Raw genomic sequence first — 124,619 nt, 5'->3', positions numbered from 1 at the left:
GGAGTGCTCTTGTTGTGAGCTGTAAGGACCTGTGAGTCGGCTCTATGGTGAAGTTTCCCGGATGTTCGTTGTAGCGGTGCTGCTTGTATTACCGCTTTGACCTTCCAGGACCTGTGTGGCGTACCACGTGGTTTGCTGGGCGGTCAGGTGATCTGTATTACCAGGCAAGGTTTTCAAACTTCTTAAGCGCAACTGGCTTATTTCGTACTTATGTGGATATACAATTGTAGGTTCTTCTTCTTAATGGTCCCTCACTGTCATTTACCAAACGCGTTTCGGGGTAAAGAGACCCCTTCCTCAGTGGCTTGACAGTGGAGGTGTAGTGACCCATTTTATATAGTGTCCATAATTGGCAGAAATGGGTTGGGACATGGATTAAACCATGGGTTGGACTAGTGAGGGACATCATGAAGACCAGGGAATTGGATCCAGATATTGAAACCAATCCTTTTATCATAACTAATCTGTGTTCGATGTATTTATAATTCTAGAGTCTCAATATAAGTAAATTTGCCATTCAATTTAGCATTTCATGCGGTGTATTTCACTTTAATACATATATACTGCTTAAATTAAATAAAATAGATAAAATCCAGAAAAAGCGCATGTGCGGTTTTTGTGCGGTTTTGATGCTTTTTTTTTCAGGAAAGATGCTAAAATGGATCCCAGCATAAAACTGGATACTTGAATCAAGTTAAAAATACATTATATACATATAGAATTTCACACATATAAAATTTCAGGATTAAAATAGGGTTCTTACATCAATATACATACATATTTTCATACCATTTTAATCCTGAAATTTTATATGTTTGAACCCTATTTTAATCCTGAAATTTTATATGTGTGAAATTCTATATGTGTATAATGTATTTTTAACTTGATTCAAGTATCCAGTTTTATGCTGGGATCCATTTTAGCATCTTTCCCGAAAAAACGCATCAAAAACGCACAAAAACCGCACATGCGTTTTTTCTGGATTTTATCTATTTTATTCAATTTAAGCAGTATATATGTATTAAAGTGAAATACACCGCATGAAATGCTAAATTGAATGGCAAATTTACTTATATTGAGACTCTAGAATTATAAATACATCGAACACAGATTAGTTATGATAAAAGGATTGGTTTCAATATCTGGATCCAATTCCCTGGTCTTCATGATGTCCCTCACTAGTCCAACCCATGGTTTAATCCATGTCCCAACCCATTTCTGCCAATTATGGACACTATATAAAATGGGTCACTACACCTCCACTGTCAAGCCACTGAGGAAGGGGTCTTTTTACCCCGAAACGCGTTTGGTAAATAACAGTGAGGGACCATTAAGAAGAAGAACCTACAATTGTATATCCACATAAGTACGGAATAAGCCAGTTGCGCTTAAGAAGTTTGAAAACCCCGCCTGGTAATACAGATCACCTGACCGCCCAGCAAACCACGTGGGACGCCACACAGGTCCTGGAAGGTCAAAGCGGTAATACAAGCAGCACCGCTACAACGAACATCCGGGGAACTTCACCATAGAGCCGACTCACAGGTCCTTACAGCTCACAACAAGAGCACTCCATTTGGAAATTCGGCATACAAGCGGACCAGCTACAGGAGCGGTAAAGTACCGTATATAAATATGGATACATTGAACTCTGTGATTTACCAATTATAACCGTTTTTGGACTATAGAACGTGCAGCTAATTGGGAATAGCAATAACCTCTGAAACTATACCAGTGTCTTTGCAAATAGCCCTTCAGAGACTTCAGCGTTATTGAACTATATGTCTACACCTAATGACCTCTTAGTGCGGTGCCAATTTTACACTGTTTTTTATTAACTGTTTTTTATGAAATTTTTTATGAAATGTTTTATGTGTAATATTGTAATGTGGTTATTTTCAAACCTATAAAATTTATGTGGATACTCATATCGTGTGTTTGCCTAATATTCGAGTGACCCCCAATCCAAATTTTACAATTATCTCTTTACACCAGCATTTGGGAGTGCTGTGGGGTAGTGCACCATTCCAGAAGTGGAACAGTGAGAGAGCCACCATTTCTTTTCCATTTTTTGATTTCTAGGTATCTTTAAATAACCAGTCAACAAGACAAAAAACTGAAAGCTGAACAAAAAAATGAGGCAAAGGATGTGACCGCTGCATTACATGTGCAAATGAGTTATTTTCACATATATAAATTGTAACGGATCTCCTGGCACCCCGACTGGGTACCTCCGTTGATGGATGCTCCTAGTGCTTCCCGAGGACTCCAAGCACTCCACTTGACACCGTAAGCACTGCCGACCCTATGAACCGCCGCAGCTTGGTTGGTATCTCACCGTCTTCTACCCATCCTGGACCTACGACAAGGCTTCCAGGTTCCAGTGGTTACACCTCTCTTCCTTCAGAGAGTGATGCAGGGACAGGAACAGCTCTTACAAGAGCTAGGGATTATACTCTGGAGAGTATAATGATTATAGCAATTCCCAGAGTGTAGTTCCAGTCCCCCAAACATAGAACAGGCAACTTTAATGGGGCAACATGTCACCCTTTTATGCAGGTCATCCAGAAAGGGACACTCCCATGGGGGACCTTGTGGAAGACTGAGACAGTTTCTTACATAATCAATCACATGCAGTTACAGTCCCTTTGTAGAATAATGAGCCGGGGGGGGGGGGGGGGGGTTGTTGGTAGATTACTCTACCGAACTAATAAAACCTAACATGGCCTATAATACTCCACACATAAATCAGGGTTAATAGTTCCTTGTGACCCCAAGAGACTGGGGGAGGGGGATCTCCATAGTTCTGGGTCCATAGTCCCAACAGCCCCAGTGACGGTTCAGTCCGTCACATTTCTCCCCTCCCAACAGTAGACTAACCAGGTACCATACCCCCAACTGGTCTGGACCTGTGTTAGTCGGACAAGATGAATCCAGAACCTCCTCCAACTGGTCCTCTTGACTCTGCTGCAGGAGAGGGATGCCCCCCATACCATCTCCTGGGTAACCACACTGCCACTGGGGAGAGAGGTCGGCAACTTCTTCTCTCCGGAACGCCCTCTGCCGCTGGGGAGATCGACCGATTGTCTCCTCTCCCTGAAACGCTGCTGATTAGGGGTAGCGACCATCTCCACTCCCAGTGATGCTTGCTGCTGAGATGAGGGACCGACAGTCTCCTCTCTCTGAGACACAGACTGCCACTGGGGAGAGAGACCGGTTGTTTCTTCTCCCTTTATGACACACTGCCGCTGGGGATCTGGGTCAGCATCCCTGCAGGGCCAGTAGAGAAACCTTGGTCCCATCTCCACCTGCCGACTGTGGGTCCTCCCATAGTGCTTGGTATGCGTCATCCAGCCAGGTCTCCTGCCACCAGGGTCTCGCGCTCCGACACCCACCCCTTCAGGGCTGCTCTCCCAGTAGAGGCATTCGCAGCTTCAACAGCAACCTCTGCTCCTCACTGGGGAGACTCTCGCCCTGCCGACGCTGCACGTCCTCCAGGGCCTCGTGCCATACGCCTTTCCGGACTGCATCCCTGTAATCTGGGTGATCCTCCTCTTCATCATGGAACACTGTCCAAGAACTAGCTGATTCCATGTTGCTGTCGCAAGGGGAGCTGTACGAGTACTAGCGTTGCCCTAATTATAAATCCACAAATGGTGTCTCCACGCTGCTTCTCCTCGCACTAGGACCCCATCCCACTGCTGCCACCACTGTAACGGATCTCCTGGCACCCCTACTGGGTACCTCTGTTGATGGTTGCTCCTAGTGCTTCCCAAGGGCTCCAAGCACTTCGCTCGACACCGTAAGCACTGCCGACTCCACGACTGCCGTAGTTTGGTTGGGATCTCGTCGTCTTCTACCCACCCTGGACCTACGACAAGGTTTCCAGGTTCCAGTGGGTGACCCTCTCTTCCTTCATAAAGCGATGCAGGAGAGTATAATGATTATCGCAATCCCCAGAGTGTAGTTCTCCAATCCCCCAAACATGAGCCTAGACATCATGAAGGGTAGAACAGGACACTTTAATGGGGCAACATGTCAGCCTGAGACTGAGACAGTTTTTACATAAACCAATCACATGCAGTTACAGGCAGAAAACACACACATGTGATACAATTATTCAACACAATGGGATAACGTAATCACTCACAGGCAGAAACTACCCATTTTTCTCTTTGTAGAATAATGAGCCGGGGGGAGGGGAAGGGCCTCCATAGTTCTGAGGCCATAGTCCATGTGAAGGAGGCTAGCCCTCGGGCCTCTCCAGGAGCCCCAGTGACGGTTCAGTCCGTCAAAGTCTCCATTCTCTTTAATATTTTCTCACCCCTCTCAGATATGGTATTACATACCGGCATTTCCAATTCCTCCTTTTCTTTGTCATCAAGGTTGGAGGCACTGAGGATACTGGGGTCCTTATCAGACTCTTCATCTTCTGGCATTCCCTCTAGAGGGTCACCCAGGATATTGTTCCCCATTCGTGTAGGCTCTAGGAGAGCCATCTCACATATCAGCCACATTACCTGGTTCCGCAGAACCATCTTCCATCTTCTCTGCCTCGGCCGGCACCACGGCGCCACCATCTCCAGACCCATTCTTAACAGGCTCTGGCTTAGACTTCTTGGTATCTTTTAGAGGACTCTCCTCTTCAGGTTTCTAATTTTCCTTTGATTGAGCCAACCTGTCATCTCGAGAAGCTCTTGACTCTAACTTTTTAAGTTTAGTCCTCATTTCTTCCACCTGCTGATCGAGAGCACACTTAGGCCTCTTTCACACGGGCATCACGGATTTTGGCCGGTTAAGATGCGGGTGCGTCGTGGGAAAATGTGCGATTTTTCCACGCGAGTGCAAAACATTTTAATGAGTTTTGCGCGCGCGTGAGAAAAATCGGCATGTTTGGTACCCAAACCCGAAGCCGGACTTCTTCACAGAAGTTCGGGTTTGGGTTAGGTGTTGTGTAGATTTTATTATTTTCCCTTATAACATGGTTATAAGGGAAAATAATAGCATTCTTAATTCAGAATGCTAAGTAAAATAGTGATGGAGGGGTTAAAAAAAATATATAGAATTTAACTCTCCTTAATCCACTTGTTCACGCACCCCGGCTTCTCTTCTTTATTCTTCTTTGAGGAAAAGGACCTGTGGTGACGCCACTGCGCTCATCACATGGTCCGTCACATGATCCATCACCATGGTCCCCATCCCCATCATCGTCTCCTAGCAACCATGCGTGAAAATGGCACCGCATCCGCACTTGCTTGCGGATGCTTGCGATTTTCACGCAGCCCCATTCACTTATACGGGGCCTGCGTTGCGTGAAAAACGCACAAAATAGAGCATGCTGCGATTTTCACGCAACGCACAAGTGATGCTCATCACCGCATTGCACCCGCGCGGAAATCTCGCCCGTGTGAAAGAGCCCTTAGACTTCTCCAGCTCATAGACGTTCTTCCCGACGTCATCCTTTGAGCTCATGAGATCTTTTATCTCTGCTCTGTTGCCTGTTCAGCCTCTCAAATTCATCTCGTTCCTCAAGTGCTTCTTCAAGGGCTCTAGCCAAGGAGAGGGCCTTGGTCTCCTTTTCTCGAGCATCAGTCTCCACTCGGTCACATTCTTCGGCATACCGGGCCGAGGTGTTTTTCTCTTCAGCCAGGAGCTGATCAAACTTCTTCTGTTTCCTCTCCAACTTAGACATACTTTGTCTCTGGTGGTCCAGGTCCACCATCCGATCATGCAACTCTTGATCAAGTTGAGCAATCCTGGCTTCTAAATGTCTTTTCTCCTTCAAGAGAGCAGATTTTCCGGAGATGCTGTTTAAGACCTCATCAGCCAGCTCATCTCTTTCCTGCTCAGCATGACGTCTGGATCGCTCAGAAGCTGCAAGTTCCTCTTGAAGTTGGAGAATTTCCGCTTTTATTTGTGACTCTAGATCCTTTAGTTCATTCAATTCTTTCAGAGTATTCTCCTTTGACTCTTCTGGAGCTTTCTCCAGTTGCTCTGCGAGAACAACTAGCCCCTTCTCTAGTATATCTAGGGACTGTGTGGAGCGGGCGAAAACATCTTCAAGTTTGCAGCCATACTGACCTGACAGGCCCAGCTGGTAGTGAGTCTCTCCCAGCAGTCGGTCATGCTCTTCTACATGCTCTTTTTGGTTGGTCAGATCTGCCAGGAAGTCTTCCACTGCCTGGGTATAATCCTCAGACCCTATGCTGACGTCTCCCCACTTATCTCTTGTCACGTCTGGTATAACTGTCGTCTGGTCGCTACTAGCAACTACCTTAATTTTGCAAGACCTTGACATGGTAGCTTCCCTCTCTGAGTTGCTATCGGTCATAGCACATACGTTATATATACTACTCGGGTAATTTTCAATCCTGACCTTTAGGGGCACCGATGAGCCAAACCCCACATTGGACAACTCCCCCGCAACCATAGAATCCCGTGAAGACTGCCTATCCACCTCTGGTACGTGTGGTACACCATCTAGCACTGCCACACTTTCCTGCATGTTCATCACAGTAGGTTCGCTCCCCTCTGTGCTCACAACATCAACCAATATTTCTTCATCATACACATTTTTACCTACAGGGGGAATTTCTCCTCTGATAACCTGCAAGAGAAAAGGCATGTCATCATCATCACCATCATTATCATCTATTTCACATGACATAACATTTTCATTATGCATTTCTGCAAACTCTGCACAATCACTTGGCACCTTGTCGGCACCACTGTTTCTAAAGGTCACTTCACTTAAAGGTACAAGTTCTGCAGGAGTTTCATCACTGACTGCAAAAGTGTTTTCCTTTCCCCACAACTTCCAAAACAAGGGGAAATCACGGCCCAAAATGACATCCTGCTTGAACGTATTTGCAACTCCAAAGTTATAAGTCTCAGTTCCCACTGGAGTCTCACACTCAGTGAGAGCCACCGGATAGTCCTTACTATCCGCATGATTGTCCCGCACATAGTCCCCAGCTACCAAGCTGGCATGTACCAGGCTCACCTGGCATCTTGCATCCAACAACGCTTGGACTTAACTGCCATTCACCACAATGTTGCACATTTTCGGTGCAGTCTCTAGTCCCGGTGTCTCAACACCTCCCGGCCCAGTAGGTAGCTGTCACTTTATCTGCTATACAATCATTAACAGGAACAGTCTTACCCATTGACGTCACGAGTTCGTCAGTCCCAGACAATGAAGGAGCTCCAGGAACATCTCCCCGAGGTCACCATCCTTCTCCTGGACACTAGGAACCTCCCGCCTTTGACTCCTGGTCACCTGACTCCTGGCCATAGGACAATCAGGTGCACACTTTTTGACTTGACGGCATCTCCAGCAGCACTCTCTCTGCTGCCGGACAGCTGCAGCCGTGGTCGGTTGCTTCCAGCCTACTCTTGAGAGCCACACCGCTCTCCATCTCACTCTCTTCCCATCGGTTGCACAAACTTATTTTGCTCTCCGTATACGGGCCGTTTTCTGCGCTCCGCATACAGTCTGTATACGGAACCATTCATTTCAATGGGTCCGCAAAAGATGCGGACAGCAGTCTGTATGCTGTCCGCATCCGTTGTCCGTTCCGTGACCCCGCAAAATTATGAGTTCTGACCTATTCTTAACACCGCTTGTTCCTACACCTTTATAACATTAAAACTTAGCTTTTATTTTAATTTACTATTACTAGTCAGTCATTTAGAAAAGTGATTTTAAAACTTTAGCTGATCACTCAGTTTACTCTATCCAAATAGTGGATGTTCCTACTAGTATAACTAGGATGGATACATAGTTTCCCTACTGGCTGCGCGCTGCCAGTATATCAGCGGATACAAAGTCTCAAATTCTTCTCATACTATCCATTCTAGTCAGGTATTCGTATACATGAGTATCGGTAACTGAGTGCTTGCTATATTAAAACTATTGCACGACGCTGCCCCCCGACATGTTTCGCCGTGTACCGGCATCTTCAGGGGTTAGGGCAGTGTATGAGCGCGCTCGTTTATCGGCAGCTTATATAGCTTCTGTTAACATGTCATCAGTGTGGTCGAAACCCTATTTCATCCAATCGGAACATATATCCATGGGAGCCTCCAATATCATTGGTAATAGTGGAGTGTTTCCCCTCTTTCGTCATTTTATTACCTATTCGGTCCTCTTCTATTCGTCAGGAGTCTGTGTATGTCATCACTAGTGGCCGCGCATGCGCTAGAACTTAATCTACTAAGTTACTTTTGTTCTCTTTTGTAGCGCTTGTCTTGGGACTTAGTCTCCATCTCTTGTTGATTTCTAGAGTTGAGCGAACACCTGGATGTTCGGGTTCAAGAAGTTCGGCCGAACTTCCCGGAAATTTTCGGGTTCAGGATCTGAACTCGACCCGAACTTCGCCCCGAACCCGAACCCCATTGAAGTCAATGGGGACCCAAACTTTTCGGCACTAAAAAGGCTGTAAAATAGCCCAGGAAAGGGCTAGAGGGCTGCAAAAGGCAGCAAAATGTAGGTAAATCCCCTGCAAACAAATGTGGATAGGGAAATGAATTAAAATAAGAATAAAATAAATTAAAATTAACTAATATCAATTGGAGAGAGGTCTCATGGCAGAGAATCAGGCTTCATGTCATAGCAGAGAATCAGGCTTCACGTCACCCACCACTGGAACAGGCCATTGTCAGATATTTAGGCCCCGGCACCCAGACAGAGAAGAGAGGTCCCATAGCAGAGAATCAGGCTTCATGTCATAGCAGAGAATCAGGCTTCAAGTCATAGCAGAGAATCAGGCTTCATGTCATAGCAGAGAATCAGGCTTCATGTCATAGCAGAGAATCAGGCTTCATGTCACCCAACACTGGAACAGGCCACTGTCACACATTTAGGCACGCAGACAGAGGAGAGGTTCATTCAACTTTGGGTTGCCCCGCCATATAATGGTAAAATGAAAATAAAAAAAGGACTGAATGAGGAAGTGCCCTGGAGTACAATAATATATGGTTAAGGGGAGGTAGTTATAAATGTCTAATCTGCACAAGGGATGGACAGGTCCTGTGGGATCCATGCTTGGTTCATTTTTATGAACGTCAGCTTGTCCACATTGGCTGTAGACAGGCGGCTGCGTTTGTCTGTAATGACGCCCCCTGCCGTGCTGAATACACGTTCAGACAAAACGCTGGCCGCCGGGCAGGCCAGCACCTCCAAGGCATAAAAGGCTAGCTCTGGCCACGTGGACAATTTGGAGACCCAGAAGTTGAATGGGGCCGAACCATCAGTCAGTACGTGGAGGGGTGTACTGTTCCACCATGTTAGTGAAATGTTGCCTCCTGCTAACACGTTCCGTATCAGGTGGTGGTGCAGTTAGCTGTGGCATGGTGACAAAACTTTTCCACATCTCTGCCATGCTAACCCTTCCCTCAGTGGAGCTGGCCGTGACACAGCTGCGTTGGCGACCTCTTGCTGATCCTCTGCCTTCGCCTTGGGCTTCCACTTGTTCCCCTGTGACATTTGGGAGTGCTCTCAGTAGCGCGTCTACCAACGTGCGCTTGTACTCGCGCATCTTCCTATCACGCTCCAGTGCAGGAAGTAAGGTGGGCACATTGTCTTTGTACCGGGGATCCAGCAGGGTGGCAACCCAGTAGTCCGCACACATTAAAATGTGGGCAACTCTGCTGTCGTTGCGCAGGCACTGCAGCATGTAGTCGCTCATGTGTGCCAGGCTGCCCAGAGGTAAGGACAAGCTGTCCTCTGTGGGAGGCGTATCGTCATCGTCCTGCGTTTCCCCCCAGCCACGCACCAGTGATGGGCCCGAGCTGCGTTGGGTGCCACCCCGCTGTGAACATGCTTCATCCTCATCCTCCTCCACCTCCTCCTCCTCCTCATCCTCGTCCTCCTCGTCCTCCAGTAGTGGGCCCTGGCTGGCCACATTTGTACCTGGCCTCTGCTGTTGCAAAAAACCTCCCTCTGAGTCACTTCGAAGAGACTGGCCTGAAAGTGCTAAAAATGACCCCTCTTCCTCCTCCTCCTCGGCAGGTGCCAACATTCCTCCAGAGGAAGAGGCCGAGGCGGCGGCAGCAGCAGAAGAGGTAGCAGGGGGAGCCTGAGTGAGTTCCTTGTTTTTAAGGTGTTTACTCCACTGCAGTTCATGCTTTGCATGCAGGTGCCTGGTCATGCAGGTTGTGCTAAGGTTCAGAACGTTAATGCCTCGCTTCAGGCTCTGATGGCACAGCATGCAAACCACTCGGGTCTTGTCGTCAGCACATTGTTTGAAGAACTGCCACGCCAGGGAACTCCTTGAAGCTGCCTTTGGGGTGCTCGGTCCCAGATGGCGGTGGCCAGTAGCAGATGGACTCTCTTGGCGGCGGGTGTTCTGCTTTTGCCCACTGCTCCCTCTTTTGCTACGCTGTTGGCTCGCTCTCACCACTGCCTCTTCCTCCGAATTCTGAAAGTCAGTGGCACAACCTTCATTCCATGTGGGGTCTAGGACCTCATCGTCCCCTGCATCGTCTTCCACCCAGTCTTCCTCCCTGACCTCCTGTTCAGTCTGCACACTGCAGAAAGACGCAGCAGTTGGCACCTGTGTTTCGTCATCATCAGAGACGTGCTGAGGTGGTATTCCCATGTCCTCATCATCAGGAAACATAAGTGGTTGTGCGTCAGTGCATTCTATGTCTTCCACCGCTGGGGAAGGGCTAGGTGGATGCCCTTGGGAAACCCTGCCAGCAGAGTCTTCAAACAGCATAAGAGACTGCTGCATAACTTGAGGCTCAGACAGTTTCCCTGATATGCATGGGGGTGATGTGACAGACTGATGGGCTTGGTTTTCATGCGCCATCTGTGCGCTTTCTGCAGAAGACTGGGTGGGAGATAATGTGAATGTGCTGGATCCACTGTCGGACACCCAATTGACTAATGCCTGTACCTGCTCAGGCCTTACCATCCTTAGAACGGCATTGGGCCCCACCAAATATCACTGTATATTCTGGCTGCTACTGGGACCTGAGGTAGTTGGTTCACTAGGACGTGTGGCTGTGGCAGAACGGCCACGTCCTCTCCCAGCACCAGAGGGTCCACTAACACCACCACGACCATGTCCGCGTCCCTTACTAGATGTTTTCCTCATTGTTACCGTTCACCACAATAAGAAAAAAATTATTTGGCCCAATGTATTGAATTCAAATTCAGGCCTTTTTTTACAGGCACCTAACACTATCTGGCTATCTATTTAGGTACCGTATTACACTAATACAGGCACAGCAGTAACGACAGATTTAGCTGAATATAAATTTTAGGCCTAGTATTTAGGCCCTGGATGACAGGTATCCCTTTTACGGACAGAATTAGACTTGGAAATGCACGGTAGCGTGTGAAGTTATTGAGGATGACCCTATCCGCACCTTCAATCTAATATACCCTTTTATGATAGATTTAACCTTGGCCTGATACAGCAGAAACCACTAATTTAGGGAATTGCTAAGTTGGGAATTGTATTCAACCCAGAACAAAAACTGTGCTTCGGCAGACAGCAGACAGTATTACAATTGGCTAGCCACAGCTGAAACACCAGATTTAGGGTACTGCTATTTTGGCAATTGTATTTTACCCCTCAATAAAATAGCAAGCACAGCCAAGCCCCTGATGTAGGATATAGCAAAAAAAAACAACACACTATTAATGGTTAAAAATGGACTTGGTGGCAGCTTGTGCTGGCGCACCACAAGACACAAAATGGCCGCCGATCACCCCAGAAAAAAGTGACTGAAAAACGCTCTGGGCAGCCTTAAAACAGTGAGCAATTGAATAGCAGAGGTTGTATGATACACAGCTGTATATCGATCACTTCAGTAAATAAATCCCTGCCTAATCTCGCCCTAAAAGCAGCAGCTGCATCCTATCCCTACACTGATCAGAGCAGAGTGACGTGCGGCGCTACGTGACTCCAGCTTAAATAAAGGCTGGGTCACATGCTGCACTGGCCAATCACAGCCATGCCAATAGTAGGCATGGCTGTGATGGCCTCTTGGGGCAAGTAGTATGACGTTTGTTGATTGGCTGCTTTGCAGCCTTTCAAAAAGCGCCAAGAAAGCGCCGAACACCAAACCCGAACCCAGACTTTTACGAAAATGTTCGGGTTCGGGTCCGTGTCACGGACACCCCAAAATTCGGTACGAACCGGAACTATACAGTTCGGGTTCGCTCATCCCTATTGATTTCACAATGTGCATGTCTTGAGACTTAGTCTCATTTGTCACATTTCTTCTCTATTGCGCATGTCTTACAACTTAGTCCCCAGCTCTTCATTACTTTATATTGCGCATGTCTTGGTACTTAGTCTCTTTTTTTTGACATTTCTGATCTATGGCGCATGTCTAGAGACATAGGGCCAGATTTATCATTAGCTCAGGTCAGAATAATGGAGTGAAAAAGTCCCAAAAAAGTCCCAAACGCTAAAACTGCGCACAAATTTGCGACTTTTTTCTGCTCTGCACTATGCTCGCCAGTTTTCTGAAAGTGGGTGTGTTTTCTTATGTAAATTAATCTCTAGACAGATTTACTATTGGGACTATTTAAAAAAGTCGCAAAAAATACCCAATTTCACTCCAGTGAGGACCATGCTTATCTTATGAGACTTTTTAATAGAACATGCGACTTTTTCATAAAAACGTGCGACTTTTTCGTAAAGATGTGCGACTTTTGTAAAGCTGCTTACTGACGGATAAACTGCTACCGTCAAACCACATTTATTACAGTCTTAAAGGGCCGATCATAAATCTGACTTGGCTAAAACTGACTTTAGCCATATGTTAAAGTGGAGTGAGCTGTCAGAGTCATGATAAATCTGGCCCTTAGTCTACAGCTGTTCTTCCTATCAATTGCGCATGTCCTAAGACTTAGGGCCAGATTTATCATTAGCTCAGGTCAGAATAATGGAGTGAAAAAGTCCCAAAAAAAGTCCCAAACGCTAAAACTGCGCACAAATTTGCGACTTTTTTCTGCTCTGCACTATGCTCGCCAGTTTTCTGAAAGTGGGCGTGTTTTCTTATGTAAATGAATCTCTAGTCAGATTTCCTATTGGGACTATTTAAAAAGTCGCAAAAAAGTCGCAATTTCACTCCAGTGAGGACCATGCTTATCTTATGAGACTTTTCAATAGAACATGCGACTTTTTCATAAAAACGTGCGACTTTTTCGTAAAGATGTGCGACTTTTGTAAAGCTGCTTACTGACGGATAAACTGCTACCGTCAAACCACATTTATTACAGTCTTAAAGGGCCGATCATAAATCTGACTTGGCTAAAATTGACTTTAGCCATATGCTAAAGTGGAGTGAGCCGTCAGAGTAATGATAAATCTGGCCCTATGTCTCTAGACATGCGCAATAGATATATCTATCTAAAAGAAATAGACTAAGTCCCAAAACATGCGCAAAATGGATATAAATAAGATTAATTGGAACTAAGTCTCAAGACATGTGCAACAGTCAGTAAAAAGAGCCGGAGATTAAGTCCTTAGAATATGCACTATAATAAAGAACTGGTCTCAAGATATGTGCAATTGATAGGAAGAAGAGATATAGACTAAGCCTCATGACGTGCACTAAACATTAAAAATGAGACTAAGTCCCAAAATATGCGCAATTTTATATACCCTAAAAGATGAAGCCTAGGTCCCAAGATATGCACAATGACAGTTACAGTAGGAGAACTGGAACTAAGTCCAGTGACGTTGCAAGGGGGGTGCGCACCGCACCGGGTGACACCAGCAGGGTCGGCATTTACGAGTCATTTGTATGGCCGTCCTCAGGAGAGTGAAAGATTTGTCTGGGATTCGAACCCACGACCTTCTGTATCAGAGGCAAAGCATTTACCCACACAGCCATAAAAGCTGCATTGCCACTGACTAAAAAATATGAGACTTCTACTGTTATAGCTGGCTAAGTGTACATCTATACACATGACAGCTGCCCCAACACACCCAGCACTACTATATCTCTATATGACAGCTGTCCCAGCATACTCAGCTTTGCTATATCTCTATATATGATAGCTGCCCCAGCACACCCAGCTCTGCTACATCTAATACACGTGACAGCTGCACCAGCACACTCAGCTCTACTATATCTCTATATATGACAGCTGCCCCAGCAAACCCAGCTCTGCTACATCTATGCACATGACAGCTGCCCAAACACACCCAGCGCTGCTACATCTATACACATGACAGCTGCCCCAGCACACTCAGCTCTGCTATATCTCTATATATCTATCTACTGTATAGCAATACTTAGAAATATATAGATGTAGCAGAGCTGGGTGTGCTGGGGCAGCTGTCATATATAGAGATATATTAGAGCTGAGTGTGCTGGTGCAGCTGTCATGTGTATTAGATGTAGCAGAGCTGGGTGTGCTGGGGCAGCTATCATATAGAGAGATATAGCAGAGCTGGGTGTGTTAGGGTAGCTGTCATGTGTATAGATGTACACTTAGCCAGCTATAACAATAGAAGTCTCATATTTTTTCAGTCAGTAGCAAGGCAGCTCTTATGGCTGTGTGGGTAAGTGCTTTGCCTCTGATACAGAAGGTCGTGGGTTTGAACTTTTCTGAAATACAGGCTAAATTAGAATACACAAGCACTGACTTAGCAGTCATGGACATACAGGGCGGGACACAGGAAGAGGCTGCATCGCATCGCTGACATGGAGGTAAGTAGAAGTGTGTTTTTTTTTTAATACCCGACTGTTACTGCCATGGGGGGAGCGGGAGGCACTTGATACTGGCACATGGGGGGAGGGGGGTTGGCACCTGATACTGGTAGATGGGGGGGGGGAGGGGGGTTGGCATCTGATACTGGCACATATGGTGGGGGCGGGAGATGGCACTATGATACTGGGACATGGGGGGGAAGAGAGAGGCACTTGATACTGGCACATGGGGGGGTTTGGCACTATAATACTGGCACATGGGGGATGGGAAGGAGAGAGGCACTTGATACTGGCACATTGGGCGGTAGAGATGGCACTATGATACAGGCACATGGGGGGAAGGAGAGAGGCACTTGATACTGGCACATGGGGGGGAGGGGAGAGGCACTTGATACTGGCACTTTTGGTGGGGGGAGATGGCATGGCACTATGATACTGGGACATGGGGGGGAGAGGAGAGAGGCACTTGATACTGGCACTTTTGGGGGGGGGAGGCACTTTATACTGGCACTTTTGGGGGGGGAGATGGCACTATGATACTGGGACATGGGGGCGAGGAGAGAGGCACTTGATACTGGCACGTGGGGGGGGGTTGGCACTTGATACTGGCACATGGGTGGGTTTGGCTCTATGATACTGGGACATGTGGGGGGGAGAGAGGCACTTGATACTGGCACATGATGGGGGGGCATCTATGGGGACACTTACTGGCACATTATTGGGGCGCATTATGGGGACACTAGGCCGGCAGCCTATCAGAGGCCGGACACTGAGGGCATCTACTGGGGCACTATATATGGGGCATTTTATACTGGTACATTATGGGGGGCACTAGCAGGAAGGGGGAGAGGAGCACTATGGGGGAATTTACTGGGGGCACTATATTGGGGTATTTTATACTGGGACATTATGGGGGCACTATGGGGACATTAGCTCAACTGGGGGCATTACAAGGGGGTATTTTTTGCACTGTCACATTAAAAGGAGAATTATTTCTACTGGGGGGGGGGCATTATGGTGGGCTTTATTACTCCCCTATGGTATGACCCCCTAGTAGCAGCAACCTCCCCGCTCTGCTATTCCTCTGCCCCTTCTCCAAATCCTTATTATGAAATCTTTCTCATTAGGATAAAACACATCAGCTCCACCGAGCCCGCGGCCAAAGTGTTGAAGTGGTGTCCGAGATCCCCAAGGGCCAAGCAAAGTAATTGTAAGTTTTCATGTGGAATATGTTTGTTATACACATATAGCATACACTGTGCCACACAATATGCAGTATACAGCTACACTGTGTAGTCTGTTCTATAAGCACCATTGTTTTGTGGCGGCGGACAGAAAATAATCTGGAAGTGCCCCTCCCGAGACCAGGCTCTGACTGCTAGGGGAGGTCTGCTGAGCTAACGGATGCCCCCTATGGCAGTAGCACCACCATAGCCCCCATATATGGCTAAAAAATTATTGCTTCGGGGAGGGGGGATCGGGGTGACACCATTTTCTACTTCACCGGGTGACACCAGCCCTAGCAACACCACTGACTAAGTCATTAGACATGAGCAATAGTTAACAACTTGAGCTGGAGACTAAGTCCTTAGATATTTACTATTAAAAGTACAGAAAGAAATAAGATTAAGTCTTAGGACATGCGCAATTGATAGGAAGAACAGCTGTAGACTAAGTCTCTAGACATGCGCCATAGATCAGAAATGTGAAAAAAAGAGACTAAGTCCCAAGACATGCGCAATATAAAGTAATGAAGAGCTAGGGACTAAGTTGCAAGACATGCGCAATAGAGAAGAAATGGGACAAATGAGACTAAGTCTCAAGACATGCGCATTGTGAAATCAACAAGAGATGGAGACTAAGTCCCAAGACAAGCGCTACCGAGAACAAAAGTAACTTAGTAGATTAAGTTCTAGCGCATGTGCGGCCACTAGTGATGACATACACAGACTCCTGACGAATAGAAGAGGACCGAATAGGTAATAAAATGACGAAAGAGGGGAAACACTCCACTATTACCAATGATATTGGAGGCTCCCATAGATATATGTTCTGATTGGATGAAATAGGGTTTCGGCCCCACTGATGACATGTTAACAGAAGCTATATAAGCTGCCGATAAACGAGCGCGCCCATACACTGCCCTAATACCTGGAGACGCCGATACACGGCGAAACATGTCGGGGGGCAGTGTCGCTCAATAGTTTTAATATAGTAAGCACTCAGTTATAGATACTCATGTATACGAATACCTGACTAGAATGGATAGTATGAGAAGAATTTGAGACTTTGTATTCGCTGATATACTGGCAGCGCGCAGCCAGTAGGGAAACTATGTATCCATCCTAGCTATGAGACAATAGTAGGAACATCCACTATCTGGACAGAGTAAACTGAGTGATCAGCTAAAGTTTTAAAATCACTTTTCTAAATGACTGACTAGTAATAGTAAATTAAAATAAAAGCTAAGTTTTAATGTTATAAAGGTGTAGGAACAAGCGGTGTTAAAATTAGTCCTCACGGACACTAGTAGTAGTAGTAATACAAAAAGTATAAACATTGCATCCTCCATCATAAGGGAAAAATATCAGTAATTTTCTGTCCTATTCTTGTCCATTTTGCGGACAAGAATAGGCATTTCTATAATAGGTCTCCTGTTCTGTTCTGCAAATTGCGGAATGCACACGGGGGCGCCATCCGTGTTTTGTGGATCCGCAATTTGCGGACTGGACAAAAACGGCACGGTCGTGTGAACGAGCCCTTACACAGAGGTATTTTTGGTAAAGATTTTGAGGCAGATTTTCCTGCAAGTTTAGTCAGATAAAGCCAGAAATGTATTCAAAAGGAATCGGAAATAGAAAGATAGGACTTGGATTTCTCCTATCTGTGATAGTATACCAGCAAAAAATGTAATGGAGCAAAATAATTTACAATAAACATTTTGTAGATATACAAATGTATTTATTGTATTTTTAAATTTTTTTTGTCATGACAAAATAAATTATATTTTTACAGTTATACAATGTACTGATATCAGTGGCAACTCTAGGAACAATATATAGGGGAGGGGGGGGCACATAAGATACCACAGTCAAAAATGTGGGGGCACTAATAATTTTCACCACTTAATCTTACTACTGAAAAAAACGAAATAAGTATATATAAATAAGATTACTAAATACAAGAGTATTGCAGTATGCAGGGATACCTGATGTTTCCTGATTTTAAATCCCCAAGCCGCATTCTTTTCTGCCTCTGCAGGCCCTGCTAGGCTAAAATACACAGGCAGCCAATGGCAGTGCTACCCTCTCCCTCCCAGCCAATAGCAGCGGTGGTGGGCGGGGAGGGGAATCACTTGGCTGCCGACTGCCGAGGAGACCGTAGTGTAGCAGGTGGGCAGCATGGGCAGTACTTTCAGTTTGACAAAACTGACAGATCGCCGCTGTACTAGTGTTTTAACAGTGTTTTAAAGAGGAATCAGCGGGCAGTGGCGTAGCGTGGGTTGCCAGCACCTGGGGAAGCCAAGTATTGCGCCCCCACCTGTGGCCACACCCCTTTTACAGATAATGTAGTAGATGTCACTTGCAATCCTATGTAACACCACAGATAACACAATGATAACTCTTTCAGTACAGATAATGTAGTAGATGGGTGTGAGGCCCCAGAATTCAGAACACACACAGTGTGACCTGAAGTCTGGGGCCGGGCTGAGGTAGTGTGGGCCAAATTCTATATACCCCCTCCCCCCCTACCCTACAGTGAAACAGATATTGCGGTTCTGGTGACTATAGTGTCCCTTAATACAAAGAAAAAATAGAATCAGCACAAAAGTGTCAAATAAAATGGCTGTATTATTATAAAAAAATATTAAAAAGCACAACTTCTGACACAAATATATAGTTTTTTGCAGATCACTTTATTTTTATTATTTACAATGTGCAGATAGTACTGTACTACTAACCCCTCCATCCAGTCAAACGTCACACCACAGATAACACAGTGATAACTCTCTGAGTACAGATAATGTAGTAGATGGGTGTGAGGCCCAGGGCAGTGGCCTGGTAAGGACGGCGGAGGGGGGGTGCAGCAGGCCATGGGCGGGTGGCAGATGGAGGGGGGAACAACAGACTGCCAGCAGGATTCGGGGAGGGAGGAGCTTCCTGGCTGTAGCCTGCTGTTGTCTATTGTATAAATGTAATGTAGGCAGTGCAGCCAGGACAGGCCCTCCCCTCTCCATGTGATGTGTAGAGCCGGTCTCCTTTACACGGATCTACACACCTTAAATATCACGCAGCTCCTCCTCCACTCCACATTTGGCGCCTTCAGGACTAGTAGGGAGGAAGTGAAGCTGCAACAGCTCCTGCCACGGAGCTACATGGTGGGTAGTGTGTGAAACAGAACTGAATGGTGAGTCCAGTCACAGGGAGGGAAGAAGAAGAATTTGAGTACAGTAGCTTTATGTTGGGGCCCTGAGTATTGAATATAATTTCAGCTGTACAGTGTTTGTTGGAAGTTGCCTATTATATGTAGGAGGGGCTTATAACAATAGGAGGGCCAAAAATGCTGCGCACCACGTTTTATTTTTATTTTTTGCTCAAACCCCCCTAGACAAAATTGGCTGAGATCTGTGATTGCATGCAGCTCAAACTAGCTACAGGGGTATGGGGATCCTGAACCCATATACATATGTAATATTCCCCATATCATTTGATTGTCCCAATATCATCCTATGTGTCATCAGTTTCTAGGAATGACACATGAGAATGGAAATACAAGTTCACCTATGTACTGATTTATAATTGTCCGAGGTATCACATCTGGAATTGGTACTATTTTTCAGTGTTTCCCCCCTGATGGCAGGCAATTCTTGCCCATGTAAACATACCCACTACAGCGGCCAGCATAGGAGATCAGGCAGGATGGATCAACAGTACGTTTCACCTCCCTTCTTGGTGACGTCACCGCCTGCCGATGAAGCTCCGCCCAGTGGGAGTGGCGATCTTGTTATGAGATCGGCGGCCAAGCGGCCGCGAGACGGCCGCAAACAAGTGCCGGAGGCTGTGTCTCTTTAGAGCTGCACGCGCGCAAACAGAAGCGTGCAGCGTTCTTCTATGAGTAAGCATAGTGCTAGTTTCTGAAACAAAATAAACTGCACGAATGCTTACTGTACTCTGCTCCTGAAGACATGTCACTGCTGATACAGTGACATAGAAACGCGTCGAGCAGACGCATGATTAGGCAGGGACAGTCCTTCTATGAGATAGTGATGGGATATTAGAGATATAGAACAGCAGGGTTGTAAGCAGAGCTTAAAACAAAAAGCTCTCACCCGCTTTTTATCTATCCCTTTCACTATCATCCATACTCACTAACTTGATATATACACTGTTGCAACTTGTGAATATAAGTTGCTAATAATGTTACAGCTGGTGTCTTGGATACATTCTCAGCAGATCCAGCGCACCTAGTGAGTAGTACCAGTGTGTCTGGTTATTCATCAGGAGATACACAGATTATAATATCCTGATAATTCCAGACTTACACGTTTTGGAAGCGTGGAAACAGTGGTTGCACCCATACAATTGTGGGGTGAGCCATTTTTCCAAGCTTAGCCTGATGAATTTCCTTGTGGTAGGTTCGCCACGATTTTTAATATATATTTAATAAAGTTTCCTTTAAGCGTCTATTCAGGCAGTCAAACACACGTATCGTATATACACGCAAAAATTATTCCTTAGTCATATCTCAAACCCCCCTAGACAAAATTTCTGGGTGCTCCCCTGCCCCCAATCATGTGCCAGTAACAAATGCCCCCATAGATGCCCCCATAGTTTCACCCAATAATGTGCCAGTAAGAAGTGCCCCCCAATCATGTGCCAGTTACAAGGGCCCACATAGATGCCCCCATAGTTCCACCCAATAATGTGCCAGTAAGAAGTGCCCCCATAGATGCCCCCATGGTGCCCCCCAATAATGTGCCAGTAAGAAATGCCCCCATAGATGCCCCCCAATCATGTGCCAGTAACAATTGCCCACATAGATGCCCCCATAGTGCCACCCAATAATGTGCCAGTAAGAAGTGCCCCTATAGATTCCCCACAATCATGTGCCAGTTAGAAGTGCCCACATAGATGCCCCCAATCATGTGCCAGTAAGAAGTGCCCACACAGGTGCCTCCATAGTGCCACCCAATAATGTGCCAGTAAGAAGTGCCACCCCATAGATGCCCCCTCAGTGCTCCTCTACTGTACTGTACTGTACCAATTATATATTTTTTAACTCACATACTTACCTCCATCAGGTTGGCAGCGATGCGATGCAGGCCTCTTCTGGCCTGTGTCCAGCGCTGTATGGCTCAGGCGGCGCGATGACGTCATTGTGCCGCCTGCATCGGCCTCTGATAGGCTGCAGGCCAAGTGCCTGCAGCCTATCAGAGGAACGGGGAAGGGAGACGCCTCTCCCCTGCCCCGCAGCACAGCTATCTGTATTGCTGTCCTGTGGAAGCGCTCATCTTCCTGTGCCCTGCTGCTGCCCCCCACTTGTCACCATGGCCGCGCCACCTGAGCATCACTGTGCCTAAATGGTGCTGCGGCCCTACCAGCGCCCACCTGCCCCCCCACACTACGCCACTGGCCAGTGGGGCTCAAGAGGCAGCTGCCTTGGGCACCCCAGGAGCAACTGGGCCCGGGGTAGCTTCCCCTTTTGCCGCGTGTTAAAAAGACGGCCCTGTGGACATTGCATACATTGCTACGAAATATACAGGAGAATACAGCAGCACATACCTCTTATATCCATTGACATCTCCTGTCATGTAGACTTTCCTCAATGTCTTCCTTCGGAGATTAGACCGCCATGACACCTTCTTTCAGCCGTGTCTCGTCTCTGCAGAGTTTCACAGATTTTTTTTTTAGATTCCTCACTTTACTATCATCCTCCCCTTCTTGGTGCCTAAACGCTGTCATCCTGCTGCTACCTTCAATACTGAACTAGTTCCACTCAAATAGTCCCCCATAATAATATGCTCCAAAACTGTCCTTAATGGTAATAGTGTTCCCTACAGCAGGGTTCCTCAACTCCAGTCCTCAGGGACCCCCTGCCGGTCATGTGCTCAGGATTTCCTGAGTATTGAGCAGATGATACAATTAATGACAGTGCATCAGGACTTACCAAATGGTATTCATTCTGTGGGATACTCTCAAATCATGACTGGCAGGTGGGCCCTGAGGACTGGAGTTGAGGAACACTGCCCCACAGTACCTCCAATAGTATCCCCATTAATATGTGATCAATAATAATGCCCCCAGCAGTAACAAGACCCCTCTATAAGATACCCCTATAACAGCATGCAGTAGCAATAAAGTCCCCGATACTGTCTGCAGTAGTTATAATACCTCTTATAGGGGTTCAAGTATTTATAAAGACCCGCTGCAGTGCCCCATGTAGTTACAATGACTCTCTGTAGTGCCACTAGATAAAAGACCTAACCTCCCCCCATAGTGCCCATATGTATACTGCCCTCTGTATTATTTTAATATATAATGGTCCTTCTGTATTACTGTAATAATTATGGCCCCCTCTGTATTATTATTGTAATAATGGCCCCCATCCTTTCCATATATGATTGCCTCCTTTGTATAATGTCCTCCACCCCATAGTACCCCCATTCCATGGCCCCATCCTTTCCATATATGATTGCCTCCTTTTATAATGTCCCCCACCCCCATAGTGCCCCCAGTCCATGGCCCCCAACCTTTCCATATATGATTGCCTCTTTATATAATGTCCCCCACCCCCATAGTGCCCCCAGTCCATGGCCTGCCTATTAAAACAATAAATAAATACTTACCTCTCTTCCTTACTCCATCACCACTTCTGGCCTGTCTTCAAGCGTCTCGGCGCAGGCAGTCACGAACACATCACCGTTACCTCCTGGTCCGCGTCATCACGTCATCTTGCGAAACCCAGCACAGGAGGTCCCGGTGAGGTAATCGCAATCTCCTGCACCGCTCTACTGCCTCATAGGCTTCAGGTCACTAGCCTGAAACCTATGAGACTGAACGGAGGGGACGGGAGACATAAGCTCCCATGGCCCACATTGAAATTCCTGCTGCCTGGCGACCCCTGCAATTTTGCGTCCCGGGACACGCGCGGGGGGGGGAGAGGGGGGGGAGGAATAACCTAGGGAAGGGGCAATTGCCCCTCCTTGCCCCCCTGTAGCGACGCCTATGACTGATATGATCTATAGATATCTGCAAAGAAAAAAAGGGGTCAGTCAGCACATCCCAATGGAACCTGTTGTCCCTGAATTTTATGGTGGCCGTTATGGCACATAACAGGTAGAATTTAGTGTTAGGTTCCCGTCTTACAGCGATCGCCTTGACGTTTGTCAGACCGGCCCGATAAATTTTGTACAACATGTATTTACCAAGAATCTCAAATGCACTAAGTAAGCGTAGCATTAGCATCGGAATACTTTCTTGTACTTTATTTGGTTTGCATAGTGCTTTTGCGCTGTATTTTTTTCTTCTATCTATAGATATAAGTACATTATACATTCAAGGAATACTAGTGAGGTTTTTAGTCTGAGAAAATCCTCCCATTTACCACAGTAATGTCTTTGGCTTAACTACCAAGGTTTCTGTCTCCCATAAGGTAGGTCCTGGCTTCAAGACGTGGCAGCAAATGATCAGCTGAAATTTTTAAATACACAGAGTGTTATGCAAGCGGGTGTGGAACCACTGCGCCACTGACTGTGTATACTCTGGAGGGGCGTAACTAAGCCACTACCTGGTCTTCACTAGAGCCTCTGATGGTGAGGATAGGCTTGGGCCGTTAGGGTAGTTGCCACGGGGCTACTCCAGAGCATTTCCCAAGTCAGTGGCAGCTGACCAGGGGGTCAGAGTACTCAATGCAAGCACCCAGGGGACTTGCGTGGCCAGGAGGTTCCGGATCTGGACAGGCAGCAATCAAGCAAAGACAGTAAGCGAAGTCCGAGGTCAGAGGCAGGAGGTAAACAAACAAAGTCCATAAACGAGATCCGAGGTCAGAAGCAGGCGGCAAACAGGCAAAGTTCATAAACGAAGTCCAAGGTCAGAGGCAGGTGGCAAACAGGCAAAGTCCAGGAGTTCAATAAGCAAGGTCCGGTACACAGCAAAGCAGACGAGAGAGACACCTTAGCATATGGCGATAGACTTGCTAAAACAATGATGTTGCTCAGGCATCTTCCTGTAGTAGGAAGCGCCTTTAAATACCTGCTTTAATCCAGCCATAGGCTAGTGAGACAGAGGGCGTGTATGTGCTGCCTCATAGGTGAAGAGAGGCAAGCAAGCTCAAAACACCAGTGCAAGTCTCCAGCAGGAAGAAAACTCTGGCATGGAACACAAATAGTATAGTTAAGCTACCTGCTGCCCGCGTTTGTCCGCAAGGCGCGCTGGAGGGAAAGAGGGAGCTCGGTGCCCCTGCCTGCAGTTAGGGGCAGCAGCGCCAGCACAGACCGCTGGGATAACCAGGCCCCCTCTCCTCAGGCCTGGTCCTGGACAAGAATTTTTTCAGAAGGTGCGTTGAAGTTTTCTCTAGGTTCCCAAGATCTTTCCTCAGGGCCAATCCACAAGAAACAGGGTTTTCCCTCTACTCTTCTTCATATCCAGAATAGCTTTTACCTCATAGACGTTCTTATCACTGACCGCAACAGGAGCTGAGACAGGTTTCTTGAAAAAACGATTCAGGGTGACAGGCTTCAGCAGGAAGACGTGTAAGGAATTCGGTACCCGGAGAGAGGCCGGAAGCTTAACCCCTTAGGGACCGGGCTAATTTTCAGCTTAAGAACCAGGCCATTTTTTGCAAATCTGACCAGTGTCACTTTATGTGTGAATAACTTTAAAACGGTTTTACTTATCCAGGCCATTCGGAGATTGTTTTTTCGTCATATATTGTACTTCATGACACTGGTAAAATGGAGTTTAAAAAAAATCATTTTTATTTATAAACAAAAAAATAATTTACCAAAAATTAGCAAATTTCCAAGTTTCAATTTCTCTACTTCTATAATACATAGTAATACCTCCAAAAATAGTTATTAATTTACATTCCCCATATGTCTACTTCATGTTTGGATCATTTTGGGAATGCCATTTTATTTTTTTGGGGACGTTACAAGGCTTAGAAGTTTAGAGGCAAATCTTGAAATTTTTCAGAAATTTTCCAAAACCCACTTTTTAAGGACCAGTTCATCTCTGAAGTCACTTTGTGAGGCTTAAATAATAGAAACCACCCACAAATGACCCCATTTTGGAAACTACACCCCTCAAGGTATTCAAAACTGATTTTACAAACTTTGATTGTACGGACTCGGATAGAGCCCTTCCATCGACAGATGACACCACAGAGCACATGATCAGAACCACCACAATAGAAACAAAGTCCTTTGGCACAGCGGTGATCACGTTCCTGTTCAGTCAGCCTAACTCGGTCGACCTGCGTGGGCTCAGAAACTGCAGACAACATGGAAGGCAGAGAGTTAGGAGCTTGCTGAAAATAGGACGCCGGGCAAAATGGTCTCCCCTCACGTGCCACTTCTCTGGAACATTCCTGGAACCGTAAATCAATTAGAGTAGCCAGGGAGATGAGGTCATCCAAGCTGGAAGGAACATCCCGTCTGGCCAGCTCGTCTTTAATTCTCCCACAGAGGCCCTCCTAAAGGCTGGGTTCACACGGACGTTGCGGGAAAATATGCGGGTGTGTTGCGGGAACCCGCGATTTTTCCGCGCGAGTGCAAAACATTGTAATGAGTTTTGCACTCGCGTGAGAAAAATCGCGCATGTTTGGTACCCAAACTTCTTCACAGAAGTTCGGGCTTGGGATCGGTGTTCTGTAGATTGTATTATTTCCCCTTATAACATAGTTATAAGGGAAAATAATAGCATTCTGAATACAGAATGCATAGTAAACTAGCGCTGCAGGGGTTAAAATAATAATAATAATAATTTAACTCACCTTAGTCCACTTGATCGCGTAGCCCGGCATCTCCTTCTGTCTCCTTTCCTGACCTGTGGTGAGCATTAATTACAGGTAAAGGACCTTTGGTGACGTCACACCGGTCATCACATGATCCATCACCATGGTAAAAGATCATGTGATGGATCATGTGATGACCGGAGTGACGTCACCAAAGGTCCTTTACCTGTAATCAATGCTCACCACAGGTCCTGTTCAGCAAAGGAGACAGAAGGAGATGCCGGGCCGCGATCAAGTGGACTAAGGTGAGTTAAATTTTTATTTTATTTTTTTAACCCCTCCAGCGCTGTTTTACTATGCATTCTGTATTCAGAATGCTATTATTTTCCCTTATAATCATGTTATAAGGGAAAATAATAATGATCGGGTCTCCATCCCGATCGTCTCCTAGCAACCGTGCGTGAAAATCGCACCGCATCCGCACTTGCTTGCGGATGCTTGCGATTTTCACGCAGCCCCATTCACTTCTATGGGGCCTGCGTTGCGTGAAAAACGCAGAATATAGAGCATGCTGCGATTTTCACGCAACGCACAAGTGATGCGTGAAAATCACCGCTCATGTGAACAACCTCATAGAAATGAATGGGTCGGTATTCAGTGCGGGTGCAATGCGTTCAACTCACGCATCCGCGCGGAATACTCGCCCGTGTGAAAGGGGCCAAAAGGTAGCCACAAGTGCCTCATTATTCCAGCCAAGTTCAGAGGCTAGCGTACGGAACTGGACTGCATACCAACTAGGTAGAGGAGGGGTACATCACACCAAAAAATGTAACTGACAAATTATTTTATTTTAAACCTGTCTACAAGGTATAGCAGTGGTACATCACACCCAAAAATTGGTGAATTTCACCGAAAAATGTAACTGACTATTTATTTATTTTTTTAACCTGTCTACTAGGTATAGCAGTGGTACATCACACCCAAAAATTGGTGAATTTCACCAGAATATATAACTGACAATTTTTTTATTTTTTTTTACCGGTCTACTAGGTATAGCAGTGGTACTATACACACCAAAATTGGTGAATTTCACCCAAAAATGTTAATGACAATTTTTTTTTTTGTTTAACCTGTCTACTAGGTATAGCAGTGGTACTATACACCCCGAAATGTGTTAATTTCACCAGAATATGTAACTGACAATTTTTTCATTTTTTTTAAACTGGCCTACTAGTATAGCAGTGGTACTATACACCTAAAAATTGGTTAATTTCACCCGAAAATGTAAATGACAATTTTTTTTTTTTTTTAACCGGCCTACTAGGTATAGCAGTGGTACTATACATCCCAGAATTGGTGAATTTCAACCGAAAATCTAAATTACTTTATTTTTTAAACCTGTCTACTTGGTATAGCAGTGGTACTATACACCCAAAAATTGCTGAATTTCACCAGAAAATGTAGTGAAATTATATAAAATAAAATACGTACAAATAAAAAAAAATTAGATTTATGAAGTGGAGTTCCATATGGAGTAAGAGTTTGAGGAGGCGGTGGACGTAGCGGTGTAGGTGGAAGCGGCAGTGGATGAGGACGAGGTAGCCAACACTGGTTTTTGGTTTTAATTTTATTTTTTTAAATTAGGGTACACTCTAAAAGAGTGTGAAATATTCAAAATACAAGAATGAGCAATTGCGCTGCAGTATAACAATGGCTAGTTAGTGCAGGTATACATGACTATTCTGCACAAGGTACGGACAAGTCCTGTTGCATCCATGCCTGGTTTATTTTAATGAACGTGAGCTTGTCCACATTGGCTGTGGACAGACGGCTGTGCTTGTCTGTGATGACGCCCCCTGCCGTGCTAAACACACGTTCAGATAATACACTGGCTACAGGGCAGGCCAGCACCTCCAAGGCGTAAAGGGCAAATTCAGGCCATGTGCCCAATTTGGAGACCCAGAAGTTGAAGGGGGCAGACCCGTCATTCAGTACATGTAGGCGTGTGCACACATACTACTCCACCATGTTGGTGAAATGCTGCCTCCTGCTAAGACTGCCGGTATTCAGGGAAACATGGGAAGGGGAAAATACCTTTAATCACCTCTGGCCCCTTTACCCAACCTTGACCCATAACAAACAACCCAGACAACTGTATCATTTTTATTGCTGGATGGTGATCGGCCACAGCTTCTTTATTAAAGCGGCAAACCTTAATAAACCATAATATCAGAGCAGTATGCCAAACGCTGGGCTCCCAGCGGGCAAGTTAAACCGTAATCATCAGAGCAATATGCCCACCGTTGGACTCCCAGCAGGCAAGTTAAACCGTAATCATCAGAGCAGTATGCCCACAGCTGGACTCCCAGCGGGCAAGCACGCCATCTGCTCCCACCATATCTCCGCTGTACTCAAATGCCGCCAGCTGTGACTTCATAAACTCAACCAGAATTTGCAGCTCTCCAAAGCCAAAATCATCGGAGCGATATCCAAACTGCTGGACTCCCAGCGGGGGATCTGAAGAAATAGAAAAACAACACAGAATAACCAAGTATCCATAACTGATCATAACCGCGCACCTCGACCCGCCTCTCAATGATAACCGCAAAAAGGGAGGGAGGGAGGGACAATCTTTGCTTCCACTTGCAAGAGGAAGTGCTGGACAGGGGGAGGGGTATATGTACCTTCAGGATTCCAGCACCGCCCCCATCCTGTCTAAGGAGGTTCCACCAGAGAATTAACCCCTTAACGGCCGTCCTAATCCACCACTACTTAAACCTTACATGACGGGGCCAGCTCCCAGATGACCTAAAGGGGGGAATGGGGGGGAGGAGGACCATCAGTCCCTAAGCACCCTCCCTATACAGTCGGGCGCTTGCCAGACTGCTGGTATTCAGGGAAACATGGGAAGGGGAAAATACCTTTAATCACCTCTGGCCCCTTTACCCAACCTTGACTCATAACAAACAACCCAGACAACTGTATCATTTTTATTGCTGGATGGTGATCGGCCACAGCTTCTTTATTACAGCGGCAAACCTTAATAAACCATAATATCAGAGCAGTATGCCAAACGCTGGGCTCCCAGCGGGCAAGTTAAACCGTAATCATCAGAGCGATATGCCCACCGCTGAACTCCCAGCAGGCAAGTTAAACCGTAATCATCAGAGCAGTATGCCCACAGCTGGACTCCCAGCGGGCAAGCACGCCATCTGCTCCCACCATATCACCGCTGTACTCAAATGCCGCCATGGAGGAGACCCGTTCTCCAAACGGGGCTCCGACCACCACCCAGCGGAACAGGGTCTGTTTAAAACCTTCTTACAGGCCGGAAAAGGAATTACCGACTAACATACAAAACGCCAACATGTACCATCAAAAACCAATGCCAATAAGAAAACCGGTTGATGAAAACGGGGGATAGAAACCCGTGAGGAGAACATAGCCCAACCCCCATATAAATACTAGTCAAACCACCATGAAGGACAGTGTACAGTTCTGGTGTCCCGTAAACAAGCAGACATACCGGAGCTGGAGAGGGTTCAGAAGAAAGAATGGAAGGGGTTTTGAACCCATGAACACTACATCACAAGCAAGTGTCTTACCACTGAGCTATAGCTTTAGACACAAGGCAACACAACTCCCATAAATCTACCCACAGGACTGAGCCACTAAAAGAGGAGATCCCCTGCGTCCGGGAGAAAGAAGGTTAGAGAGGTCGTTGATCCAGCTGTAAGCACTACACTATATAGCTGAAACATCTGAAACGGTGACAAACCACCACCCCATGATCTATACCTTTGTATTGTATCCCTAACGCATTCCCAATATAGCCCAGACACAACCCACCTGGGAGATATCACCAACCTCCCAAAAAATGACCGAGATAAACGTACGTAAGAACCATGAGGTCCAAAACTACGGAATAGGCCAGGGAATTATCTCAGCTGGGTCTCCAGCATCACCGCACCCCTGGCACAACTCTATACCAACCACCTGGAATCCCGGATCCCGTTTAAGAAACTTCGACCTCTCGACAACCAAAAACGCCCACCGGGCCGAGGTCCTCTCTCCGAACCCACGGAAGATATCCGAAAGGCCAACCAGCAAACGGCCGAACTCCACGACCTGAAAGAAAAAACAATTAGCCTGAGCAGCCACCACATAGAGGATCGATCATATAACTAGCCACAGAATACCTATGTATTAAATTAGTTATATATTTCCATTTTCCTTATTTATTTATTTTTTGAAATGTAAAACCACAGAGGAAAAACCACGCTGAGGAAAAACCATAATAAAGTCATAACCGAATAACCAACTAACCGCCGGATCGAAACCGGGCGGAAGAGGAGGTACACACCACCTAGATTCACTGGATCGTAATGTATAGACGGGCAATAAGCCCAATAAAACAATTACCCCATAAAAACCAGGGATAAAACCAAACGCTGTGCGGCCTAGAATGAAGAGACAAACACCTTGGATGAAATATCAATAAGTCAAAACAAAGGCTGAAGGAGACGAAACATGACTTACCAAAGTAAATACTCACTTATTACAACCGCATCGCCTGCCGTAAATTGGAACGATGCATGAAAATTATATTTTGGAGGGTCAGCATGCCGGCCTGTGAAGGCCCTAAGAGGACCAATCAGTGTGTCTGATCCGCTCCAAAACCGATAAGAACGGGGATATGACAGGCTGCAGATAAAAGTGAAATTCCATGAATTGTGTTTGCATCTTTTTAAAGCTCTACCCTGAGCGAGAAATGAACGGACCCAGATATCCGCTTACGTCTTAACTTCAAATTATACCTGAGACCCGGATCCTGCAATATACACCCAAATAGAGACAACGGAGCCACGTACAAACCCTGCAACCGCTGCGCCCAATACCGTCGAGCCGAACAACACAGCTGCACTAGAATAAGGCCTCCTGTACCGCACACATCGCGGGTATCCCCCTTGGATTCGTCCCTACTGAAACCCACCGAACTGCAACTCCTGTAACACTGGACATGAGGCAATTGAAATACAAACAAGCAAAAATTTGTAAGGGAGTCTGAACTCACAGCTACTACATCATAGCACAGAGCTTAGAAAATAGTAAATATACAAAGTTATCTCTATTAATGAATGTTTCTGCCAGGATTCAAACACCACCCTGGTATACCAGAAGCAAGTATGGCAACCACTACACAAGATGGATATCTTTTCTTGCCTTTTTTTTTTTTTGGGCACCTGTATATATGAATAAAACCATGTCATATATGACAGTATTGAAAGCACAAATAGAACAGATTAAATGATTATTATTATTATTATTATTTTTTATTTTTTTAAAACACCCGGCATAGTGCCAAAGGTAGGAGCCCAAAAGGAAGTACTACTTTACACAGGAAAGAAACCAAATATACTATGTTCATTATATTATTACGTAATATGCGAAATACCACGGCATATTATGTCATCCCTTGTATATCTATATCATACTCTATTTTATTTTAATTTTTTTATTTTATTATTATCATTTTATTTAATTATTATATATATATATATATATATATATATATATATATATATATATATATTATTTTTTTATATATACCCATCTACCGGGAATGAAACAATGGGAGCAATACTCAAGGAGGGTCACTTATACCAATGGCTAAAGAAGTACCTAGCCATAATACAGCTAAAATAAAACCCTTTGTATCGTGGGGTAACAAATCACCGAAATTGAACCCCCGCCGACAGTAAAAGCCTTACACACCACAGTATAGAATAACTCACCGTATATAAAAAGTAAAACCGCTGGTGAACTTCCGTGAAAACAAGTAAACATTTTATTTATTTATCTATTCATTTTTTTTTTTTTTGAGGCTGAAAGCAGTTTGAACTAAGAAAGCCTGGATGTTTGAGCTACCAGCTTGTCCTAAGCAATTACCCACACAGAAGAGCTGCCTAGAGTACAAACATACGGCGACACTATATATCACAAAATGAAACCCATAGCGTACCATCTATAGAATGAGCATATAGTGTACGAGATACAAGGCAATGAACAAATTTTTACTATATTTTATTTAAATAATTTTTTTTTTTTTTTTACTGTATTGCTATATACTGTATTGCTATAAAGTAGCAGGCTAAAAGGAACATAAGAGTTATAAACCGAAAAACGTTGCACATGAAATTACGTAACGCTGATCTAAAATAATGACTCGGGGAAGGTTTTTTTTTTTTTTTTTAGTGTGCACGCATACAAGAGTGTGCATCGGTACTCACCAGGCGTAGTGTAATCAGGGACGGCGCCACCGAAGTAGCAGGTACAGGAACTGCAACCCAAAGGGCCACTACAGTGACCAGGCTGAATGGATGGTAGGCACCTGCCTCTTACGGTTTTGAATGCAACATCAGACCAGACACCTCAGACGCACCCGACATACCATCAGAAGACGACGGTGAGCGCCGCCTGGAGGAACTGGGGCGCCTTCTTCCACCAAAAGCGGCGAAGGGCCCGGCGCTTGCGGGACCAACTTTGGCCTTGACGTCTGACACCTGCGAAGGAGGAAAAAACACAAAGCAACCCCTGCTCCTGGGGTTGGGAGAGGAGGGAGGGAGATACAAACAGGCAAAAACTGAGACCCATAGTGCCCCATGGTTTAGGAGGGCACTAATTAATAAACCGGGGCACTGGTAATCCGCTGTACAGACAATATAAAATATGTGGCACAGTAGGTGGCAGCAGAGCTACATCATGCATTTTGAATGGAAAGGGAGAAGCTACACGGTAACTGCCTGACATAAGGGGTCCCGCCCAAAAAGACCGGGCCCAGGGTGTGTGGGGGGGGGGGGTGAAAAACCCATTTGGCTACAGTAAGGGGCGGTGCTAGGGCCACAGTGGTGCTGGAGCCGGTCCTTGGTGCCTAGGGGGCCACATAAAAAGCTGTTCATGTATACAGAACCCCCATGAGTACCGCTAGTGGGAGGGAAAGGGGTAGGGGGGGGCAGTATGGGATGCTCAGGTGTTGGGGGTGAAAAAATTCCCTATGCCCCCACCACCGATCATAATAATCAGCCAAAGGCGCCGTGAGGGGCTAAAAGGGGGGGGGGGCAGGGGCACGGTGCGGCGCTGCGAGACCCTACAGGTCGATCAATAGAGGGACGCAGGTCAGACTAGGGATGCAATGTAGAGGGGTGGAGGGGATGGGGGCTGCCGTGCGGATCGCAGGTCCCTCGCTTAGGCGGTGAGGCTGCTCGCACAGTGCGGCAGCTCCTGGCCATGCCTGCCAAATGTAGCGGAGAGGGGGGGGCGGGAGTTACTGCCGGCACCATTGCTTAAGCGCCGGGGCTGCTCGCATGATGCGGCAGCTCCCGGCAAGTTCAGTAAAATGGAGAGAGCAGGGAGCTGGGAGGGGCGGGGGTTACCGCCGGCCCCATTGCTTAAGTGCCGGGGCTGCACGCATGATGCGGCAGCTCCCGGCCAGAACCGTGAATAAGAGCAGGGCCAACCCTCACCCTCCACATGCAAACTCGCCAGGAGCCTTGAGGCTGCAACTCCCGCGGAAACTTGGAGTGGACAGAGCAAAGAGGGAGCATACCTCTACAATCTTTGCTTCCACTTGCAAGAGGAAGTGCTGGACAGGGGGAGGGGTATATGTAACTTCAGGATTCCAGCACCGCCCCCATCCTGTCTAAGGAGGTTCCACCAGAGAATTAACCCCTTAACGGCAGTCCTAATCCACCACTACTTAAACCTTACATGACGGGGCCAGCTCCCAGATGACCTAAAGGGGGGAATAGGGGGAGGAGGACCATCAGTCCCTAAGCACCCTCCCTATACAGTCGGGCGCTTGCCAGACGTTCCATATCAGCTGGTGGTGATGGTTGCTGTGGCGTGCTGACAAAGCTTTTCCACATTTCGGCCATGCTAACCCTGCCTTCTGAGGTGCTGGCGGTGCCCAAGCTGCGTTGGCGACCTCTTCCTCGTCCTCTGCCTTCGCCTTGTGCTTCCACTGTGCCCCCGCTGTCAGGTGGGAATGCCACCAGCAGCACGTCTACCAGCGTGCGCTTGTACTCGCGCATCTTACGATCACGCTCCAGTGACGGAATTAAGGGCGGTACGTTGTCCTTGTAACAGGAATCCAGCAGCGTGGCCACTGAGTAATCAGCACAAGTTAGAATGTGGGCAACTCGGCGGTTGTTGCGGAGACACTGCAGCATGTAATCGCTCATGTGTGCAAGGCTGCCCAGAGGCAACGAAAAGCTGTCCTCTGTGGGAGGTGTATTGTCTGTGTCCTCTGAATCCGCCCAGCCACGCACCAGTGATGGCCATGAGCTGGTCTGGGTGCCACCCTGCTGTGAACATGGTTCCTCCTCCTCCATCTCCTCCTCATCCTCCAGCTTGTCATCCTCCAGAACTGTGCCCTGGCTGGACAATTGTGTACCTTGGGTTTGTGGGTGCAGGAACCCACCCTCGGAGCCACTTGGGAATGACTGGCCGGAAACCCTACGAAATGATCCCTCTTCCTCCTCCTCCTCCTCCTGTGCCACATCCTCTTCCATCATCGCCAGGAGCGGTTTTTCAAGGAGGCATAGAAGTCGGATAGTAACGCTGAGAACGGCGTTATCGGCACTGGCCATGTTGGTGGAGTACTCGAAACAGCGCAACAAGGAACACAGGTCTCGCATGGAGGCCCAGTCATTGGTGGTGAAGTCGTGCTGTTCCGCCGAGCGACTCACCCGTGTGTGCTGCAGCTGAAACTCCACTATCGCCGGCTGCTGCTCGCACAGTCTGGCCAGCATGTGCAAGGTGGAGTTCCACCTTGTGGGCACGTCGCATATGAGGCAGTGAGCGGGAAGGCCGAAGTTACGCTGCAGCGCTGAAAGGCGACCAGCAGCAGGGTGAGAACGCCGAAAGCGCGCACAGACGGCACACACTTTATGCAGCAGCTCTGACATATCAGGGCAATTTTTAAGGAATCTCTGCACCACCAAATTCAGCACATGCGCCAGGCAAGGGATGTGCGTCAAACCGGCTAGTCCCAGAGCTGCTACGAGATTTCGCCATTTATCGCACACCACCAGGCCGGGCTTGAGGCTCACTGGCACCAACCACTTATCGGTCTGTTGTTCAAGGCCCATCCACAGCTCCTGCGCGGTGTGGGGTTTATCCCCCAAACAGATATGTTTTAAAACTGCCTGCTGGAGGCTTCCGGTTCCGGCGCCGACATGACTGGTCGCGTGTGAGAGAAGCTCCGTCCCTGCAGCGCAGCGACTACATCCTCCCAGTCAAACCAACTGCCTATTACTCACCGGCAGCTGGGACAATCTACTTCCAAGTATACCGGGCGGTCTATGGACCGTTATCTAATCTTCATGGGGAGTAAATCGAAGAAAAATCTGGCCAAACCAGAAAAGGCGCCAACTGAATCTAAAATGGCGACTCGCCAGAACGAACTTACGGCTCCTACCTTGCCGATCGATCCACCTCAGCAGTCTTCAGTTCCCACAGAGGAAGAAGATTTTCCCTCAGTGGATTACAAACAGTTAGCGCTGGAGGTAGCGGCTCGGATATTGCCTGACCTACAAGAAGCGCTCTCTTCTACAGTGTCGCAGTCTCTTGCGGCATTACAAGCAGAGGTCACGCAGCATGGGACCCGCCTGACAGAGCTAGAGTCCAGGGTGTCGGACATAGAATCTGATAATGAAATGCTCAAAAACCAACTAACCCAGGTGGTGTCTGAAAATACAAAGTTGTGGAGCAAGGTAGATGATCTGGAAAATCGCTCCAGAAGGAGCAACCTCCGTTTGGTGGGTCTGTCTGAGAACATACCGGCGCGGGAGCTCATCGCCATCTGTGAGTCCGAATTGCCTGAGGTGCTGGGTATAGGGGTCAAATGCAAAGTGGAAAGAGCCCATCGGGTGGGCCTGGGTACACAACCAGACGACAGCGCTAGACCCCGAGGGGCACGCCCGAATCAAGTACGAGGAAACAGACCTCGCCAAGTTATAGTTAAATATCTGGACTATACCGATAAGACCGCCATACTTCGGGCCTATAAACAACAAGGCGGTAGTGTGCAGCTACGAGGACAACGTGTGCTTATCTTTGGGGACTTTTCTGCAGATGTCACCAGGCGCCGAAGAGCATTTGCTCCTCTCTGTTCCGCTTTATTCAAAGCCCAGATCCGCTTCTCTTTATTGTACCTGGCACTTCTAAGGGTGCAACGGCCAGACAGGAATGTGGAAACCTTTGATTCGCCAATAGAAGCAAGTCGTCGTTTAAAGATTGCCTCGATGGAACGAACCCCATTACCAGCGATCACCTACCGAAGCAGCACAGACAGTGCATCGGAATTACCTGAGATGGCGACACCGAGAGTCTCGAATGATGCCTCGGGCTCATCTACTTGGGAATGGCGCACCCCAGCAGCTATCCCGAAAGAAGCTGGATGAGGGACATATCGCTATCACTAGGAAAAGATGAGTAGCAATAATTCACGTGTTCCTGCTAGTGTCCTGAGCAGTTATTTTGTTCAAGCTCAATATGCCTCCTGCATAGGACGTTCCGCCAGAACTCAATTTACCATCACTAATGGCGATTATTATTGTTGTTTTTTGGTTGTTAACATTAATGTGGCTACATGGTTATCTATGTAAGGAGTCGCTGTGCGAGAGAGGAGGAGGGATGCGATTTATTATCGTTTTATAATGAGTTGTGCACGCATGACCAGAGTGTTGAGAAGAAGTGAAGCCTTGAACACTAGGTGTAGGGGTGAAAGCCCTTTGATTAAAGAGGACCTTTCATCAGCATCAAGTATGTAAACAGAATATACATACATGGAGAGCGGCGCCCAGGGATCCCCCTGCACTTACTATTATCCCCGGGCGCCTCTCCGTTCTCCGGTTACAGGCTCCGGTAAAGTCATAGTTAGGCTCCACCCATTTGAGCCTGCCGGCGTCTCTTTCTCCTATGTTGTAGCGCTGGCCAATCGCAGCGCTCAGCTCATAGCATGGCTAAGAGCTGAGCGCTGCGATTGGCCAGCGCTAAAGTATAGGAGAAGGAGACCGCGGCAGGCTCAAATGGGTGGAGCCTAACTATGACTTTACCGGAGCCTGTAACCGGAGAACGGAGCGGCGCCCGGGGATAATAGTAAGTGCAGGGGGATCCCTGGGCGCCGCTCTCCATGTATGTATATTCAGTTTACATACTTGATGCTGATGAAACGTCCTCTTTAAATCTATGATTAGATTATTAAGTTTTAGCATATGTTGGGTTAGGCAGGTTGATGGGGGGGTGAGGGTGGGATGGGTTTTGGGGCACGGGTTATCTCTCTCAACACTACTTCTCAAGGTTCCTTCTCGGAATTGCCCTCATGGCTAACACTTTAAAAATAATAACTTGGAAGGTAAAAGGTTTCCGATCTCCTCACAAACGTATTATGGTTTTAACCACCTCCCGTCTGCCCATTGACTATAAACGTCCAGGAGGTGGATCTCTATTTCTGAAAGCACGTTTTAAAACGTCCTGCAGCTTTCCCCCCTGTGCTCTGCCCCTGTACATAGAAACTCCGTGACTAAGCTCCCTCCTGACAGCCAAGAACATGGAGCTTTACCCTGGGACCTTTTTTGCTTGTCTCCAGGCTTTTGATCGCTCTGACAAGCAATCAGAGCGATCACAAATGCATCTACCATCTCCCTCTTATTACTGCCAGTCAGAGAGGGAGATCGGTATTTAAAGTAGGCATCGCGATCGTAATTCTTAACTGTAAGCCCTGGAGACCGATCAGCATGGTCCCCAGGGCATGTGAGCGCTGTAATTTCCAGTTACAGCGCTCTGAAATGCTTGTACCGTCTCCCTCTCTGTAGCGCTGGCAGGAGAGGGAGATCGGTACATTCACACCCCACCAGCGATCCCCCAGCAGCTGTTTACACTGGAGACAAATCAGCAGCATTGTTTCCAGAGCATGTGTTGTGAGCGCTGTAATCTGCAGTTACAGCGCTCAGAAAGGCTTGTACTGTCTCCCTCTCATTAGTGCTAGCAGGAGAGAGAGATCGGAACATTTACACTCACCCAGCAGCTGTTTTCACTGGAGTCTAATCAGCATGATCTCCAGGACATGTGACTGTCTGAGCCAGGAGAGTGCAGGAGCTGTCAGGTCTTTCAGAGACCTTGATCAGCCCTGCACTGAGGCTGTACAGCTCTGTATTGTGCTGTACAGCCTGTCTGGGGGTGCATTTCTCCTGTAACTGGGGCTACTATGTCAGCCCCAGTTATAGGAGAAATCAACAGTGAAAAAAAAAAAAAAAAGTGAAGTTAAATGTCCCCCAGAGGTCTTGTATGACCTTATGGGGGACGCAAAGTGTAAAATAAAAGAAAGAAAAATAAAATGTAAAAAAAAAAAAAAATATTTAGTTTTCACATGTAAAAAAAAAATTCCCCAAGTAAGGAATAAAAAAAATAATAAAAAAATAGAAAAAATTAAATAAAATAGACATATTTGGTATTGCCGCGTCCGTGACGGTCGGCTCTATAAATATATCACATAATAGACCCAGTCCAATAATCACCATAAAAAATAAAAATAAATAACTGTCAAAAAAAGCCATTTTTGTCACCTTACATCACAAAAAGTACTCACGACATCTGTGTCATATGGAAATAGTTTTACTAGAACCAGATAAGGTTATAACAATTATACATTCACTATTAGGAGGGCACTAATTAATAAACCGGGGCACTGGTAATCCGCTGTACAGACAATATAAAATATGTGGCACAGTAGGTGGCAGCAGAGCTACATCATGCATTTTGAATGGAAAGGGAGAAGCTACACGGTAACTGCCTGACATAAGGGGTCCCGCCCAAAAAAAAAGACCGGGCCCAGGGTGTGTGTGGGGGGGGGGGGTCAAAAACCCATTTGGCTACAGTAAGGGGCGGTGCTAGGGCCACAGTGGTGCTGGAGCCGGTCCTTGGTGCCTAGGGGGCCACATAAAAAGCTGTTCATGTATACAGAACCCCCATGAGTACCGCTAGTGGGAGGGAAAGGGGTAGGGGGGGGCAGTATGGGATGCTCAGGTGTTGGGGGTGAAAAAATTCCCTATGCCCCCACCACCGATCATAATAATCAGCCAAAGGCGCCGTGAGGGGCTAAAAGGGGGGGGGGCAGGGGCACGGTGCGGCGCTGCGAGACCCTACAGGTCGATCAATAGAGGGACGCAGGTCAGACTAGGGATGCAATGTAGAGGGGTGGAGGGGATGGGGGCTGCCGTGCGGATCGCAGGTCCCTCGCTTAGGCGGTGAGGCTGCTCGCACAGTGCGGCAGCTCCTGGCCATGCCTGCCAAATGTAGCGGAGAGGGGGGGGGCGGGAGTTACTGCCGGCACCATTGCTTAAGCGCCGGGGCTGCTCGCATGATGCGGCAGCTCCCGGCAAGTTCAGTAAAATGGAGAGAGCAGGGAGCTGGGAGGGGCGGGGGTTACCGCCGGCCCCATTGCTTAAGGCTGCAACTCCCGCGGAAACTTGGAGTGGACAGAGCAAAGAGGGAGCATACCTCTACAATCTTTGCTTCCACTTGCAAGAGGAAGTGCTGGACAGGGGGAGGGGTATATGTAACTTCAGGATTCCAGCACCGCCCCCATCCTGTCTAAGGAGGTTCCACCAGAGAATTAACCCCTTAACGGCAGTCCTAATCCACCACTACTTAAACCTTACATGACGGGGCCAGCTCCCAGATGACCTAAAGGGGGGAATAGGGGGAGGAGGACCATCAGTCCCTAAGCACCCTCCCTATACAGTCGGGCGCTTGCCAGACGTTCCATATCAGCTGGTGGTGATGGTTGCTGTGGCGTGCTGACAAAGCTTTTCCACATTTCGGCCATGCTAACCCTGCCTTCTGAGGTGCTGGCGGTGCCCAAGCTGCGTTGGCGACCTCTTCCTCGTCCTCTGCCTTCGCCTTGTGCTTCCACTGTGCCCCCGCTGTCAGGTGGGAATGCCACCAGCAGCACGTCTACCAGCGTGCGCTTGTACTCGCGCATCTTACGATCACGCTCCAGTGACGGAATTAAGGGCGGTACGTTGTCCTTGTAACAGGAATCCAGCAGCGTGGCCACTGAGTAATCAGCACAAGTTAGAATGTGGGCAACTCGGCGGTTGTTGCGGAGACACTGCAGCATGTAATCGCTCATGTGTGCAAGGCTGCCCAGAGGCAACGAAAAGCTGTCCTCTGTGGGAGGTGTATTGTCTGTGTCCTCTGTATCCCCCCAGCCACGCACCAGTGATGGCCATGAGCTGGTCTGGGTGCCACCCTGCTGTGAACATGGTTCCTCCTCCTCCATCTCCTCCTCATCCTCCAGCTTGTCATCCTCCAGAACTGTGCCCTGGCTGGACAATTGTGTACCTTGGGTTTGTGGGTGCAGGAACCCACCCTCGGAGCCACTTGGGAATGACTGGCCGGAAACCCTACGAAATGATCCCTCTTCCTCCTCCTCCTCCTCCTGTGCCACATCCTCTTCCATCATCGCCAGGAGCGGTTTTTCAAGGAGGCATAGAAGTCGGATAGTAACGCTGAGAACGGCGTTATCGGCACTGGCCATGTTGGTGGAGTACTCGAAACAGCGCAACAAGGAACACAGGTCTCGCATGGAGGCCCAGTCATTGGTGGTGAAGTCGTGCTGTTCCGCCGAGCGACTCACCCGTGTGTGCTGCAGCTGAAACTCCACTATCGCCGGCTGCTGCTCGCACAGTCTGGCCAGCATGTGCAAGGTGGAGTTCCACCTTGTGGGCACGTCGCATATGAGGCAGTGAGCGGGAAGGCCGAAGTTACGCTGCAGCGCTGAAAGGCGACCAGCAGCAGGGTGAGAACGCCGAAAGCGCGCACAGACGGCACACACTTTATGCAGCAGCTCTGACATATCAGGGCAATTTTTAAGGAATCTCTGCACCACCAAATTCAGCACATGCGCCAGGCAAGGGATGTGCGTCAAACCGGCTAGTCCCAGAGCTGCTACGAGATTTCGCCATTTATCGCACACCACCAGGCCGGGCTTGAGGCTCACTGGCACCAACCACTTATCGGTCTGTTGTTCAAGGCCCATCCACAGCTCCTGCGCGGTGTGGGGTTTATCCCCCAAACAGATATGTTTTAAAACTGCCTGCTGGAGGCTTCCGGTTCCGGCGCCGACATGACTGGTCGCGTGTGAGAGAAGCTCCGTCCCTGCAGCGCAGCGACTACATCCTCCCAGTCAAACCAACTGCCTATTACTCACCGGCAGCTGGGACAATCTACTTCCAAGTATACCGGGCGGTCTATGGACCGTTATCTAATCTTCATGGGGAGTAAATCGAAGAAAAATCTGGCCAAACCAGAAAAGGCGCCAACTGAATCTAAAATGGCGACTCGCCAGAACGAACTTACGGCTCCTACCTTGCCGATCGATCCACCTCAGCAGTCTTCAGTTCCCACAGAGGAAGAAGATTTTCCCTCAGTGGATTACAAACAGTTAGCGCTGGAGGTAGCGGCTCGGATATTGCCTGACCTACAAGAAGCGCTCTCTTCTACAGTGTCGCAGTCTCTTGCGGCATTACAAGCAGAGGTCACGCAGCATGGGACCCGCCTGACAGAGCTAGAGTCCAGGGTGTCGGACATAGAATCTGATAATGAAGTGCTCAAAAACCAACTAACCCAGGTGGTGTCTGAAAATACAAAGTTGTGGAGCAAGGTAGATGATCTGAAAAATCGCTCCAGAAGGAGCAACCTCCGTTTGGTGGGTCTGTCTGAGAACATACCGGCGCGGGAGCTCATCGCCATCTGTGAGTCCGAATTGCCTGAGGTGCTGGGTATAGGGGTCAAATGCAAAGTGGAAAGAGCCCATCGGGTGGGCCTGGGTACACAACCAGACGACAGCGCTAGACCCCGAGGGGCACGCCCGAATCAAGTACGAGGAAACAGACCTCGCCAAGTTATAGTTAATTATCTGGACTATACCGATAAGACCGCCATACTTCGGGCCTATAAACAACAAGGCGGTAGTGTGCAGCTACGAGGACAACGTGTGCTTATCTTTGGGGACTTTTCTGCAGATGTCACCAGGCGCCGAAGAGCATTTGCTCCTCTCTGTTCCGCTTTATTCAAAGCCCAGATCCGCTTCTCTTTATTGTACCTGGCACTTCTAAGGGTGCAACGGCCAGACAGGAATGTGGAAACCTTTGATTCGCCAATAGAAGCAAGTCGTCGTTTAAAGATTGCCTCGATGGAACGAACCCCATTACCAGCGATCACCTACCGAAGCAGCACAGACAGTGCATCGGAATTACCTGAGATGGCGACACCGAGAGTCTCGAATGATGCCTCGGGCTCATCTACTTGGGAATGGCGCACCCCAGCAGCTATCCCGAAAGAAGCTGGATGAGGGACATATCGCTATCACTAGGAAAAGATGAGTAGCAATAATTCACGTGTTCCTGCTAGTGTCCTGAGCAGTTATTTTGTTCAAGCTCAATATGCCTCCTGCATAGGACGTTCCGCCAGAACTCAATTTACCATCACTAATGGCGATTATTATTGTTGTTTTTTGGTTGTTAACATTAATGTGGCTACATGGTTATCTATGTAAGGAGTCGCTGTGCGAGAGAGGAGGAGGGATGCGATTTATTATCGTTTTATAATGAGTTGTGCACGCGTGACCAGAGTGTTGAGAAGAAGTGAAGCCTTGAACACTATGTGTAGGGGTGAAAGCCCTTTGATTAAAGAGGACCTTTCATCAGCATCAAGTATGTAAACAGAATATACATACATGGAGAGCGGCGCCCAGGGATCCCCCTGCACTTACTATTATCCCCGGGCGCCTCTCCGTTCTCCGGTTACAGGCTCCGGTAAAGTCATAGTTAGGCTCCACCCATTTGAGCCTGCCGGCGTCTCTTTCTCCTATGTTGTAGCGCTGGCCAATCGCAGCGCTCAGCTCATAGCATGGCTAAGAGCTGAGCGCTGCGATTGGCCAGCGCTAAAGTATAGGAGAAGGAGACCGCGGCAGGCTCAAATGGGTGGAGCCTAACTATGACTTTACCGGAGCCTGTAACCGGAGAACGGAGCGGCGCCCGGGGATAATAGTAAGTGCAGGGGGATCCCTGGGCGCCGCTCTCCATGTATGTATATTCAGTTTACATACTTGATGCTGATGAAACGTCCTCTTTAAATCTATGATTAGATTATTAAGTTTTAGCATATTGAAAATATGTATTTGTGGATAGCTCACCCCCTATCTCAGTATGGTCAAGGTGCTCTAGTCAAAGACTGATCGCCCAATCAGTCAAAGTGAGGAAAAAATTGGAATGGTAAAGACTGGCACTCAATATGTGGGTCACAACATCAGCTTTTAATATTAAAATATGTATAAAAGTGAATACATGATAAATAATAATATATAAAATATCCCCCTAAAAATTCAATAAAATTGCCACTTGTCTAATGGTCCTAAATGAATGACATGTGCAATTAATTCAAATTGGAAAGTCCATAATACAAAGATTTCAATCTGGGACAATGTTCCTTTAAATATCGACAGTCAACGTCCGGACAGTATTGACTTCTTTTGAGTCTATGATAACATGCAATCCGCCAGTTGTGGCGTTCAATCTTTCCTCACCGTAGTGGGATGTGTGCGGTGGTCACAGGCTGTGGAGAGATGTTGCTTACCGGTGTCTGCAGCTTACCGGCCCTCTCGTTCACCTGCTTTCCACACCGCGCTGCTGTGCTTACTTCCGGCGTCCTCGCACTCTGTTCTAGGTCACGTGTTCCTACAGAGATATCGCGGGACTTCGTTATTCTGTTCCGGTATCTGATGTGCTCATGCTCATAGCAAGATGAGAGAAATGGAGCGCTCCAAATTTGAAAAGTCAGTCAAATAGTCTTTCTCATGTCCGGATTAGCATTTGCAACAGGGATTTCCACGCCAGACGCGTTTCGAGGACTTCACTCCCCTTCCTTCCTTTTAACGGCTTGTCTCCAGTATGAGCGAACACCGTATATATTAGTTCCTGCAGGAGGGTCCACTCAAAACCACTGAGGAAGGGGTGTAGACGCCCCGAAACGCGTCTGGTAAAGGAGAAGGAAAAGCGCCCACCTAATACACCGGATTCCCCCCCCTATGGATTGCATGGCCATGCATGAATGAATTTCCAGCAAAGCCAAGTACAGACACAGCCTCAGCGTACATTGCTGTTCAGAATCCTACCTGTTGGATCTCGCGATACTGTGACGTCACCCGCCTGAAACTTGCGGCGGAAGACGCTCAGACGGCCGGCACCGCTCGCCTCGAGGAGACGCCACACAGCGAGACACATCAATAAGGAACCAGGTAGGAACTGAAAAATTATAAGTCTGGGACTTTGCCTCTACTGTCCTGATAGGAGTGGACCCTCCTGCAGGAACTAATATATACGGTGTTCGCTCATACTGGAGACAAGCCGTTAAAAAGTGCCCCATATGAGGAACTCTTAGGACGTTTTTCATCCATCCCACTCACAGATACTGACACTATTGCCTTAAGTGTCACGGAGTGCGGCCACGGAATTTGCTACCCCGACTACAGTTGTGTTAATCAAATTGGTACCATATTATAGTTATTTTATGTTTATTGCATTTTATTGTGAATGTATTTTAATAGTGAATGTATAATTGTTATAACCTTATCTGGTTCTAGTAAAACTATTTCCATATGACACAGATGTCGTGAGTGCTCGCTCTCTCTTTTTTATCTCAAGCTTTTATTATCTTTGGGATCGGGCGCCCAATTTTGAGCTAGTAGCACCCACCGTAGCTATTAGGTGTGAGCCACCCACCTACATATATACAATCACAAAAAGTGCAACACCAAGTGATCAAAAAGGCGTATGTCCCACAAACTGGTACCAATAAAACCGTCACCTCATCCCACAAAAAATGAGCCCCTACATAAGAAAATCTCTCAAAAAATAAAAAAAAACTATAGCTCTTAGAACATGGAGACACTAAAACATCATTTTTTTTGTTTCAAAAATGCTATTATTGTGTTAAAGTGAAATAAATAAAAAAAAGTATACATATTAGGTATTGCCGCGTCCGTAAAAACCAGCTCTATAAAAATATCACATGAACTAAACCCTCGGGTGAACACCGTAAAAATAAAAAAATAAAAACTGTGTCAAAACAAGCAATTTTTGTCACCTTACATCACAAAAAGTGCAACACCAAGTGATCAAAAAGGCATATGTCCCACAAAATGGTACCAATAAAACCGTCACCTCATCCCGCAAAAAATGAGCCCCTACATAAGAAAATCTCTCAAAAAATAAAAAAACTATAGCTCTCAGAACATGGACACATTAAAACATAATTTTTTTGTTTCAAAAAGGCTATTATTTTCAAGCACTGGCTCAAACCTCAACTGCCATCAATGACAGAGGTTCTTAACCATGCTAAGCTTTGCCTGGATATGGAGAGAATTGAAGCGGAACAAATGGGAGAGCGATTTAAAAACTATTTTTTCAAGATATGGGAGTCTTTTATAGGAGTGGTATATTCAGATAGGGACATGCGCACTTTAATGACCCCATTCATTCTTTCAGAGTGGTACTTGAAGAAAAAATTAAACCAAACTCTGGGGAGACTTCAGATTGATTGAAAGCAATGTTGGTGCATTAGAGAAGTAGAGAGAGAGGGAAAGGGGGGGGGGGGGAAGGGAGGGGGTAGAATGTTTTCCCAGTCAGGGAGGAAGGGTGGTGGGAGGGTAGGGGAATTGTTTTGTATTGTTTATGAATATCTTGCATACACTTTGATTGAACGATTTGTATTTGTATTATACAATTGTCTTGATGAAAATAATTTGGAAACTTAATAAAAATTATATAAAAAAAAAAAAACTGCCTGCTGTCGTTTACTCCTGGCTGTGCTGAAGTTGGTGGTGAAGGTGTTACGCTGACCGGATGAGGAGCCGGTAGAGGAGGAGGAAGCAGAGTAGGAGGAGGAAGCAAAAGGAGGAAAACTGAAACCCAGCCGCCACTGCATTTACCCAGTGTGCTGTTATGGAGATATAACGTCCCTGACCGTGCTTACTGGTCCACATATCCGTAGTGAGGTGCACCTTGCCACAGATGGCATTGCGCAGTGCACACCTGATTTTGTCCCCTACTTGGTTGTGCAGGGAAGGGATGGCTCTCCTGGAAAAGTAGTGGCGGCTGGGCACGACGTACTGTGGGACAGCCACCGCCATAAGGCCTTTAAAACTATCTGTTTCCACCAGACGGAATGACAGCATTTCAAAGGCCAGTAATTTAGAAATGCTGGCATTCAGTACTAGGGATCGCGGCTGGGTAGGGGGGTACTTCCTCTTCCTCTCCAGCGTTTGGGAGATGGAGAGCTGAATGCTTGCGTGGGACATTGTGGAGATGCTTGGTGACCCAGGTGTTGGTGTTGCTGGCAGATCCTCTGTTTGCGGGGTGGCAGGTGGCACTGTCACTCCAGCGGTGGATGAAGAGGCAGAGACTGCAGCAGAAGAGGAAGCACGAGAAGCCAGAGACCTTTCTTGGTTTTTGAGGTGTCTACTCCACTGCAGCTCGTGCTTTGCACTTAAATGCCTGGTCATGCAGGTTGTGCTCAGGTTGAAAACTTTTATGCCTCGCTTCAGGCTATGATAGCACAGCGTGCAAACCACTCGTGTCTTGTCGTCAGCACATTGTCTGAAGAACTGCCACTCCAGGGAACTCATTGAAGCTGGTTTTGGTGTGCTCGGTCCCTTGCTGCAGTGGGCAGTAGCAGGCGTACTGTCTAGAGGACGGCCGCTCCGCTTTTGCACCCTGCTTCCTCTTCTGCTATGCTGGTGGCTCTGTGCGACCACCGCCTCTTCCTTTGAACTACATAGGTCACTCGCATGACATTGATTCCATGTGGGGTCGAGGACCTCATCGTCCTCCACATCATCTTCCACCCAGTCTTCACCCTTGCCTTCCTTGTCGGTCTGCACACTTTCGAAAGCCCCAGCAGTTGGAATCCGAGACGTGCTGCGATGGTCCTCCCATGTACTCATCTTGAAAAATAAGTGGTTGGGCATCGGTGCACTCAATCTCTTCGACTTCTGGGGCAGGGATAGGTGGATGGCCCTGGGAAACCCTGCTAACATAGTCATCAAAAAGCAGAAGAGACTGCTGCATGACTTGGGGCTCAGACTGCTTGGCTGATTTGCAAGGGGGTGAGGTGAAAGACTGATGGACATCGGCTGCAGGTGCCAACTGTGGTCTTTCAGCAGGAGACTGGGTGGGAGACAATGTGAAGGAACTGGATCCACTGTCAGCAACCCAATCTACTATCGCCTATACTTGTTCAGGCCTCACCATTCATAGAGCCGCATTAGGCCCCACCAAATACAGCTGAAGGTTCTGTCGCCTACTCGCACCTGAGAAAGGGGTTTCCCTTGTGCGTGTAGCTGGCACAGATCGACCACGTCCTCTCCCTGCAACAGGAGCTCCACCAGCAGCACCACGACCTGGGCCACGTCCCTTATTTGACGCTCTCCTCATATTTCTCGAATTTAGGATCTTGCCCTAAATGGGTGTTTAATTAATAGTAGAATAGAACGACAGTATGTACAGGGTGCATCTCATACGCCCTGAACCAGACTAGGCCTTCTTTTAATTTTGTTTCGCCAAAATGGCTGTATTTCAAATATCTGAATAGAACCCCTGTATTTAAAGGGTGTATCTCACAATGACATATGCAGCAAAGGCTGAAAAATAAACTTTTTTTGCCCAAACGGGTGTTTGTTTAATAACTGAATATGGCAGCATTATATAACCCTGGAATTTCAAACGTCTTGATGCTGCAAGGCCTGAAATATTGTGTATTTTGCCCCACAAAGGATGTTTTATTAATAGAAGAATATAAGCCCTGTATATACAAGGTGTATCTCACACGGCCTGATCCACACTAGGCCGCAATTAAACATTTGTGCACAAAATGGCGGTATTTCAAATATCTGAATAGTACCTCTGTATTTAAAGGGTGTATCTCACAATGACATATGCAGCAAAGGCTGCCAAATAAACTTTTTTTGCCCAAACGGGTGTTTGTTTAATAACTGAATATGGCAGCAGTATATAACCCTGGAATTTCAAACGTCTTGATGCTGTAAGGCCTTAAAAATTTGTGTATTTTGCCCCAAATAGGGTGTTTTATTAATAGAAGAATATAAGCCCTGTATATACACAGTGTATCTCACATGGCCTGACCCACACTAGGACTCAATTAAAGATTTGTGCACAAAATGGCGGTATTTCAAATATATGAATAGAACCTGTCACGAGTTGGAGGTCCCAGGAGAGACCTCCGCGTCGTCAAGCAAAAACATACAGCAAAACGGTACAGTCACAACAGAGTTTATTGCACAAACAGAATCCAAGGAGGGAAACACAGGGAAATTGAGAGCTCTATGTACCGTCCGCACATTGGGAGGAAAACCCCCACTGCGCCACTGTCTAGTAATACTCCAGAGGGGCGTGACTAAGAAACTCCTGGTATTCACTAGGGCCCCAGATGGTAGGGTTAGGCTTTGCCGCAGGGAGTTGCCAGGGTTACTTAGCAATATTAGAAGCATCATATTTACCTGCTGTGCTGTCTGTGACCGGCCAGGAGCTTCTCCTACTGGTAAGTGACAGGTCTGTGTGGCGCATTGCTTAATGATCTGTCACTTACCAGTAGGAGGAGCTCCCGGCCGGTCACAGACAGCGCAGCAGGTAAGTATGATGCTTCTAATATTGCTAAGTATTAGGGGGGGGAGAGGGGAGGCCGCACACTGGCCATCAATGATATTAATACAATAGAGGGGGGGGCGGGGGGGGCGCACACTGGCCACCAATGATAATACAATAAAGGGAGGGAAGGGGGGCCGGGGGGGCCGCACACTGGCTACCAATGATAATACAATAAAGGGAGGGAGGGGGGGCCGGGGGGGCCGCACACTGTGCCACCAATTATATTAATACAATAGAGGGAGGGGGGGCCGGGGGGGCCGCACACTGACTACCAATGATAATACAATAAAGGGAGGGAGGGGGAGCCGGGGGGGGCGCACACTGTGCCACCAATGATATTAATACAATAGAGGGAGGGGGGGCCGGGGGGGGCGCACACTGTGTCACCAATGATATTAATACAATAGAGGGAGGGGGGGCCGGGGGGGCCGCACACTGGCTACCAATGATAATACAATAAAGGGAGGGAGGGGGAGCCGGGGGGGCCGCACACTGTGCGACCAATGATATTAAAACAATAGAGGGAGGGGGGCCGGGGGGCCGCACTGGCCACCAATGAAATTAAAACTGGGGAGGGGGGTGTGCCCCCTGCTGCCTGGCAGCCCCTGATCTCTTACAGGGGGCTATGATACGCACAATTAACCCCTTCAGGTGCAGCACTTGAGGGGTTAATTGTGCGTATCCCAGCCCCACGTAAGAGATCGGGTGCTGCCAGGCAGCAGGGGGCAGTCATGTACACAGTTCTTAGTATATTCTAACTAGAAGCGTCCCCATCACTATGTGAACGCCTCTGTGTTAGAATATACTGTCGGATTTGAGTTTTCACGAAGTGAAAACTCAGCTCTGAAAAAGCTTTTATGCAGACGGATCTTCGGATCCGTCTGTATGAAAGTAGCCTACGGACACGGATCACGGACACGGATGCCAATCTTGTGTGCATCCGTGTTTTTTCACGGACCCATTGACTTGAATGGGTCCGTGAACCGTTGTCCGTCAAAAAAATAGGACAGGTCATATTTTTTTGACGGACAGGATACACGGATCACGGAGGCGGATGACGAACGGTGAATTTTCTGAGTTTTCAACGGATCCATTGAAAGTCAATGGGTCCGCAGAAAATCACGAAAAACGGAACGGCCACGGGTGCACACAACGGTCGTGTGCATGAGGCCTTATATACAGGTTCCATGGGTGCAGCAGAGAGGCCACACCCATGGAGCAGACAGATTAACTCCAGATAGGAACACAGGGGAGTTAACCCATAATGAACCACAAGCAACACACAGGAACGGAGCTGCAGCGAGAGCATAGACAGAAGGTCACAGCCAGAGGTAACGACTGTGACAGAACCCCTGTATTTAAAGGGTGTATCTCACAATGACATCTGCAGCAAAGGCTGCCAAATAAACATTTTTTGCCCAAACGGGTGTTTGTTTAATAACTGAATATGGCAGCAGTATATAACCCTGGAATTTCAAACGTCATGATGCTGTAAGGCCTGAAAAATTGTGTCTTTTGCCCCAAAAAGGGTGTTTTATTAATAGAAGAATATAAGCCCTGTATATACAGGGTGTATCTCACACGGCCTGACCCAAACTAGGCCGCAATTAAAGATTTGTGCACAAAATGGCGGTATTTCAAATATCTGAATAGAACCTCTATATTTAAAGGGTGTATCTCACAATGACATATGCAGCAAAGACTGCCAAATAAACCTTTTTTTGCCCAAACAGGTGTTTGTTTAATAACTGAATATGGCAACAGTTGTCACGGCGGACAAGATCTCAGATACACAGACAACCATATACACAAGTGTCTAGGCTAGATGCTGGGGAAAGGTCACCTCCTAGCACATCCCTGACTTCTCTCCCTATGCTGCTAAGCCCACATTCAGACCTTGATGGTAGGAATGATGTGTCCTCGTGCCTGGACTGCAAACACCCTAGAATCCCTGAGATGGTGAAAGGGGAGAAGGGGCAGAAGACACACAAATAGCCTAGACCGCAAACAACACAAACAGAAACCAAACTTATCTGAGCTGGAACAGACAATCCTTCCTTCCTTGAATCCAAGGCCAGACTGAATTCTATAACCCGCATGGCCCTCTGGGAGTGAAGGCAATTTAAGCCAATGACCCCACCCAGAGCACCTGAAGGAAGGCGGATCCAGCATGATTCCAAAACAAACAAAAGGTTAGACACGTGCTGCCAATCTGACAGACCTCCGCACACCATCCGAGTAGGGCATGACAGTACCCCCCCTTCTACGGGTGACCTCCGGGCACCCCGGACGAACCTTATCCGGGTGGGCTCTGTGAAAAGCCCTAACCAGTTGGCTGGCGTTGACCTCCAGTGCCGGAACCCACATCCTCTCCTCGGGACCGTATCCCCTCCAGTGTACCAGGTACTGAAGGGAACCCCGAAGAACTCTAGAGTCAAGAATCCTGGAGATCTCGAACTCTAAATTTCTATCGACCAGAACAGGAGGAGGGGGCAATGGCGATGGTTCAACTGGTCTCACATATTTTTTCAATAAAGATCTATGGAACACATCATGGATCCTCCAAGTCTGCAGAAAATCTAGTCGAAATGCTACTGGATTGATCAGCGCAGATATTTTGTACGGGCCGATAAATCTTGGACCCAGTTTCCAAGATGGCACTCTCAATTTAATATTTTTAGTGGACAACCACACCAGATCACCCACACACAGGTCCGGACCAGTCACACGTCTCCTATCAGCCATTCGCTTATATCTCTCACCCATTGTCTCCAAATTCCCTTGTATCCTCCGCCAGATAGAGGATAAGGTAGAAGAAAACCTTTCCTCCTCTGGCATCCCAGAGGAACTAGTCCCAGAAAAGGTACCAAACTGAGGATGAAAACCATATGCGCCAAAAAATGTCTACGGTTATTCAAAGCAAACTCCGCTAAGGGCAGGAATGAGGACCAGTCCTCCTGATTCTCCGCCACAAAGCACCTCAAGTAGGTCTCCAGGTTCTGATTAGTACGCTCCGTCTGTCCATTTGACTGCGGATGAAAAGCCGAAGAGAACGAAAGTTGAATGCCAAGCCGAGAGCAGAACGCCCTCCAGAACCTGGAGACAAACTGCGTGCCCCTATCAGAAACCACATCCGAAGGAATACCATGCAATCTCACGATATTGTCAACAAAAATTTGCGCAAGAGTCTTGGCATTAGGCAGACTAGTTAACAATATAAAATGAGTCATCTTGCTAAAACGATCAACTACCACCAAAATTACTGTTTTCCCCGAGGAACTTGGCAGATCCGTAATAAAGTCCATGGACAAGTGCGTCCAAGGACGAGACGGAATAGATAAAGGAAGGAGTGAACCAGCCAGCCGAGTATGAGCAACCTTAGATCGTGCACAGGTCTCACAAGCTGCCACGTAATCCTCAATGCTCCTACGTAACCCGGGCCACCAGAACCTCCGGGACACAAGGTCACAGGTGGACTTACCACCAGGATGTCCGGCAAGGACAGTATCGTGATGTTCCTTGAAAACCTTGTATCGCAGTTCTTCGGGAACAAACAACCTCCCTGGGGGACAGGAACCAGGAGCCCCCTCCTGGGCTCCCAACACCTCCATCTCCAATTCGGGATACAGAGCGGAAACCACAACCCCGTCAGCCAAAATCGGAGCAGGATCCTCTGAATCACCTCCCCCAGGAAAACTGAGAGACAACACATCTGCCTTGATGTTTTTGACCCCCGGACGAAAAGTAACAACAAAATTTCACCTGGTAAAAAACAGTGACCATCTGGCCTGTCTAGAGTTCAGACGCTTGGCAGATTGCAGGTAAGCCAAATTCTTATGAGCCGTATAAACAGTAACGGGGTGAGAAGCCCCCTCCAACCAGTGACGCCATTCCTCAAAGGCCAACTTTATAGCCAGCAACTCTCTATCTCTCACATCATAGTTCCTCTCGGCGACTGAGAGCTTCTTGGAAAAGAAAGCACACGGGACCCATTTGCCAGGAGAAGAACCCTGCGACAGCACCGCTCCCACCCCCACTTCTGATGCATCCACCTCCACCACGAATGGTTGAGACACATTGGGCTGCACCAGAATGGGAGCAGACGCAAAACACTCCTTAATAGTCGAAAAGGCCTGCAATGCCTCCTCCCACCAAACAGAGACGTCAGTGCCCTCCTTTGTCATATCAGTCAGAGGTTTAACAATGGTGGAATAGTTTAGAATAAATTTTCTATAATAGTTAGTAAACCCCAAAAACCGCATCAAAGCTTTCTGATTCTCTGGTTGGTCCCATTCCAGAACCGCCCGGACCTTTTCAGGGTCCATACGAAAACCAAAGTCGGAAAGCAGATATCCCAAAAACGGAAGCTCCTGCACAGAAAACACACATTTTTCCAATTTGGCATATAACTTATTCTCCTGAAGGATCGTCAAAACCTGTCTCACATGATCTTGATGGGTCTTCAGATCAGGAGAGTAAATTAAAATGTCATCCAAGTAAACTACCACGAACCTCCACACCAAGTGATGAAAAATGTCATTGACGAATCGCTGAAATACCGCTGGCGCGTTCGTCAACCCAAAAGGCATAACCAGATTCTCAAAATGACCCTCGTGCGTACTGAAGGCCGTCTTCCACTCATCCCCTTTCTTGATTCTGATCAGATTGTAGGCCCCTCTCAAATCCAACTTGGAGAACACCCTGGCACCAACAATCTGATCAAAAGGAAGGGGACACGGATCACGGACCGTAATACGGTTCAATTCCCGAAAATCCAAACACGGTCTCAGTGATCCATCCTTTTTCTTGACAAAGAAAAAACCTACTGCCACCGGAGACTTAGATGGCCTAATATGACCTTTTGCCAAACTCTCGGCGATATACTATCGCATGACCTCTCTTTCAGGTTGGGAAAGATTGTAAAGGCGAGACTTTGTCAACTTAGCTCCTGGGATGAGATTAACTGGACAATCATAGTCACAATGAGGGGGCAATTCCTGGGTCCCACCCTCCGAAAAGACATGGGCAAAGTCTGAGAGATATTGAGGTAGAACCGCAGTGGACACCCCAGAGATAGATGTGCCAAGACAATTCTCTGAACAAAATTCTCCCCAACCAATAATTTGTCTTGCTTGCCAATCAATAATTGGATTATGTTTTGTCAACCACGGTAAACCTAGGACTATAGGAGCAGGCAAATCCCTCATGACAAAACAAGATATAAACTCTACATGTGACTCACCCACCCTCAACTGAATACCATGTGCAATATGAGTGAGACTCCTTTGAGAAAGAGGTGAAGAATCTATTGCAAACACCGGAATCTCCCTTTCTAAAGTGCACGTACTTAGACCCAGATTTTGAAGAAAAAGAAAGTCAATAAGGTTTAACCCAACACCACAGTCAATGAATACCTCAACATAAAATTTTCTTGAGTCTATCGCCACCATAGCTGGAAGGAGAAAACGAGAATTACAGTGAGCTTGCATACCTGCTTGTTCCACTACTCCATTCACGCTACCAAGAGTCAGGACGTTTTTTTTTTCTTTCATATCATCATGCAGTTTAACAAAAGGACAAGCAAAAACAAAATGGTCACTTTTTCCACAGTAGTAACATAGTTTATGTAATCTCCTAAAGTTTTTCCTACCAGAACGAAAAGATATCTGACCCAACTGCATGGGTTCCTCTCCTACCCCAGAGCTATAAGTAATATCACCCTGGGCAGCAGGTGAGACGAAACCACACGCAAAAGGGATCCCTTGCACGGAGGGACCCTTACACCTCACTCTGATACGTCTATCCAACCGTATAGCCAAAGACATAGCATTCTCTAGGGTATCCGGGTACTCATGAAAAGCCAGGGCATCTTTCAACCTCTCAGATAACCCCTGACAAAACTGACTACGTAACGCAGGGTCGTTCCACCCTGGCTCTGTATCCCATCTCCTAAACTCTACGCAGTAAACCTCTGCAGTATGTTCACCCTGTAATAAGTTAAGCAATTTAGATTCTGCCATCGAGACCAGATCTGGGTCATCGCAAATCAATCCCAGGGCTTTGAAAAATTCCTCCACCGACCGGAGGGCCAGAGAACCGGGCGGCAGAGAGAAAGCCCAGAATTGCGTGTCCCCTTTAAGCAGAGACATGATGATACCAACCCTCTGACTTTCATCACCTGACGAAAATGGACGCAGTGGAAAATACAATTTGCATGACTCTTGAAAGCGGATAAAATCATCCGCACCCACTGTAAATTTCTCGGGAAGAGCGACTTTAGGCTCCCCACCAATTTGACCTGCACCTGATGCAAGAACACTCTGAAACTGTGTGACCGAACTACGCAGATCCGCAACCTCTAGGGATAATCCCTGCATGCGGTCAACCAGTGCATCAATTGACGCCATCACAAAACCGCTAGGTAATGGCAGTCACAGTATGGCGGGTTATAATGTCACGGCGGACAGGATCTCAGATACACAGACAACCAAATACACAAGTGTCTAGGCTAGATGCTGGGAAAAGGTCACCTCCTAGCACATCCCTGACTTCTCTCCCTATGCTGCTAAGCCCACATTCAGACCTTGATGGTAGGAATGATGTGTCCTCGTGCCTGGACTGCAAACACCCTAGAATCCCTGAGATGGTGAAAGGGGAGAAGGGGCAGAAGACACACAAATAGCCTAGACCGCAAACAACACAAACAGAAACCAAACTTATCTGAGCTGGAACAGACAATCCTTCCTTCCTTGAATCCAAGGCCAGACTGAATTCTATAACCCGCACGGCCCTCTGGGGGTGAAGGCAATTTAAGCCAATGACCCCAACCAGAGCACCTAAAGGAAGGCGGATCCAGCATGATTCCAAAACAAACAAAAGGTTAGACACGTGCTGCCAATCTGACAGACCTCCGCACACCGTCCGAGCAGGGCATGACAGCAGTATATAACCCTTGAATTTCACACGTGCTGATGCTCCAAGGGCTGTAAAATGGTGTATTTTGCTCAAAAAGTGTGTTTTTAAAAACCCAGAAAATGATGGCTGTATTTCTAGCTTAAATTGCACACTGACTAATCCAGATGTTGTATATTGCCAAAAAAGTGTTTTTTTTACTAACAGAATATGAAAGCTGTATATAACGTTTGAATTTCACATGTCCAGATGCAGCTAAGGATGTAAAATAGTGTATTTTGCAAAAAAAGGTCATTTTAAAAAACCCAGAAAATTATGCCTGTATTTCTAGCTAAAATTGCACACTGACTAATCCTGCAAATGCACCAGATGTTGTATATTGCCAAAAAAGGGTGATTTTTTTTACATCCAGATTATTAGTGCAGTATTTCAAGCTTGGATTAGAATGTCACAAAAGCTCAGATGCAGTGCTGGTGCACTGAGCTTGCATAAAATGGCCGCCGCCGCAGCCCACCTAAGTAACAAACGGATAAAAGTTGTTTTTTTTTGGTCAATGGGCTCAGGGCAGGGAAAAAAGATTGTGCCCTGCACCCACACAACTAATTGTATGTAGATCGCTGAGTTAGATTCTCTCCTATTCTCTCCCAGAAATCACCAGTCCAGCAGCATCCTCTCCCTACACTTGTAACAGCAGAGTGACGTGCAGCGCTACGTGACTCAAGCTTATATAGAGGCTGGGTCACATGCTGCACTGGCCAATCAAAGCCATGCCATTAGTGAGCATGGCTGTGATGGCTTCTAAGGTCAGACAGTTAAACGCTTGTTGATTGGCTGCTCTGCAGCCTTTCAAAAAGCGCAGAGAAATCGCAGAACAACGAACCCGAACTTTTACTGAAATGCTCGGGTTCGGGTCCGGGGTCCAAAAATCTTAAAGTTCGGGTTCGCTCAACCCTAGTAGTAACCCAACATTACACTTTGAATGGAGGTGTGCTTCCTGTTTCATTCAAAGTGCTAGTTCCAGTGCAGGTTTTTTTGCCACTCTCCATTGCAAAGGGTGGAATTTGCTGGGGAGAACTGCAGCATAAATTGACATGCTGCAGATTTACAATTTGCACCACAGGTCAGTTTACGCTATGATTTTTGTATGTAGCGTGGGGATAAAATTTCTTAAAATCTCATTCACTTTGCTGGTAATGTTCGACACTGCAAAAATCTGTGATGGCAAATCCGTAGCCATTCCGTCATGTGTGAACCCAGCCTAAATGTGGAATCTGTGCTACACTGTGGACTGACCGCTGCATTTACAGCAGATGCAGTATGTTTTTACATCTACTATGCAGCGTATGCTGTAACTGCTGCAGTCAGTCCACGGTGTAGCACATATTCCACAGTCAGACTGGTTGTCAAAGGTTGACCTTTGAAATTTTGCTGCATATTCGCACAACAGTAGCAGGTCCACATGTGGATTCAAAGGGTCCAATTTCTGTGCAGCTTACCTCCCACAGTTTCTGTATGGAAACAGTGTCAAATATGTTCTGAACTGTGGTATTTGGTTCTACTGGGGCAGTATATTGTTCTGTACTGTGATATTTGGTTCTGCTGAGGCAGTATTTTGTGCATTACTATGTTATTCTGTTGGCCCCACGTACTTGTGTTGGCCACTTTTAGTTTTTTTCAGGACCACGTAAAATTCCTAGTCCTTTATCTGGTCAAAGTTATTTTAGAAAGGAAGGGGGCAGCTGATGACTCTAGAACAAGGCATTTTTGTTTGATAAGATACATTATAAAGTTTCTTATACTTGCTTGTACTATTGATTTATGCAGAGTTGTGTGAAAAGGTAGTGAATCTTTAAGTCTTATTCAGATTTTTCCTTTATGACATGCATTGAAGGTGACAAATACTGCTAGTTTTTGTTTCATAAATGTTTATTGTTGCTCTTTTTAACATATATAGTAGACAAATGCTATTGCTCTATATTATTTAAAAAGACAATCTTGAACAATTTGTAGTAATTCTACCATTGGTTCACCTGGACATGTTTTCAGTTTTGATTGTTCACTTGGAAATTCAATATTATCAAACTTTCCATGCTTCCCAGGCTTTTCATATTTTTGAGGTTGGTGGACAATGGTAGGATGTGGTACACAGTCTCTCTTAGCAGATAGATAGTAAAGCTCAACTGAACCTTTTGATCTTTTTTCAAAAGGTTTTTTATCAGAATGTTCTTCAGATGAGCTGCCATCCTTAGATGCGGTATGATTGTGGTGATCATGATGATGATGGTAAGGATGGTCATGATGGTGAGGATGGTCATGATGGTGAGAATGATTATGATGGTGAGGATAATGATGATGGTGATCATGTCGGCAACGATGATGTTTATGACCCCTGTGGAGTGGGCATCGCCCATGCTCACAATTGCCAGGTGCCTCTTTGCCTTTTCCTGACTCCCCAGCATCTTTTTGCATTTCTTCTGCTGCATCTACGCCTGGGACTGTGTTCTTTTCTTCTCCTTGTTTATTATTTAATCTAACTGGTCCATGACCACAAAGCTGATGTCTATGATCATCATAGTCTTTATCAACCTGAAAAGAAAAATCATATTCAGGCTTTTGTTTATTAAAAAAACTATATTTATTATACTAAACAAATAGATAAAATCAATTTAAAGGGATTTTCCGCGAGTTTAATATAGATGGCTTATCCTAAGGAAAGGTCATCATTATGTGATCAGTGGTGGTTCAACTCCTGGCACCCTTGCCGATCAGAACCCCCTTTAGTAATTTTCTAGTTTTAATCCATTATAGATAAATTGCTGTATAATAAAAAGTCATGGGAAACTAAAATATTTTGGGGTCATTTATCAAACTGGTGTAAAGTAGAACTGGCTTAGTTGTGCATAGCAACCAATCAGATTCCACATATCATTTTCCAAAGGAGCTGTCAAAAATTATAGATGGAATCTGATTGGTTGCTATGGGTAACTAAGCCTGTTCTACTTTACATCAGTTTGATAAATTACCGCATTTGTCTACCAATTCCTTACAATTTAAAAACCATCTAGTTGTTGTCAGTGAATGGAAACATTCTCATTGACATCTTGAGGCAAAAATCTGCTAAGATCATGTCCAACTGACATAGGTGCACAGCTTATTAGGCTAGGTCTACACGACGACATTTGTCACGCGACATTTTGTTGCACTAATGTCGCGCGACAATTTTTATAATGGCAGTCTATGGTGTCGCACTGCAACATGCAACATGCTGCGACTGCAACGCAACAGTCGCAGAAAATCCATTTGAGATGGATTTTTCTGCGACTGTTGCGTCGTAGTCGCAGCATGTTGCATGTTGCAGTGCGACACCATAGACTGCCATTATAAAAATTGTTGCGCGACATTGGTTCAACAAAATGTTGCGCTACAAATGTTGCAGTGTAGTTGTGCCCTATCTGTCGCACGACAAATGTCGTCGTGTAGACCTAGCCTTAAAGTTTGAGAACTCTCTTCTAACAGTCTCTGACCCTGAGTCAGAACAGGACAAGTTTTCAGCCTCTGTTTGTGAACGAGTAACTGACAACAATCAGGGTTCTTAAAAAGGTACGTAATTCAAAGACAAGGTTTGTTAGAAACTTACATAACTTTACATTATACTGTGATTAGGCTACTTTCACACGTTGTTAATTCCGGTATTGAGATCCGGCAGAGGATCTCAATAGGTGAATTAAACGTATCCATTTTGATTTTGCACATCATGATGCATCCTTTCTGTTAAGCTTTATTCACACGTCAGTGTTTGGTCAGTGATTTCCATCAGTGATTGTGAACCAAAACCAGGAGTGGAGCCTCCACAGACATAAGGTATAAGGGAAAGATCTGCTCCTGTTCTGTGTTTAGAGCCGCACCTGGCTTTGGCTCACAATCACTGATGGAAATCACTGACCGAACACTGACGTGTGAATGAGGCATTAGGATGTGGTTGTGTGAAATCAAATGGAAAAATATGGATCCGTCACTAAATATATTAAAAGTCAATGGGTGACGGATCCGGTTTTTAGACCAAAAAAACACGGATCTGTCACCATTGACTTTCATTGTTTTCAGTGCTGGATCCATTTTTTTCCATTTTTTATGACCGGACACAAAACTGCATTTTGCAGCGGTTTTGTGTCCGGTCACAAAACAGAATGCTGCCTGAACAGAAGAGATCGCGATGCATACTGAACAGATCTCTTTCTATTCAGAATGCATGAGGACTAAACAGAATTTTTTTTTTTCGTGGTATTGAGATCCTCTGCCATATCTCAATACTGGAAAACAACAACGCAAGTGTGAAAGTAGCCTAAGGCCTCTTTCACACTTGAGTTGTCCGGATCCGGCGTGCACTCCACTTGCCGGAATTACACTCCGGATCCGGAAAAACGCAAGTGTACTGAAAGCATTTGAAGACGGAGCCGTCCTCAAAATGCTTTCAGTGTTACTATGGCAGCCAGGACGCTATTAAAGTCCTGGTTGCCATAGTAGGAGTGGGGGAGCGGTATACTTACAGTCCGTGCGGCTCCCGGGGCGCTCCAGAATGACGTCAGAGCGCCCCATGTGCATGGATGACGTGCCATGCGATCACGTGATCCATGCGCTTGGGGCGCCCTGACGTCACTCTGGAGCGCCCGGGGAGCCGCACGGACGGTAAGTATACTGCTCCCCGCTCCCCACTACACTTTACCATGGCTGCCAGGACTTTAGCGTCCTTGCAGCCATGGTAACCATTCAGAAAAAGCTAAACGTCGGATCCGGAAATGCGCCGAAACGACGTTTAGCTTAAGGCCGGATCCGGATCAATGCCTTTCAATGGGCATTAATTCCGGATCCGGCCTTGCGGCAAGTCTTCAGGATTTTTGGCCGGAGCAAAAAGCGCAGCATGCTGCGGTATTTTCTCCGGCCAAAAAACGTTCTGTTCCGGAACTGAAGACATCCTGATGCATCCTGAACGGATTTCTCTCCATTCAGAATGCATTAGGATAAAACTGATCAGGATTCTTCCGGCATAGAGCGCCGACGACGGAACTCTATGCCGGAAGAAAAGAACGCAGGTGTGAAAGAGCCCTTACACCAATCGTTAGGCCTATTACACACAGTTTTTCTTTTCAGCATTTGAAAACACATAGTCATATAAACTCCTCATTACACCAAGAGTTTGAGATGTTTTATGGTGTTTTCATTTTGCTATGGAGACAAAAAACAGAAAAAACACTATACTCAGACATGCTGCTTTTGATAAAAACATTAGTCAGCAAGGGTGTAGCTCAGAAAATGAAGCCAATAGCACTGTGAAACACTGTGAAAGTGGCCTAATGCTATATTCACATGCTACGGATTTGTTACACATATTTCTGAGATTAAACGTCATTCCCCTATCCCCTGGATATGACAGAATAGGGGATAGCTAACTGATTTGTAGGGTTCCAACAGCTGGGACCACCTCTGATCCCAATGGAGTGCCACTCCATTCATTCTATGGACTTTCTGGGACTGTCAGAGACAGCCGAGCAGCTCCATAGAGAATGAATGGAGTGGCTGGGAGCATTTAGGTTATTTTCTCATGAATTACAAAATTTGGAAATAAAACAAAAGTATGGCACTCTCTGCTTCTAGGGAAGACACCATACTGCAGCATACAGAAGGCTTATGAATCCCATAATGTAAGGCATAATGCTGCCATATAACACACAACTTTACTATGTGCATTGAATCCGCCAATACCATGAGATGTCAGTTGCAATTGCTAATTTTGACTGACCCTTGTTTGAAATATCAGCAAGAGCAATCGTTTGGCCAATCACTTACCATTGGCCCAGGAAGTCATTTTTTTCTTTAGAAATCGACTCTTTAGTCTGGCACATTGGTGATTGGATCATTCGCATGAACAATTCCACTGACGAGTCATTGGCGGCTATGATCGCTGTCTCATGTGTATGCAAGTGTATTTCTCTACTATTCTGAGTGAAAGGCTTCCCGAGTAAAAAAAACAACAACACATGTCTAGTTCAAAATGTGACTGATTATCAATTTGAAGCATGTACTCAGCTTACCCTTGGGTTGTAGATGTCACAGGACACGTAATACTTTTCTTGCCTTTCAGGTGTGTGGTAAACACCTCCTGTGCAGAAACCAACATGCTGTGGAAAGGGAACACCTCAGTTATGTCTGCTGTTTATTACTTTGGTATTTGCAGCTAACAATCTCTTTTTTTGTCTTATAACTCTACTATCTGACAAACATACCATGCTGAAACCTATAGCAGACTGACACCCATATGTTGGTGCGGTCAAATAATAATTTTTTTCCCCAGAAGCCATAAATTCACGGTGATGTTTAGAGGGAACCTGTCATGTTAAACATGGTGTCTGAGCTGAAGGCATCATGTTATAGAGCAGGAGAAGCTGAGCAGATTGACATGTAGTTTTATGGGAAAATATTCAGTATAACTTGTTAGGCTACATGCACACGGCCATTTTTAGCACCAGTGATAGTCTATGGGGCTATTCACATGGCCGTTTTTTTTTTTTAACAGCCAGTGAATAGCGTCCGTCCAAAAATAGGACATGTTCTATTTTTTGCCGTTTTCACGGCCAGATGGACCACATTGAAATCAATGGGACTGTTTTTAACGGCTAATTGACAGGAATGTACCCGTCTAACGGCCGTTAAAAACGGGTACACAGGCCATTTAGGGGTTAAAAAAACGAAACCTCACCTCATCCACTTGCTCGCGGTGCGGCAGTCTCTTCTCTCTTCATTGAGCAGGACCTACAGAAGGACCTGCGATCTGCGTGGTGACGTAACCATTTGGGAGAGCGCAATGACGGACATGAAAAACTGATGCAAAACGGACATTAAAAACGGACACACAGCCAGAAAATGGATGCACACACTGATGCAAAATGGCCATGAAAAACTGTGTCAGTTTTTTTGTTGTGTGCATGAGGCCTAATTCAGTCATATAAATTCCAGTTCATTCTGAGCTTTGAAGTCTAGGAGGTGGTCCTATCAGTGTATCGGTATACACAGTCATAGAGGGAAGGCTGGCAATCATTTCAATACATTTCTATTGCACAAGCCCTTAAATGGGTTCTCCGTGAATTCATAAAATAAATTTATTGAAAATACTTAAATATTACTTGTCCTAATCACACAGGAGTACAAGTTACTTCACAACACTGAGCTAAATAACTGCCTCAGCCTCCTCTCTGCTGATAAGATCTTCTGCTGAATCTCTGCAGGAATGGAGTTCGTGAGGAGATATGAAGTACAGAGAGGATGCTAGTATAGTGTAGTATATATTGAGGGTAGTTGCCTCTTTTAGATTGAGCACTACCCCTCATCTGCCTGGGGCTTCTGAGCAGAGTATATATGTAGCTGGTTCCTACACTGCCCTGAATATTGTAGGCTTAGTCAAGCCCAGGATAGGCAGTTCTGTTAGTGTTAGGGACACATCTGCAGAAGCCACCTTGACACCTGGTAGATGGGCCCTACACACGTTTGATCAAAAATGTGCGCAAAGAGCTTGTATTTTTTTTTTTTTCATTTATAGTAGGTATAATGCCACTATTTCCTAGTTTTATTGTTTGTACAGAGAGGATGGACAGGACAGACTGTGGTAATGTGGGTCTGTGGTAACAGAGACTGCATACAAGTGCTGCTGCTCATTAGTCACATCCCCACCCTCCTCTCTGTACTTCATGTCTCCTCATGAACTCCAATCCTACAGAGATTTAGCTGTAGATCTCATCAGCTGTATTCAGGATTATGACAAGTAGGAGAGGAGGATGAGGCAGCTCTTTACCTTAGTGTTGGGAAGTAACTTGTCCACCTGTGCGACAGGTTTTGTGTGCACTAATAGGACGGTGGCCATGTTATTTCCCCCGATGATTGCTCCCTAGAGAAAATGAGTCATTGTAACTAATGAAATGTATTTAGGAATATACTTATAATATAGTAATATTAAAGTATTTTTAGTAATTTTATTTTATGAATACCCATAGAATCCCTTTCCACTTTCCTGAGTGGTGGTTAAAGGCAGCCAGAACATTCTCACCTAAGTGTTATTTGGACTTAATAATGGAATGACGTTCAAATTTTGAGGCACACTTTCACTTGTGTGTGAATAAACTCTAAAGGGGGTCATTTAGGAACAAATATATGGCACTTTTGGCATATATCTGTCACAGATTGCGTTGCAAAGGTTATTTGTTCTGCAATCTGCGACTTTTTCCCCTTTTTCACTGCTCACGACAGGTCTAAAAAAGGGGGCATGGCGTGGGCGGGTAAAAGGGCGGACCAGCTGGCCCGTCTCATTTATCATTTTCTACGTCTGTTTTAATGTAGAAAATGGTCTGACTTCCGGTTCCGGCGCCGACATGTGAAGGCGGCAGGCACAAGAGCTCCGATGCAGTTGAATCACATATAGTTGCAAACTGCCTGTATTCCGTCGGAATTCGAGTGCTTACCGTTTCTGAACCAGCGACTACAACGTATGGATCGATTCCTGACTAATATGGGCAAGAAAGGGAAAGGAAAAGCAGTTTCTCCCTCGCGGTCTGAGGACCGAGCTGACGCAATAATGGCGCCTAAGGTACCTGAAGAGGGCGAAGCGGGCGAGCGGACGGGACACCCAAATGCTCTATCACAAATTGATTACAAGGCCCTTGCAGTCGAGGTGGCTACGTTGCTGGCACCTGATATGAGGGAAACCTTAGCCGCATCAGTCACCAATGTCATGCGGCAGCTACAAGAGGCAGTTCAACAGCATGAAACTCGGCTGGATGAAGCTGAGGGCCGCATCCAAGTATTGGAAGATACCGCAGAGTCTATTTTAACAAAATTACAGGCAGCGGTGGCTGATAACAAGCGCCTATGGGAGAAGATTGAAGATCTAGAAAATAGATCCCGGCGCAACAACCTACGGTTAGTGGGCCTTAAAGAATCTATTCCCCAAGGAGATCTACTTACCATCTGTGAGCAGGAGTTACCTCAGGCCTTGGGGATAACTGGGAGCTGTAAGGTGGAGCGGGCACACAGAGTGGGTCCTCCTCGTCCCAGCATGGAGAACCAGCCAAGCAGCCCAAGGCAGGTGATCACGCGGTACCTGGACTATTCCATCAAAGAGGCCATCTTCAAGGCTTATAAAGCTCGCAAAGAACCGGTTATACTGAGAGGCATGAAGATTCTTTTGTTTGGAGACTACTCCGCTGAAGTCACCAAAAAGCGTAAAGCTTTTTCCCCACTGTGCACCCAGTTGCATCGAGGAGGAGTTAGATTTGCTCTAACCTTTCCGGCCACCTTAAGAGTGTTCAAATTGGACGGCTCCAGCAAAACCTTCACCTCACCGGAGAAAGCGGCAGCTGAACTTGAGGGTAAAATGGGCCCGGTGACGAGAGGCCAACGGAACATTCTGAAGGGTGTGCAAGACGATTTGGCACAGACTTCGGATCAACAGGAGGAATCCCGTCCCAAGAGACTGCGCTGAACGCTGGATACTGAGCTGTAAAGTATTGTTGTTGTCAGTTATAGTCTAAAGACGTTCTCTCCTGATAAAGGAGCTGGCGGTGATATGACTGATGTACACGCAGGAGGGGTGGGAGTAGTCAGTCCTGTCTAGGTATTAATTTTCTGCTTTATACTTTATTTTAATTTCAACTGTTTTGGGAGTGAAGGAGCTTTAGCGTAATAACACATGAGGAAAAAAGTGAAGGTCATAAGAGCTAAAATGTGGGCACTAGGTAGATTTGTAGTGCACTATGCTCTAGAGATGTTGTTTAAGTTGGGGGGGCGGGGGGTTGGTTTTAATGAGGGATTTATGTTGGTCACATGCGTATGCCTGTCTCAATGTTCTCTGTTTTCTCCCGCTATACAATGGTAAAACTAGTATCATGGAACGTCAAAGGACTACGTTCCCCACAAAAGCGTAACATGATCTTGAAACGTTTAAAACACCTTGGAGCCGATATAGCCATGCTTCAAGAAACCCATCTCACAGAAAATGATTTTAAACGTATGGAAAAAACCTGGGTGGGAAGAGTCATAGGCTCTCCTGCAGTGCACCATAAGGCAGGGGTAATGTTCCTAATGCATAAGAATCTGAAATATGAGGTCTTAGGAACTGATTCAGACGACTCAGGGCGTTGGTGCATGGTGCACTTGAAACTCAACTCAGAAGAAATTGAGTTGCATAACGTATATGGCCCCAATGCTGAGAACAAGATCTTTTTTGCTAAACTGGGAAGCAGAATAAATAGAGGCCTGGGGCTTAAACAGATAGTCGGAGGGGACTTGAATACAGTGCTCAACACTTTGGAGGATAGGAAACGCACGGTTAGAGGGTCAATTCCCACTCAAACGCATGTTCATGACACAGTGCTTGAACCTTTCTTGAGAGATACGGCCTTAGTTGATGCCTGGAGAGCGGCCAATCCTGACGACAGAGATTTCACCTTTTATTCATCTCCTCATGAATCTTGGTCCAGAATCGATTACCTTTTGATTTCGGAGTCTCTGAGGTCAAGAGTGGTGGATTCAAAAATACATGACATGGTGATTTCGGACCATAGCCCGATATCTATAATATTGTCTGAAATCCACCCAAGGGGCCAAGATATCATTTGGAGATTCCCGGCTTTCCTATATAATGACGAAAATTTCAGGGAGATTCTTAGAGGTTGGTATTTAGAGTATAGAGGAGATAATATAGCTAGTCTTGAAAATCCGTCTTTGTTTTGGGACGCAGCAAAAGCTGTCCTTAGAGGTAGGATAATAACTTATGCCAGAGGATTAAAAAAAAAAATCTCAGATCGCCTTAAGGAACTTAGTTCTTCCCTACGGAGTGCATATACAAACTACCAGGTCAATATGACCCCGCGGAACAAGGAGTCTTGGATTCTTGCTAAAAGGGAGTTTGAACTCTGGTATGAAAGGAAAATGAAGTGTGACTTATCTAACTTGGAGAATAAATATTTTAGGGGAGGAAACAAGTCCGGTAGAATGCTGGCCAATCTTATCAAAAATTCCGGATCCCGGAATCACATCATGAAAATAGCTGATACGAGAGGTAAATTACATAACAAACCAGAGGAAATAGTCTCTATCTTAGGAGCTTTTTACAAGAAGCTATATGGTGATCCAGGTCCTAAGTCCCGGTTGTCTTCCTTTCTTTCTAAATGTATTAACCTACCTGCCCTCTCCTCGGCCCAACTGGATATATTGAACGCCCCTGTATCTGAGGAGGAAATCTGTATAGCCATCAAAGGACTAGGTCTGCATAAAGCCCCGGGTCCTGATGGGTTTACGGGGGAGTTCTATAAGATGTTAGGAGACGAACTAAAAGAGCCTCTGGCTGCGGTATTTAACGGTATGCTGGGGGGTGCCCTTTTGTCTTCAGCTGATAACTTGGCGTATATTAAACTAATACCAAAGCCGGGAAAGGATGCAACGGACCCCTCATCATACCGTCCGATATCCTTAATCAATGTGGACTTGAAACTAGTGGCGAGGATTATAGCAGACAGACTCTCTTCATATATACCGGGGTTAGTGTCACCATCCCAGGCGGGCTTTGTCAAGGGTAGGGCAGCTGTTTCCAATATCAGAAAGGTGCTGACGTTACTGGATGTGGTTCAGTGGAACACCTGTCCTTCTCCGTGTCCGGCGCTTTTTGCGATCGACGCGGAGAAGGCATTTGACAGTGTAAGGTGGGATTGGATGGACGAGATACTAGACAGGATGGGCTTCGGTGGTCCAGTTAAAACCTTTATTTCAGCGCTTTATACTTCCCCTAAAGCGAGGATTGCAATTCCGGGCTTTCTGTCTCCTTCGTTTCCGTTATGCAGGGGGACACGTCAGGGGTGTCCGCTTTCCCCGTTGCTATTTAATCTCACTTTGGAACCCTTAGCTCGTCTGTTAGAGGGGGGGGAGGTCTTTAGGGGGATCAAGGTGGGACAGAAGGAAGTATTTTCATCACTTTTTGCTGATGATGTTCTCCTGTTCATGGCCAACCCCTCTGAGGACATGGAAAATGTTATCCGTCTCCTGGACTCCTTTGAACTGGTGTCTGGATTTAAAATAAACCGGGATAAATGTGTTCTGTTGCCACTAAAACCAGGGACGGCCGGAAGTAGGTTTCCCAGTGTATGCGAGGGTATCAGGGTTAGCGATTCCCAAATCACCTATCTAGGTATTAAAATAGGAAGATCTCCTTCTTCACTCTATGGTCTGAACTATCTCCCCTTGTTCAAAAAAATTAAATCGGATCTCAACAGGTGGCAGAGCCTCCCTTTATCCTTGTCTGGAAGGTGTCAGCTACTGAAGATGGTATGTTTCCCTAAATTACTCTATCCTTTACAAACGATACCAGTACTTCTGAAACATTCGGATGTGCGTGACTTGCAGTCTGTTTTTACGAGATTCATATGGGCAGGTAAAAGACCTCGTATAGCCTTAACCAAGTTAATGTTACCTAGGGAATTGGGCGGCCTTAATCTACCAAACATTAGACTGTACAATTTGGCATGTCTTATCAGACATGGTCTAGATTGGGTGCACGAGACTAGCCATTTTTCTAACTATGATCTGGAGACGCAGATGTCTCGCCCTTGGCCCTTAGTAAATTTACTACACTCTAGGAGGCAGGTTCTACCCCAAATTTTGAAGCACTCTTTGATAATCCGAGATACCATGGTTGCTTGGAAAGAGGCCCGCAAACTATCCAAAAAACCTTATCTAGCCTCTAGAGCAGGGGTGGGCAATTATTTTTTCGATGGGGCCACATGAGAAACTGAAAATATTTTGGAGGGCCGGGCCAAAAGGCTAAACTCAATACTGCATAAAATCAATTGTATTTCTTTATAAAAAGCAGTAAATATCATTGTTGGACAACTGGTACGAGTACTTGTTATAGTTAAACAATGAAAAAGTGAGGTTGCCTTACAAGAAAAAAATGTAAATTTATTAAACAAAATTTCCCAAAACAATGAACATTTTTCACTATTTGTGACTCATATTAGTGAAAGCCATTGTCCCCCTGTGAATCCAGCCATTGTCCCCTGTGAATCCAGCCATTGTCCCCCTGTGAATCCAGCCATTGTCCCCCTGTGAATCCAGCCATTGTCCCCCTGTGAATCCAGCCATTGTCCCCCTGTGAATCCAGCCATTGTCCCCCTGTGAATCCAGCCATTGTCCCCCTGTGAATCCAGCCATTGTCCCCCTGTGAATCCAGCAATTGTCCCACTGTGAATCCAGCCATTGTCCCCATGTGAATCCAGCCATTGTCCCCTGTGAATCCAGCCATTGTCCCCCTGTGAATCCAGCCATTGTCCAATGTGAATCCAGCCATTGTCCCCTGTGAATCCAGCCATTGTCCCCTGTGAATCCAGCCATTGTCCCCCTGTGAATCCAGCCATTGTCCCCCTGTGAATCCAGCCATTGTCCCCCTGTGAATCCAGCAATTGTCCCACTGTGAATCCAGCCATTGTCCCCATGTGAATCCAGCCATTGTCCCCTGTGAATCCAGCCATTGTCCCCCTGTGAATCCAGCCATTGTCCCCCTGTGAATCCAGCCATTGTCCCCGTGTGAATCCAGCCATTGTCCCCCTGTGAATCCAGCCATTGTCCCCCTGTGAATCCAGCCATTGTCCCCCTGTGAATCCAGCAATTGTCCCACTGTGAATCCAGCCATTGTCCCCATGTGAATCCAGCCATTGTCCCCTGTGAATCCAGCCATTGTCCCCCTGTGAATCCAGCCATTGTCCCCCTGTGAATCCAGCCATTGTCCCCCTGTGAATCCAGCCATTGTCCCCCTGTGAATCCAGCAATTGTCCCACTGTGAATCCAGCCATTGTCCCCATGTGAATCCAGCCATTGTCCCCTGTGAATCCAGCCATTGTCCCCCTGTGAATCCAGCCATTGTCCCCCTGTGAATCCAGCCATTGTCCCCCTGTGAATCCAGCCATTGTCCCCCTGTAACATAGTAACATAGTACATAAGGCCGAAAAAAGACATTTGTCCATCCAGTTCGGCCTGTCATCCTACAAGTTGATCCAGAGGAAGGCAAAAAAACCCTGTTAGGTAGAAGCCAATTTTCCTCACTTTAGGGGAATAAAAAATTCCTTCCCGACTCCAATCAGGCAATCAGAATAACTCCCTGGATCAACGACCCCTCTCTAGTAGCTATAGCCTGTAATATTATTACACTCCAGAAATACATCCAGGCCCCTCTTGAATTCCTTTATTGTACTCACCATCACCACCTCCTCAGGCAGAGAGTTCCATAGTCTCACTGCTCTTACCGTAAAGAACCCTTTTCTATGTTTGTGTACAAACCTTCTTTCCTCCAAACGCAGAGGATGTCCCCTCGTCACAGTCACAGTCCTGGGGATAAATAGATGATGGGATAGATCTCTGTACTGCCCCCTGATATATTTATACATAGTAATTAGATCTCCCCTCAGTCGTCTTTTTTCTAACGTGAATAACCCTAATTTTGATAATCTTTCAGGGTACTGTAGTTGCCCCATTCCAGTTATTACTTTAGTTGCCCTCCTCTGGACCCTCTCCAGCTCTGCTATGTCTGCCTTGTTTACAGGAGCCCAGAACTGTACACAGTACTCCATGTGTGGTCTGACCAGTGATTTGTAAAGTAGTAGGAATATGTTCTCATCACGGGCATCTATGCCCCTTTTGATGCAACCCATTATCTTATTGGCCTTGGCAGCCGCTGCCTGACACTGTTTTTTGCAGCTTAGTTTGCTGTTTATTAAAATTCCTAGATCCTTTTCCATGTCAGTGTTACCGAGTGTTTTACCATTTAGTATGTACGGGTGACTTGCATTATTCCTTCCCATGTGCATAACTTTACATTTCTCAGTGTTAAACCTCATCTGCCACTTATCTGCCCAAGCCTCCAATCTATCCAGATCCCTCTGTAGTAGTATACTGTCCTCATCAGTGTAAATTACTTTACACAGTTTAGTGTCATCTGCGAAAATTGATATTTTACTATGCAAGCCTTCTACAAGATCATTAATAAATATATTGAAGAGAATAGGGCCCAATACTGACCCCTGAGGTACTCCACTAGTGACAGTGACCCAATCTGAGTATGTACCGTTAATAACCACCCTCTGTTTTCTATCATTGAGCCAGTTACTTACCCACTTACAGACGTTTTCTCCGAGTCCGAGCATTCTCATTTTATATACTAACCTTTTATGAGGTACAGTGTCAAATGCTTTGGAGAAGTCCAGATACACGACATCCATTGATTCGCTGCTGTCAAGTCTAGTACTTACCTCCTCATAGAAACTGATTAAATTAGTTTGACATGACCGATCCCTCACGAAGCCATGCTGATATGGCGTTATTTGCTTACTTCCCATAAGATGCTCTAACATAGCATCTCTCAGAAAACCTTCAAACAGTTTACCCACAACAGATGTTAAACTTACCGGCCTATAGTTTCCAGGCTCTGTTTTTGGACCCTTTTTGAATATTGGCACCACATTTGCCATGCGCGAATCCTGTGGGACATTCCCTGTCAGTACAGAGTCCGCAAATATCAGAAATAAGGGTCTGGCTATGACATTACTTAATTCCCTTAGGATACGGGGGTGTATGCCATCCGGTCCTGGCGATTTGTCTATTTTGATTTTTTTAAGTCGCTGTTGTACTTCTTCCTGGGTCAGACAGGACACTTTTAATGGCGAATTTATTTCAGCATTCAGCATTTCATCTGACAGTTTATTTTCCTCAGTGAATACATTGGAGAAAAAAATATTTAACAGCTTTGCTTTCTCCTCGTCGCTCTCTGCGACTCCCCCCTCATTACTCTTTAAAGGGCCGACACCTTCAGATTTATACTTTTTAACATTTATATAATTGAAGAACATTTTAGGGTTAGTTTTACTCTGTTTGGCAATTAATCTCTCGGTCTCTAGTTTGGCCGCTTTTATTTGTTTTTTACATGTTCTGTTTTTTTCCTTATAGTTTTTCAGTGCTTCCGTGCTACCCTCCTGTTTTAGGGTTTTATATGCTTTCTTTTTGTCATTTATTGCTTTCTTTACAGTTCTGTTTATCCACATTGGTTTCTTTTTGTTCCTTAACCTTTTATTCCCATACGGTATGTACCTCTCACAATGAGATTTTAGGATGTTTTTAAAGATATCCCATTTTTTGGCTGTATTTTTATTTTTGAGGACTTTGTCCCAGTTAGTTAGGCCTATGGCCTCTCTTAGTTGGCTAAATTTAGCTTTTTTGAAGTTTGGTATTTTTGTTTCTCCCTGTAGAAACGCTCTTTTGAAAGATAATTGGAAGGTTATTACTTTATGGTCACTATTTCCCAGGTGTCCCCCAACCTGCACGTCTGTTGTTCTGTCAGGTCTATTGGTTAATATTAAGTCCAGTATGGCCGTCCCTCTAGTCGGGTCCTGAACCAGTTGGGAGAGATAATGGTCTTTGGTTATTGCCAAGAATCTGTTTCCTTTATGAGATATACAAGTTTCAGTTTCCCAGTCTATATCTGGGTAGTTGAAGTCCCCCATAATAACCACCTCATTATGATTTGCCGCCTTGTCTATCTCGTTTAGTAGTAGATTTTCTGTGGACTCTGGTATATTAGGTGGTTTATAGTAGACTCCTATTAGTAATTTATTGTTGTTTTTAGCTCCATGTATCTCTACCCACAGTGACTCCACATGTTCATGTCCCTCACTTATATCTTCACGGAGTGTGGGCTTTAGACAAGATTTTACATAAAGGCAGACCCCTCCACCTCTCCGGTTTTGACGATCCTTTCTGAAAAGACTGTAACCTTGTACATTAACTGCCCAGTCATAGCTATCATCCAGCCATGTCTCAGTTATTCCCACTATGTCATAGTCCTCCTCACACATCACTAATTCCAGTTCACCAGTTTTATTAGTCAGACTTCTGGCATTAGTATACATACATATGAGAGGTTTATCCAGCCATTGTCCCCCTGTGAATCCAGCCATTGTCCCCCTGTGAATCCAGCCATTGTCCCCCTGTGAATCCAGCCATTGTCCCCCTGTGAATCCAGCAATTGTCCCACTGTGAATCCAGCCATTGTCCCCATGTGAATCCAGCCATTGTCCCCTGTGAATCCAGCCATTGTCCCCCTGTGAATCCAGCCATTGTCCCCCTGTGAATCCAGCAATTGTCCCCCTGTGAATCCAGCCATTGTCCCCCTGTGTACAGAACACCCCCCCGGCCCCCCCATCATATACAGAACACCCCCCCCCCCCCCTTACAATAGTACACACCCCTCCCCCCCCCCCTTGCCTTTAGAAACGTAATGCTCAGAGATGATCAGCCATGTGTTAGTCACACTGACTACACACAGCACAGGGGGAGGCGGCCGCAGCTTCATGCTTGTCGGCTCTGTGACTGTCAGTGTCAGACAGTCACAGCCGATACTATGAGAGCCGCGGGCGCTGCGCTGTTACAGAGAAGGGAATAATTGCGGCCGGCCGGGTCCCGGGTACGGCTCGCACGAGGCACCCCCCCCCTGCTGTGTCTTACCTAGACAGTACTGCCGCTGACGCTGCCTCCCTGCCACCGCGCCATGCCACACGCAGCACGCCGAGTCGGAAGTCCTCTTCATTCGCGGAGGAGGGGTATCGTTGCTTGGCACGCCTCTGGCTCCGCCCGGGGGCCGGATTAAAAGGTCCGCCGGGCCGTATACGGCCCGCGGGCCGTAGTTTGCCCAGGTCTGCTCTAGAGTAATGGGTGTTTGGCAGCATCCCGAGTTTCCGCAAGGAGTGACGAATAAGATGTTTCAGGTTTGGAGGGATAGGGGCATTAAAACTTTTTTTGACCTTCTTCAAGTTAGAGATAAAAGATATCTTACCTTTCCAGAACTCTGCCAAAAATATAATCTAGATAAACATCATATGTTACCCTTTCAGCAAGTTCATTTGTTCTGCAGAGATAGGCTAAGAGATGTAACAAGCGAATGCACAGGGGCCGCTTTAATTTTCTCCTTGGGAGCGGACAAGTCCAGGCTCTCTATATCTCATATATACAAAGTGCTAAGGGAAACAGGCAACAAAGCCTCAGCCCAGTTTCTTTTTAAAAAATGGGAAAAGAGGCTAGGTATCTCAGTCACTTCCGAAAAAATCCTCCAGGGTTGGATCAGAGTGTGTAGGGCTGTGCCTTGCGAGGTATGGAGGGAGTCGCACTTGTGTTTAATGCACTCGGCCATATATGCTTTTGCTTTCCCTAAGCAACCCAATAAGACAGATTTTCTTACTGCATGTCCGAAATGTGGGGAGATCAAAGCGGATCTAGCTCATTGTATATGGTTATGTCCTCGGGTGCAGGCCTTCTGGAGTCAGGTCAGGAGCTGGCTTGGGAGAATTTGGAAGACGGACCTGAACCTAACACCTGAAACTATGCTATTTCACGATTTTGAGTCCTCTCGAAGTCCTACCCCTTTGATAGTGGATGTAGCTTTGTTGGTCTCACTGCGTTGCCTTCTTCAGAAGTGGCTGAAGCCTGAGATACCAGAGACCCAAGAGGTTAAGTCTCAGTTGACGCGTTTAATGTACATTGATAAACTTGACACAGAATCTAACAAAGATAAGAAAACTAAGGGGTTTTTCAAAAAATGGAAAACCCTTATTACAAATAACTTCAAACAAGAGGTCATCAGAGAGATTATGCTGTCATTTCAATATACAGAGTGGTACAACCTGGAGGCCCTCAAAGGCACCTTGGGGAAACTAGCCATTTGATTGATTCGACTTGAGTATACAAGGTCCTATAGTAATTGTCAAAGGTCCTGAGGGGAAACATTAGTAATCTGTTGGAATTATGGGGGGGTGGGCATGCGCTGATTTGACCGAGTTGTTTGGGGGAGGGGGGTGGGAGTGGGGTTCTGGGTACTGTATTAAAATTGTAAACGGGTATTGTCACTCTACTCATGTAACTGAAAAGTCTGTAAACTATGTATTTTGGCAACACCAATAAAAAATTATTTTCAAAAAAGAAAATGGTCTAAATGTACACCAGCAAGGGAGCTGGCTTAGATTTAGACAAGTATAAAGTCTGCCTACGTTATGAACCGCCATTGCAGAAGGGACAACGGCCCAGCATCTAAATCGCCAGTCTTCATAAACGTCCCCCTAAGTTTCGTTTAACCCTGAATGGTTTTAGAGAGTCATCCTTCCCTTCACATTGGTTGCATGTGTGTAAGGATAAGCTAAACAGCCATCTGCAGCCTGGCTCAGACAGGCTACGTCTACCTGCGGCAGCCAATGGTCACATGAACAATTTGACGATGGTTCATTTGGCCTTCATCATCAATTCCCTCCTTCACCAGCTACATAAATTGCTTATAAACCAGACCAATTCAGATTGTAGTGGAGAACTTCCAAACCCAAACCAGATTCCTGCACCTTCTCTTCCTAAACAAGTTAACTGCTATAGACATCTTTTTATGATTTCATTTTACTCATTGGTCTTTATTAAAATTTGTCAGCAGTTTTAACGATACATGCGGTCAAACATCATTTGAGACTATCTTTCCTGAGTTCTGTCAGGTGATATAACAGCTCATGTAGAGGGCTTATTGTGATCTCCTGACCTCATAAACACTCTACAGTATAAGCCATATTCTTATTAGTTTGCTAAGAGTTTAGCTAGAATGAGTGTTTATGAGTTCAGAACATCACAGATAAGACCTTTACATAAGCCATTAGCTGACCGTTTTTCATTCATAATTTTTTTTATTAGTTTTAGCAATAGTATAGCGGACTTTGTGTGTGTGCAAAATACAAACGTACACACATTTTTTTCCTTTTTGCTTTCATAAAAAATTTAAAAATATAGGTATTCATTTTAGCTACATTTAGTAATATTTATAAAAAAAAAATTAAAAACCCCAAAAGCTTAAAATGTCCAAATTTCCCCAAGATGAAAAGCTTAAAGGGTCATTGTGACTACAGCCAAGCCTTACAGAAACCCATTATTCATAATTACCCAAAGTACCACCACCCAATATATAATTTAATCTTGTGCTGACTGGTATCTCGATCACGAATCCCCATGTCCGTGTTTTGGCCTAGTTATACGCTACTGCGTGTTGGTTTCTCACCCTATATAACCCTGTTAACGGACCGGGCTTATATCAAACGAGAAGCTGGTGGCAGTCTTCCCGGGCGGAGTAAGCACTGTTTCACTGGGGCAGTGAAAAGGGTCCCTCAGCTTGTTGCCTCTCTGTGTCCATGTGGACAGGAGGAGTCTGTGAACATTGTACCAAGCTGACCTTACCTGCTCCTCAGGGACGGCGTAACGTCATGCCTTGGTAACCAGTATACCGTATCTCACTGGCAGGGCCGGTACAAGGCAGGGGCCGAAGGAGCGGGTGCCCTGGGCGCTACCATTTGCGGACAGGAGGGGGGCGCAGGTGAAGTGCCAGCAGCAGTGGCGTCGCCAGGGGGGGGCCAGAGGGGGCCACGGCCCCCCCTACATCATGCTGTGCCCCCCCATGTGCCCCCCAACTAAAATGACCCCCCCCCCCAAGTGAGCAGCCGCCGCCGGGCACAGGGAGATGAGCGCTTCCATTGCGCTCATCTCCATTGTAAACTGTCTGTGCCAGCGGAGGTGCAGGGGAGGGAGAGGCGTGTCCCTTCCCTTTCCTCTGATAGGCTGCAGGCAGGCACCGAAGTGGAGGAGAGGCCCCGCCCCCTAATTACTCCTGTTTACCTTTCTAAAGCTAAAGGACCTTTGATGATGTCATCACAGGTCCTGTAAGGGAACTGCACAGTGTAAAGTGTAGTTCCCAGGTTAGAACAGTGCATCTGCCAGGACCTGTGATGACATCATCTTCAACATCACAGGTCCTGCAGAATCTAGCAAAGGAACTGCACCAAAAATGGTGTAGTTCCTAGGTTTCAAAGGTACATCTGCCAGGACCTGTGATGACATCATCACAGGTCCTTCAACCCCTAACAGCAAGTATTAAAAGTTCACAAGCAGCTCTGTATTGATCCATACAGACTGGAATGGAGAGGTAAGAGGAGGTCCTCCACTTTTCATCATTTACCCCCCCCCCCCTCCATGCCCTGTTTTTACTCATTGCTCACTCATGTATACTACTTCAGACAGTTACCACTACCTCATGTACCTCACAGTGACTATAATGCATAACTGACCACATATTTCTATAAACACTGCATCTACAGTATTATACCTTCTATGTGTCACATCAATACACTGCTCTGTATATATATATATATATATATATATATACACACACATACATGCACACACACTGCATATATTACACAGTATTATACATGCAATATGTACAGATATATAGTATATACCGCAGTGCACTGATATGTGAGGTATGAGGTATAATAGATGCTGTGTGTACAGATATCAGTACACTTCTGTATATACTATATATGTGAGGTACGAGGTATAATAGATGCAGTGTGTACAGATATATAGTATATACAGCAGTGTACTGATATGTGAGGTACGAGGTGTCAATACACTGCTGTATTTACTATATACCTGTACACACTGCATCTATTATACCTCGTACCTCACATATTACACTACTGTATATACTGTATACACTGCATATATTATACCCCGTACCTCACATATCAGTACACTGCTGTATATACTATATACCTGTACACACTGCATCTATTATACCCTGTACCTCACATATCAGAACACTAGGGAATATACTATATACCTGTACACACTGCATCTATTATACCGCGTACCTCACATAACTGTACACTGCTGTATATAAAATACATCTGCATCTATTATACCTCTTTTGTGTGCCAGGGCTGTTTTGTAATCCCATTCCGGCCCTGATGGCATAAATTATAAAACGCAGCAGCAAGAATAGTTCATGGAACAAAGGGAGGGGCTATAAAAGGGGAATGGGGGCCCAATTTAGATTCCTGCTATGGGGCCCAGTGATTTTTATGTACGCCCCTGGCTGCAGGCACTAGGCCGGCAGCCTATCAGAGGCCGGCGCAATGACGTCATCGTGCCGCCTGAGCCTTACATTACAGCGTGGGACACAGGAAGAGGCTGCATCGCATCGCTGACACTTAGGTAAGTATAAGTGTTTTTTTTTTGTTTTTTTTTACAATAGTGTTACTGGCACATTGGGGGGGCTTATTACAAAACTGGCACATGATGATGGGGGGGACTTTATACTGGCACATGATGATGGGGGGGAACTTTATAGTGTCTGTGACTTTCAAAGTCCCACAGTCCTTTGTTCTATTGCTTTAAGTATATTCTTGTTTTGAAACAACATTGATTCTTTCTTAAAAACGGGGGGGGGGGGGGGGGGGGGGCGCAGTTTGCCATCTTCGCCCTGGGCACCAAATGGCCTTGTCCCAGCCCTGCTCACTGGCTCTACGTATTTGACGTCCTGGCTGCAGCAAGGTGCGGCATTCGTCACATAATGAATCGCCCGGCCATGATGCCACTGGGGAATGGCCTAGACCTTCTGCAAGGAAGTTTTCCTGCAAGATCCGTGTTGTCTGAATGGAGGTGTGAAATTGTACGCAAGTGGCCTGCTTGTCCAGGACCTCCTGTGGAGTTCTGACCTCTGCTATCTGGCTGCGCTTTGAAGCAGGGCCCCCTTGTGGAGTTTGACTTCCTCTGCCCACTCCTGGAGCATATGGCAGGAATGAAATCATACTCCATATTCCTCACAGTCATCATAAAAAAGTAATTTTAAAGGAGCTTCTAATGTTTTGGCACGGTACAACATCTGCAGTATAGTGCCATAGAACCAGCACTGAACAAGCACTGTGTCTACAGATAGGAAACAAGATGCTGCATCCTGTTCTGGCCCTAGCGATTATGTGACCGCCGGGCCCAGAGACTGCAGGAGCTGCCAGGCCTTCCTAGACCTCAATCGGCTCTGCAGCAAATCTGTACTGTGCCACTGCACAACCTCAACCCTAGTTACAGGAGAAATCAACAGTAAAAAAAATAATAAAAAAAATGTTAGGTCTTGTATGACCTTATGGGGGACACAAAGTGTAAAAAAAAAAATGTTTATAAAAATTACATTTTCAGGTGTAAAAAAGTGCCCTTTTCCCGTAATCAAGTTATTTAAAAATTTTAAATTTTTAAAAAAAAATTGACATATTTGGTATTGCAAAATTATGCTGAAACAGCTATTTTTAGTCACCTCACTTCCCAAAAAACATATCAAACGATCAAAAAGTCATATGTACCCCAAAATGGTACCAATGAAAACGTAAAAAAAGAGCCCTCACACAAGACCATTGTAATATAAAAAAAAATATGGCTCTAAGAATTTTTTTTTCAAAAGTACTCTTATTGTGTAAAATAAAAAAATAGACATATTTGTTATCGCCACGTCCATATGAACCATCTGGGGACAAAGCAGCTTTTTTTGTGCCCTTGGCCTCCCAAAAACATAATATCAAGTCAGCAAAAAGTCTTATGTACCCCCAAATAGTACCAATAAAAATACAGTCTGTCCTGCAAATGGCAAGTCCTTAGACATCTATATTGACAGAAAAATAAAAATGTTATGGATGTTAGCATATGGTGATGCAAAATACTAAATATTTTTAATAAAAAGTGATTTTATTATGCAAAATAGTAAAACATGAAAAAAACTATACACCTTTGGCATCGCCATAATCATATCAACCTGCAGAATAAAGTTATCATATCATATGTATCACATAGTGAACCTCATAAAAAATAAAAGTAATAAATAAAAGTAAAAAACATTGACAACATTAAATTTTTTGCCCACTTCACCTCCCAAAAAATGAGATAAAAAAAAAGATCAGGAAGCCAAATGTACCCCAAAATAGTGCCAATAAAAACAACAGCTTGTCCAGCCAAAATAAGCACCCACACAGCTCAGTCAACAAAATAATAAAAAACATATGGCTCTTAAAAAACATTTAAGCAATTTCATTTCATGCGGCTCCTTCCCTTCTGAACCCTGGCATATCCCCAAACTGCAGTTTTAGACCACATATCGGGTGTTTCTGTATTCAGTAGAAAATGGGATGCAAATTGTGGAGTGATTTTCTCCTGTTATCCCTTGTGAAAAAGAAAGTTTGGGCCCATTTTCTTATAAAAATAATGTATTTTTTTTAATTTTCACAGAGTTTTAAAAATTCTATGAAGCGCTTGTTGGGTCAAAGTACTTACTACGCCCCTTAAAAATTCCTTGGGTGGTGTAGTTTCCAAAATGTGGTCACTTTTTGGGGGTTCCCACTTTATGGGTACCTCAGAGTCAACATGGTTTGGGTAACATGACACCCAAAGACCATTCCAGCACAATCTGCAATCCAAAAACCATATGGCACTCCTTGGCTTCTGAGTACTGTTATGTGCCCATATAACAGTTTATGACCAGATATGGAATGTTTCTGTAAACTACAGAATCAGGGTAATAAATGTTGAGGTTTGTTTTTCTGTTAACCCTTGATGTGTTGCAGGAATAAATGGATTATCTGCAAAAATAAGGGAAATTAGAAAATTTCACCTCCATTTTACTTTAATTCCTGTGGAGTAACAATTCTAAATTTGTTTTGAATCACTTGAGGGGTGTAGTTCATTTATGGGTGGTTTCTATTATGTAAGCTCCCCAAAGTGACTTCAAAACTGAATTGATTTTGGAAATTTTCTTGAGAATTAAAAATATTGCTTCTAAAATTCTAAGGCCCCTTGCAGACGAGTGTGCCGGATTCAGAACATGCTGCGATTTTCACGCAACGCACAAGTGATGCATGAAAAACATCGCTCGTGTACACAGCCCCATTGAAATGAATGGGTCAGGATTCAGTGCGGGTGCAATGTGTTCACGTCACACATTTCACCCGGGCGGAAAACTCGCCCGTGAAAAAGGGGCCTAAGCCTCCTAAAGTTGTAAAGAAAATTAAAAAAACCATTACCAAAATGATGATAACATAAAGTAGACATATGATGAATTTTAAAGAGGACCTTTCACCGATCCTGACATTGTGAACTAAGTATCATGACATACAGCGGCGCCCAGGGATCTCACTGCACTTACTATTATCCCTGGGCGCCGCTCCGTTCTCCCATTATGTCCTCCGGTCTTGGTTATAGTAGGCGGAGTCTGCCCTTGTTCTGCCGGCGTCTCCCTCTCCTAGGCTGTAGCGCTGGCCAATCGCAGCGCAGAGCTCACAGCCTGGGAGGGTTTTTTCCGCTGCATAGTGTTTCCTATGAAGCCCCTGTCTGTACCAGTGCTCCATCTCAACAGGAATCTAGTAAATTTCTCATAGACTCCAATGCTAATGCGTTAAAGTCTATGACAATAGCAATCTAATGACTACTTGTTATATTTATCTATGGGAACTATAAAAAAGTGTAAAAAAAATAACGTTTTTAACATAAAAAAATGAAAAAAATATAAAAATTCAAATCACCTCAATTTCCCCAAAATAAAAAAAAGCACATCATGGGTATCACCACGTGTGAAAACACCCATACTATAAAAATATTTTCCCCATATGGCAAACTGCGAAACGGAATAAAAAGTGGCCAATTCAGTTTTAGGGGTTAGAATATTTGGTGATGAAAAAATAAAACATATTTTTTTCCAAGGTATTTACTATTTTACCAGTATCAAAATGCAAGAAAAACACCGGGTTCATTCTGACCTGCAGAATGAAAGTAACTGTGTTTTATCACACATCGAACGTTGTAAATAAAAACCCTGTAAAACTGTGGTAGAATAGCTTTTTTTTTTCCAGAGGATAGGTCATCAGTAAAAAAATTCTCTGAAAACACTTTTAAATCTCACCGATCAGGTGCGTGTCATGATTCATTTGGAGTCTTTCATTTATTAGAGACAACAAGAAAAGAATGAATGGTGATGTGGTAATTTGTACCAACCCCTTTCAGTATGTCTAATGCCCCCTCATGTGGAGAACATAGACAGCACAGAACCGTGATTTACTGACATGTGAACAAGCCCTTACAGTATTTTGTGATAGTACATTAGTAAAATATAAAGCTGCAAATATATAAAGGATCAAAAGAATATGAAATAATACAACTTACTGCATCCTTGTCTGCACGGAACACGCAATCATCAAGATTTACATCAGCTTGTGTTTTCAAACACTCAGTTTCCTTTATGATGAATTCAAAGAAAAACAATTGTCCAAACTTATACTAGAAAAGAAAAAAAATGACTACATTATATAAAAAGCAGTCATAATGGAGTTGTCCTTTATTCTTTATTGTCTATTGTGTTTTTGTTTTCTTTATATTGAGCAGTTAGCTATATGTATGTATGTATTTATGTTCAACGCTGTTTCTTTCACATATACTGTTATGGATTTACTGTATCATACTAGTAAGAAATGGTCCATTGACAGTTCTACTATCATCTCTCTTTTTCTATACCAAGCTGGTAAGGAAACTAAAGATACAACCAGAGCACTCGCCATCATTTTTATAATTGGGAATGCTTCTGGTTTCAATCTAAGGCTAGTTATACACTAGCATAGCCAAATACTGCAAGCACCAGTTTTTGTTGGGCAGAATGCTAGCACTAGTAACATAGTATATAAGGACGAAAAAATAAATTTGTCCATCCAGTTCGGCCTGTCATCCTGCAAGTTGATCCAGAGGAAGGCAAAAAAAAAACTGTGAGGTAGAAGCCAATTTTCCCTACTTAAAGAGGATCTTTCACCGATTATGACAATGTGAACTAAGTATACAGACATGGAGAGCGGCGCCCGGGGATCTCACTGCACTTACTATTATCCCTGGGTGCCGCTCCGTTCTCCCCCCGTTATGCCCTCCGGTATCTTTGCTCACTAAGTTATAGTAGGCGGAGATTTCAGTCACTAAGTTATGGTAGGCGGAGTCTGCCCTTGTTCTGCCGTAGCGCTGGCCAATCGCATTGCAGAGCTCACAGCCTGGGAGAAAATAACCTCCCAGGCTGTGAGCTCTGTGCTACGTTTGGCCAGCGCTACAGCAGAACAAGGGCAGACTCCGCCTACCATAACTTTGTGACCGGAGATACCGGAGGGCATAGCGGGAGAACAGAGCGGCGCCCAGGGATAATAGTAAGTGCAGTGAGATCCCCAGGCGCCGCTCTCCATGTCTGTATACTTAGATCACATTGTCATAATCGGTGAAAGGTCCTCTTTAAGGGGAAAAAAATTCCTTCCCGACTCCAATCAGGCAACCAGACTAACTCCCTGGATCAACGACCCCTCTCTAGTAGCTATAGCCTGTAATATTATTACACTCCAGAAATTCATCCAAGCCCCTCTTGAACTCTTTTAGTGAACTCACCATCACTACCTCCTCAGGCAGAGAGTTCCATAGTCTCACTGCTCTTACCGTAAAGAATCCTCTTCTATGTTTGTGTACAAACCTTCTTTCCTCCAGACGCAGAGGATGTCCCCTCGTCACAGTTACAGTCCTGGGGATAAATAGATGATGGGAGAGATCTCTGTACTGACCCCTGATATATTTATACATAGTAATTAGATCTCCCCTCAGTCGTCTTTTTTCTAAAGTGAATACCCCAATGTTGATAATCTTTCAGGGTACTGTAGTCCCCCCATTCCAGTTATTACTTTAGTTACCCTCCTCTGAACCCTCTCCAGCTCTGCTATGTCTGCCTTGTTCACAGGAGACCATAACTATACACAGTACTCCATGTGTGGTCTGACTAGTGATTTGTAAAGTGGTAGGACTATGTTCTCATCACGGGTATCTATGCCCCTTTTAATGCAATCAATTATCTAATTGGCATTGGCAGCAGCTGCCTGACACGGTTTTTTACAGCTTAGTTTGCTGTTCACTAAAATTCCTAGGTCCTTTTCCATGTCAGTGTTACCGAGTGTTTTACCATTTAGTATGTACGGGTGACTTGCATTATTCCTTTCCATGTGCATAACCTTACATTTGTCAGTGTTAAACCTCATCTGCCACTACTCTGCCCAAGCCTCCGGTCTATCCAGATCCATCTGTAGCAGTATACTGTCCTCTTTCGTGTCAATTACTTTGCACAGTTTAGTGTCATCTGCAAAAATTGATATTTTACTGTGCAAGCCTTCTACAAGATCATTAATAAATACACTGCTCAAAAAAATAAAGGGAACACTTAAACAACACAATGTAACTCCAAGTCAATCACACTTCTGTGAAATCAAACTGTCCACTTAGGAAGCAACACTGAGTGACAATCAATTTCACATGCTGTTGTGCAAATGGAATAGACAACAGGTGGAAATTATAGGCAATTAGCAAGACACCCCCAATAAAGGAGTGGTTCTGCAGGTGGTGACCACAGACCATTTCTCAGTTCCTATGCTTCCTGGCTGATGTTATGGTTACTTTTGAATGCTGGTGGTGCTTTCAGTCTAGTGGTAGCATGAGACGGAGTCTACAACCCACACAAGTGGCTCAGGTAGTGCAGCTTATCCAGGATGGCACATCAATGCGAGCTGTGGCAAGAAGGTTTGCTGTGTCTGTCAGCGTAGTGTCCAGAGCATGAAGGCGCTACCACGAGACAGGCCAGTACATCAGGAGACGTAGAGGAGGCCATAGGACGGCAACAACCCAGCAGCAGGATCGCTACCTCCGCCTTTGTGCAAGGAGGAACAGGAGGAGCACTGCCAGAGCCCTGCAAAATGACCTCCAGCAGGCCACAAATGTGCATGTGTCTGCTCAAACGGTCAGAAACAGACTCCGTGAGGGTGATATGAGGGCCCGACGTCCACAGGTGGGGGTTGTGCTTACAGCCCAACACCGTGCAGGATGTTTGGCATTTGCCAGAGAACACCAAGATTGGCAAATTCGCCACTGGCGCCCTGTGCTCTTCACAGATGAAAGCAGGTTCACACTGAGCACATGTGACAGACGTGACAGAGTCTTGAGACGCCGTGGAGAACGTTCTGCTTCCTGCAACATCCTCTAGCATGACCGGTTTGGCATTGGGTCAGTAATGGTGTGGGGTGGCATTTCTTTGGAGGGCCGCACAGCCCTCCATGTGCTCGCCAGAGGTAGCCTGACTGCCATTAGGTACCAAGATGAGATCCTCAGAACCCTTGTGAGACCATATGCTGGTGCAGTTGGCCCTGGGTTCCTCCTAATGCAAGACAATGCTAGACCTCATGTGGCTGGAGTGTGTCAGCAGTTCCTGCAAGACGAAGGCATTGATGCTATGGACTGGCCCGCCCGTTCCCCAGACCTGAATCCAATTGAGCACATCTGGGACATCATGTCTCGCTCTATCCACCAACATCACGTTGCACCACAGACTGTCCAGGAGTTGGCAGATGCTTTAGTCCAGGTCTGGGGGGAGATCCCTCAGGAGACCGTCCGCCACCTCATCAGGAGCATGCACAGGCGTTGTAGGGAGGTCATACAGGCACGTGGAGGCCACACACACTACTGAGCCTCATTTTGACTTGTTTTAAGGACATTACATCAAAGTTGGATCAGCCAATTTCCGTTTTTTTTTTGTGTGATTTTGTTGTCATCACATTCAACTATGTAAAGAACAAAGTATTTCAGAAGAATATTTAATTAATTCAGATCTAGGATGTGTTATTTTTGTGTTCCCTTTATTATTTTGAGCAGTGTATATTGAAGAGAATAGGGCCCTGTACTGACCCCTGAGGTACTCCGCTAGTGACAGTGACCCAATCTGAGTGTGTACCATTAATAACCACCCTCTGTTTTCTATCACTGAGCCAGTTACTTACCCAGATACAGACATTTTCTCCCAGTCCGAGCATTCTCATTTTATATACTAACCTTTTATGTGGTACAGTGTCAAATGCTTTGGAGAAGTCAAGATATACGACATCCATTGATTCGCCGTGGTCAAGTCTAGAACTTACCTCCTCATAGAAACTGATTAAATTAGTTTGACATGACCGATCCCTCATGAAGCCATGCTAATATGGTGTTATTTTTTTATTTTCATTGAGGTTTTCCAAGATAGCATCTCTTAGAAAACATTGGCCTATAGTTTCCGGGCTCTGTTTTTGGACCCTTTTTGAATATTGCCACTATATTTGCTATGCGCCAATCCTGTGGAACATTTCCTGTCACTACTGCTGGAAAATGACGGAATTCCCGTTGGGTCCCATTATAGTCAATGGGTTTTTGACTCCAGCCTTTTCCAGCTATGCTGGATGCAATGAACTGTGGCAGGCAATTCTTCTGCTGAAACAGCCTGCCGGAAGATTTGGGAAAATAGCCTAAGTAGATCAAAAATTCTGTGCGGATAATTTTATATCTTAATAGGGGACTTAAGGTTTCCAATACAGATGTCCAAATCAGTAAGCTGCTCCTGAGCTGTAGAAATCTATGTTCTATAAGCAACTCCCAGTGACTGTAGGTAGACATATTTATGTCTTTAGGCAGTGTGTTATTAAAAAATGTTGACATTATTTTGTTAAACATTTATTTTCAGAATTTTTCATGATTTTTGTTTAAAAATATCTAAACATGCAGTTTTCACACTGGCCACTAGGCCTAATGTCGAGACTTCCTCTTCTTAATACAGGTAACTTTTCAGTAGCCGTTGCGTTATCATCACAGGCAGGATTAGAATGACATATCACCTTAGTATAGATAACACAGGATCCACCATTCACAACAAGTGAGATCACAGCTTATCACATTCCTGTCACAGTCACATGCCTAGAAAATTCTCCCATAGAAGTCAATGAGAGCAGCTCTAGTCTATTTGTGTCTGTGGCCCATGTGGCTGTTCTCAAACAGGAAGTCTTGACATATTTTATGCCTTGTAGCCAGTGTGAAAACTGCAGTTTTTTAGGAATATTTTAAAATATATATAGGGACATGGAAAAAATGTTTTACCAAAAATTCTAAATAAATACGTTTAACATAAAAACTTGATTTGGCCATGTAAAGGGAACCAAGGGATTTGGAGCACTGGTAGAAGTCAGGGGCCTTGTAAAACCCCCCAAGCCTGCACTTAACCTGCATATTAAATGCTGCTTCTGGCAGAACCATTAAGATCACAATCCCCTGCAATACAGTAGTATTGCAGTGTATTGTACAAGCAATCTATCACGACCGGCGTACCGATCACATACGTGACGCAAAGGGAGGGAAAAGGGAAGGCCCTGTCCAAGCGAGAGGGAAAGGTGGTGACCTCTAACTCACCTTGAGGCTGGCACCTGGCTGCCCTGACGTCCCTAGACGGGTTTCTCACCCGTACGCCGATCGCGTGCCTAAACCCTGGCTTTCCCTAAGATGATCCCTAAGTAGTGAATAGGGCGGTGGGAACACTAGTCCACACCATTAACACTAAAGGGAAACACCAAGGAGAGGACAGACAATACAGACAAAACATATAATCCCAGGTGGGCGACAACAGCATACAACAAAAACCCAACAGGGATCCGGAGGGTAACGTTCTGGAACAACAACCAGGAATAACAGCTACACAGCTTCAGTGGGTCAGTATAGAAGTCCAGGCAGGAAGCTCTATATCTGGCAACCAGAGAAGTGGGAGAGGGGAATATAAGGAGGTTGGGAGTGCTGGACAAGAAACAGCTGAGGAGAAGAAGCTACGGATCCCTGAGTGAGACAAAAAGGATTGCAAGGCAAACCCAGAAAGCTACCATTAAGTAACAGCGCGATCTTTAGACATAGAGCGCGCAGCCACCCGCTGCGACTTCCTGACCCCGGGTATAACGGAGTCAGATGTGGCTCTTGACACCCTCGTGACACAATCAGAATATGCCAACACAAAGCATTACTTTTAAAGTAGTGATATATACCAAAAACTATTGAATGTATATTATTATCACTGTTATTACTGTAAACATACTGACCAGAAGATTAAATAGCATCTGTCTGCAGATTTGTGCCTTTCAAACTGGCTGACCTGTTCCATGTGCACTTGGCAGCTGAAGGCATCTCTATTGGTCCCATGTCCCATATGTGCCCGCATTCCTGAGAAAAATGATGTTTCAAAATATGCAAATGAGCCTCTAGGAGCAATGGGGGCATTGCCATTACACCTAGAGGCTCTGCTCTCTCTGTAACTGTCATGTCTTCTTGTCATGGTCTTACCTGCTTGCTGCTCTCCTTCGTTTGACATGTGCTGGCGGCCATCTTGGTTTCTGGGTTTCTTGTAGCCTTCCACCCTGCGGCTCCTCCTTCCCCTGGGAGGAGCTGGATGCCTAGCTCATATATATAGGAGGTCTGTGGCTTCAGTTCCTTGCTTGGTCCTCTTGTGTTCACATGCTTATAAGACTGCTGCTGCTTCTGGTTCCTGATCCTGGCTTCGTCTGACTACCCTGCTGGTTCCTGATCCTGGCTTCGTCTGACTACCCTGCTGGTTCCTGATCCTGGCTTCGTCTGACTACCCTGCTGGTTCCTGATCCTGGCTTCGTCTGACTACCCTTCTGGTTCCTGACCTCTGGCTTCGCAAAGACTCTGCTCGGTTTCACCATCCGTTTGGACTTTTGCTTTACAGCTTTATTTTCAATAAAGCCTTCTTATTTTTCACTTATCTCTTGTTGTACGTCTGGTTCATGGTTCCGTGACATTAGGACCAAGCCATGAATTCTGACGGTACAGGGCCATCCTCGCTACCCACGCTGGTTGCCAGACTTGATCAGCAGGATCACCTGTTGGGTCGGTTCGCTGTGGCGTTGCAAACCCTGCTTGAACGCACGGCTCATTTCGCTCCCGTTGCCGATGGGTCGGTTGTCGCTCCTGGGCTCGCTCCTACTGCCGCTCCGGTTGTTGCGCCAGAGTCTACCCCGACACCTGTTGTTGCGCCTGCGGTGTTTCGGGGTATGACCGGTTCTGCCCCTCTTCCACAGCGCTTTGGGGGAGAGCCAACTCAGTGCCGAGGTTTCCTTAACCAGGTGGGCATTTATTTCGAGTTGCTGCCACATGCCTTTCCTACTGAGAGATCAAAGGTGGGCTTCTTGATCTCGCTGCTCTCGGACAAGGCCTTGGCCTGGGCCAGCCCTTTATGGGAGAACAACAATCCGGTGGTTGCCGAGTTTTCCGGTTTTGTTGCTTCTCTTCGGAAGGTATTCGATGTGCCGGCTCGTGCTGCCTCTGCTGCGAAGCTCCTTATGTCCATCAGACAGGGTTCACGATCCGTAGCTGAATACGCCATTGAGTTTCGTACCCTGGCAGCAGAGGTGGGCTGGAATAATGAGGCTCTGGTCGCTGCTTTCTCTCATGGTCTCTCGGATGCCTTGAAGGATGAGGTTGCAGCTAAGGACCTACCAGTTGAGCTCGAGACTCTTATTTCTTTCCTGATTTTGATTGACACCAGACTCAGGGAGAGACCTTCCTTTAAGGAGAACCTGCGGAGGTCTTCTAACAGATTGGTGCCTACGTTTGCTGTCCCACCCGTGCCTCCCTCTCCTCCCACGCCTCCTGGGGATGACTTGTCTGGGGGTGAACCCATGCAGCTGGGGTTTGCTCGCCTGTCCGAGGGGGAGAGGGCACTCCGGAGACGCGAGGGCTGATGCATGTACTGTGGTCTCGGTGGGCATTTTCGGTTGGCATGTCCGAACCGTCCGGGAAACGCTCGTACCCTGAGATCCTGTCGGGGGCAGATCTTGGGTGGAGTCTCCTCGTCCCCGGTTTCCCGTGTTGACAAACCACTGATCACTGTTGTCCTCTCCTGGGTCGGGGGCTCGGTGACGAACCAGGCGTTGGTGGACTCTGGTGCTGGTGGTTTGTTCATTGATAGTGTGTTCGCTGCCGCCAATTCCATTCCTCTGCAGGCTCGAGGTTCCCCACTGGCTCTTGAGGCGATAGACGGCAGACCCCTTCTGCCGCCACACGTGACTCATGAGACCCTTCCAGTGGGGATAGCCATTGGTGCCGTTCACAGAGAGTCGGTCTGCCTCCAGGTTATTTCGTCTCCACACTACTCGGTGGTCTTGGGGTACCCCTGGCTCCAGAAGCATAATCCGACTTTCGATTGGAGATCGGTCGAGATCCTCTCGTGGTCACCGCAGTGTGGGGCTAGTTGCATCCATGGGTCTGTCAAGTTGCTGTGTACTTCCTCGGACTCTCTGTTGCCTCCTGAATACGAGGAGTACCGGGATGTATTCGATAAGGTGCGCGCGGTTGCCCTACCTCCGCACCGCCCATACGATTGTGCCATAGAGTTACAATCTGGTGCCGTTCCTCCTCGTGGCAAAGTCTATCCACTGTCGGTAGCGGAGAATGAGGCCATGGAGGAGTACGTGAGGGAGGCGCTTTCACGCGGACACATTCGCAAATCTTCGTCCCCGGCAGGGGCTGGATTTTTCTTTGTGAAAAAGAAGGGCGGTGAGTTGAGGCCTTGCATCGATTACAGGGGTCTCAATCGCATCACGATCAAGAACGCTTACCCGATACCCTTGATTTCCGAGCTGTTCGATCGCCTTAAAGGGGCCACGGTCTTTACCAAACTCGACCTGAGGGCGGCATATAACCTGGTAAGGATCAAGGCGGGCGATGAGTGGAAGACCGCGTTTAACACCAGGACCGGTCATTACGAATCCTTGGTTATGCCCTTTGGGTTGTGCAATGCGCCCGCAGTCTTTCAGGAATTCATCAACGATGTTTTCCGTGACCTGTTGCAGCAGTGTGTGGTAGTCTATTTGGATGACATCTTGGTATATTCTGAATCCATGGAGGCCCACATTCTGGATGTCAGACGAGTGTTGCAACGGTTACGACAGAACACGCTGTTCGGTAAGCTTGAGAAATGCGAATTTCACCGATCCCAGGTAACCTTCTGAGGTTACATCATTTCCGCTGAGGGGTTCTCCATGGATCCTGAGAAGGTTTCGGCTGTCTTACAGTGGCCCCAGCCCAGTGGTCTTCGTTCCCTGCAGCGCTTTTTGGGCTTCGCCAATTATTATCGGAAGTTCATCAGGGACTTTTCCATGCTGGCCAAGCCTCTCACGGATCTGACCAGGAAGGGCAGTAATTCCCAGGTCTGGCCGCTCGAGGCCATCCGAGCTTTTGAGGCCCTAAAGTCCGCCTTTGTGTCGGCTCCGATTCTGTCGCATCCCAACCCTGGGTTGCCCTTTGTCCTCGAGGTGGACGCGTCTGAGACGGGAGTAGGCGCCCTTCTGTCTCAGCGTAGAACACCAGAGGGTCCTCTGCTTCCTTGTGGGTTTTACTCCCGGAAACTGTCTTCCGCGGAGTGCAACTATCAGATTGGTGACAGGGAGTTATTGGCCATCGTGCAGGCCCTTAAAGAATGGAGGCACTTGCTCGAGGGTTCGGTGGTTCCGGTTCTCATCCTGACGGACCACAAGAATCTGACCTACCTTTCTGAGGCCAAGAGATTGACACCACGTCAGGCCAGATGGGCTCTGTTCTTGTCTCGTTTTAATTACGTGGTCTCCTACCTACCCGGTTCCAAGAACATCAGGGCGGATGCCTTATCACGGCAGTACTCCGAGCTGTCCAGGGAGGAGTCGATTCCGACTTCGGTCATACCTCCGAATCAGATCCTGGCCGCCATTCGCACCAGCCTGACCTCTCCCCTGGGTGAGCAGATTTTGGCGGCTCAATCTGGTGCTCCCTCTGGGAGACCCAACGGCAGATGTTTTGTGCCTGAGGAGTTGCGCACTCGGTTGTTGCGAACCTACCATAACTCCAAGACCGCGGGGCATCCTGGAAAGAATCAGCTGTCCTGGGCTGTTTCACGTCTGTTCTGGTGGCCTTCCCTACGTTCCGACATCGCCGCATATGTAGCGGCATGCTCCGTTTGTGCCCAGAGTAAGTCCCCTCGGCACCTTCCGTTGGGCCTTCTGCAACCCATAGCCACCGGGGAGCGCCCATGGTCACACCTGGGGATGGATTTCATTGTGGACCTCCCTGCATCCCGAGGCCATACGGTCATTCTCATGATTGTGGATCGGTTTTCCAAAATGTGCCACTGTGTTCCTCTCAAGAAGTTACCCTCTGCACAAGAGTTGGCCACGATTTTTGCCAGGGAGGTCTTCCGGTTGCACGGTTTGCCTAAGGAGATTGTGTCGGATCGGGGGAGTCAGTTTGTGTCCAGGTTCTGGCGCGCCTTTTGCTCCCAGTTGGGGATTCATCTCTCCTTCTCCTCGGCCTACCACCCTCAGTCCAATGGGGCCGCAGAACGATCCAATCAGGCCTTGGAGCAATTCCTTCGTTGCTATGTCTCCGATCACCAAGACAATTGGGTTGACCTCCTGCCTTGGGCTGAGTTTGCCAGGAACACGGCGGTGAACTCTTCCTCTGGGACGTCTCCCTTCATGGCCAATTATGGGTTTCAACCTGCCGTGTTACCGGAGGTATTCTCTCCCCAGGATATTCCGGCTGTGGAGGATCACCTTTCCGTCCTACGTGCTTCTTGGGTACAGATCCAGAAGTCCCTTGAGGTCTCTGCGCAGCGCCAGAGACTCCAGGCTGATCGCAGACGAGCGCCTGCTCCTTCCTACCAGGTCGGAGACCGTGTATGGTTGTCCACCCGCAACCTCAACCTTCGAGTGCCCACTCCCAAGCTGGCGCCTCGCTTTGTTGGTCCCTTCCGAGTGCTTCGCAGGGTAAACCCGGTAGCCTATGCCCTTGCGCTTCCTCCTGGCATGCGGATCTCCAACGTGTTTCATGTCTCCCTGTTGAAGCCACTGGTGTGTAATCGTTTCACTTCCTCGGTTCCTCGGCCTCGTCCGGTCCAAGTGGGCAATCGTGAGGAATATGAGGTGAGCAATATCCTGGACTCACGCCTGGTCCGCGGTCGGTTGCAGTTTTTGGTCCATTGGCGTGGTTATGGTCCAGAGGAGCGTTCCTGGGTTCCCTCCGCAGATGTCCATGCTCCTGCCTTGCTCCGAGCCTTCCACGCACGCTTCCCTCAGAAACCGTTTTGTGCTCCGCGGAGGAGGGGCCCTTGAGGGGGAGGTACTGTCATGGTCTTACCTGCTTGCTGCTCTCCTTCGTTTGACATGTGCTGGCGGCCATCTTGGTTTCTGGGTTTCTTGTAGCCTTCCACCCTGCGGCTCCTCCTTCCCCTGGGAGGAGCTGGATGCCTAGGTCTGTGGCTTCAGTTCCTTGCTTGGTCCTCTTGTGTTCACATGCTTCTAAGACTGCTGCTGCTTCTGGTTCCTGATCCTGGCTTCGTCTGACTACCCTGCTGGTTCCTGATCCTGGCTTCGTCTGACTACCCTGCTGGTTCCTGATCCTGGCTTCGTCTGACTACCCTGCTGGTTCCTGATCCTGGCTTCGTCTGACTACCCTTCTGGTTCCTGACCTCTGGCTTCGCAAAGACTCTGCTCGGTTTCACCATCCGTTTGGACTTTTGCTTTACAGCTTTATTTTCAATAAAGCCTTCTTATTTTTCACTTATCTCTTGTTGTACGTCTGGTTCATGGTTCCGTGACACTTCTGCACTTTGATTGACAGGACCAGGCAGTGTAAACGTCATCATGCCTGGCCCTGCCAATCAAAGTGCAGAGGGCATGAAAGTTGCAGAGAGAGCAGTGACTCTAGGTGTAACGGCAACACTCCTGTTGGTCCTAGAGGCCCATTTGCATATATTTAAACATCATTTTTCTCAGGAATGCGGGCACATATGAACATGGGACCAACACAGATGCCTTCAGCTGCCAAGCGTTCATCAAGAGATCAGTCAGTGTCATAGGTACAAATCTGCTGACAGATGCCTTTTAAGGTTATCAAGTCCTTTTTACCATATAGTGAATGCTGCCGAAAAGAAAAAAGAAAACCCAAAAAAGAATGCTGCAATTGTGTTTTTTTTCTATTTCACCTGACTTATGTAAAAATACCACAAAAAAAAAACCACAATGTACTATATGGAATATTAAACAGTAAAAAATACAATTCATAAAAAACTCAAAAGATAAAAAACATAAAGATAAAACCAATTAGGGTTTTTGGAAGGCAGGGAAAGAAAAACTTGGCTTGGTCCAAGAGTTTAACTTGTATTATAGTGCATATAGCAATGTGTCCCGTGCTCATATGATCTTATGACTCGTGTTTCGGAGGGCATACGGTCATGTGCAAGGACCCTAAAGGATCTTTGCAGAGAGCAATTATTACCTTATTATTTACTGTGCAGCAATGTTGGTCCTTGCAGTATTTGCACAGGGGTGAGCCGTGTACACTGAAGTGTGGGCCCATGCAGTATGTTCGCCCTACGCATATCCTGCATGAATGATTGACGTTACAGTGTACACAGTACCCTCCACATGACTTGCACCCTAAGGCCCTTCATATCTGTGCCTTCTAGACACTGGCTGGAGACTGGCTTGTGCAGCTTTATGTGCAGTATATCGTTTTTCTAAAAGATGGCTGGACTATTGTACTTCTAGCTCCTCATAGATTGTAAGCTCTTGTGATCGGGGCTTTCACTGCTGTTAGACTTTTTTATTAGTTGTGTCACAATGTAATGCCTGATCTGGTTTTTCAATTGATTGTGTCAGAAATAGACAAGGCTGCATGCAAGTAAGGAGCTTCCATGCATAGCTGCATCTTACCTGTGTTCTCACTCTTTCAATTACAGCCACTTTGAAATGATGCGTCTTATTGCTGTCTTCATTAAACTGCTGGGTGACGAGATTAGCCTTTCTTTTTATGTGTGGGGTGATCTTGTCCATTAGAAAGGGGCTGCTTGGGGAAATATGACCAACTGCCCTAGAAGGAACTGATAATAAAAGGGTCATTGAATAAGCAGATTGATTTGACAGGAGCAGCCGACGTCCTACATTATACGTTGCTCTTACCTGTGCCAAGGGTGCAATTATAATTCAAGAGACTCTGACTTCTCGATGGCTTGGATATGAAAGTGATGACTTTACAGTGACCATATACCTGGAGCATACAAGTATAGAGCTTTTAAAGTATTCTTTTTTCTATGCATATTTTTAGAGATGAGTTTACAACAATGGAGAAGCTCGGTGTTTACACAGAGAGTTGGCAAGAAAAAAATCAATGTTGATATATGGAAGGTTATGCACCTGGACTGAGGAAACAACATGTACAGTTTTGTATTAAAGAGGACCTGTCACCCCTCCTGACGTGCCTATTTTCATAGCTACATGTATTCCCTATGTAATAACAATTCTGGAACATCTCTTCTTATGGCTCTATGTTGTGCCGTTCCTTTATTATTTCTATTAGAAGTTATGAATGAATAGCCAGCAGTCTGCAGTAAGGGTACAGAGGGGAGGTAACCAGTTGGGGGGGGGGGGGGTGTACCTGCACAGACTCACTCTATCCAATCAGTGCTTCCATTTTCAGACTGTGCAGGTACACCCCCCAACTGGTAACACCCCTCTGTACCCTTACTGAAGGCTAATAGCAATTTATTCATAACTTCTAGTAGAAATATTAAAAGAACGGCACAACATAGAGCCATAAGAATAGATGTTCCAGAATTGGTATTACATGGGGAATGCAAGTAGCTATTAAAACAGGCACGTCAGGAGGGGTGACAGGTCCTATTTAAAATTAAATGATACTTTACTGAGTAAAACTACTAGTGAAAAAGATAGTGGTGGACAGTACACTTTCCATTAGCAACCAGTGTCAGACAGCTGCTGTCAAGCCAAATAAAATCATGGCAAGATAAAAAATGGATAGCACCCATAAATTACCACCTAGATATCTCCAAAGACTCAAATTCCAAACATGCAATTTTTTATTGTTCCACTCATTTGAAAGCGGATAAAGGGGTTCTGCGGTGGGTTAATGCTTATGGCCTATCCTCAGGATAGGTCAATATCTGATCTGCAAGCGTCTGATTCCCTGTACCCTGTTGATCAGCTGTTTGAAGAGGTAGTGGAGCTCATGTAGGTGCTACTTCCTCATAATTACCTGCCCATTATCTCGATTGTACAGGAGGTGCAGTGTAATTACAACTGATCCTTCCCATTCCAGTGAATGTATTGTAATTACAAGAGACAGGACACACAGGTACTGTAATTTTGAAGAGGAAGTCTTCAAACAGCTGATCGGTGGGGTTGCCGGGAGTCAGATCCCCACCAATCTGATATTGATTAACTATTCTGAGGGTAGAGCAGCAATATTAACCCACTGCACAAGTAAAATAGATGTATTGATGGTGAATATTATAAACATAACTACAGACAATACTAGCTAGCACATTCACCTGTTGTGTAACACACAAGACATTATAGATGTTTGCTGGTATTTGTTATTATCAGCTTATCGATAAGTGGCATGGCTCTCTGGTGGTCTCTACTTACAGCTTCAGCGATTGAAATGTTATGATTGCTACACTCTTTCCACGATTTCCCACTCAGGACAGAGCATTTTGTTTCAACCACATCCAGATCCATATAGTAGATGAAGCCTCCATGTTGTGTCACTGACTGAAATTAGAAAATGATAAAAAAAAAAAAGAGAGAATAAAAAATAAAAATAAAAAAGACAGCAACAAATAGAAGTCATTGAGTTGTTTTCTCTCATTCAGTTGTTCTTTCTTTCAGTGATTTCCAACTATATTTGTTATATCTGATGACCGCCATTATAATTGTCTGAGGGGTTGCTGTTCACCAGTATTCACAGGACTTGGTCACAACCTCTATGGGAACTGTAATAGCAATCATTCCCGTCAGTCACTTTTGTAGAAAAAGAAGGCATAATAGGAGAAATGTATAATACAACACAGGTTTGGTAATGGATCCCATTGGAATCAGGGGAACCATCCAAATAATATCTAATTACAATGGCCACCCTATAAGGTTCCTTTCATACTACATTTTAGTGTGCTTGTGAGTGTATATTCTAAGGCAAATATATGTTGACTTATTACATAATTTTGTATATGTTTTATATGTTACTAGCAGAAGGACCCAGCTTTGCACAGGTATATTTCATCTATTTCATTTAATGTTTGTGTATGTCATTAAAAGATATCGACAGTATCCCCCTTAAGAGTTACCTCTACAGCACCCTGCCCCTTAACACTGACCTCCATAGCGGACCGTCCCCTTAACTGTGACCTCCACAGTTCCAAGTCCCCTTAACAGAGACCTCCACAGTGCCCGACCCCTTATCAGTGAACTCCACAACAGCCCGCTCCTTTAACAGTGACCTCAACAGCATCCCGCCCCCTTAACAGTGACCTCCACAGCAGCCTGCCCCTTAAACAGTGACCTCCACAGCGGCCGCCCCTTCATTAGTGACCTCCACATTACCCAATCTTCTTAACAGTGGCCTCTACAGCAATCTTCCCCTTAACACTGACCTCCATAACAGACCGTCCCCCTAACTGTGACCTCCACAGTTCCCTGTCCCCTAAACAGAGAGCTCCACAGTGCCCGCCCCCTTATCAGTGACCTCCACAGCAGCCCGCTCCTTTAGCAGTGACCTCAACAGCATCCCGCCCCTTAACAGTGACCTCCACAGCAGCCGCCCCTTCATTAGTGACCTCCACAGTACCCAATCCCCTTAACAGCGGCCTCTACAGCAATCTGCCCCTTAACACTGACCTCCATAGCGGGCTGTCCCCTTAACTGTGACCTCCACAGCAGCCAGCCTCTAGGGTGGCCAGAGGTCCGGTTTCAGACTCCCTGTCCTCCGTCCGGCACCGGACCTAGACCGTCGCTGGACGGACACAGGGATGTTCTTTTGAACAGCTCACTCTCAGACAGCAGCACTGTGCTGTCTGAGCATGAGCTGCAGGGAGAAAGACAGAAGTTGATTTTTACCTTCATTTTTTCAATCCCAGTCGGCTGCGGAGTGGGAGGGGGTGTGGCTTAGCGGGACCTGGGGGCGTGGTTTTAAGTCCATCTTTTGAGGGTGGCTTGAATGGCCACCCTACCTGCCCCTGAACTGTGACCTCCACAGCACTCCGCTCCCTTAACAGTGTCATCCATAGCACCCTGCCCCTTTAAAGCTGACCTACAGCAGTACAGCAGTGAAGAAAAATGGCTGGGTTGTTATGGAAACCTGGTGTAAAACTGTGTGCAGGGGCGGGCTGGGACGGGGGGCAGGGAGGCACAGGCGGCGCAGCCCTGGATGTAATTGCGGCGGGCAGCAGTGGCGGCGGGCAGTAGGAGATGAGCGCTTTCATTGTGGAATCGCTCATCTCCATATTCATCTGTATCGCCGTCCTCAGGACAGTGATACAGATGGTTGTGCTGTGGGGCAGGGGAGGGAGAGGCGTCTTCCTCACCTGTTCTTCTGATAGGCCGCAGGCACTAATCAGAGGCCGGCTTAGGTGGCGCGATGACGTCATTATCATCGCGCCGCCTGAGCCGGGCCGCACACAGCAGGGACACAGGCCGGAAGAGGCCTGCATCGCATCGCTGCTGATGTAGGTAAGTATTAGTGTTTTTTTTTTCTTTGCCGGGGGAGCTGGCACTATGGGGGGAGCTGGCACTATGGGGGGGGGGGCTGGCACTATGGGGGGCTGGCACTATAGGGGGGCTGGCACTATAGGGGGGGCTTGCACTATGGGGGGAGCTGGCACTATGGGGGGAGCTGGCACTATGAGGGGAGCTGGCACTATGGGGGGCTGGCACTATGGGGGGAGCTGGCATTTCTTACAGCCCCGTTTTTATTGGGGTGGCATTCTGGGGGCACTTTTTTTCTTGCCCATTTTGGGGGAGGCACTATGGGGGAATTTCTTACCGGCACATTATGGGGGGGCACCATGGGGGAGAGGAGCACTATGGGGGTATCTGGGGGCTCTAAAGGGGCTTTTTTATTATTGGCACATTTTGGGGGGCACTATAGGGGAGAGCGGCACTATGGGGCATCTGGTGTCACTGTAGGGGCAGTATTTGGGGGCACTATGGGGAAGTGGGGGCTCTAAAGGGACCTTTTTTATTGGCACATTATGGGGGGCACTATGGCATCTGGTGGCACTAAGGGGGCATTTTTTACTGGCACATTATGGGAGGCACTAAAGGGGAGAGCTGCATTATGGGGCATTATTTGGGTGCACTATGGGGGAATGGAGCACTATTGGGGCATATGGTGGCACTAAGAAGGGGCATTTTTTACTGGCACATTATGGGGGAGAGTAGCACTTTAGGGACATCTGCTGGGGGCACTAAGAAGGGGCATTTTTTTACTGGCATATTATGGGGGACACTATGGGGAAGGGGGAGAGGAGCATTATGAGGGCATTTACTGTGGCACTATATAGGGGTATTTTATACTGGCATACATTATGGGGACATTAGCTCAACTGCTGGCACTAAGCAGGGGTATTTCATGTACTGTCATATTATAGGGAGAATTATTACTACTAGGAGGTATTATGCGGAGCTTTACTACTACTGGGGGGCTATGAGGAACATGATTACGAGTATGGGCACTATAGGGGCATTATTACTACTAAGTGTGCTCTGGCAGAAAATTATTTCTATTGGTGGGATTTTGGGAAGCACTATTACTTTGGGGGACATCCTGGCACAGTATTAGCTTAGCACAATTATTTCTGGGGGACATTATCTTTATACTATTAGTGTCTGGGCGCAGTTATTTTTTAGAGCACTGTGTGCCAATAATTGTTGAAGGGGGCACTATCTGTGTGGTAGTAGTATTTCCAGGGGGACTGTTTCTGCAGTATAGTATTGAGGGTGGCAGGAAAGGGTGTTCCGAAGATGTGAAGATGTTGGAGATGTGGGAAACTAATGTCTGTTTCTGTCACCGCCAGATCTTTGAGAAGTTCTGACAGACGTTCTTCAGTACCTCCTGCATGATGTTCTTTTGTTTTGCTTTCGCTTTGACATCTCTTCTCCCTCTCCCAGCTGTCATCTATTAGCAGTGATTGCCTCTCTATATACAGTACAGACCAAAAGTTTGGACACACCTTCTCATTCAAATAGTTTTCTTTATTTTCATGACTATGAAGGCATCAAAACTATGAATTAACACATGTGGAATTATATACATAACAAACAAGTGTAAAACAACTGAAAATATGTCATATTCTAGGTTCTTCAAAGTAGCCACCTTTTGCTTTGATTACTGCTTTGCACACTCTTGGCATTCTCTGGCTCACTAAACATAACCCCACCATTGATTGGCAAGCGAGGCAAATAAATGGTTTTGCAGAGAGAGTGACTTTTGCAGAGAGAATTGCCTCTCGACGTCTCTTTCAGAGGTTTCTACTAAAACTGTACCATCTTTTCTCTCTGAATTTTCGGATGTGTTTTCTGAGAGTGGTGTTCAGGAGCTGCCCCCTCACCGGGAGTACGATTGCCCTATTAATCTCATCCCAGGCGCCAAGCTGCCTAAATCTCGTTTATACAATCTCTCCCAACCTGAAAGGGTCGCTATGCGTACTTATATCTCTGAGAGCCTGAGAAAGGGACACATACGACCCTTGAAGTCACCTGTTGCCGCTGGGTTTTTTTTTGTTAAGAAAAAAGATGGTTCTTTAAGACCATGTCTGGATTTCAGGGAGCTGAACAGTATCACTATTCGTGACCCTTATACGCTTCCTCTGATCCCGGACCTGTTTAACCAGATTGTTGGGGCTAAAGTTTTTTCCAAGTTGGATTTGAGAGGGGCATACAACCTGGTCAGGGTCAGAGAAGGGGATGAATGGAAGACGGCCTTCAATACCCTTGAGGGCCATTTTGAGAATTTGGTTATGCCTTTTGGTTTGATGAATGTTCCAGCCGTCTTCCAACATTTTGTGAACAGCATTTTTTATCATGTAATGGGGAAATTTGTACTAGTGTATCTAGATGACATTTAGATTTTTTTCTCCTGATTTCAAGACTCATAGGAACCACCTACGTCAGGTTTTGCTCATTCTGCGGGAGAATAAATTGTACGCTAAACTGGAAAAATGTATGTTTGCGGTTCCAGAAATTCAATTTCTGGGTTTTCTTCTCTCCGCTTCTGTCACGAGGGTATCAAGAGCCACGTCTGACTCCGTTATACCCGGGGTCAGGAAGTCGCAGCGGGTGGCTGCGCGCTCTATATCTAAAGATCATGGTGTTTCTTAGTTATTGTTTTCTGTGTTTGCCTTGCTATCCTTTTTGTCTCTCTCAGGGATCCGTAGCTTCTCCTCCTCAGCTGTTTCTTGTCTGCCACTCCCTACCTCCTTATATTCTCCCCTCACACTTCTCTAGTTGCCAGTTATAGAGCTTCCTGCCTGGACATCTATACTGACCCACTGGAGTGGTTAATCTTGGTTGTTGTTCCTGTGTGCTACCCTCCGGATCCCTGTTTGGCTTATTGTTGTCTCCTGTTGTCGCCCACCTGGGAATATATGTTGAATCTGTGTTGTCTGTCCTCCCCTTGGTGTTTTCCCTTAGAGTTAGTGGTGCGGACTAGTGTTCCCATCGCCCTGTTCACTACCTAGGGCTCAGCTCAGGGAAAGCCAGGGCTTTAGGCACGTGATCGGCGTACGGGTGAGGAACCCGTCTAGGGACGTCAGGGCAGCCAGGTGCCAGCCGCCAGGTGAGTCAGGGGTCACCATCTTCCCTCTCACTTGGGCAGGGCCTTCCTCGTTCCCTCCCTCTGTGTCGCGTATGTGATCGCCACGCCGACCGTGATATTATAACTGGCCCTTACTTTTTGAGAAAAATAAAAAATAAAAAAAATTTTTTAAAATTTTTTTTGTTTGTTGTTTTTTTTTCTCTCTCTACTTAGAATCCAATATGGATCCTATTGATGCCTTGGCAGAACAGCTTCAAAGCCTGTCTTTGGAGGTGGCAGGATTGAAGGCGTCTGTTCTCCAACAACAGCAGCAAAGGCAGCAGACCGCACCCCCAGCGGTTGCTATGGGTAACCAGGTTGTCACTGAACCCAAGGTTGCTCTTCCCGACAGATTTTCTGGGGGAAGGGACAAATTTGCAACGTTCCGTGAGGCCTGCAAATTGTATTTTAAGTTGCGCCCTTACTCCTCAGGTCATGAAGAACAGCGGGTAGGGATTGTCATTTCCCTGCTTCAGGGGGATCCGCAATCCTGGGCGTTCTCGTTACCCCCTGGTTCTCAGGCTCTTCGGTCAGTGGAGGGATTTTTTGAGGCTTTGGGTCTCATATATGATGACCCTGACCGAGTTGCCCTGGCTGAGTCGAAGTTACGGAGACTCCTACAGGGAGATCGGTCAGCAGAGGAATATTGCTCAGAGTTCCGTAGGTGGGCTACGGATACTCAGTGGAACGACCCGGCTCTCAGGAGTCAGTTCTGCTCTGGGTTATCTGAAAGGGTTAAGGATGCACTGGCGCTGTATGAGACCCCCCTTTCCCTTGATGCTGTTATGTCCCTCTCTATCAGAATTGATAGACGTCTTAGGGAGAGATCGAAAATTCCAGAGCAATTGGTTACCTCTCCCAAGCAACAGTCAGCCTGTACTGACTTAGATGAGCCTATGCAGCTAGGCGGAACTTCTCGTCAGGTCCGTCCTCCCGAGATTCGCCGTAGGGGGGGGGGGCTTGTTTTTTCTGTGGGGGGAGGGGTCATTTCATTAATGTCTGTCCCTCCTTTCTCAAAAACAAAAGACCGTCGGAAAACTACTAACCCCGGGCTGTGCGGAGGATGTCAGCCGGGGGGTATACGTTTCCTCCATACGAACATCTCAATTTGTGTTACCAGCGGTCATTGTTTTTGGTGTTAAGACGGAGTCTATTTCTGTTTTTCTAGACAGTGGAGCAGGGGTAAACTTGATTGATGCCCATTTTGCCCGCACTATGGGTTTGTCTCTCTGTACGCTACAGAGACCTATTCCCGTATTCGCTATAGATTCTGCTCCTCTGTCTCAGAGAAACCTCACCCACATTGTTCGTAATTTACACCTTCGGTAGGGGACCACCATAATGAGTGTCTTTCATGTTACGTTCTGGAGGGCCTTCCCTCTCCGGTGGTATTGGGTCTTCCCTGGTTGGTAGCGCACAATCCAGTGGTGGATTGGCAGGCCAGGGAGATATTGGAGTGGAGTGAGCATTGCAGAGAGAATTGCTTAAATAACAATTGCTTAATCGCCTCCATAGCTTCCCTACCTACATTTATTTCGGACTTTGAGGACGTTTTTTCTGAAAAGGGTTGTCAGAAACTACCACCTCATCGTCCTTATGATTGCCCGGTTAACCTGATTCCCGAGGCAAAATTACCCAAGTCCAGGTTGTATAATCTTTCGGGTCCCGAGAGACAAGCCATGAAAGATTATATCTCCGAGAGTCTGGCTAAGGGACACATCAGACCCTCTTCTTCACCCGTGGCTGCAGGGTTTTTCTTTGTTAAAAAGAAAGATGGGGGCCTGCGTCCTTGCTTAGATTTCCGTGAGTTAAACCAGATAACCATCCGTGACCCATACCCTCTTCATCTCATTCCTGACCTTTTTAATCAGATTGCGGGTGCTAAGTGGTTCTCCAAACTTGATCTTAGGGGGGCCTACAATCTGATTCGTATCAGGGAAGGGGATGAGTGGAAGACAGCTTTTAACACCCCTGAGGGGCATTATGAAAATCTTGTTATGCCTTTCGGTCTGACCAATGCCCCTGCTGTCTTCCAACATTTCGTTAATGATATTTTTAGTCATCTCATCGGCAGGTTTGTAGTCATATACCTAGATGATATCTTAATTTATTCGGCTGATCTGAAAACTCATGAGGTGCATGTCAGGCAAGTACTGCAGGTCCTACGGACGAATAAATTATATGCGAAAATAGAAAAATGTGTCTTCGCTGTTCAGGAATTACAGTTCCTGGGATATCTATTATCTGCTTCAGGTTTCCGCATGGATCCTGGGAAGGTCCAGGCAATTTTAGATTGGGATCTTCCTGAGAACCTTAAAGCCCTACAACGGTTTTTGGGTTTCGCTAATTTCTATAGAAAGTTCATTAAAAATTATTCAGTGATCGTTAAACCCCTTACCGACATGACTAGGAAGGGGACGGATTTTTCCAAATGGTCTGACGCCGCTAAAGATGCATTTTCCTCTCTAAAGGAGAGGTTTACCTCGGCACCTGTTCTAATTCAACCTGATGTCTCCCAGCCTTTTATTGTCGAGGTAGATGCGTCAGAGGTGGGAGTGGGAGCTGTATTGTCTCAGGGTCCGTCTCCTGGCAAATGGCGTCCTTGCGCTTTCTTTTCCAAAAAATTATCTTCTGCGGAGAAGAATTATGATATTGGAAATAGGGAACTGTTGGCGATTAAACTGGCGCTTGAAGAGTGGCGTCACTTCTTAGAGGGAGCAATCCACCCCGTCACGGTGATTACGGATCACAAGAACCTTCTGTACCTAGAATCGGCTAAACGTCTCACCCCTAGACAAGCTAGGTGGTCGCTATTCTTTACCAGATTTAACTTTGTAATCACCTATCGTCCTGGGGCAAAAAATACCAAGGCAGACGCATTATCTCGTAGTTTCCCTGGAGGGGGTAATGTTTGTGATCCGGTACCTATTTTACAAAGAGGAGTGGTTGTCTCTGCGGTACACTCTGTTCTAGAGGGAAAGGTGTTAGAGGCTCAGGGGGACGCCCCGGCCTCTTGCCCCTCAGAGAAATTGTTTGTACCGTTAAACCTGCGTCTTGAATTATTAAAAGAACATCATAATTCGGCACTTGCTGGACACCCGGGTAGTAAAGCAACCTTGGAGCTTTTATCTCGTCGTTTTTGGTGGCCAAGGTTGCGTCAGGATGTAATGGATTTCGTGTCTACTTGTTCTACTTGTGCACGCGCGAAAGTCTCTCATACACGTCCAGCAGGGTCTTTATTGCCACTTTTCATCCCCAATAGGCCATGGACACATCTGTCAATGGATTTCATCACTGACTTACCGTTGTCGGCGGGTAAAACAGTTATCTTGGTAGTAGTAGACAGGTTTAGCAAAATGGTACACTTTATTGCGCTACCCGCACTTCCTAATGCTAAAACTCTCGCTCAGGTGTTTATCAGTGAAATCGTGAAGCTTCACGGGGTCCCTTCCGATGTGGTTTCGGATCGGGGAACCCAGTTTATTTCTAAGTTTTGGAAAGCTTTTTGTTCCCGTTTGGGGGTTCACTTGTCCTTTTCCTCAGCTTTCCATCCTCAGTCGAATGGACAGACTGAGCGTACCAACCAAAACCTAGAAACATATTTAAGGTGTTTTGTGTCTGAAAACCAAGAGTTGTGGTCATCATATTTACTGTTAGCTGAGTTTGCCATAAATAATCATTATCAGGAGTGCACTGGCAAGTCACCATTCCTTGGTGCATACGGTTTTCATCCCCAATTTTGTACTTTCAAAGAGGGGGGGTCTTCTGGGGTTCCCGAAGAGGAAAGGTTTTCTTCATCTCTTTCATCGGTATGGCAGAAGGTGCAAGTTAACTTGAAAAAGATGAGTGGTAAATATAAATGCATGGCCGATAAGAAACGGTCGCCAGGTCCGGACCTAGGAGTGAATGACTATGTGTGGTTGTCTACTAGGAATATTAAGTTGCAGGTTCCTTCTTGGAAACTGGGTCCTAGGTTCATTGGTCCCTATAAAATAGTAGCCGTCATTAACCCTGTGGCTTTTCGCCTGGAGCTACCTCAGACTTTTAAGATCCATAACATCTTCCATAAATCGTTACTCAAGAAGTATGTTCCACCTCTAGAACCATCGCCGCTGCCACCTCCTCCTGTTATTGTGGATGGTAATCTGGAGTTTCAAATAGCCAGAATTGTTGATTCTCGTCGGGTCCGCCGCTCTCTTCAGTATCTTGTGCATTGGAGGGGTTACGGTCCCGAGGAAAGAATGTGGGTTCCAGCGTCAGAGGTAAACGCCAACAGGTTAATTCAGACTTTCCATGCCTCTCATCCGGAGAGACCTAGTCCTGAGTGTCCGGAGGCCCCTCGTGAAAGGGGGGGTACTGTCACGAGGGTATCAAGAGCCACGTCTGACTCCGTTATACCCGGGGTCAGGAAGTCGCAGCGGGTGGCTGCGCGCTCTATATCTAAAGATCATGGTGTTTCTTAGTTATTGTTTTCTGTGTTTGCCTTGCTATCCTTTTTGTCTCTCTCAGGGATCCGTAGCTTCTCCTCCTCAGCTGTTTCTTGTCTGCCACTCCCTACCTCCTTATATTCTCCCCTCACACTTCTCTAGTTGCCAGTTATAGAGCTTCCTGCCTGGACATCTATACTGACCCACTGGAGTGGTTAATCTTGGTTGTTGTTCCTGTGTGCTACCCTCCGGATCCCTGTTTGGCTTATTGTTGTCTCCTGTTGTCGCCCACCTGGGAATATATGTTGAATCTGTGTTGTCTGTCCTCCCCTTGGTGTTTTCCCTTAGAGTTAGTGGTGCGGACTAGTGTTCCCATCGCCCTGTTCACTACCTAGGGCTCAGCTCAGGGAAAGCCAGGGCTTTAGGCACGTGATCGGCGTACGGGTGAGGAACCCGTCTAGGGACGTCAGGGCAGCCAGGTGCCAGCCGCCAGGTGAGTCAGGGGTCACCATCTTCCCTCTCACTTGGGCAGGGCCTTCCTCGTTCCCTCCCTCTGTGTCACGTATGTGATCGCCACGCCGACCGTGATAGCTTCTGGTTTTCGCATGGACCCTGAGAAGGTCCGCGCTGTGCTTGATATGGAGCTTCCTGAGAATCAGAAGGCACTGATGCGTTTTTTGGGTTTTGCCAATTATTACAGGAAGTTCATTTTGAATTATTCCTCTGTTGTTAAGCCACTGACTGATATGACTAGAAAGGGGGTAGATTTTTCCTCCTGGTCGGTAGAGGCGCGTAAGGCCTTTTCTAGTATCAAAGAGAGTTTTGCTTCCGCTCCCATCTTGGTACAACCTGTTGTCTCTCTGCCCTTCATTGTTGAGGTGGACGCTTCTGAGGTGGGTGTGGTCTTGTCTCAGGGTCCCTCTCCTGCCAAATGGCGACCGTGTGCCTTTTTCTCGAAGAAACTCTCCTCCGCAGAGAGAAATTACGATGTGGGAGATAGGGAGTTGTTGGCCATCAAGTTAGCGCCATTGGCTAGAGGGAGCCAGACACCCTATTACCGTGTTTACCGACCATAAGAATCTGGCCTACTTGGAGTCAGCCAAGCGTCTGAACCCGAGACAGGCCAGATGGTCTTTGTTCTTTTCAAAGTTTAATTTTGTTGTCACGTTCCGCCCTGGGGTTAAGAATATGAAGGCGGATGCCCTGTCACGTTGTTTTCCGGGAGGGGGGAACTTTGAAGACCCGGGTCCCATTTTGGCTGAAGGGGTGGTGGTCTCTGCTCTTTATCCTGAATTGGAGGCAGAGGTTCAGGCAGCCCAGGCAGAGGCTCCTGATCTTTGTCCTCCTGGAAGGTTGTTTGTGCCTCTCGCTTTAAGACACAAGGTTTTTAAGGAGCACCACGATACTGTCCTTGCTGGGCACCCGGGTGGTAGAGTCACAGTGGATCTCATTGCTCGGAGATTCTGGTGGCCGGCTCTTCGTAAGTCCGTTGAGGGTTTTGTGGCAGGCTGCGAGACCTGCGCTCGTGCCAAAGTCCCTCATTCACGGCCATCAGGTCCTCTCCTTCCGTTACCCATTCCTTCCCGTCCTTGGACACATCTGTCCATGGATTTCATTACGGACCTGCCTCGTTCCTCAGGGAAGACTGTGATTCTGGTGGTGGTGGACCGTTTTAGCAAAATGGCGCATTTTATTGCTTTTCCTGGGTTGCCCAATGCTAAAACGCTGGCGCAGGCATTTATTGATCACATTGTCAAATTGCATGGTATTCCTTCAGACATAGTCTCTGATAGGGGCACGCAGTTTGTTTTCAGATTCTGGAAGGCTTTCTGTTCTCGCTTGGGGGTTCCGTTGTCATTCTCTTCTGCTTTCCACCCACAGTCGAATGGCCAGACAGAGCGCGTCAATCAGAATCTGGAGACATATCTGCGCTGTTTTGTGGCGAAGAATCAGGAGTATTGGTGTTCTTTTCTCTCCCTTGCAGAGTTTGCTTTAAATAACCGTCGTCAGGAGTCCTCTGATAAGTCACCATTTTTTGGTGCATATGGGTTTCATCCGCAGTTTGGGACATTCTCTGGAGAGGGGGCTTCTGGTTTACCCGATGAGGAGAGATTCTCCTCGTCTTTGTCATCTATTTGGCAAAAGATTCAGGATAATCTAAAGAGCATGAGTGAGAGATATAAGCGTGTGGCGGATAAGAGACGTGTGCCTGGTCCGGACCTGAATGTTGTTGATTTGGTGTAGTTGTCTACTAAGAATATCAAATTGAAGGTTCCCTCCTGGAAGTTGGGTCCTAAGTTTATCGGGCTTTACAAAATCTTGTCCATCATCAATCCCGTTGCCTACGGTCTTGATCTTCCTCAGACTTGGAAGATCCATAATGTTTTTCACAAGTCCCTATTAAAACCTTATGTCCAACCCACTGTACCCTCCTCTTTGCCTCCTCCTCCGATTGTGGTTGATGGTAATCTCGAATTTCAGGTCTCTAGGATTGTGGACTCTCGTATTGTCCGCGGTTCTCTTCAGTACCTCGTTCATTGGGAGGGTTATGGTCCTGAGGAGAGGATGTGGGTTCCAGTGGCGGACATTAAGGCCACTTGTCTTCTCAGGGCATTCCATAGGTCCCATCCTCAGAAGGTGGGCTCTGAGTGTCCGGAGTCCACTCGTAGAGTAAGGAGTACTGTCTCCGCCAGATCTTTGAGAAGTTCTGACAGACGTTCTTCAATACCTTCTGCATGATGTTCTTTTGTTTTGCTTTCGCTTTGACATCTCTTCTCCCTCTCCCAGCTGTCATCTATTAGCAGTGATTGCCTCCCTATATATCTCCTCCCATACTGCCTCACTTTGCGGTTTATACTACTTCCTGGATTCTGTTCACTGCTTGAAGTTGCTACTGCTGGTTCCTCAAGATAAGTCTATTTCTATATTTGTGTTTTCCTGTTGCCTTGATTCTAGGCGACCCTGACTCCCTCCGTATTAAGTGCAGGGAGCCGGTGGTCGTGTCCCCTCACTATTATAGGGTTTTCAGGTGTCATTCAGTCGAGGTACGTGGACATGCAACTTTCTATCATTGAGATCTTTGCATGGGCTGAGCAGCCAGGGAGAGCTCTAGGGCTTTAATAGGGCTCACCCTTTTGTTCCTTAGTTTGGGATCAAGTCAGTCGGATCTTTATTTGTTACTTCTTGTTTTCTGCAACACCATCCGTGACAGTTTGTGAATCTCTGCAGAGACGGGAGATGGCTGAAAAATCATCATGGCGGTCTGGTCTGAATGGAGAAGATGAGGAAAGAGAACGTCTACAACAAAGGTGACAAGAATGTCTACAACAAAGGTGACATCACTGGATGTAAGAGGTATGGGGCGCTATGTAGGAGAAGAGATGCTCCGGCTCCTCCCCCTGCCATTTGCAGAAGGAGGATTCAGAACTGGGTGAGGACGGCCAAGGTGGGCAGCAGGCCACGGGCGGGTGGCAGATGGTGGGGGGAACCACAAGTCTTGAGCAGGATCTGGGGAGGGAGGAGAGCGGAGGAGCTTCCTGGCTGTAGCCTGCTGTTGTTTATTGTATAATGTGAAGCAGGCAGTGCAGCCAGGACAGGCCCTACCCTCTCCGTATGATGTTCAGACACAGGCCTCAACAATAGAATTTCAGCTGTACAGAGTTTGTTGGGAGTGGCCTATTATATGTAGGAGGGGCTTTTAATAATGGGCGGGGCTAAAATTGGCCACTTGACTGGATTTGCCCCCAGGACTAAGGCTGCCAGCCCTCCCGACTGTGTGTATGTGGAGACTAAGGGCCTGTGAGCTTCTATTGGGTAATATCGGTCATGTGACAAGGCTTCTATTGGCTAATGCATTTTTGGGAATATCTCATGCAGGGATGTCCTTTTGAACAGCTCACTCTCAGACAACAGCACAGTGCTGTCTGAGCATGAGCTGCAGGGAGAAAGTCACCGTCCCTCCCACCCCTGCAGCTGACAGAAGTTAATTTTTACCTTAATTTTTTCAATCCCTGTCGGCTGCGGAGTGGGGGCGTGGCCTAACTGGATTGGGGCGTGGCTTAGCATGACATGGGGGCGGGTTTTTAAGTCCGTCTTTTGAGGGTGGCCTGAATGGTCACCCTACCTGCCCCCTGAATTGTTCATTCCACAGCACCCTGCCCCCTTAACAGTGTCATCCACAGCTCCCTGCCCTTTTAAAGCTGACCTGCAGCAGTGAAGAAAAATGGCTGGGTTGTTATGGAAACCTGGTGTAAAACTGTGTGTATGTGGAGACTAAGGACCTGCAAGCTTCTATTGGTTGATAAGGGACATGTGACCGTGTGTATGGCAGTTGGGGTATGAAGACAAAGACCTGCAGGCTTCTATTGGCTAATGTAGGTCATATGATGTGCCATATTTGCATTTTTTGGGAATATCTCAGGAACAGTACGTCGTAGAGAGCTGTGACCCCCACAAGATTTCTTTCCAGGTAGCAAGGGACGTGTATACCAAGTTTCGTTGAAATCGATGGTTGCGTTTTTGAGTGATCGCGGAACATACATACATACGTCCTTCTTTGTATATATAGATATATTTTGTGTTCCTTCTTTCTGTGTGTACATTTACAAATTAAAAAAAGGGAGAAAAAAAGGATACAAATGTATACAAATATATGCCATAAATTTCCATAGTCAACTTATTAACTTTCATGGTGACAGAAAATCTTTGTGACATACTTTTTTTGATAACCAATAAGGGAAAGGTCTGCACTGTTTGCACAGGTCGACACCTGCTACAAGGAGACACTTTAGACCTATATTTAGCCCATGGAATTTTGTGAGCTTTTTTATAGTTTAAAAAAAAAAAATACTTTCCCTGAAGTATATAGAAAAATGCAATGTGAATGAGGCTTTAAGGGGTTATCCTAGAAAAGATAATGATGACATCCTCAGGATGGGTCATCATTATTACATCAGTGGGGGTCCAAGTCCTGGCATCTCCTCTTATAAGCTGATATAGGTAGCTGCTGTGCTTACCCAAGTTCTGGTGAGCGATGCAGGCTCCCAGCAGCGTTCGAAGGACAGCACCATACATCGTATAGTGGCAGTGCTTGGTATTGCAGCTCAGCCTCATTGGGGAATGTGGCTGAGCTGCAAATAGGCCATGTGACCGATGTACAGTGATGTCACTAGCCTAGGAAGAGGCTGCAGCGCTCAGGACTTCCTCTAACAGCTGATCGTGGGGGTCCTGGGTGTTGCACCACTGCAGATCTGATGATCTATCCTGAGCATAAGGCCTCATGCACACGACCGTTGTGTGCATCCGTGGTCGTTGTGCCGTTTTCCATTTTTTTTTCGCAGACCCATGGGTCAGTGGAAAAATCGGAAAATGCACCGTTTTGCAGCCGCATCCGTGATCCGTGTTTCCTGTCTGTCAAAAAAATAGGACCTGTCCTATTTTTTTAACGGACAACGGTTCACGGACCCATTCAAGTCAATGGGTCCGTGAAAGAACACGGATGCACACAAGATTGGCATCCGCGTCCGTGATACGTGGCCGTAGGTTACTTTCATACAGACGGATCCGAAGATCCGTCAGCATAAAAGCTTTTTCAGAGATGAGTTTTCACTTTGTGAAAACTCATATCCGACATTAGATTCTAACACAGAGGCGTTCCCATAGTGATGGGGACGCTTCTAGTTAGAATATACTACGAACTGTGTACATGACTGCCCCCTGCTGCCTGGTAGCACCTGATCTCTTACAGGGGGCTGTGATCCGCACAATTAACCCCTCAGGTGCTGCACCTAAGGGGTTAATTGTGCATATCATAGCCCGCTATAAGAGATCAGGGGCTGCCAGGCAGCAGGGGGCAGACCCCCCCTCCCCAGTTTTAATTTCATTGGTGGCCAGTGCAGCCCCCCCTGGCCCCCTCTCCCTCTATTGTAATATCATTGGTGGCCAGTGTGCGGCCTCCCTCGGCCCCCCTCCCTCCCTCTATTGTATTATCATTGGTGGCCAGTGTGCGGCCCCCCCGGCCCCCCCTCTATTGTATTAGTATCATTGGTGGCCAGTGTGCGGCCTCCCCTCTGCCCCCGATCATTGGTGGCAGCGGAGAGTTCCGATCGGAGTCCCAGTTTAATCGCTCTGGGGCTCCGATCGGTAACCATGGCAACCAGGACGCTACTGCAGGCCTGGTTGCCATGGTTACTTAGCAATATTACAATATTAGAAGCATCATACTTACCTGGTGCGCTGTCTGTGACCGGCCGGGAGCTCCTCCTACTGGTAAGTGACAGATCATTAAGCAATGCGCCACACAGACCTGTCACTTACCAGTAGGAGGAGCTCCCGGCCGGTCACAGACAGCGCAGCAGGTAAGTATGATGCTTCTAATATTGTAATATTGCTAATTAACCATGCCAACCAGGCCTGCAGTAGCGTCCTGGTTGCCATGGTTACCGATCGGAGCCCCAGAGCGATTAAACTGGGACTCCGATCAGAACTCTCCGCTGCCACCAATGATCGGGGAGGGGGGGAGAGGGGAGGCCGCAACTGGCCACCAATGATATTACAATAGAGGGAGGGGAGCCGGGTGGGCCGCACACTGGCCACCAATGATAATACAATAAAGGGAGGGAGGGGGGGGGCCGGGGGAGGCCGCACACTGGCCACCAATGATATTACAATAGAGGGAGGGGGGGGGCCGGGGGGGCCGCACACTGGCCACCAATGATAATACAATAAAGGGAGGGAGGGGGGGCCGGGGGAGGCCTCACACTGGCCACCAATGATATTACAATAGAGGGAGGGAGGGGGGGCCGGGGGAGGCCGCACACTGGCCACCAATGATATTACAATAGAGGGAGGGAGGGGGGCCGGGGGTGCGGGCCGCACATCATTGGTGGCCAGCAATGATATTCAAACTGGGGAGGAAGGGGGGTCTGCCCCCTGCTGCCTGGCAACCCCTGATCTCTTACAGGGGGCTATGATATGCACAATTAACCCCTCAGGTGCAGCACCTGAGGGGTTAATTGTGCGGATCACAGCCCCCTGTAAGAGATCGGGTGCTGCCAGGCAGCAGGGGGCAGTCATGCACACAGTTCGTTGTATATTCTAACTAGAAGCGTCCCCATCACTATGGGAACGCCTCTGTGTTAGAATATACTGTCGGATATGAGTTTCACGATCTAACTCATATCCAACAGTATATTCTAACATAGAGGCATTCCCATGGTGATGGGGACGCTTCAAGTTAAAATATACCATCGGATTGGAGAAAACTCTGATCCGATGGTATAATAGGGACTCCTGACATTACATTGAAAGTCAATGAGGGACGGATCCGTTTGAAATTGCACCATATTGTGTCAACGTCAAACGGATCCGTCCCCATTGACTTGCATTGTAATTCAGGACGGATCCGTTTGGCTCCGCACGGCCAGGCGGACACCAAAACGACATTTTTTTCATGTCCGTGGATCCTCCAAAAATCAAGGAAGACCCACGGACGAAAAAACGGTCACGGACCAACGGAACCCCGTGAAAAAATACGGTCGTGTGCATGAGGCCTAAGTCATAAATATTTTCTTACCAGCAAAGTTTTTTTCACACATGACAGATTTGTTGCAGCATATTCTGTGACTGGAAATACATACGTTTGGATGGGGTCTGCAGCATGTGATTACAAGACCCATTCAGATGTATTGGACAGATTTTCAGTTGCAGATATTTCTACAATCTGTTGCATTTCCGCAAGCCCTTAGGGGGAAATTTATCATCTCTCCACCTGAAAAGTGGCGTTAAAAAGTTGCAAACTATGGGCCAGATTTATCATGACTCTGACGGCTCACTCCACTTTAACATATGGCTAAAGTCAGTTTTAGCCAAGTCAGATTTATGATCGGCCCTTTAAGACTGTAATAAATGTGGTTTGATGGTAACAGTTTATCCGTCAGTAAGCAGCTTTACAAAAGTCCCCCCTTTTTTATGAAAAAGTCGCACGTTTTTATGAAAAAGTCGCATGTTCTATTAAAAAGTCTCATAAGATAAGCATGGTCCTCACTGGAGTGAAATTGTGACTTTTTTGCGACTTTTTTGCGACTTTTTAAATAGTCCCAATAGTAAATCTGTCTAGAGATTAATTTACATAAGAAAACACGCCCACTTTCAGAAAACTGGCGAGCATAGTGCAGAGCAGAAAAAAGTCGCAAATTTGTGCGCAGTTTTAGCGTTTGGGACTTTTTTGGGGACTTTTTCACTCCATTATTCTGACCTGAGCTAATGATAAATCTGGCCCTATGTGTTTGTGACTTTTTTCCAAAATTGCTGCATTTCCCATTTCCTCCACTTTTCAGAAATGGTGTGTGGCAAGGGCAGGAAGGGTGTGTGACCAGCAGCAGCGACAAATTTAACTTAATTTACACCAGTTTTCTGGCACAAATGATTAGAGAAATCTACGGAAGCTCTGAACTGTCGTAGATTTCTGTTTAGTCATATGGACTGCCAGAGGATGCATTTTATATATGACAAGGTATGCGCCTCGTCGTAAGTTAGGCGCATCCTCCGACGGCACAGGAGATATCAAAACCAGCACTGAAAGTGTTGATCTTGATAAATCTCCTCCTTAGGCCTCACGCACACGACAGTATTTTTTCACGGTCCGCAAAACGGGGTTACGTTGTTCCGTGATTCGTTTCCGTTTTTTTTCCCGTGTGTCTTCCTTGATTTTTGGAGGATCACCAGACAAGAAAAGTGAAAAAAAAATCTAAGTCAAGTTTGCCTTGAAAATGATAGGAAAAAAACGGACACGGATCACGGACACGGATGACAATCTTGTGTGCCTCCGTGTTTTTTCATGGACCCATTGACTTGAATGGGTCCGCGAACCGTTGTCCGTGAAAAAAATAGGACAGGTCATATTTTTTTGACGGACAGGAAACACGGATCACAAACGCAGATGAACAACGGTGCATTTTCCGAGTTTTCAACGGACCCATTGAAAGTCAATGGGTCCGCAGAAAATCACGGAAAACGGAACAACAGACACGGATGCACACAACGGTCGTGTGCATGAAATGTCCTCCTATATCAGTCATAGTGCAAAATAGCATAGAAACTTGTAATTAATTTTCTGTTTTCACTAAAACCTACAAAAAACCTACATGTTTTTGCTATTATATCCATTTATGTTGTAATTAAACGGTAATATATTATTATTCCTTATATTTAATATTAATAAAACGGACAGCAGACTTCAGTTCAATGTGATTTGCTGTGCAGGTAAACTTACTGAATTATATAAACCAGTTATAACAAGAAAGTCAAATCCAGCTCTGTATATCTCTATACACCTATACAAACCTACTTAAAAATTTTGATTTGTAGTATAAACTGGATATTATAATCATTATATTTTATCAAATTTATCAAAGATGGCATGGTTTCTCACCTCTTTGGCCATGTATTTTTATGTTGATATGTTTATGTGACAATGAAACCCAATTCAATTTGTTTTTACCATGTCATTGCTATAGGATGGTCACTTACCTCCTGCTGGACAACCGAAATAACTCGCACTGGTCTTAACACAAACCCCTCATCACGATGTTCGTTGATGAGGTTCATTGCCACATCTGTTTCAAATAGTGTTTCATTGCAATCTAGAGCGATTATATTAGGAAATGGAGGGCTTGTGGCAGAACACAATGCCACCAATAAGGCTATTACAAACTGCTCCATGTTGATCAAGTCCTGCAAAACTGTGTGGCCTGATCAACCGTTTAACTTCCAATGCCCTGTATTATATAGCCCTTAATTGTGGACACTGGCTTTTATCCCTGAACTTTTTGTTAGGGTACTACAAATAAAAGGTAAATTATTAGTCTGCTTGATTTGAGAAATACTGCCACTATCTATGCAGGATCGGTGCCCATTTTATTATCTATGGTAAACTGACTTGCTCAACTGATTTCTAGGTATCTTTAACTAACCAGTCAACAAGTCAAAAAACTGAAAGCTGAACAAAAAAATGAGGCAAAGGATGTGACCGCTGCATTACATGTGCAAATGAGTTATTTTCACATATATAAATTGTAATGGATCTCCTGGCACCCCGACTGGGTACCTCCGTTGATGGATGCTCCTAGTGCTTCCCGAGGACTCCAAGCACTCCACTTGACACCGTAAGCACTGCCGACCCTATGAACCGCCGCAGCTTGGTTGGTATCTCACCGTCTTCTACCCATCCTGGACCTACGACAAGGCTTCCAGGTTCCAGTGGGTACACCTCTCTTCCTTCAGAGAGTGATGCAGGGACAGGAACAGCTCTTACAAGAGCTAGGGATTATACTCTGGAGAGTATAATGATTATAGCAATTCCCAAAGTGTAGTTCCAGTCCCCCAAACATAGAACAGGCAACTTTAATGGGGCAACATGTTACCCTTTTATGCAGGTCATCCAGAAAGGGACACTCCCATGGGGGACCTTGTGGAAGACTGAGACAGTTTCTTACATAATCAATCACATGCAGTTACAGTCCCTTTGTAGAATAATGAGTCGGGGGGGGGGGGGGGGGTTGTTGGTAAATTCCTCTACCGAACTAATAAAACCTAACATGGCCTATAATACTCCACACATAAATCAGGGTTAATAGTTCCTTGTGACCCCAAGAGACTGGGGGAGGGGGATCTCCATAGTTCTGGGTCCATAGTCCCAACAGCCCCAGTGACGGTTCAGTCCGTCACATTTCTCCCCTCCCAACAGTAGACTAACTAGGTACCAGACCCCCAACTGGTCTGGACCTGTGTTAGTCGGACAAGATGAATCCAGAACCTCCTCCAACTGGTCCTCTTGACTCTGCTGCAGGAGAGGGATGCCCCCCATACCATCTCCTGGGTAACCACACTGCCACTGGGGAGAGAGGTCGGCTACTTCTTCTCTCCGGAACGCCCTCTGCCGCTGGGGCGATCGACCGATTGTCTCCTCTCCCTGAAACGCTGCTGATTAGGGGTAGCGACCATCTCCACTCCCAGTGATGCTTGCTGCTGAGATGAGGGTCCGACAGTCTCCTCTCTCTGAGACACAGACTGCCACTGGGGAGAGAGACCGGTTGTTTCTTCTCCCTTTATGACACACTGCCGCTGGGGATCTGGGCCAGCATCCCTGCAGGGCCAGTAGAGAAACCTTGGTCCCATCTCCACCTGCCGACTGTGGGTCCTCCCATAGTGCTTGGTATGCGTCATCCAGCCAGGTCTCCTGCCACCAGGGTCTCGCGCTCCGACACCCACCCCTTCAGGGCTGCTCTCCCAGTAGAGGCATTCACAGCTTCAACAGCAACCTCTGCTCCTCACTGGGGAGACTCTCGCCCTGCCGACGCTGCACGTCCTCCAGGGCCTCGTGCCATGTGCCTTTCCGGACTGCATCCCTGTAATCTGGGTGATCCTCCTCTTCATCATGGAACACTGTCCAAGAACTAGCTGATTCCATGTTGCTGTCGCAAGGGGAGCTGTACGAGTACTAGCGTTGCCCTAATTATAAATCCACAAATGGTGTCTCCACGCTGCTTCTCCTCGCACTAGGACCCCATCCCACTGCTGCCACCACTGTAACGGATCTCCTGGCACCCCTGGGTACCTCTGTTGATGGATGCTCCTAGTGCTTCCCAAGGGCTCCAAGCACTTCGCTCGACACCGTAAGCACTGCCGACTCCACGACTGCCGTAGTTTGGTTGGGATCTCGTCGTCTTCTACCCACCCTGGACCTACGACAAGGTTTCCAGGTTCCAGTGGGTGACCCTCTCTTCCTTCATAAAGCGATGCAGGAGAGTATAATGATTATCGCAATCCCCAGAGTGTAGTTCTCCAATCCCCCAAACATGAGCCTAGACTTCATGAAGGGTAGAACAGGACACTTTAATGGGGCAACATGTCAGCCTGAGACTGAGACAGTTTTTACATAAACCAATCACATGCAGTTACAGGCAGAAAACACACACATGTGATACAATTAATCAACACAATGGGATAACGTAATCACTCACAGGCAGAAACTACCCATTTTTCTCTTTGTAGAATAATGAGCCGGGGGGAGGGGAAAGGCCTCCATAGTTCTGAGGCCATAGTCCATGTGAAGGAGGCTAGCCCTCGGGCCTCTCCAGGAGCCCCAGTGACGGTTCAGTCCGTCAAAGTCTCCATTCTCTTTAATATTTTCTCACCCCTCTCAGATATGGTATCACATACCGGCATTTCCAATTCCTCCTTTTCTTTGTCATCAAGGTTGGAGGCACTGAGGATACTGGGGTCCTTATCAGACTCTTCATCTTCTGGCATTCCCTCTAGAGGGTCACCCAGTATATTGTTCCCCATTCCTGTAGGCTCTAGGAGAGCCATCTCACATATCAGCCACATTACCTGGTTCCGCAGAACCATCTTCCATCTTCTCTGCCACGGCCGGCACCACGGCGCCACCATCTCCAGACCCATTCTTAACAGGCTCTGGCTTAGACTTCTTGGTATCTTTTAGAGGACTCTCCTCTTCAGGTTTCTAATTTTCCTTTGATTGAGCCAACCTGTCATCTCGAGAAGCTCTTGCCTCTAACTTTTTAAGTTTAGTCCTCATTTCTTCCACCTGCTGCTCGAGAGCACACTTAGGCCTCTTTCACACGGGCATCACGGATTTGGGGCGGTTAAGATGCGGGTGCGTCGTGGAAAAATGTGCGATTTTTCCACGCGAGTGCAAAACATTTTAATGAGTTTTGCGCGCGCGTGAGAAAAATCGGCATGCTTGGTACCCAATCCCGAACCCGGACTTCTTCACAGAAGTTCGGGTTTGGGTTAGGTGTTGTGTAGATTTTATTATTTTCCCTTATAACATGGTTATAAGGGAAAATAATAGCATTCTTAATTCAGAATGCTAAGTAAAATAGTGATGGAGGGGTTAAAAAAAATATATAGAATTTAACTCACCTTAATCCACTTGTTCACGCACCCCGGCTTCTCTTCTTTATTCTTCTTTGAGGAAAAGGACCTGTGGTGACGCCACTGCGCTCATCACATGGTCCGTCACATGATCCATCACCATGGTCCCCATCATCGTCTCCTAGCAACCATGCGTGAAAATGGCACCGCATCCGCACTTGCTAGCGGATGCTTGCGATTTTCACGCAGCCCCATTCACTTATACGGGGCCTGCGTTGCGTGAAAAACGCACAAAATAGAGCATGCTGCGATTTTCACGCAACGCCAAGTGATGCTCATCACCGCATTGCACCCGCGCGGAAATCTCGCCCGTGTGAAAGAGCCCTTAGACTTCTCCAGCTCATAGACGTTCTTCCCGACGTCATCCTTTGAGCTCATGAGATCTTTTATCTCTGCTCTGTTGCCTGTTCAGCCTCTCAAATTCATCTCGCTCCTCAAGTGCTTCTTCAAGGGCTCTAGCCAAGGAGAGGGCCTTGGTCTCCTTCTCTCGAGCATCAGTCTCCACTCGGTCACATTCTTCGGCATACCGGGCCGAGGTGTTTTTCTCTTCAGCCAGGAGCTGATCAAACTTCTTCTGTTTCCTCTCCAACTTAGACATACTTTGTCTCTGGTGGTCCAGGTCCACCATCCGATCATGCAACTCTTGATCAAGTTGAGCAATCCTGGCTTCTAAATGTCTTTTCTCCTTCAAGAGAACAGATTTTCCTGAGATGCTGTTTAAGACCTCATCAGCCAGCTCATCTCTTTCCTGCTCAGCATGACGTCTGGATCGCTCAGAAGCTGCAAGTTCCTCTTGAAGTTGGAGAATTTCCGCTTTTATTTGTGACTCCAGATCCTTTAGTTCATTCAATTCTTTCAGAGTATTCTCCTTTGACTCTTCTGGAGCTTTCTCCAGTTGCTCTGCGAGAACAACTAGCCCCTTCTCTAGTATATCTAGGGACTGTGTGGAGCGGGCGAAAACATCTTCAAGTTTGCAGCCATACTGACCTGACAGGCCCAGCTGGTAGTGAGTCTCTCCCAGCAGTCGGTCATGCTCTTCTACATGCTCTTTTTGGTTGGTCAGATCTGCCAGGAAGTCTTCCACTGCCTGGGTATAATCCTCAGACCCTATGCTGACGTCTCCCCACTTATCTCTTGTCACGTCTGGTATAACTGTCGTCTGGTCTCTACTAGCAACTACCTTAATTTTGCAAGACCTTGACATGGTAGCTTCCCTCTCTGAGTTGCTATCGGTCATAGCACATACGTTATATATACTACTCGGGTAATTTTCAATCCTGACCTTTAGGGGCACCGATGAGCCAAACCCCACATTAGACAACTCCCCCGCAACCATAGAATCCCGTGAAGACTGCCTATCCACCTCTGGTACGTGTGGTACACCATCTAGCACTGCCACACTTTCCTGCATGTTCATCACAGTAGGTTCGCTCTCCTCTGTGCTCCCAACATCAACCAATATTTCTTCATCATACACATTTTTACCTACAGGGGGAATTTCTCCTCTGATAACAACCTGCAAGAGAAAAGGCATGTCATCATCATTATCATCATCTATTTCACATGACATCACATTTTCATTATGCATTTCTGCAAACTCTGCACAATCACTTGGCACCTTGTCGGCACCACTGTTTCTAATGGTCACTTCACTTAAAGGTACAAGTTCTGCAGGAGTTTCATCACTGACTGCAAAAGTGTTTTCCTTTCCCCACAACTTCCAAAACAAGGGGAAATCACGGCCCAAAATGACATCCTGCTTGAACGTATTTGCAACTCCAAAGTTATAAGTCTCAGTTCCCACTGGAGTCTCACACTCAGTGAGAGCCACCGGATAGTCCTTACTATCCGCATGATTGTCCCGCACATAGTCCCCAGCTACCAAGCTGGCATGTACCAGGCTCACCTGGCATCTTGCATCCAACAACGCTTGGACTTAACTGCCATTCACCACAATGTTGCACATTTTCGGTGCAGTCTCTAGTCCCGGTGTCTCAACACCTCTCGGCCCAGTAGGTAGCTGTCACTTTATCTGCTATACAATCAATAACAGGAACAGTCTTACCCATTGACGTCACGGGTTCGTCAGTCCCAGACAATGAGGGAGCTCCAGGAACATCTCCCCCGAGGTCACCATCCTTCTCCTGGACACTAGGAACCTCCCGCCTTTGACTCCTGGTCACCTGACTCCTGGCCATAGGACAATCAGGTGCACACTTTTTGACTTGACGGCATTGATGGGGTATAAGCAACTCCATTTTGTCTTATTCAGCCATGTGTATTACATTTGGTCAGAGCACTTACAAAATCTCTCCCCCACCCCCTTATGGAATGTGTGAAACTACCTGTGCTGTTTCAAGATATCCATACATTCCTTAGTCTGTAAGTTTGAACAGCCTTCTAACCATATAAGGTCATCTGGCTCAAGTGTATGCTGGCCTATGTGTATATACCTGATTGGTCAAATGCTGTTACTATGAGTCATCTATTATGTTAATGCAGAGCTCATGTGTGATCGATACCATAGGTCGAATACTAATGCTAACATATGATTGGATGTCAAGGAAGCTCAACCCCCTTTATTATAACTGTTTGACAACTGTGGAATAAACCAGAATGGATTGGAAATAGACATGTGTTCATGTGGTCAATCTAATTTATTCTCCCGGTACCGGATAAGACTTAATTCAAGCTGATCACCGAAATCATGTGTCAGGGACACCGTTAGGCAAGAGAGTTTATTGCCCAACAGCTTGGGGGACCGGTCCGAGATTGGGAGGGTCATCTCTTCAGGTCTATAGTGAAAGGCATCAATTCTTGTCCTCCTTGGACCTGGGAGCAATGACCAAAATCTCATTCAAGTAAGTCGAACCATCTATTTATGATTTCGGTGGATTGCGATGTCTGGGACACGCAAATGTTGCTTGTAAGCGGCTCAGGGAGTCCATATCGTTAGATATAAAAGTGCACTAAAGAAATCTGTTCCGGGAACAGAAGGATACAAGCTTGAATTAACTCTTATGTATATATAGTATAAGTATTTTAGAAGTATTAAGATTATCTGTCTGTGTGAGATGTTGACCGGGTGGTAAGTGTACGGTCACATCCAACTTTGAAATCATTCTGTTTCCATCACTGCCAACATGTAAACTTTATGTTGCACGGTCTAGTCCCACAAATTACTTCCTAGTTAACACATGGGTAGACAATTTGGCAGGATGTGAGAATTGACAGTTAAAATGTGAAACAGAATGTTATGCCCGGCTGGCAACAGGGATGAAAAGCTGTAATAATCTGTTAGAAGCTTACAGACAGTGTACATCAGAACACCTGTGAAGGGGGGCTATTGTGAGTGAGAAAACACAGCAGTGTCAGGAAGTTAATTCATGGCAAGGGAAAAAGTGTTTCAGCGTCTGCAAACAGAAAGGGCTTGTGTTAAACGTTCAGAAATGAACTGGTTAAGTTTTGTTGCCCTAATGATCCGTGTGTGTTTAAATAGTGACGATTTATAGCCCTGGAATTAGAGATTACAGCACTAAAAGATGGATAGTTAATGCATAAGTGTATTGATAATTGAAGTTAGAGAAATGAAATGAGCAGCATTTCTTATTACAAGATGGAGGATTTGGGTGTGGTAGGGAACAAAGAACAGCAAAAGGTTGCCATGTGGCATCCCTTCCCCCACCACATATGCTGTAAATTCGAAAATGTCACTTGTAGTCCCACAAGAACTTTTCCTGTTTTCTCTGAAGTGTGCTCTCAGAGAGAACTCCCTCCCATCTCACCCCCCCCCCCCTCCTATCTCACCCCCCCTCCTGTGCTCAGGAATTCAACTAACCTACATATGGGGGTTGGGGGGGGAGGGGGGCTGCTAATTGGTAATGCATTAGCAGAATGTGAAGATACTAACCTGTGTTATCTATAAGATCTTCCAGACAGGGCTCCAGTATTGGATTGGATCTTTCCAAATTGTATGTTCCGATGGTTTAAAATGTGCCTGCAGTGATGATGCTAATTGGAAGTGTCCAATCCTATCAATCTAAGGTTGCACCCATTCTAAGTCCTTATTCAGATATGAGTAAATTTTTGAGGAACATTTGGGACAGCTGAACGTCCTGTGATGTATTGCTTTACTTCCCCTGTTTGAACACTCCTGAAATAAGAGACGCAAGGCAAAGGAAATGCAGGGAAGGGGTAGTTATATAGAATAAGGGGCGATGTGTATAACACTAAACCAAAAACTACATGGCATATAAAATGATTTGTTAATTTTAACAAAATGACTGTATGATTAACATGTATATTGTTTTACAGTGACAGACCATCAGCAATTCTGGGTGTGGTGTGGCTATCTGTTTCCAGGAAAGCTGTGTTTGTCTGTGCTGCAAATTTTGGAATGTAACAAAGAAATTGTGTGATTGGGTGAAAGATACATGATTCAGTGGAATGTGAATGGGTGTGGCTCTGCGTTGTATGTGGAATTGAAAATGTATGAAGACTGAGATGTACGTAGCAGAGCTGTGAATGCAATTCATATTTTATGTGTAAGGGTGTGGTTATGAGCTGTTAATGAAAAAGGAGTACATGAAAAAATGTATATGAATGCGTATGGAGTACGGTATTTGTTTTTAAATATGCGCATTGAGAATTTTATTTTATTTTTCTTGGAAGTTTTTGGTTTTCATTGGTACCAACAGCATTGATCAAGCTGTACATTTTTATTTATTGAAGTCAATGAAAAGTTTTTATGGGCCCTTTGTGTGTTCATGTCTGTATTGTCAGATCTGTTTGTTTCAATGTTTGCAGTTACATGTTACATGTTAAGTGTTGTGCTTAACATCAGAGCTCTGCTCGTATGGACAGCTAGGATACTAATGGCAGAACAGAAGAAGGACCAAAGCGTCCGACTAAAAGGGGTGGACTTAGATGACTCAGAGTGGGAGGAAGGAAATGTGAGCCCTCTATGGGAATAAATGGGGTACTGACAAGGACATACAGAACAGATTCCTTACCAGTAGAAACCATTGATAGGGAATACATTACAGATCATGCTTTTAGCATTATACCTGAATGTCCTGTGAGCCTTCTGGGAAGAGACTTATTCATTAAGTTAGAGTTGCAAATCACTGTTGAGAACAATGGCATCAGTGTATACTCTGATGCTTTGCCCATAATAACCCCCACACCTCTGATCTTTACAAACTTACAAGATCACTCAGAATTAGAGGAAATAGACCCATCATTATGGGCAAAAGGGGACTATGACACAGGATTCATTGACTGCACACCATACAAAGCAACCATCAAAGAGGGCAGTACACCTGTATATCAGAAACAATACCCGTTGTCAAAAGAGAAACTTGATGGGCTTAGGCCAATGATAAAGGAATTCCTACAAAAGAGAATCCTGGAAGAGGTGATTTCACCCTACAGCACGCCCGTGAATCCAGTGACAAAGGCAGATGGTGCTACCCGCTTTGTACAGGATTTAAGGGCCATCAACAACATCATTGTGCTTATAGCCCCTGTTGTACCTGATGTCACTTAATTATTATCTGCCATTCCAGCAGACGCTGTTTGGTTCAGTGTGATAGATCTGAAAAATGCATTCTTTTCTATCCCAGTTGATAAGATAACCAGACTACTTTTTGCTTTTTCCTTTGACAGACGTCAACTGACCTGGTGCAGAAATGCCCCAGGGATATGCTGATTCACCTGTAGTGTACAGCATAGTCCTCCAAGCGATGTTAGAGACATGGTACACCCCCCCAAGGTTCTGTGCTGCTGCAATATGTCGATGATTTATTACTGTGTAGCATGTCAGCGGAGGCCAGCATTCAGGATGGTTTATCACTGTTATAATGATTGTCAGGGTGTGGTCACAAAGTGACACTTAATAAAATGCAATGGTGTAAAATGCAGGTTGAATACGGCTTTGTCCTCACAAAAGGTGAACGGAGAATCAGCGCAGAAAGAGTCCAGTCTATTGCGGGTTTGGTCGCCCCGCACACCAAGAAAGAAATGTTATCTTTCCTTGGTATGATAAAGTACGGTAGACAATGGATTCCTGATTGCTCCTATTATGACAATGTTTTGAGGCAAGCCACTCTGGAAGAAAATCCAGATTTGATTAAATGGTCTTCTGAAATGTACAATGCATTTGATTATCTGAAATGTTCGCTCATGTCGAGTCCAGGGCTGGGCCTCCCTGACTATAATATGCCCTTCCACATGTTTGCACGCCAAAATTGTAAAACCATGGCGGGTGTACTGACACAAGAAAACGGAGGCAAGTTGCGTCCTTGTGTGTTTTTCTCAAAGGTAATGCCTACCTCTGTCCAGGGGATTCCGGCATGTCTGTGTTCTCTTGCAGCCTGTGCTATAA

The 124,619-nt window shown here is 46.4% G+C and overlaps 1 protein-coding gene across 1 annotated transcript; it reads right to left on the bottom strand.

Annotated features, from left to right (window-relative positions):
- Window positions 1-57,242: 57,242 nt before the first annotated feature.
- LOC120997926 (histidine-rich glycoprotein-like) lies at window positions 57,243-115,012 on the bottom strand. Its single transcript, XM_040428295.1, has 7 exons — window positions 114,806-115,012; window positions 95,648-95,773; window positions 94,163-94,250; window positions 93,917-94,083; window positions 81,471-81,584; window positions 61,424-61,510; window positions 57,243-57,920 (listed from the first exon to the last, which is right to left on the bottom strand). Exons 1-7 carry the CDS (start codon window positions 114,995-114,997, stop codon window positions 57,312-57,314), a joined length of 1,383 nt encoding a protein of 460 aa, XP_040284229.1. The 5' UTR covers window positions 114,998-115,012; the 3' UTR covers window positions 57,243-57,311.
- Between the last annotated feature and the right edge of the window lie 9,607 nt (window positions 115,013-124,619).

This window comes from Bufo bufo, chromosome 4, assembly GCF_905171765.1.
Source record: "Bufo bufo chromosome 4, aBufBuf1.1, whole genome shotgun sequence".
Lineage (NCBI taxonomy): Eukaryota > Metazoa > Chordata > Amphibia > Anura > Bufonidae > Bufo > Bufo bufo.
This window is presented reverse-complemented; position numbering and strand designations above follow the sequence as displayed.

Bases quoted from the DNA above. Each gene is read 5' to 3' on its own strand.
- LOC120997926 (XM_040428295.1), bottom strand. From the start codon at position 114,997: ATGGAGCAGTTTGTAATAGCCTTATTGGTGGCATTGTGTTCTGCCACA. The intron at 94,251-95,647 runs GTAAGTAGAGAC...TGTATGCTCCAG, and splicing joins ACATTTCAATCGCTGAAGCT to GTATATGGTCACTGTAAAGT. The intron at 61,511-81,470 runs GTAAGTTGTATT...CCCTTTCCACAG, and splicing joins TCCGTGCAGACAAGGATGCA to CATGTTGGTTTCTGCACAGG.